The 144,179-nt window shown below is 37.0% G+C and overlaps 2 long non-coding RNA genes across 2 annotated transcripts; one reads left to right on the top strand and one right to left on the bottom strand.

Moving 5' to 3' along the window:
* Window positions 1-84,287: 84,287 nt before the first annotated feature.
* On the bottom strand, window positions 84,288-128,296 carry LOC139079620 (uncharacterized). The gene is made up of 4 exons (XR_011533379.1): window positions 128,093-128,296; window positions 99,879-100,022; window positions 89,203-89,321; window positions 84,288-84,374 (listed from the first exon to the last, which is right to left on the bottom strand). It is a non-coding gene; the product is annotated as an uncharacterized lncRNA (long non-coding RNA).
* On the top strand, window positions 123,254-139,991 carry LOC139079619 (uncharacterized). The gene is made up of 2 exons (XR_011533378.1): window positions 123,254-123,392; window positions 139,346-139,991. It is a non-coding gene; the product is annotated as an uncharacterized lncRNA (long non-coding RNA).
* Window positions 139,992-144,179: the final 4,188 nt, after the last annotated feature.

Genomic DNA, 144,179 nt, shown 5'->3' with positions numbered 1-144,179 from the left:
AACATGCGAACTTTACTGCTGTGCCACTGGGCCAGCCCTGAGAGAAGACCTTTTTACATTGATGTAATTAGGAGTTCCATTAGCTTCTTTTACTTGTCATTTCAACTCCTTCCCCGGGTTTGGGAAGTTCCCAGCTATTATTTCTTTGCACAAGCTTTCTGCTCCTTTCTCCCACTCTCCTCCCTCTGGAATACATATAATCCTTATGTTGCATTTCCTAATTGAGTCAGATATTTCTCAGAGAATTTCTTCATTTCTCTTTAGTCTTACTTCTTTCTCCTCCTCCATCTGAAGCACTTCTGTATGCCTATCCTCTAAATTGCTAATTCTATTCTCCATAATGTCAGCTCTATTATTTAAGGACTCTAGATTTTTCTTTATCTCGCTCATTGTGTTTTTCATTTCCAACATTTCTGATTGGTTTTTCTTTATAGTTTCAATCTATTTTGTGAAGAATTCTTTCTGTTCCTTAATTTTTTTCCAGATTTCATTGAACTGTCTTTCTGAGATCTCTTGTAACTTGTTGCGTTTTTAATGATAGCTATTTTGAATTCTCTGTCATTTAGAATGTAGATTTCTGTGCCTTCAGGATTGATTTCTGGGTATTTGTCTTTTTCATTTTGATCTAGAGTATTAATATACTTCTTCATTCTATTTGATAGGGTGGCTTTGTGCCTTCACTTAGTGATAGCATCTGGTAACAGATTCCACCTGCTGCCAGTGGGAGGGGGGCAGGAGCTGTGTATTCTGAGCTTGCTATGATCCCTGTCAGCTGTACTTGTCTAAGCTTAGGCCACTCCTTGGGACCACAGTGCCCTATGGTCTCTCCCACTGAATGGAAAAGCAATCACATAGGGGCTCAGGGCTGCCACTACCTGCTCCTATGGTCCCACCAAGACATGATCCCCCCCTTCAGGGCCACATTGGCACTATGGGCATTCACAGCACCCATAAAGTCATTTGCTTGGGCCCACAGATCTGCCACCATCTCCTCCTGGGTCACGCCAGCTGTTGTGCTTTGTGGGCGGGGCCTCCCCACTGGATCTGAACCAGAGCCACTCCCTGAAACTGCAGCAGTACTGTGGGCTCTCCCACCAGATGAGAAAGCACTCATGCCAGGGGCTCAGGGCTGCTGCCACCTACTCCCACTGTCCCACCAAGAGTGGTCCCTAGTTCAGGGCTGCAGTGGTACTAAGGACATTCATGGCAGCCAGGAATTTGTTGTCCTAGGTGCACAGATCTGCCACCCTCTCCTCCTAGGTCTCACCAGCCATTGTGCTTGGTGGGTAGGGCCTCCCCACTGGGTCCAAGACTGGGTCACTCCCTGGGGTCCATGGTGGCTCTGTGGGCTCTCCCACCAGATGAGAAAGTGATCACATGGCAGCTCAGGGCTGGCCTCACCTGTTCCCATAGTCATGCCAATGTGCACCCCCACCCTCTGGGCCACAGTGGTACTAGGTGCACTCCAGCAGGAGAGCAGTCACACACATGTACAGGGTGGCCAGTTGGCTGGAAAGTACTCACCTATCTCCACCACCTCCCCAGGGATATTCCATCCACCTTCAGATGTGTAGCTGTGTGGGTCTCTCCACTGATCAAAGAATGTCCATTTAGTTGTAGTTTGAAGGGGAAGAGAAAAAGGGAACAGCTCACTCTGCCATGTTGCTGACATCACTCCTCCAGAAGATTTTTATTAGAATGTCTAGTAAAAGCCCAATTCACTTATCATTTTCACCTAAACCCCAATTCATTATTCATGTATCATTATACCAACAATAATAGATACAATGTACTTCAAAATTAGGAAAAGATTTTATAAACAGTGTTTTTTTAACCTTTACTACAAAAGTGTTAGTATTGTAATAATCTTCAATATAACAAATAAATTGTCTTAAGTCCATGCAGATTTGCAGTCTTGCCCAAAGTCACACAATATGAGTGGGTAATTGCACAATAAGTATGGGAAGTGATATCCACCTAAGCATGACACTTAACAGAGGTAAAGGACAGTCTCTACATTCTACTTCATGGCTTTCCTGATATACTTTCAGGTCCTGGGTCTTTTCATCCAACCACATTTTATTGATGTTTATGGTCCACATGAGGGCATGGGCTTGAGGTATGAAAGTGTGTAAAGAGAAAATGAGAGGGTCATTTTTATTTTCAGAATAAACTACTTTCAGACAAAAAATGAGATGCATTTAAATTTCCTCAATTGCCAGGATCATAGTGAAAAAATAGTTTGATCATATGTCAAAATTGGTTAAATTGACTCCTTCTAATCCAGGTTGAGGTTGGACTGAAAAAAATGCCTTTGATTTATTTGGTGTCTAAGACTGAGAGAAAGGATATAATTACATGACTTCTTTTTCTTAAAAAAACATAAAATATTGTTTGCATAAGATCTCAGACCATGAATATAAAATAAAATAACATTAGATATCAGTATCATACACAGAGTAAAAAATGCTGTAAACTGTAATATTATTAAAAACATCATTGTGCTTTTTTCCTAGCCATTTTGATGCTTATAATCTTCTCTCTAATTTGAAGATGGCACTTATTTTTCCTTTGATGAGGGATAAGAGTTGGTATAGTAGAAATTCAAAGAGAAAGAAAAATAATAAAGAGCTTCTGTCATCCAAAAAAAAAAACCCACACAAAGGAAAGCACCAGAGAGATAGAATTTCCTAAATTTCATATACCTATGTATATAAATAAATCATGGAAGACTAACATCATAGGAGGGATTCTTCCACAGCAAAGAGGTCATGAGGTTGGCTATCCTAACATAGGAGCCTATGTTACAAGAGAAACAAAAGTCAAAGATCATTTCCTTCAGTTCTAAAGAACAGAGGGAAGAGGAAGAAAGGTAAAGAAGTCAAGAACCAGGATACTTATTACCTATCCTCTCTTAAAATCCTCTTCACTTCCCCGTTTGACATCAGAACAGTTATATCAACTTTTCCTTTGTATAGTGTTTGCATACATCTTTTTCATATTTCTATTTGCAAACTCTATTTGTTATTATATACAAATTGTGTCCATTGTAAGCAAGGTAAATATGAGGAATATGTAGTATTTTTAATCCAGTTTTGTTAATGAGCATTTATTAAATTTACAGATATTTACAATTTACACGTATTACTGATCTACTTGGAATTTTCTACCACGTTACTATTTGTCTCATCTTCCCTCTGTTATCTTTTTCCCTCTTATTTTCTCTTCTTATTTATGAATTAAGGGTTTAATTAATACATCTTCCTTTCCAGTAGCATGTGATTTATAAATTCTATTATTCTTTTGTGTCTGCCCTAGAGATTTAAACATAGATTCTTAACTAAATTCTATTATATATGAGTACTATCCCTACATCCTTGAGAAAACAAAACCTTGTAAGAAATTTCCTCAATTTACCCCCCTCTTATCTTTTATGTTATTGTTATCACCAATTCTGTTTCTGATTAGTTTAAATATCAAAAGAAGTTACAATCATTGTCTTATAGTCAATATTCACTTTGACTTACCAACACATGTCCCCTTTCCATTACTCTTTACTCTTCCTTTCCTTTCTGTGCTTCTGTTGAGGATCATATTCCATTTACAAGAAGAAATTTACATAGTAAGAATTTCTTTTAGAATAAGTCTCCTGGCTATAAATCCTCTTAGTATTTTATGATCTAGAAATATTTTTATTTTGTCTTTATCATTAAGATTATTTTATGTTTTGATTATAGCCTTCGTCTAACAGATAGTTTCTTTCACCATTTTAAGGGTATCATTCCATTATATTTGGCTTCCATGGTACTAGTAAGAAATCAATTATCTACAGAGCCAGCATGGTGGCACAGTGGTTAAGTTCTCATGTTCCACTTCAGCGGCCTGGGTTTCACCAGTTTGGATCCCAGGTGCAGACCTATGCACTGCTTATCAAGCCACACTGTGGCAGGCATCCCACATATAAAGTAGGAAGATGGGCACAGATGTTAGTTCAGGGCCAGTCTTCCTCAGCAAAAAGAGGAGGATTGGCAGCTCAGGGCTAATCTTCCTCAAAAAAAAAGAAATCAGTTATCTATTTTATTTCCCCTTTGAAGTTAATTCCTTCATTATAATTTTTCTGAAGGCTGAGGAATTTCTTTGGGATTTTTTTTTTGTAATTTCTTACTATGATGTGTCAACATGTGTTTTTCTTTGTGTTCAGTGTACTTGCAGTACAGTATTTCTTGCCTTTCATCAGTCTGGAAATATTATCGGCTGTTATCTATGCAAATATTGCTTCTATTTTGTTCATCTTTTCTTTCTCTCTTTCTTTAGTGGGGCTCCAATAATATATGTATGTTAGAATTTTTCATGGAAATTCATATATTTCCTATACTTATTTTTCATCACATTTCTTCCCAGCTTTGGTTAGAATATTTTTTACTAACTATTACTCTAAATTGTTAATTCTTTGTTCATCTGAATTTATTCTTGTGGTAAATGCCATCTTCTGTGATCTTAATTTCAGTTCTTAAAGAGTTTGGATCTAGCTATGGTGGATTTCTCACCTTTATGCATATCTCCTGGCCCGCAACACTTAAAATTGGTGAATGCTGTGGTTGTTTCTTTTTTACAGCCTACTATTCTTGTTTCCTGAATAAAACATTTCATGAATATTCCTGAGGATGCTAATTAGAGGGTTTGGCAGGTTTTCTGTTTCTTCCAGAGTCTTTTGTTTTTAGTTATGTTTCTCTTTCACACTGCAAGGTATTTGGTGATCCATTATCATTCATATTTAAAGAAAGGAAAAACATAATATGAACATGAGCTCTTTATAGGTTGGTGATATTTGTTAATTTGGAGTCTTTCCTAGGATGCACAGGTATAGATCCAGTAATTGTCTTGGCGGAAAAATAAATTCCGTGGTGTAGAGGGCCTCCATACTAGCTGTGTTGATTCTTTGCAGGTCAGTTTTCCCATTCATTTTGAAAACAAAAATTCTTTTTTTGTGTGTGGATTAAATCTCTGGATTTGAGCCATTCTGCTCATACGAATAGGCATAATATTTCTGCTGCACGCACAAGTAGAATTAATCCTCCTGTTTTCATCTCAACTTACTTCCATTCTCAGTTTTATTTGGTGCCTGTTCTGAATTCAATTAAGAAAATAGAATTCCTCTTGCTACAGTCATCTTCAATAGAACTTTAGGCTGTGGCTTCCTCTACTTTGCTTTATCAATCATCACTTTCCATGTTTAACAAAAGTTTTAAATATTTTCCCACCACTGATTATCTCCCTCTTGAATTCTTTATTTTAGTGAGTTTGTATCTTTTTTACTCCTTTTAGATACTTTTAGTAGAATCTCAGAAAAATAATAGCCAACACATATTCACAATAGTTTTCTGGAACTCATTCAGCCAACTATTTCTTGAATTTTTCCATGGATCTGAAAATATTAGTATATGACCGGTCTTTTCCATAGATTTTATATTTTACTAGTCTAACTGTTCAGGGTTTAATTTCATTTGTAAGACCTGATGGCAGCTTATTTTATTCTATGTACTTACAATAGGATTTACCATGGGTACATCCATTGAAAGATCCTATCCATACATTAAAATGAAAGCAGGCTTAAACAGAGGAGATTTCTAATATATGTTTTAAAATATCTTGAACTTAACTCTTTACTACTTAAAATGCCTTTAAAATATTTTAATTTTTCTTAATTTAAAAAATGAGTAAACTAATATGGGATGTGATCAGTTAGACAACATGCTAAGTAGATACAAATAATGTATATCCTGTCCTCTGTTCTAGAATTTATTCTATGTTAACTATCTAGTTTCATTTCTCTTACTTCAGACATTTCCTGGAAAATAGAGAGAAAAAGAAAATTTTTAACTCATATTAATAAAATAAAATTACAGAGAAGTAAGCTTAATATCCTTTTGTAATATGATGTAGAATTGGGAACCATTTAATAAATATGATTGAAAAATGATTTAAAAATATCTTAATTTGAATGTGAGACCCATGAATCAAAAAGAATTTTTGACTTATAATAAATGCTTTATTCATGTCTTTTATATTTTTATTTCAGAATATGAACAAATATTTTACATGAAAAATCTACGTTATTTTACCCTAGTAGCAAAGGAACAGTATTTTATTTCCCAGTAAGGCAGTATAACACTATAAGATGAAATACTAGCTTCAAGCTAAATACTTACAAGGAACACATTTATTTACAACCACTTTCCATGTTAATGCATAGATTCCTTGTTTCCAGATAACTAGAAAAAAAAACATTAATTCATTAGATTTTCAGTAAAAGGCCAATTGGAATTTAAGAACTTTTCAATAGTTTAGGTAATAATTAGACCATGGAAATAAAGAATACAAACCACATATACAGCAGCAGTCCTCAAAGTTTGTGATTTTTCCCTCTAATTACCAACATTTATTGAGTGTTTACTAGGTACCAAACATTTAAGATGCATTATATAAATTAATCATTACTAAAATCCTATAAGGTAGATAATATTTTGACTCATTTTAGAGACTGAAAAATTGGTAGGAAATGTTAATCAACTCAGGCAGGAAGTCACAGAACCAGGATTTGACCCAGGATTGTCTGACTATAGGGTCAGTGTTATTATTAATTTATTTATAATTGTTTTCAGAACATCTAATCATGGGCCAGGCAATTTTTATGACACTAAGGATGCAATAGCAAACAATTCAGGTGTATTCCTTGTCCCTACAGACATTACATTCTAGTAAGGAAAGTAGGCATTCGGTTGTACAGAGGGATAAGTCAAAAATGATTTGCATGCTCCTGGCTTGAACAACAGTATTGATGGCTCGAGGTAGACTAAGTGCTCAGATTCAGACATGTTGAATTTAAGATGCCTTCTCAATATCTAAGTGAGATTTTCAAGTAGGAAATGAGATATATTGGTTAGGAACTCAGAAGATAGCTCCAAAAGTACAGATTTTGACATCACCTGATTAATAATTAAGAGTACTTCATGAAGGTGGAGTATAAAATGCAATAGGAGTAGCTGTGCCAGGGCAAAAGGGAAATCCTGTCAATAAGACATAGACCACAATGCAATAAAATCACAAATCCAGCCAACAAACATAACCACAAGTAGGGAACCCTGAGGGTAACCACAGAGTTCTCAGCTTAGTTTGGGTGCACCAAGTTTAGGGGCAGCCATCACAGATGCTCACATTACAGACTTCAAGTTGGCATAGTTCAGAGTTTACTTACCGACAGCCTCACAGTACCTGCTGATAGCATCACAGTACGATAGTACTTTATGATACAGACAGAAATTGGCCGTGAGCAACATTTTCAATTTTTGAATAATAGTTGGGTATAGAATAAGAAACACATTCTTGAACAATGCATGGAACTCTGAACTAGAAAAGAATATGCATGATCACAAAGGAAGTAGAAAACTACCAATTTTCTTCTATTATACACTTGCTCAATGCCTGAGGCTATTAGATGTCTCACTTTGTGTTAAGATTGTAAAAACCTTTTCTAAAACACTAAAACCTAGGGAAATGTATGTGTTTGCTCATCAGAGCAGAGAGGACTAGGACAAAGAAACAAATGGATGTCAAAACCAACTTCCCATATTTATCATTGTGTCTAGTGTTAGCTACATTAAGAAAAATCTTTCTAATTGTTCTTTTTAAAATGTAAAATCAGTATAACACAATAGCATGTGAAAATCAAGACTAAAGTTAAATAATTTTAATATGCTCCCCATGGACTAACACCCTCATCTGTCTTACTGGAAACAGTAAAAATTACAGTACTGGCAATTATTTTTCTAGAATTTACAAACTGTTGCTTTGAAATTTTACCAATTGTATTGAATCCTAAGACATAAATCTTCCCACACCTCCAAGTGACAGATAACCTATTTGTTATTCCAAATGTTCCAAAGAATATAAAGAAGAAGATGCCAAAGTGATTTTATGAAGTTAATGTTGCCTTGATTTCATAACCAGATGAGACAACACAAAACAAATATAGATGAATCTCGTTTCTGAATATTTACAATACTAACAACAATTCAGAAATGTTTTCTATAAAAATTACCCATGACCAAATATGGTTTGTTTCAAGAATCCAGGGAAAATTTCACATCACAACATGTTAATATTTTCAATAAACTGGAAGATTAAAGAAACAATCCTGCATTTCTATCCCGGTAGTTACAGAAAATCCAAGTACAACATCTCCTCATGAAGAGAAGTGAGTGAAAAAATAACACATGTAAAGAGGATCAACAAAGGCACAAGCTAGTTCCTGGAGAAGGAAAAATAATATATGGAGAGTGTTAAAAATAGGGTACAAAAATACCAATACAACCCAGATTTTAAAGGTAATAAATAATAACTTTTATATAAATATCAAATCATTATATTGTACACCTGCAACTAATATAATGGCGTATGTCAATTTTATCTCAATTTTTTAAAACATAGGGAAGTTATATATGCCCATTTGTTTATTTCTTTTAACCAAAAGAAACATACAAAGGATTAGGCACTTAGGGAAATGGTCGCCTGTAAGGGATGAATGAGGTAAGGGTGGAGGAGTAAGGAATAGGGTGAGACTTCTCTAAATATACTCTTTTACATAGCTTTGACATTTGAAATAATATTAATGTTTGACAAATTCGAAAAAGTAAGTCAAAAGGCTTAAAAGAACAAACTCTAAATTTTTCAGAATGCAAATAGAAACAAATAAGCTTATCTGTTTTCAAATTGATAACCATACAACATAGTACGTTATTAATCCAGCTACCACAACATAGTAACATACACATGTATACTCTGACTGTACCTCTTAACTGGAATATATTTTAAAGACAAAAATAACTCAAAGTTCTTACTTTAATTAGTAGGTTGTTGTGGATGTGGTATTAGGATAGTAATTCTGAAGTTGTTTTATGAGTATTGTAGGATTGAGCAAATGAGTAAATGTATTGATATTGTTGAGAGACTGGGTTTTCACTAAGGGAGAATGAGTTATCAATAAGAAATGTAATATTAGGAGGAATCTGTGATATTGGATTTGAATTGGAGATATCAGTATGAATTCATGAAAAATACATATATATTTTCATGCATATATGAAAAACATTATATATATTTATTTTCTCACTGAAAGGTCTGGAAACATTGTTATCCAAGTAGCACCATTCCCTACTAAAGAAGCTTTTGGAGGATAGTTGGTTCTAGGTCTGGGGCAGGAAAAGTATAACATCAAGTGTACAGTTTTCTTCCAGTAAGTAAGGAAGAGTTTAAAGACTATGTCAAAAGGATTATGTCAAAAGGAAACAGAACCAAGCTTGAAGGGGAGTGTGACAGTTCATTATACTTGAGTGTATTTATCATACTCTGGGACCCGAAAGAAAAAGAAATAAGTAGATAAAGAAACTCATCAAACCATATGAAGGTTTTCCTATAGTGAACTCTTAATTTTTTCTCTGAATATTTAAATAAGTTTTATGAGTAAAATACAGTCGTCATCTTTCAGACGTCTTCATGACTACTCGAGGCTGTAAATGTTCACATCACTTAAGAAAGATACTCTGTCAGTGTGTTAGTGTTTCTAAACAATGGAGATGTTCCCTAGGATGGTCCTTTTATTCAATACCAAAGCATTCTACATTGAAGAAAGTGTCAAGCTCATTATTCCAAAGTTTGTTTCTCTTAATGTGCCTTATTCTACTTGTTGTGTTTTGAGAATAATGCAATTTATGCCATAAATGTTTATTTAGTGCTTACAAAGTGTGTAATACTGGATATGAATATCAATATAAGACATGAAAACTGCCTTTAAGTATCTCTAATCTAGCAGAAGATAAAAGACACAGAAGGAATCCTTACCAAAAAAAAATCTCAATTGTAATAGGACTCAATAATCAATTAGCTGTAGAAAAGGGGGTTTAAAATTATGATGATAATTTTGAAAAATATTGGACTAGTACAATAAGCTATATTGTATCTTGATGGGAGTTTAACATTTTGCATAGTATACACATATTCTTCTTCTGAAATTATGATTTCAAACAGTGTATCTATTAGTCTCTAATCATGAAATTGATGCACGCTCAAACTGGGTATATAAGAAGAGTTTTTAAAAATTAATTACAAATGTGTGGGTAGTTTAGGGAAAACAACAGACAATATCCACTGTGTCATTACTATTCCTGCCCCTAAGATTAATTCATTGTCTTTTTGCCAAATAAAATTTTGTATTCTCAAAATAGGAGACACAAAACTTTTCATCCTATACGCTATTATTGTGAGATCATTTCAATTTGAACAGATTCCCATTTGAAACCAAAAGTATTTGCTGCCAGCAACGCTTTTTAAATAAGGTAGTATAGGAAAAGCATGTAGAGGGAAGGAAAAAATTAGCACGAAACAAATGTGTTTCAGTCACTGCTTCTGTAGCTGATCATGAAGCCAAAGTTAACCGAACTATCAACTTCTACTGCCCATTCCATGTAATCATTAATCTCTCCCAGTACCTTGCTCTAGTTTTCCGCTGATCAGGGTAACTCGGCAAGAAAATACTAAAAGGAGTCTCAATGAATCTTCTGTGTGCTAGAAATAGTCCTCCTTGCCCTCATTGTGTAACCAGAAAGTTATACCAGAGTTCCACTTGGTAATTGGAGTCAATCACATTGACTCAGTCTTTAACCATTGATTCTGAAAAATGAGGAGCCCCAAATGGTAAGTGGTATCCTCAGCTTCTAATTAAGTAGAACTACGACTATGTCCACTGGTGGAAAAATTCCTCCCTTGGACACAAGGATCTTCAAACTGACCAATGCCTAAAGGTGTTGAGGTAGGTAGCAAAACTCTTGAAGTGGGTTATGAAGTACTTTATTTAGAGTGGTCTCACATATTTTCATCCCTTGGATTCCAACCTGTGCATTGTGGCTATGAGGTAACTGATCATTTATCTAAGATATAACTGAGACATTTAGGATAGCATCAATATTTCTCATGATGTTACTTCCAAGCTGATGCCATAACTAAGTCTTAGACAAACTATTCCACTCTAATTTCTTCTTATTAGTAGAACACAGGGTACGACTAATGAATTCTATGGTTGTGAGCCACTGCTGTAATTCTAAAGTCTGCTCTCGGTCAGAGACATTGTTGTGTGAGATGCCATGTCAACGGATAACACATCCTGTGAAGTCCTAAGTGTGGTGCTAGCAGAAGAGCCTTGTTTAGATAGTAAATATCTACTAGGAATATGTTTTTACTCTGTAAGACATCACTAGCCCCTCCATGATGGACAGTGTCTAATGGAATCATCATTTATGAGGGAACTCACTGGAATCTACAGCAAATGGTGACATATTGTAGATTTAGCTGTGGCTTTTGTTGTTGCAAAATTGGGCACTCAGTAGTCGTAGCCAAAACGGCTTCAGTTCCACTAGAAACAGACACTAATAAAATGGCTACAGTACAGGTGGTTTATTTAGGAGATGCAGGAAAAACAAGCAGTAGAATGGTGAAGTAAGACAGGGAGAAAAAGACAGCCAGTAATGGCTGAGTTATTAAACCAGTTGCCACAATGAGCAAACTGAGCTTAATTCAAGGGAAAACACCAAGAAAAAGTGTAAAGCACACACGTTGGAACTGATCCATCCTAATATGAGGGAGCAGAGGTGTGTACACATCAATTCCCGGTAGTCATTGGTTGAAGTCTACTCCTAGTGGTATTAATTCCCAGGAAATTCTGGTCTGATACATGTATAAAAAGAAAGGCCAGAAAAAAATATTTAGGCACAGATGCAGATGTTAGCAGTTTGAAATCATCCGAACACACTGAAAAGATAGAGACCAAGGAATATTGGCAGGGCACTGACAGCAACTGCTACAGCCTTAATCTCTGAGACTACGATCACTTTTTATGTAGACTCACTGAGCAAGTATCCGAAGGTTGGGGTAGGGGGAGGAAGCTGACATCCCCAAACAGCCTGTCATGTTTTTAAGAGTCTCCACTGGCAATAAAGGCAGTCTGGTGGCATTTATGTAGGTCATAAACATGCCTATCTTCATTCATATACTTCTTAAAATCTCCTTGTCACCAATTTTCCTATGTTGATCTTTGCAAGTTTCTCACACTCAGCCAAGTCTTTAGCAGTTGCCCACGAAGCAGGATAATGCATAATTCAGGCAATAGTCCTTTTCACATGACATAGACAATCAAGTGCAACACACAGAGATATGCTCACTAGGAATCAACACTTTCGGGGCAATTCTTGAATATGGGTGTAAAGGATCAACCGTCCACTTCTGGCAGGTACCTGGAAAGCATATAAATCCATCACTTTCTCCTCCCCATTAACAAGTAATAGTGAATTTTTCATGAAATTTGGGCTGCAGAAGAGACAATAAAGCAGGGAGAACAGATGCTATGGGAAAATGTATCTGTGTGTGCTGTTTCCTGGAAACTTCTGGACTTACTTTAGCACCTACTCCTATATTTCTATTTCACAATGAAATGCAAAAACATGCTCCAGTGCATATCAAATTATATGGCTCAATGAATTAGTAAGACATATTTCATGATGATTTAGTTTGACTCGAATTGTTATTTAGTGTTCGATAATCACGTATTTAGTCTTTAGTGGTCCCATTCACAGAGGCCGCTTTCGAATGGAGAATATGTTGCCTGCATAAGGTGACATGGCTTATTCCAAAACCCTAGAGATCTTATTAGTTATTGCCAGAGGCTCTGTACAGCATCTCTGTTTGCCACAGACCTTTCCAATATATTTGGTTGTGCTGAGTCATAAGGGCCCAAGTGGCAGCACAGCTTGTAGCACAGGCTAGAACTGATGTAAGATTTTTCTTGCTCTGGCCCCCCTCAAAACTGGCAGCCTGCAGGCAAATTTTGGCAAGGAGCAGAGGAGCCTACAGAGCCAGTGAGATGGCAGTCACAGTATGGGGAGGCAACCCAGCCAATACTCAGTGGATTTAGGGCAGCCATGTGATACTTATACAGCAAATTCTGCTAATCAACAGATGAGAACAGCTGTACTACTACTTTATTCTGTAATGAAAAGTAAACTTATTGGCATTTAAAAATTCCTCAACCAATCTTTCAGAATCAGCTACAAGAGCTGGATTAAAAAATAAATAAATAACACCACTATCAGCGCCTACCCCAAAACAGCTCTTTGATGGCCTTGCAGTGGAGAGCAACCATGACCCTGAGGACTTGATGATCCAAGATCCAGAGGGGAAAAAGAAAAAAAAGAAATACATTGAGGTGTGAGCCTGACCTTCATCGTTATCTTCCATACGTCATATACCAACTAAAGACGTGGCATAGAGACCAAAGAGAAAGCAAAGCTCTAGAGCTCATGTGGCTGAGAGACGAGAATTGGAGTTGAAGAGCTCCAAGTAGGTTGACCTTTGTTACATCATGATCAATGAAGATAATATCATTGTGGAGTAAACAGCCCTCATTCCATCAGTCATGAATCAGTGAAAGAATTCTGTAGTTACTAAGTACATATATTTTTACTATATATTTTGAGAATGGAGAAATAACAAAAGTGTGGTTCTCAGTCCCACACAACTCTGTGAGACACAATTGGACTGAACCTTCATCCATCCTCTGATCTCCATAGAGTCCTACTATAACGATTGAACCACAGGGGACTTGTGGACCTCTAGTAATAAGAGTGTATTGGTCTGGCTCAGTGGCACAGTGGTTAAGTGCGCATTCCACTTCCGTGGCCCGGGGTTCGCCGGTTCAGATCCCGGGTGTGGACATGGCACCACGTGGCACGCCATGCTGTGGTAGGCATCCCACATATAAAGCAGAGGAAGATGGGCATGGATGTTAGCTTAGGGCCAGTTTTCCTCAGTGAAAAGAGGAGGATTGACAGCAGTCAGCTCAGGGCTAATCTTCCTCAAAAAAAAAAAAAAGCAACCAAAAAAAGAATGTATTAACAGTTGTCATCCAATAATCCCCAGAAGGTCTAGGTGTCTCCCTTTTCCCAAAATAAAGTCACCCTGGCAAATTGCTACAGGATACTTTTAGGAAGGTTCATACTTTTTCAAAGGAAACAACAGTTGACCTGCATACCTTGAGGCCTAAGAGTTCATGTTTTACACTTTAATTTTATTTTTTATATTATCATACAATTAAGTTGACATTTTATGTGCAGTGCTACGAATTTTAATACATGTATAGATTCATGTAACTACCACAGCAATCAGGATACAGAACAATTCCAAAAGCCCAAATACTCTCATACCACGTCTTTGTAGTCACACTAACTTCCCAACCCTAGTAACCACAGATCTGTTCTCTGCTACTGAAATTTTGCCTTTTCCAGAATGTTATGCAAGTGAAATCATACAGCATGTAACTTATTTTTTCACAGAGCTTAATGCCTTTGAGATTCAACCAAATAGTTGTATGTGTCAACATTTCATTCCTTTTTATTGTTGAGTAGTATTTTATAGATGTGCCACAGTTTATCAATTCACCTATTGAAAGACATTTGGATGGTTTCCAATTTTTGGAAATTATTAATGGAGCTGTTATAAACATTTGTGTGTGAACATTTTTTGTGTGAGAATAAGTTTTTATTTCCCCAGAGTAAATACCTAGGAGTAGGATTTCTAGGATATATGCTAACTATATGTTTAATTTTATTAGAAAATGCCAAATCATTTCTATGATGAATATACCATTTTACAGACTCACCAACAATGGATGAGAGTTCCATTCTCTCTACCAACTTGCTAGCACTTGGCATTGTCAGTACTGTTTGTTTTAGCCATTCCGACAGATAGGTAGTCATGTCTTATCATGGCATAGTTTTAATTTGCATTTCCCTAAGGGCCAATGAGAGTGAAATCTGTCACGAGCTAAATTGTCTTCCATATAGCCTCCTTTGGCGAAGTGTCTAAGTCTTTTCCCAATTTTTTCAAAATTGGATGATACCTTTTCTTTCTCTTTAATTTCTTTAGATTATTTTCTTTCATTTCATACTTAGATTTTCATTTTAAACTTTCTACATATGCCTAGCATCATGGCAATCAATAGATAAATAGGTTCTGGATATAAATGGCCGTAATGTGATACCAGAAGAAAACAACTGAGAAAAGAGAAAACTTCATTTGCTGCAGTTAACAGAGAGTCTGTATGTCACAGGCACTTAAATTGGTCCTAAGAACAAGGTACAGACAAATGTTCTACTGTTCATTCTCAGAAGTAGATGGCCCATGGTAAGAATATACAGAAAAATACATTCTGTGAGATTGAGGTTGGCAAGGGAAAGAAACATTTTGAATAAGTTGTAGAATAAATTCCTTAGTTTCAAGGTTAGCCAGAAAAATAGATGCTTTAGGCCAGAAGCTTACGTGTGTTAGGTAGATAGGACAAAAGAAATAGTTTTTGGATATATAGGGATTGCAGAAAGATCTCTTAACTCTTTACAGTGAAAATTAACTGATTATTTTAAGTTTTATTCTCTGTGATCTCAATATTACTATATAGAACTAATCTTTAGTTACTTAATACCTAATTATTAATTGCTATCTCATTATTGCCTTCCAATTGATTCCTTAAGGACTCTAGTTCACTGTACCTTTTTTCAAGTTAAGCATTATTAGGTTTATAAAACCATATTTTATTTTTTAAATTGTAAACTAGCAGAGTATCTTCACACCCAAGTTTGTTTTCATCTTTCATCAGTTTTAAAGTCAAGGTGTAAAGTGGATGAAGTGGTTTCTCGTTACTGCCGAGCTGTCTGTTTTCATCTGTGAGAAAGAACTTTCACCATAAAGGAAAATTCATGGCCTTATGTTGATTTTACAAGATCATTATTTCATGCAGTATTTTATAATTACTCAGATAAGATGTGCATCTGATTCTTTATCAGAAACTACTGTTTTATATTTTGTTTTGAAGAATAAGTTAAATCTCAGGGAATATGCTTTAGGGCATAAGAATTTGTCCAGTTTATTACAGAGTAAATTAATCCACCAAAAAATTAATCTTCTGGATTCCAGACAAATAGTATGTAGGGCTGTTTAAAAGAACAATTTAAAAATGAGGTGTAATACTGTAGTTTAAGATCACTGTAAAATTAACTTTCCTTGTAGAAAAAATGAAACAAATTTCTTTAGCTAACCTGCCTCTATGAAAACTATTTCCCAAATAACTTTAAGGAGCTAAGTGCAAATTTAAATAAGAAATATCAACAGAACCTGAAAAGTGAAGACAGCAGTGAGGGAGGCTATTTCAGAAGAGTCTGAAATGAGGAAAAAAATATCAAAGGGTACTGAGCTATATGTGCCTAAATAGGCTGTAGGAGAAATAGATAAATAAAAGCAACAGTGACTTAAAGATCTTTATATGGGAAAAAGAAAAAAACGAAGCTTACTAGTCAGACCATTGGAATGGGTCCTAGCTGCATAGACCTACAAGATATGATCGTGAAGAACTTTAAGTACTGCTACCAGCTTAGAGCTTTAAGTACCATATCTCTTTTGTTTACAGGTAAAGTCCAAGTGACTAGCACATAGTAGGGGTTTGGTTAATATCTACTTTATGAATAAAGGAGTGAATATACTGAAGTTGAAAAACTAGAGTTTTGCTATCAAAATTACTCTACTTTACACTTACATTTAAAAGTAAAGTTATGTTATTTCCAGTAAAAATGTATTGTAGTAAATGAAAAAGAGAGAGAGAGATTGAAACATCAGGTACTTTAATCTCACAACCCAGAGATAGCACCTGTCCTCTTTTGAAATCCAAACATCCTGGGCTCCCTCCCAAGACAGAAGCTCTCACTGAGGAGAAAGTGCTGAGCGTAGAATTAGAGTTGAGCAGAAAAATGACAAAATTTCCATAGTTTGGAACATTACACAAAAGAACAGAGGAAGACATGCGAAGTTAAAAACATTATCTTGAACCTCAGGGTAATGTTCAGGAAGAGTAAATTCACATCTAAATGAACGAGAGAAAAGTTTCAAAGCCAAATTCCATGTAAAGCTAGGTAAGGAAAGAAAAGATCAGGAGCAGAATAACATCCCCACAGACGAAAAACTAGATCAAAGCTTAACCTTCGCTTTCATGGCATCGAGAAAATAATACAACAGATGAAAGAACAACAGAAATCAGAAGTGGACAATCTCAGAGATATTCAGACTTCAGGATAGAATTTGAAGTAAAAGAAAAAATTTCAAAAAATGTATTTGAACAAGAAGGAACAGAGGACTGAATAAATATTATTTTGATTTTTAAAAAATTGAAGGTAAAAGAGAAGATATTTTTTAAATGAAAAAGGAAAAAAAGAGATGAAAATGGTTTGATGTAAAGTGGCAAATGTTTAAGATAGGAGTCCCTAAAGAAGAAAATCAATTTCATCCAAAGAAACAACAAATACTAAAAACTATAATTTCAGAAAAATTTCTAAAATAAAAATTCTAAATAAATAAATTCTAATAAATAAATAAATAAATTCTACTAAATAAAAATTTCTAAAATAAAAAATGATTTGATGAACATACCATGTGCTTCAGAATATCAGTCTAGAATGATTAACAGCAAGGTATATTCTAGTAAAATGCCTAGACTTGAAAAAAAAGAAAAAACATTTCTTGGGCCTTAAGAAAAAAACAGTACATACATGTTAGGACAGAAAATTAAATTATCTTCTGATTTTAACACAATGTTTTACGTCAGAAAAAAATAGAAAAACATATTCAAGAGAGGCAAGGAAAGAAACTGTGAATCACAGGTTTATATCCAAAAAACTAACTTTCTATAAAGGGTACAAACTCTTATCAGCATGCAAGAACTAGTAGATGATTCTTCTTATGAGAAATTCCTCAAGAATCTACTAGAGAAAGGGCTTCAAATAATCAAAATGCTTAAAGAGACACTGACGTAAGGACTGATAGTTTCTTTAGGATCTAGGACTAAATTAGGGTATAACAGAAGATGTCCTATAGTAATCTTGAAAACTGACAAATACAGGGAAACAATCCTGCCTATGATTAGGATTCTAGAAACAGTATCACTTGGTTACCAAATAAGTAGTAGATAAGGTAAATCATGTCTTTATAATAGTTTTTCCAATTAATAAATTTAAAAAGAATTGATAGAATTAGAATATGGCTAATGTACAACCTCAAATAATTAATAGAGCCAAATGTCATCATCAACAGCTGCAAGCATCATAAAATGTGCAACTATCTGACACTATGCATAGATTAATGAAGAAGCACACCACTGCCACTCCTGATAGACTTGCTGAAGGGGTCAGACATGAATTTGAACAAGCCTCGGGATCCAGCTGCCAGTTTGCAGGAAATACAGAGGAGAGAAGAAAGAGTTGAATATGCAACCTACAAAATCCACACCAGAAAACTCTACAGGTCACAATGTCCTCAGGGTCTTCAACATCCACATTGTAATGAAAAGAAAGAAATGCAAGACACAAGAGAAAACCTGCAGGTATAAGAGACTTAAAAGACACATCGAAATTGCTTTGTAATTTTGTTCGTTTTAATCAGCAAGACTGAACTATGGTGCCTGGGAATGAACACTCAGGTGATGAAACTAATAAAGATACAAGGAAGTGATTGCTTTGAAAGTGAGAAATCATGATTATTTATGGAGATGAAGGGGTTGTGACTGAGATGGGACACATGGAGAATTCCTGGTGTGGCTGTTTATAGGGGTGTTCAACTTACAATAACCCATTAAGCTATACATATTATATGGGGTTTTCCATATTTTCACTTGACAGAAAATAAAAAATATATAAACAGTTAATTTAAAACTTACCTAACCTTTTATTGTTTGGTGACATAGTATTTTATAATTCCAAGTCCCTCTTGTTAGATATTTCAGTTCTTTCTACTTTGTTACTATATAAATACTGTTGTCATGAACAGAATTTAGCTAAATCTTTCTGCACATCTTTAATTTATCTTTAAAATAAATCTGTGAAGGGGAATTGTTAGGTCAGAGGCTATGGACGTTTTATGGCTTTTGATGTATGTTGCCAAACACACTTCAAAAAGATGGTAAATTCTTATTTTACAGGTTGCCACAACTTCTTGCCTTGCTTCCTTTATTGATTATATTTCTGCAAGTTTGATTTTTAAAACATTCTGATTTTAAAACATTAAAAACATTACTGAGTTTCAGTTACATGCATAGAAATGCCCAATTATGAAAAATCGGCTTGGGATAAATCCAATAATACATGCCAAGTGCATCCGATTGTGTTATTACTGCTATCTGTATTAATTCAGAGTGTAACAAAAACTTCAACAATGATACATACAAGAAAATCACTCAATCTATTTTAATTTCAAACACTTTTAGAATAGAATGTACTTTCTGCTATTTGGGTCAATTGCAACTATTATGCTAAATGGACCTACATAAGAGACAAAGGAACCATAAATTCATATTTTAATAGACTTGTCTCTACAATGTCAAAATGGCATTATGTGAATTCATTGCTCTAGGAAAATAAGGAATGAAAAGAATAGTTTTTGTCATTGTTGCTGGAGCCTAACACCCATGTTACTGACAACTGGTTGTCTAAATGGTTTTAAAACAAGCTCTTAATTTTTATGGGGGGCAGTTGATTTTTGCCTTTCAATACTCATAGAAACTAAAATTTACTTTGTGATAGGACTGCAGGTTACAGGCAGATAGAAATTAACTCTATAAATATTAGTGTCTGTCTGTACTTTTTCTGTTTCTGCCCATAAGCCATGTTTCACTAGCTTTTGTTGCTACCTTGTAATGGAGGATCCCAACATTCTGAGAAAACCACCTGAACAGTCAGAGAGTCATAGACAGTTCTGATGACCTCCCACGTGGCATTCCCTGAGCATCATTGATTCTTCTTCTGTCTACTTCAAAATCACTGGGCACGACTCTTCCCTTCATGCTCTGACAATGTGGGCATTATTATTGTTCCAGTTGGGTTCCTGTCCATCCACCGGACACTCCTTCCACTCCCACCGTGTCCTGCCTTTCTCCTCCAGCCTGGGTGCCCATGGTGGACACTGCTTTGTTTCCTGTTAGGTTCAGCCATGCCCACTAGACATCACCACTACTCTAGGCACAGATATTGCGTTTAGTGAGTTACTCTAATTTTGCTAAACACAACTACTACTACTGAATATTATATGCTGTGCTATGTCAAGATGTCTCTTCTTGACACCATTGTTCTCCCCTGAAAGCCCTCACTGCCACAGAAGCACTGCACTCCTTATACCACTGAAACTGCCTAGTTCTCTGTAGCTGTGGTGAAGCGGATATAGTCCTCTCTCCTACTTGTGTTATACTTCTTGATAAAGATGCTAAAGCTGTGCTGCTTGCAACGTACTCTTTCATTGAGTATTTTGTATATTTTCTAGCTCGTACATGCATCCTTATATTCTTCTAATATATAGACACAGTAAGAGAGTGAAGAGTAGACCCAATGACCTCATCAAGGTTGACTCAAAATCTCTCTTCCCCAAACCACCTAGTTCACTCAGTCACACTATAAGATGAATTCTCTCCAAAATGGGGTATCAGTCTTGTACATCAATTAGTATCTTTCAGGTGTCTTTGAAATTCTCCAGATACATACAGATATGTCTGATGCCCAGAAATGAAAATGGCATGGCCTCAAGCTGAGACCCCTGCTACAAGTTATTAATTGAGTTACAGCTCAAGTAGGATGAGGAATGGATTAACTGAGTTTAACTGAGCCACACGCCTTGTCCACCAGTCAGTCTCTCCTTCCCACTAAGTTGTCTGAGCCTTATATAAACACCTCTCTGAGTCTAGACTAGCCCAGGAATTTTCTCATTAGTGATCTCATGGAGTTTACCCCACCAACTGAAGAAGAACTAAAACAAATATTGCCAGCTTGAACTAATAATAAAATGAATACAATAAAATTTTTCACGCTACTTCAACCATACTTTTTGACAATCTGCTACCTACCGCTATCCGCCAAGACATTTTCACTTTTTCTTATCTACTTGCCTATCTTAGCTGATAGCCAATTACTACTTAGAGATATTATATATGTCCTGACCATTTCTCTCTCTCTAAATATGAGAAACAAGAACTGAAATAGCCATTAAATTAGAAGAGTACATCATTGCTTATGTCTCATGGTTTCAATCTTCTATAAGTGTTTTTAATTTTTTTCCTATCAGTCAATTCCAAGCTTCTGTAAGAGTGTCTTTTCCCCTATCCTCTGTCTTTCTCTCTCCCTCTCCCCATTGTTATCCTCTGTTCTCTTGCTACATGGGAAATTTCAAGGATATTTTAACACTAGCTCTCAAAACTATTTTAAATAGCTTTACTTGGATCCACTCTTTCAGCAAATGATTATTATCTGCACTTTTTCTAAAGGTTTATTTTCTTACTCATTAAAACTGAACTACAAGTAAACGTAGTTTTCAACAAGTAAGTAACTTTTTCCTTCAGGAAATACTAATAATGACTATTTTTCTTTGAAAGTGTTAGAAAACGTGATTCAAATGGACTTGATTAAGAAATAGAGAGTGAGAGAGAAAGGAGTTTTGCTTCACATCTCTGAAAAGTTCAGGTTATATCAGCTTGAGAAATCACTGGATTCACAAGCTAAATTTACTGGCTCTGTTTTCCTTAGGTGGCTCCTTTCTTGGGCAGGTATTTGTCTTAGAGCAAGATAGCTGTCAGACATTCCAGGCTTTTATCCAATCCCCCCATAAGCTCTAGTGAAAAGCATGCATGTCCCTCATAAATGTTCCAACAATTGGCCCAGAATTGAGTCTCATTGGGTCTAACTGGTAACACACCCATCACTGTAACCATTTGAGTATATTGTGTCCAGGAAGAGGGTAATTCCTCAAAGAAGATCAGAATGCCATTCCTAACAGAGGGTGATCAATGCTGAGCAGACAAAAACAACAGGTATCCATCATAGAGGATACCTGATATTTCCATGTGGTCATTTTATGGAGAAAGGAATGAGTGGTGAAATACATAATTAGGGCTCATGGCAGGACTCTGCACCATCTATAAAGCACCGTCCAGTCATTTATGAGTCCTCCATCTAGTCCAAGGTATCTGCTGAGCAGTGGGTCAAAATACTTATGCTAGATGTGCAAGCAGAATTAGTTCTTGATGTATACTCACTCTATGGTATGCTGGTTCATTTCTGGTCACCCTCTTATGCACTTTCCCTCACATTTGGTGCATTTCTACCAATTCTTGGACTAAAACCCAGGCACTCCACTCTTTCATCTTTGCTCCAAGACCTTGATCATGTGTTTTATCCCCATACTCCAACTTGTATTCTCTCTCCTGGCCCAGTATGCTCTTGAGCTTATTAAAGAAACTTCTAAACATAGCATCAGACCTCTTATACATGAATATTGCCCTTATAGACAGCTCTATTGGTAAATAGTCAGTTGCTGATTTATTACACACTATCCTACTTTTGGGGTAAGATTAGCTTAAAGTATTTAGAGTTATTTCTTGCTGAAGAAAATTGAACTTTAAGCCTGGTGCATGTGACTTGAGAGCAAGTAACTCAGGAAGGATGTAGTACCTTTATCTTAAGGAGAGTGTATGTGCCAGGGGAGATGGTGGCCCCAGTTCTATATTTTTGTCAAAGAGCCAAGCATTTTACCATTCAATCTTCTACACATTTTGTAGGCAATGCTATCCCAAAGCATGCCCATCAGGTGGATAAATATCTATGTCTAATAAGTAGGCTAAAAAATGATTTTCCTTTGGGGATAGAAAGCTTGGGAGTGAGATATGTACATGAATTACACACAGAGTTTTCCTCCTCACCCTAATCCCACACCAAGGTTGTGAACCACTGATATAAAGCAGTGATCCCCAAACCTGAAATATTTATCTGGAGCTTATTTCAAATGCAGATTAGTATACCCCAGCCAAGATATAATAAATCAAAATTTCTGAGTGGGAAGCCTGGATATTGATATTTTTAAAAGCTCCCTAGACAATTCTGAAGATCAGCCAGGTTTAGGAATTATTAGGATGAAGCATCTGGTCCCAAAGCAAAAAAGAGAATTAGAACTCAGCGAGCATAGGCTTCAAGTGAATAGGCAGTTGCTTATCACTCCCTTGCTTGCTTTGAATCAAAAATAAGCCAAGCATTTCTTCCTTTGGGGTTTGAGTAGAATGCATCAGCAGAGCACCCACTCTGCAGAAATAGCACATTCAAAGCTCCTTCATGGATGAATTCACTCTAATAGGAAAGCTGTTCTCTATGCGAGTGACCAGCTGTGGTAAACCACCACACCACTCTACCAATTATCACTACGCACTATTAAAAAAGTCAGGGCAGGTCAGTTCCCCATTTGAAAGAGGCAGTAAAACTCCTTGGCAGGGAGTATTAATTCTGCTTTAGAAGTCCTTTGGTTATATACAAAAACTAAAATAAAAAACACCATATTCCTTTCAACAGAAAAAAAGTTGAAGCAAATCAGGCTCCTTAGGTGATGTAGATTAAAGCACCAGTGGATATTTTTACTTTTTCAATTTTTTATTTATTTATTTTTTTGCATGGGAAATTTTGCTCTAAGCTAACATCTGTTGCCAATCATGCTCGTTTTTAATTTGTTTTCTTCCCTTTTCCCCCACAAAGCCCCAGTACATAGTTATGTATACTTGTAAGCTCTTCTGGTTCTTCTTTGTGAGCCACCACCACAGCATGGCTACTGACAGATGAGTGGTGTGGTTCTGTGCCCGGGAACCAAACCCAGGCTGCTGAAGGAGAGTGCACCAAACTTTGACCACTAGGCCATGAGGGTTGGCTCCCAAATTTTATTTTCATTAACTACTATACACAGCCTCTGAGAGATTAGAACATATTCTACCTTTATAATGTGAAAATTAAATAACTAAAGTTGTGCAAGTGTACACTCGATGAAGTAATAACGCAATTCAAAGTTAGTTTATAAATAAAAATGTATTCCCTGTGTATTTGGGAAGTGTATGTACATATAGTGAAACATATAAGGTCTCTCACCACCTAGGCTTATTAACTTTCCTTATTACCTTTCTGGCTACTTGACTTCTGTTCTTATGACAGTTTCAGCATCTACAGACAGAGGCTTGAGCCATCTAAGTGCTGTTCCTTCTCTGCCTATTGCATTGCAATCCATACCTACCTGCCAGCAATGATTCACCAGGCTTCCGATGGTACCTGTGGTCTCAGTTTTCATCAACACTGAAATTCTTTTTCAGACAATTAATAACCCAATTCTTTACATCTCTACCAAGTATGATAACCTCCCAAATTGAAAACCCCTCTCCTCATTTCTCCTCTCTGTATTCTCATCTCCATACTGATCAGTGTTATCCTTCCTTTATTCTGCACCCTGTGGAATCCTTGTTCATCTTTAATTTATTCATTTTTTGACCTTAACCAAAAGCAGGCTCTCCCTGAAACACCCAGATTTTCCAGGAGATATCTCCAATGAAACAACTATTCTCACACTCTTCATGGACCTCCAAGTCAGAGAATGAGATAGGATTCCTTTATTTTCCCAAACCTGTTTCCTATAACTACTATCTACCATCATTTAAATCCCAGTTTCTTGGAATTTCATCAAGTAACACTAGTCCCTTTTTGTCCCTGATATTTATAAATCTCAAGGTCACTTCACAGTCTTTGTAGACTTATATACTATGATTCATTCCAAGTATCCACCCTAATTCTGTCATAATTCTGAGTGATTCCAAACACCATGTGAATATACACTGACCTGATCATTGTTTGACCTCAATTCTAATGATCTTCAAGTCATCTTCAGTTTGGTCATCCATTATTGTCATCAACTAAAACAGCTCCATCTTTGAAATATTGAGCTTCCATAATGATTCTGATCCTATTGAATCTTCTGGTGATTTGTCTATCCTGTTACTTTCACTCCTAATTTTACTTTGACCTCGTTGAGATTTCTAACCCATTTTTCTTCTCATTTTCTACCATTACATCAAATCCATCTTGAGTTTTCTTCCATTGTTGGTCTAGTTCTAGGCTTGATGCTTGATCATCAGAAAAAATATTTAATAAACTCTAAATGCACTATTGCATAAGTCTAACAAAACCTCAACCCTGGAATAATTCTAAAAAGTCTGTCGTTTACACTTGTAATCCTCAGTATAGCTGAAAAAATGTACACAACCATAGAGCCTCAAGTCATTAAAAGCCCAATATATATATATATTCAGGGTCATGTATGTGTGTGTATATATATATATATATATCTATATATATACACACACACACACACAATACCTACAGTGGTTTCATGTGCATATGTGTGAAATGATCCCCCCCAAAATCTTTACTTTTCTAGGTTATCTTCCAATTAGAGGATACATTTAGTTGACTGCATTTTGCTGTTTCCAAAGATTTGGAATGCTGTGCACTCAATGTCTTAATTCCACTAGAAGATGGCTTATTACTGTGTTTAATGAAGAGGGTAAATTCACCCCAGAGCCATCAGAACATGTCCATGAGAGGTTATCACTCAAGAAAGCACTAGTTATTTAACTGAAATATATAGCCAGTGGTTAAATACAGCTGGTGCAATGAGATTATGATGCAAAAAATACAAACATGGGTATCACAAGAAGAGCTTTCAATGGTCATATTTTGCACTTTCCTATTCCATGTTCATACTTCACTAAGACTAGGAAAGAATAGCTATTCATGAATTGTCTCTAACTGATATGGATTACTATCACTCCTATATGTTTCTGTTCCTGGATAGCAATTCAAAAGAAATTGGTCTTGGTTACTGTGGATGAGCGGTTTATAGAACTATTTATGTTAAAAGTCACAAAGCCCCGTGGACTACCATCTGCTCTCTGCAACAGCTCCTTTTCACTTGCTCCGCATTTCTCATTATAGTTCAAGCTTTGTCCCCAGAGTAACTTCTATAAGAGTGTGTCTGCATCCAGCCTGCTGCAAGTCATCTTTCACTTCCCTAAGTGGCGTAGAGAGGCTCGTTCTAAGTTACATGCAGTGTTATGGCTACAAGAATATTTAACTTTTGTTCTAAATCAATATTTGAGCTTATCTATAATAAACATTTCATTTATTTTAGTATATGTGTAAGAAAATAGTAGAGGAGGACTATTGGAGAGGTTGGAACAAGAGTGGAAGGTGGTAGAGACTGAGGAAGTGCAAGTATTTTTCTAAATTGTAAAAAGGTTAAATAAATCAAGGTCTGGCTATAAGCATACCATTGACTCAATTTCATGCCATGCTATTTTTTACTGTATTTTTCATTAGGGTAAGAAATGTGCCTACATTGTCTTTAAATGATGTGTGGCATATAATTTTCAGATAATACTTATTTATTCAATGAATTATTTAATGAGCAGAGGATACAGTAGGCTTCGTCAAATAAGGGACTTTTGTCTTCAATCTTAATATGAACCAAATACAAGCATTGGCAGTCAGAATATATGGTATAACTTCAGAAAGGGGTGACAACTACAACCTAGCCTAACAAAAGACCTTCAGAATTATAGCAGTTTATAGACTTATTTTCTCATCAAGACATCAAGGCCTACAGACCTACAGAGAAAATCAGCCAAAAGAAAAATTACCTAACATTAATTATTTTAGTTTTAATTTGTTTCAGGTTAACATATGTGTCTATGTGTATATATATGAAATTGGATAGCAATTTCTATCTAAATTGCCATTAACAAAATGCCTATGGATATGCATACATGCACATACATACGTGAACATAAGTTCATTCTTTAGTTCTATATGTAAACATGTAAAGGCAAAGATTCATATGATAGGAAATGGGAAGGTAAATTAGGGGGGAAAAGAAGCAAAAAGAATCCATATCACAGATAGAAAGATGGATTGAAATAAGAAACACGCACCTCCATGGTAAACTAGTAACACACACATCTCCCTTTCCCAGTCCTTATGGGAATTAGTAGATAGCAGAAGGGCTTTGTGGACTCATTTGGAGGAAAGAGCCTCAAGAAGCAATAAAAATAGAAATAATGTCCCTAGGAGTAGAGAGAGAAGAAACAAATCAGGTTCTCCTCTCCCTCAGCTAAATTAGGAAGAGTTCAGCAATCAGAAATCACAGGTTGAGTGAGCAGGTTATGTAGCTGGTGATAACTGCATGATTTGTAGATTGTTGGAAATGTGTAAAGACATCAGGACAGTTGGAGTGGTTCTGTTTGGAAAGTTTTATATACAGCCCCCAGATGTAAGGCATGTTATACAAGGATAGGTTCTGGGAAAGAAGTGATCAACATACCCATTAAAGATGTGCCCAGAATGGGTCTTTAAAATAGTTCAAGTTAGTGTCTTCAGTGGAATTTCAGGAATGCCTTGAAACTTGAATTGTAAAGCAAGATGCCTCCTGCCCCTCCCATTCCTATCCTCCAGCTTGCGCCAAAGTTGTATGTGGACCCAAGGTGTATTAGTTTTCTAATGCTGCTGTCAAAATCACTGCCAACTTAGTGGCTTAAAATAATGAAAATTCATTATTTTATAGTTCTGTAGATCAGAAGCCCAGCACAGTCTCACTGGCTAAAATCAAGATGTCTGCATTCCCTTCTGGCAGCTCTAGGGGAAAATCCATTCCCTTGCCTTTTCCAACTTCTAGAGGCTACCAGCATTCCTTAGCTCCATTTTCCACATCCCTTTCCTCTGTCTTCAAAGCCAGAAACGTTACATCGCTCTGATCCTTCTTCAGTGATCACCTCTCTCTCTGACCACAGGCCAAGAAGGTTTTCCACTATTAAGGGTTTGTATGATTAGATTGGATCCAGCAGGATAATCTCCCTAACTCAAGGTCTTTATCCTTTATCACACCTGAAAAGTCCCTTTTACCATATAACTTAACACTATCACAGTTTCCAGGCATTAGAATATGAACATATTTGAGGGCCATTGTTCTGCCTACAACACAAAGATACAGAGTGTCAATAGATACAGAAGAGGCAAATGGGCTTTCAGAGATAGATGTTAGAAAGAAGAAATGCTCAAGGCACAGCATCACTTCTTCACAAGGTTTAACAGTCATTTTTGATAATTAATCTCCCTATATATGTGTGATAAAAGATACGAGATATGAGGATTTAAGATGTTTCTTGGGATGCTGGGGAAAAGTATAATCACGTGAAACCAATTACCTGGAGAAAGTCATAAAAATAGCCGCACTGAAAAGGTGCTACACAAAGCTCAGGACAGGAAAAAAATATATTCAGATACGAGCTATGTAGATCCAAGAAAGTTACTAATATTGATTCAACTCATACCCCACATCCCTACATATACAAACACAGTGGCAGAGAGGCACAAAACTTACCCCTCTTTTTTCACTTAACTTTTTATTAATGCTATTTTTAATGGCATAAAATCTTCGTAAATCATGCATTTAGATTACATATTTTCATAGGTGTTCCATAGGCTAGATATAATAAAATTAAAACTGATGTTCAATCTAGACTCCATAGTATCTTTATCCTTTTAGTAAAATGTGAGAAAAGTTAAGGAGATTTCTTGCAAATACATTATTGCTTTATTGCATGACGAAAGTTTCCTTTGCCAAAATTTGTTACTAGAACTAATTTAGTTATATTCTAGTTTCAAATTGCAATCATTTTGTTCACATTCTCCTGACTCACTAGCTGTGTCTAAACATGCAAAATATATTAGAGAACTGAGGCCATTATGCTAAGAAAATACTAAGTCTTTTCCATCTGAATTATCTAAGTAATTGAGGTCAAAGTTTTCATGCATCTTAATAATTTGAAGACTTCCTCAAGTCTCTAAACTTTCAGTGCATTGAGACCATCTAAGGAAAGCAAATAATTTAGTCACATTTTCAATATCAATTAAATTCTTGAATATTGAGATAATTTGCTATGTATGATGCTTTATCATCTCTATACATTCATAAGAATGTAGTGGCGGAAAGGGACTTACATTTGTAGGGGGCTTGTCATGTACCACACACTGGGCTTTATGCTTTTTAAACACTTAATAATTACACTAATCATATGTATGTCACAGTAAGTATTTTCATTTTTATTTAACAGAAAAGAATATAATTTAAACACAGGGAATTTAAGTAACTTGCTCAAGATCACATAGGTGAGTAAATGGCAAAACTGAAATTGGAATTTTGATTTGCATAACAGAAATCAGTGGATTATTTTCAGTAAAATATGCTACTCCAAAAACTACATCAATTTGAAAGGTACTGCAGAATCAGAAGGAGAAAAATAAGGCAAGTTTCTAGGATCATTCCTCCCATCAATGTCACTGAAACCATAACCACTTCCAAATACTTCCCTTTGATCCCAGAGTGGTTCACGGGGTGCTCACATGTGCCCATGAGAAGTGGTTGCCATCTTCCATCACTTCTAGTGGTTTTCCTGTGCGTGGAACCACAGTTGTCACACTATCCGAATGCAGCACTAAACTTCCCAGCTGCTTCTCGGAAAGGTGGTACTACAGGAATGCTTCTTGTTGTCAGCTCTGCCTTTATTTCCTATTGATCTTTCACAGCCCCTTGCTCTTCACTGGCCCTGACAGACACTTTTCTCCTTTCTGCTTCAACGATTACTGCGAGGACACGGCATAGAGAGATGCCTTTCCTCTCTCGGCACTGCCCTGGGTCTCTGCTTTATTACAGAAAATTTCATGGCATCACTTTTTATTTGAATCAGTCTTTATTGAGGTCACCTCTCCTTGAGATTTTAGCACTAGTCCATTGGCAAGAGCAGCCTAATGTTCCCCTCAGCTTGACTAAACTTTACACAGTTTTCTTCCTGACTATAAGCCCCTGACCTCCCCTTTCTTAGAGGATTTACTTTAGAAAACTTGCAGTTGTAAATTCTTTCTCTTCTACTTTGAAGCGTATGTAAATCTTTTCCCAGCCTCTAGCCAGTTTTACAACCTAGGAAATGTCTTTCTCAAGGACTGGGAACCATCTCTTTGAAACATAAACACTGAAGGAAATAGCATCCCTGTCTCCCAGTCTCTGTGGAAGAGTATGAGCCTAACTTGGATGGGTGCCAATTAGCAAACACAGATGGTCTAATAGCAGAAGAAAACATTTGCAAGCTCAGGAATAACTCAATGTGCTCAACACATCTCATCGATCATCCTATCCCCTAACGTCTACTAATACTTGTCCACTAGCTCACTCTAGTGCTCAAAAACTCTCCCACTTTTTGTTTCAGCATAGGTGAGTTCAGTCTCTCTCTCCTCTATTGCAATAGTCTTGAATAAAGTCTTCCTTGCCTGTTTAAATTTGTCAGTGCAACTTTTGCTTTGACACCAATGTGTAGGCTGAAAGATGGTCTCAGCGTCTTAGAACAGGATGTGTCAGACTTTGGTGCCCCCATCTTCTATCATGCACCTCAACCCTCCCTTTCCTCAGGATGAGTGCCCTCCCCTTTGAGGGCATTAAAATGAAGGGGAGACCTTTCTTTCACTGTAGCTTTGATGTCTTAGTCCTGCAGGTCCACACGCACTTCTGACTCTAGTCACATGTCTTTCCTATAAAACTATGCAGTTCAATATGTAAATCAGTTCTCAATGAGTTGGTGCAGTGAGCATTCAGGACAAGCCTAGACACGGACAAATAAATTACACCCATGCACTTCAGCTCTCACTCTGGGAAGACTCTCCATGAACAGGCAATTTGACAAGCCTTAAAGCAGGAAGATTTGTATAGAATGTCTAATTTTGCATTATAAAATATTCAAAATATGTTTTTTAAAGTGATCAAGTCTATTATCACACAAAGAAGGACAAACAAAGATCTTCTGACATGAAAAAGGACAATTATATTGTTGGCTGCAGACATGTGAGGTAAAGAAATTCATTTCCTTTTCTTGCAATTCTGTAATATGATGTTGGACTCGTTCAGAATTGTCTTAATAAAATACTACATTGTCACTGTACAGTATTCACCAGTTATTTGTGGAACACACACTTCTGCAGATAAAATAGCATTCAGAGATGCCTTGACACAAGAGGCACTTAATTTTTGTGACACCTCAGGGTGCCTTTAACATTATTCACATCCAAACATTGTACATAATATTAATCTGCTATGAAGTCAGTTCTAAGTAGTTTAAATCTGGCTGGTTTCAAGTGATAAAGAGATAAATGCAAATGATTCGCATTGCACATACACTTTTGACTTGAAATGGCAAACTTGCCAGTGGTTTATGATAATCATAACTCATCGTCTCTTTGTTAAAAACATTATCATCAATAAATACAAAACACTTGAGTAACTTAAAACCACTTTGTGCCTGTGGAGAAACCTCTATTATTATCTGTTTGAATATGTTCATACCTCTATTTATCTGTTGATTCAGAGAAACAGGTAAAGCAGTTGCTGTCAGGAACAAGCTAGTTTGATTTTCTACAGGAAATATAGCTTGGCAGCTTCAATAAAAACAGGGACTTCCAATTAACTCCCTCTATTACATGGAAAAGGTAATCTTTCAGCCCAGCCCAGAGTAGAGGGAAAGAAAGGCAGACAAGAGAAGAATGAAAAATAGGGAAAAAACTAGACAGCATGCTTCTCAGCTGGGGTTGCACATTTAAAATACCTGGGGAGCTTTCAAATAATACTACTGTTCAGGCCCCATCCCCAGGGATTTTAACTTAATTGGGTTAGAGCAGACTGCATGAATAGTATTTCTTAAAATTCCCCAGATAATGCTTATGTGGAGGCAGGTTTGCAACTGTTGAAAAAGAAGATGTCCATGAGTCATGAGATAATCTTTGTTTGACTGTTAATTACAAGAATATTACTTGATAAGATTTCTCAGCTATTGGGACTTTATGATGCCACAGTAATCTGAATGAACAGACAGTAGGCCCCCTTATCCACAGGGGATAGATTCCAATGCCCCAGCAGATGCCTGAAACTGAGGATAGTACTGAACCCGGTATATACGATGTCTTTTCCTATACATACATATCTATGATAAAGTTTAATTTATAAATTAAGCACAGTAAGAGTTGTCATTTTGTCACTTTGGGGCCATCATTAAGTAAAATAAGGGTTACTTGAACACAAGCACTGTGATACCGTGATAGTTGGTAGGGCTACTAAGTGACTAACTGGTGGGTAACATATACAGCATGGATATGCTGGACAAAGAGATGATTCACATCCTGGGCGGGACGGAGCAGGACAGCACAAGATTTCATCACACTACTCAGAATGGCCACAAGTTAAAACTTATGAATCGTCTATTTCTGGGGTTTCCCTTTTAACATTCTTGGACCACTGTGACCATGGATAACTAAAACCACAGATAAGCAGGGACTACTGTATTAGCAAAATCAGAGTTAACACTCTAAATGTCAACACCAAAAATGACACAAAGAGCCTCTCACTTAATTTGAATATTTAAATAAATAAATTATGGCCAAAGCTGTGATTTTTTTAATCAATTTTGCTTCCAAGAAACAGATATGGGGGCTGGCCCCGTGGCCGAGTGGTTAAGTTCGCGCGCTCCGCTGCAGGCGGCCCAGTGTTTCGTCGGTTCGAATCCTGGGCGCGGACATGGCACTGCTCGTCAGACCACGCTGAGGCAGCGTCCCACATGCCACAACTAGAGGAACCTACAACGAAGAATACACAACTATGTACCGGGGGGCTTTGGGGAGAAAAAGGAAAAAATAAAATCTTTAAAAAAAAAAAAAAAAAGAAACAGATATGGCCAGGAAACAGAAATAGTATTAAAAAAGTATTGAAAAGATGCTTTGCACTTAAAAGAATAAAAGAGAATCACACAATGCTTGTGTCTGTCATTTAAACAACTTGGAAAGTGATCCCAGCCCAGCCCTGCCTCGCCTCTAGTTGTCATCACCATGTAGAGAATTAGCCGGCAGGTTATCTGAGCCAGAGGTAATCATAGAATAGTATGTTTATTTAGCCCAGCCTGATTTACTTTTACTATTTGTGTTACTCATTTTTGGCTGCTCTAACAAAGTACCACAGACTGGGTAGCTTATAAACAACAGAAATTTATTTCTCACAGTTGTAGAGGCTGGAAGTCCAAGATCAGAGTGCCAGCGTAGTCAGGTTCTGGCGAGAGCCCTATCCAGGTTCAAACTGTTGTCTTCTCATCATGTCCTCAAGTAACAGAAAGAAGGCTAGAGAGCTGTCTTCTTACAAGAACTCCACCCTCATGACCTAATTATCTCCCAAAGGCCCCGCCTCCTAATACCATCACATTGTGGGTTAGGATTTCAACATATGTATTTTGGAGGGATACAGACAGTCAGTCCATAACACTATTTTAGAAAATATCCTCTGTCCCAGCCAGCCATGTGAGATCATGCTCAGTGTCTACAGTGGGCAGAATAATAGCCCCACATATGTCCACGCCCCAATCCCAGAACCTGTGGGTATGTTTTGTTAAATAGCAAAGGAGAATTAACATTTCAGATTGAATTAAAGTAACTAAGATTGCTAATCAGCTGACATGAGATGGGACATTATCCTGGTTTATCCAGATGAGTACAATATTATCACAAGGATGCTTTTAGGTGAGAGGAAGGCAGGTCAGAGTCCGAGTGATGTCCTGTGAGAAAGATTTAACCGATCCTTACTGGCTTTGAAGATGGAAGAAGACTGTAAGCCAAAGAATTCCAGAAGCCTCTAGAAACTGAAAAAAAAGCAAGAAAAGGGACTCACCCCTAGAGACACCAGAAAGGAATATAATCCTGCTGACACGTCAATTTTAGCCCAGTGAGTTCCATTTTGAACTTCTGACCTCTAGAACAGTAAGATAATAAATTTGTGTTGCTGTGGCTTACAATTACCACACTGCATGTGTAGTAATTTGTTATAGCAGCAGTAGGAAACTAATACAGTGTGCATGGACTTGGATCCTAAATGAACTTGACCCCAGATTTGACCTCATTTGGAGTCCAGTCTATAATGTTCTTAACTTCTGACAATCTGCTTATCTGTTTAGAGCTTTGCCATCCAGCTTCCATTTGAACGCTTGGTCCAATTTTTCTCAGCCTTTGATTTCAACTGTTCTATTGATTTCAACTTTATTTCTTTTCCTTGCCTGGAAACACATAAATTACTATTCATTTTTTTTTAAAAGTTCCCTCTGGTTGAATCTAGCCCTCAAGAACATCCCTCCCAATGATACCCCTACATGAGGCATCTTATAGCCACACACCTGATCTGTTTCAACTTCCTAAGGAGAACCTGATCACCATATTCCAACTTGCTGTTTGTGATAACCATTGTAAGTGAATTTTATAAACTGAATAAGGCTATAATTTGTCAACAAAGCATTCAATAGATGATAAATCTAGGTCTTTTTTTTTTTTATTCCCTGTTCATAGAAGAGAAATAGGACACAGTTGGTCTAATGATAAAGGAAATAAGTCTGCCATCTACTGGTGCCAATGAAAACTGCAGGCATGGAGCCTTGAATTCATAGCACTGCATAGCTGTAGTACAAAGTATAAGAGCAAATTTTTCTCTGCTGTTACTATTTCATGAAAACTAATAACAACAAATATATTGTTTTTGTGCCACTTTTTGAGACTGAAAATTCATTTCTCTTACCTCATAATTGTTGAATCCTAATTATGACAGAAGAGACTAAGTTCTGAGATATGTAATTAGATAATGTTCATAGTCCCATAGTAAAGGAAGCCATTTTCAAGATTATTTCTGTTCTTGCTGCCTGAATCAACATCTAAAACAATCTTTGAAGTGAAATCTCACTGTGTGTACCCACTCATATACATGGTGTCCCCAAGCACTTACACACACACACACACACACACACACAGCATTTTGCTTCCATGTACCCTAAGTGTCCTCTATCAAAACTACAAATCTGCTGATGCTCTGCTGAGTAAATGACATCTTGAGTATTACTAGATAATAAAGATCAGCCTCTGATAAATAAATTATATTATAGTAAAATCAATCCTGTTTTTGACATTTATGTGTATTTAGTTTTCACTGTCACTTTAGGAATACGATGACACCATGGTTATATTTATAATAATTTAATGCTTCAATTCTCTTTGATTAACCTTTTACTGCCTGAATTTCTGTATACTTTTCTTTCTGTGGAAAAAACAAACAAACAAAAACCCCACTCTATTGCTATAGTTTGGGGTGGGAGCTCCCGCCAATTGAGGATGTTGATTCTATTCGTTATAATTTACTCTTTGTACACGAAGTGGCTGGAACTCGGTGATACACATGTGAAGGAGCTGACAATTGTATTTTGACTAGTGCAGGAGTAAATCGCTTGAAGTACGGAAGGCACATTACAATGAATAGGATCAACAGCCTCTGCAGGCTGGAAGCTTAGATCTCAAACTACAAGAATTTCCTAAATTTTCCAAAAGGGGGTCTAACTGCAAGAGAGACCTCAAAGTATTAGAGGAAGCTGTGAAAATTATTGGGGCTCATTCTCAAGTGGGGTAAATCCTAGTGACATGAATGTCACCCAGTTGCAGGGTCTCAGGAATGCACACTGAAATGTGGAAATTGGTTTGTTGTAGCCTTCAGCTTTACACTCAGGAATAATTGGGGAAATTAAAAGTCTAATGGGGCTCCAAGTTTCTACAGTGGAAAGATTAAGAAATTGTAGTCCTGGCATGATAATTGTCAAAACTTTCACACCCTATATCTTATTATCTAGTTGTGATTAGCAGGAAAACCTTTAAAACCAAATTCTGTCCTTGTGTCTCTTCTTTACCCTGTTCCTCCCTATTTAACATCCCTTCTGTATATTTTACTCAAAGAATTGATGTAATTAAAGTGCATCAGGGAATCAAGGCATTGAGTAGATCATTTCCTTTGTCACAGACAATCTAAGAAAAAGAATAGTCCCTGGAAATACACAAGGTACTGATACGATATATTTAAAGACTGGACAAACGCAGCTTGTGTCTCTGGGTCAAATGTGAAAAAGAGGAAGGACGTGATCAGGGGAGCAAGCGTCGACGTAAACCATAAAAAGTCCCACTTGGTTACTTAACTGTCTAAGTTTTGGTAGCTTTCAATTCAATTCTTTTAATTTTTTTTCATAAAATCATCACAAACTGCTAATGTGAGTATATTGCTACAACTACTTCAAAAAATTATTTGCCATTATCCATTAAATATGAAGACATGTTTATTATAGGACCCAACAATTCTGCTTCTAGGAACACTCAACACAGATGCATGAAGGTGTGTGTCCAAGAGGCAATGTACTGGAGTGTTCAGAGCAGCATAGTTTACAGTAACCAACAATGAGAAACATTGCAAGTGTCTCTGAACTAGAGCAATCAGAGCAAGAAGCAACAGTATGGAAGATACTTACAAACATAACGTTTTGGGGAGAAAAAGGATTATTATGCATACACATAAAACAAGACAGAAAAGAATACATATAATATAATTTCATTTAGTTAAAATTCAAAAGCAAGCAAAACTAAACGGTATTATTTAAGCAGGCATAGATAAATGATAATACAAACAAACAAAAAAAGCCAATAAATTTTTATCATAAAATTCAGGAAAATGCTTATATCCAGAGGAAAGAGATGAGGTATATAAAGAAAGAACATATAGAGCTTCTGGATTCCAGCAATGTGCTACTTCTTAACCTGGAAGATATTTACACGAGGATTGTTACAATAATTATTGTATCTTCAGGTTTCATGCATTTTACAAATGTTTTAATTTCATAAAAAATTGAAAACTTCAAAAAGAGAAGAACAATTCGAATAACCATCTTTCCTCAAAACTTCCCTGTGAACTCTGTGAGAGCAGGAGTCGTGTCTGTTCTGTTCACTGATATTGTCTCCAGTACTGAGCGCACAGCCCGGAGCAAAGAAGGAGCTCAAAATACATTTCATCACTAAGTGAATGAATGGATGAAAGCACAGCGATTATTTTAAAATTTTTACTTTAGGATTTATAATAAAAGTAATCATAAGAGGGAATATTTATCGAACGCTGGTATGTTAAGCATTGTTTTAGACACTTTATTACATCTTTTTATTTAATCTTTACAGCAAACCTATGAGGTAGGTACTATTATTCTACTCATTTTACAAATAAAGCAGCTGCAGCTTAGAGATTTTAAATGAAACATTCAAGGTTATCAGCTAATAAGTGGCAGACCTGGGAATCAAATCCAAATCCATCATTTCTTAACATCTATATTCTTTACTCCTTTACCTACGTCTCTCTGAATAAATTGCATTGATTAAATTACTGACTGAATCAATCAGTGTGATTAATTATTTTGCTTTTATTAGATAATTTTTCAGATTTATGATGTCCTAAGTTACAGTTTTAAAATACATGAAATTTCCTTCAGTGAATTATCTTCTATGCTGAAGAGAACCAGTTTCTACAGTGTCACAGGCATTAACGTTTCCTCAGATTCTGCTACCCTGACCAGTGCTGGCCTTATTAATATTACTCTGGAAACCAAAAGAGCCACAAATTCAAGGAAGAGAGTACTATTATTGGTCACTATAAAAATAATTCCATTTACCAAAGAATAATGGGGATATATCAACAGGATACAAGACCCACCTGGAAGGAGTTCCCCCCGGCCAAACAGTTTGAGCAGGAAAAAAAATAACGAGGGGCCAGCCTGGTTGCATAGTGGTTAAGTTTGGTTCACTCCACTTTGGTGGCCCAGGTTCATGGGTTCGGATCCTGGGAGTGGACCTAACTGCTCATCAGCCATGCTGTGGTGGCAACCCACATATAAAATAGAGGAAGATTGGCAACAGATGTTAGCTTAGGGCCAATCTTCCTCAGGAAAATAAATAAATAAATAATAATGATAGCAGTGGATTACAACCCATGAGTAAAATAAGAACTAATCAATCCACAATAAATATTAATTAATTAATGGTGGATGAGAAAGGTTTTCCTTACAGTAGAATGGCAGGTAATAAATATCTAAGAAATAATGGAGGGAAAAAAATTATCAATGTCTAGAAAAACTAGTGGGAAAAGTTTGAGAAACAGGATAATTGCATAGTCTCGAAGAATCTTCCCACAACTATTTAACTACAAAGGGAAAATAGTAAAGTTACAAGTGAGAAATCTGGCAATTACCATCTTAACCAAGTGAACAAAGCTGACAGCACCAATATTAGGACAACTCAATCTCATGCGGCTCCTGGATATGATACACTGAGGAGGATACAATATCATTTCTGATATCCTTGCCAAAAATGAATAACCTGAATCTAATCATGAGGAAGCACACACACACACACACACACACACATACACAGACTGGCCTGTATATTCTTCAAAGATGTAAAGGTGGAAAAAGACATAGAACGGCCAAGCCGCTGTTTCAGACTAACGGAGACTATAGAGACACAACAACTAAACACAAGATGTGACCCTGGACTACAGTGTGAGCCAAGAAAAAGAAGTTATAAAGGACATTACTAAGGCAATTGGTGAAACTTGAACATGGACTTCAGATTACATGATAGTGGTGTATCACCGTTACAATTCTTGAATTTGATAATTCTACTGCAATAACGTAAGAAAATTTCTTGTTCTTAGAAAATACACACTGAAGTATAAAGAAACAGAGAATAGTTTTGAAAATTATGAAGTGAAATATGCTATACCAAAGAGAGGCATAACTACAGGGGAAATGTTAATATTTGATAGATTAAATAGAGATATATAATCCACAAAGTTTATATAACTAACGAAAATACCTGTACCTGCAAATTGCAGGAAAAGAATATACATTTTTTCAATCATACATGAGACATTTATAAAAATTTTAGTAGGTTAAGCCAGAAGGGAAACATGAGTAAATTCCAAATTAACAGAAACAAGGACTGTATCTTCCAACAGCAATGGAAAAAGGTTAGAAATAAAAATCCTTTAATATACATACTCAGAGGCAAAACCTGTCTTAAACACATTACTTACTAAACGGGAAAGAATATATTAGTGAATTACTGTTGCTTCACAAACTGGCCCCTTATACGGAGGGCAAAGAGAGAGAGAAGAAAGAGGCAGACCACGCCAGACTGAAAGGCGGCAGGTTTAATAAGCAAGTGAACTTTCTTATGTGGCTTGTCTTGAGTGGCCACAAGACAAGTAGCTCTCCACACCTGCCCGCCAGAATCTTGAAAGTTTGTATAGAGGCCTTAACGGAGTTCAGTCATGTATCCAGTCCAGACAGTCTCAACAACACATTGCTCTCTCAAGGCAGAGTCCTTGAAGAGGACTCCCACTGTGGGAATAATGGGCACAACATACTTCCAAGGACAGCAGAGTGGAGAGGAACCTCTTATGGCCTAGGTCCAGCTCGTGGGCCATCACGTCCTCTGGATGACCTCCTCCAACAATTGCTAACTTAAAAATTAGAATTAGAATAAAATAAATCTTTGGAAATAGAAGTAAGGCATTATAAAGGATAAACTTAGAAATGAGACTACAAAACAACAGAAAACAAATAATTTAGAATCATGAAAGAATATATGTATATTTCTCTATTAATCTATTTGAAAACCTTCAACATTAAAACATTAAGCCACCTTGGAGATTGGGAACCCAAAAGAAATATATTGTACTGTGATCCTGAAGCAATTTCAAAATTAGTAAAGATATATAACATCAACGCAACATTAGGAGAAAATAATGGCATCAACTATGCTCAGGAAATGTAAAACAAGATAGATTAGTCCCAGGTCATGTTCTTCATTGACTGTGTTCGACTTATCAGATCATTCAATCTAGGAATTTGTTTCCTGTAACAACAGATAGTGGAGCAAGCCATATTTATCAGTTCTCTCCCTCCACCCCTTATGTGTAATGGGATATTCATATGCAACAACTGATCATATCAATGGCAGAAACTATGTAGGAGAGATAATGTGATCAATTCTAGTATCTCTAATTAGTGTTCTTACGGGCTTAACTATGTCAGGAAAGCCCAGGAGAGGGCACAGCTGGTAGTACTAATTACAGTTAAGGATCAAGCAATTAAAATAAAATGATCAGTTATGTAGAGGGTATAGCATAAGGAAAACAGATAACTAGCAAAGTATCTTTGCTGCAATAATGGAGAGGTGCTTCCTGGAAGGAATAGAGATAGGACCTAGGCATGCTTTTGTTGAGGGCTCAGAGAAGTGATGGAAAGAATATTGTTTATCTGATTTTTGAGCTTTTTAGGGATGCAACATTTGGGAATTGGTCTTGGACAAAGGGACATAAACATCTTACAAGGAAATAAGCCATGTTATACATGTATCTCTTCACATTTAGTCTAATACTAGTTCGGGCAAAGGATTCTGTATCAAAATTTGATTGGGCAGTTCAGGCCTGAGAGCTAAGGGACTAGACTTATAATTTGAAGTTCAGGTGATTATTTCTCCCCCTCCTAAAATCTCACCCATAACTATAGGATTAAAGTCACAAGATATCCTACACCAATCTGGGAGGTCATTTTTCTGATTTCCAGATTCAGGTAAGTGTGCAAGTTCTATAGTGGAATAAGTTGAAATTTATTTATCTTCATTAATTTAAACCATATATATTTTTAGTGATGCAGGCCAATGAGAAGACTATGCTATGCAGAATGTAAACATTAGCATAACCCTAGAATACTGTTTGAAACTTTTTCTATACACTTCCTTTCTGGAAGTCCTGACATACTGCTCATATACCCTGGAGGTTCCTTTTCATTGGGCAGATCCCTTGAGAAAAACTACTAAAAAATATGGTCAGTTTACTATATATGGATTAAAATACTCTAAAGAAATATGGTACCTTAAATTTAACACTAAATTTGAGCATTGACTGTGGGTCAAGTACTATTCCACATGATTTTCATACATCATCAGTAATTCTGACAATCCTGCAAGATAAGATCTATGTTACTATCTCACAGGCATTAAGATAAGTTAAACAAAGTCACTTCATAAATGGCAGAACTGAGTCTGGGTCTCAGGTTGACTTGACTCCAGCCATCCTACCATGAGGACTCTCTACTGCCGGCCTCATTGGGACCTCTTGGAAGAGAAAAAAATTAGATTGTGTCCAAGACGAGGAAGAGGGGTTGCAGGGAGGGCATGGTCAGTGAACATGTTCATTGAGTCATGGCCAGGAGAAGAGTTTTGGAAAAGAAAATTACCCAAATGTCACTTCTGAGTGAACTAATCTCTATTTCAGACTCCTGAGAACTAGCCTCGTTTCTTAACAGAAGGAGAGGTAATTGTGGGTAATTGCATTTGTCCATAACCCCAAGTTGGTCACTCATTTACTTTTTGTACTCCGTCAAATAAAGAGCTCCTGATCAGAGTGAACTTGAGGGAAGCCAAATACTTGAGCTGCCTGCAATGACCACCACCTACAGGGGCTGCATCCTAGAGGTGGAAAGATTGACTCTAGTCCCAGGTACAAGCTCAGCAGTGGCACATACAGAAGCTACAGCTGCTGACCTGAAGGGGAGGCAGGTTTGGGTAGGGGTAGACTCCAGTAGAGGTGAAATCAAGAATTTCCAAAACTAGTGTGAAGTTAGGGCAGAGGGGGAGTGGAACCTAGGCCTTTGAATGGATCTCTCTGCACAGATATTGCTGCTCCCAGAGCACTGGAGACAAGGATCTGCCTGACTTGAACAAGCTGAGAAGGAAGGCTAGGGGCTGTTCCTCTTGGCTACACATCACCTCAACACAGAGAAAAGACACATGGCTGCCAGGAGTCTGGTTTAAATAAAGTCCCCGGAGATAACAACAGTGCTTTCAAAGTTCCGTTCATGCAAAGGCTTCTGCTTCTCGTTGTGCTAATCAATCCTTCAAGTTAGTGTCCATACATCACTATAACAGAGCTATTCTAAACGGAATTCAATATGGTGACATGTTTATGATTATTTTATTTACTTTAAAGAACATTATGGAAGGTGTGCTTATTTTGTACTGCTATTAGCAAACCGTAATACTACAAATCTTTGGATAATTTTTCCTAAGCAAGGCAGGGAACTCAAAAGCTAACAGGAGAAAATGAGCAAATTTAACTATAATAGCGTTTTTTATATTCTGTATGTCAAAATATACATAAACCAAATGAAAATTACTCCAAGTAGGAAGAAAATATTTGTAAAGCATAAAATAGGAAAAGAATTAATGCCCTTAATAGGCAAGGATATCTAACAAATTATTTTTAAAAAATCACCCAATCAAAAAATAAAGTATTGAAACAGCCAAATCTCTAAAGAATAAAAGCAAATGATAAATAAGCATATTAAAGGAAACTATGGTAATGGTGAAGAGCATACAAATGAAAACATGTTTTACCCATTAGATAGTTTTGACCTATAGAGTGCAGCAGAAGTAACATGAAGCCAGTCCCCAGCCTAGTCTTTAAGAGGATGATATATTAGTCAGGGTTCTCCAGAGAAACAGGACCAATAAAATATATAAATATAAAGAGATTTATTATAAGGGATTGGCTCACACAGTCATGGAGACAGAAATCCCATAACGTGCCATCTGCAAGATGGAGGCGTGGGAAACTGGTGGTGTAGCTCCAGTCCAAACCTGTAGGCCTGAGAACCAGAGGAGCCAATGGTGTAAGCTCCAGTCTGAGTATGAAGGCTCAAGAACTAGGACAGCTAATGTCCAACGACAGAAGACGAATGTCCCACCTCAGGCAGAGAGAGTAAATTCACCTTTCCTCTGTCTTTTTGTTCTAATCAGTCCCTCAAGAGATTGGATACCCACATTGTGAGGGTGATCTTTACTCAGTCTACAGATCCAGATGCTAATTTCTTCCAGAAACACCCTCATAGACTCATCTAGAAATAATATTGTACCAGCTATCTGGGCATCCCTTAGCCCAGTCAAGTTGACACATAAAGTTAATCATCACTGATGGGCAAGTTATACCTTAGTCTCTGAATCCTGAGCCATTGTTTAAGAAGTCCATCTCTCTGCTGGAGGGATGACATGGAGAGGCCCCGAAGAAGGACCCAGCTGAGTCAGACTTCCGCCATTCCCACCAAGGTGTTAGGCATCTGAATGAAAAAACTTTGGGTCGACCAGACCCAACTGGCCACCTCCAAAGGACCCCGGTCAATGTGCAGCAGAAAAACTGCCCAGTCAAGCAGTGCCTGAGTCTTTGACCCACAAAACATATAGACAGATAGACAGATTCAATTACATACTTATATAAAAATATGTGGAATATACATATATTTTTTTCCATTCTTGTATATATATCTCCATTCAGTTTTTGAAGCATTTGTTACACAATGATAAATAATCAGAATAGACGCCAAACACTAAACAGCGAAACAGCTCTCTAAATTAAGAGACACCTTTCAAGATATCTGAGATAAAACAGGTAAGAGAGGAAAATCAAGGATAAATGGCATCAAAAGCAAGACAGGAGAGAATATCAAGAAGGAGAGAGAGGGTAAAATCAATATCAATAATACAAAAGGCATAAAAAATGTCCATTACATATTCTAATTAGAAACTCATTGGCAACTTTAATGAGAACAATTTTGGTAGAGGAATAGTAGGAAGCTGATGAGTGAACAAAAACCCAGCAATTCCATTCCTGGGTTTATATAATAGACAAAATTTCTAAACATAGGATGTACACAGTAGTGATGTTAATCATGAAGAGAAAAAAAATAGAAACAATTCAAACATGCATTGACAGAAGAATAGAATCAAAACAGTAAAATGGGATAACTATGGCCACATGCAGCATCATGGATGAATCTCAGGGATACAAGCAAGTCTCAGAAGACTGTGCATAGTATAGTCTTTTTATAAAGCTAAGAAATAAAACTAAACACATCATATGTGTGAATGTGTGTATAACATATATGTGTGGAATGTATGTATGTGTGCACACAGTAAAAAAGCTAAAGAATGACAAACACAGAATTCAGAGTGACGGTCACCTTACAGAGAAAGCCAGTGTGTAGGTGGTGGGGGGAGAGGAGAAACACTTCCGTAAATGCAATGATATTAATAACTTTCTACTTCTCACATAGATGATGTGTTTATAACTTGCATATATGTCTCATATATCCTCGTATATGCATCAAATGTAGCATTGTGATATTTACAGAAAAATTTTTAAGTGAAATGACAGTGATAAAATGAAGACAGCACAGTGAGTCCACTTCTTAAGGAAGTTTTGCTATGATAGGAAGGAGGGAGATAGATCAACGTTGGAGGGGAAAAATGAAGAGTTAATATACAATTTTAGGGGGGAAGAAAAATGAGGGTATTCCTAGGCACATAGGGAAAGTCATTTTGGGGAGATACATAGATACTAGACTTAAGGATCTGGAACAAGAATCATAGTCTTCATGCCAACTGACTAATGGGGCCTCTGGAGATTCTGCTGACATGTCACATCCCACTGAAACTCAAGTTGCTAATTGTGAATGGCTATTGTTTGGCTATTATTTTTTGTTCTATCCCTGTATCAATTTCTTATTTAATAAACTTGCAGATTCTTTAAAATAAAAGGCATTTTGCCATTCTGCTATACCCAACAGGAAAATGCTAAGCATGTACTATTTACAAACCTGTGATTTACTTTTGATGGACAGGCATAAATTTTCTGAATATAATTCAAATAAAAGAATATGTTGAAAAGAAAATGGGTTCTTTCCTATACAGAATTTCATTCAAATATTTACTAAGGAGACTGACAGTTGTCAATCCCTGTGAATACCCTTGAGCTTCCAAGAGGACTCCAAAGTTTTCCACCTTCAGGAACGGCAGGGAAGGCTTTTTAGCAGACACCAAGGCTTTCCCCAAAAATCTGATGTGAAGATGTATCTGATATCTCTCTTGAGCTTTATAGCAGTACATGGATCAAAAATAACTCACCTGGCCTTGGGGACTGAGCTATCACCCCCACTGTACACCTTGGGAGTTATTAGGCAACTCTTATTACTCTGGAATTGAAGACCAAACTTTAGAAGCAATACATGTATTTCAATGAATGCTAACTCTAAGTATATTTTTTAATTTGTTCAAAGCCTGTCCTGTCCTTGGTGCTTTGCTAGATACAGAGCAACACGTCCTTGAGTAGAGGATTCATATTCAAGGGGAGATGGCTGTAACAATGTAACCAGATGTTGAAGCAACAGCTGAAGAGGAGGTCAAATCTCAGAAGCCTGAGGTTAGGAATTCTCTTTTATCTGACTTTCTATTATCTACCTATTCCTTTTTTCTTTTGAAAAGGAGAGATTTTTTTCTCCTGAGGTCTGAAATAATGGGAAAAGGCAGCTTATGCTTTTCTAATGGGCCAGTGAGAAAAATACCACTTATTGTCACTCATTTCCTTGAGTCTAGGACCAAAATAGAGCTTCCATTGATGTTTGGGAGCATGCAGGATACTGGGTTATCTGCTGAGATGCTTGGGGGTCTGATTGCCCAGGAGAAATGCAGGCAACTACAGTCTGATCATTATAATGAGGCAAAATGCGATCAGAACATCAGTAGGGCAAAAGGTACAAGATCAGGGCTAACAATATTTGAGCAAGGATCGATGAAGAGAATTTTGTCTCACAAAACTACAGTTTAGCTTTATGAGAGAATTTACAAACTTGCACTCAAGAATAAAAATGCCAGGCTGCAAAATCAGGAGTGAGGTGAGTTGACTATGCACCAGTATGCTGTTCCTGCGCTCTTGGATTTTCACAGTGTTGGGATTTAAACATAAATGAGTCATAAAAAGCCTTCTGTCCATGTTGACTTTTTCTTGAATTTGGAAGGTCCAAATCTCTCTGTTCCATGTATCATAGTTGTTCCTATATTATTTTTAATTGCATAAATATATGATATCTCCAAGACAATCCAATTTGAGTTCTGGAATTTGCAGGGGCATAAGCTTCGGCTTTCTTGAACAGCCACAATATTTTTGGCAGGACAAAAATAACTACCTGCATCTCTTTGTTGGATCAATACCTAGAGAACATAGGTGGGAACCACAGCTTAAGATGAGCTACTTTATAAGCAACATTATGCCATGCCTAACATTTGTAAATCATTCATAACATAGATCAGAAAAAAGAACTCATTCTCCAAGATTTAAGATCTGTGCCCGAAATGGAAATAAATAGCTCTTTAGCATGCTTTCAAATGTGTCCTTACATTTATAACAAAATTGCTCAAGTCAGTTCAGCCTTCTGGGAGCTCACCTCTGTGTGGAGCAGCTCATGATTCTCCTCGAGAACCTCCTTCAGCTTCCATTCCTGTCATTTAAAAGGAATGAAAGACCTAAAAATAGAAAGATCTTTGCTCAGACTTGAAGATGGGTTGTAAACCACATCTCTGTCTTCAGACAACTTGTTTAATAAGCCTGGAACCACTAACTTTCTCAGAAATGTTTTAAAGCCTAATTTTCATACTCCAAAATAATACACCTAAACAAGTAAGTGTCTTAATTTTAAAGTACTATTTTTACTTTCACATCTTAAAACAGGATATGATGAAAAGATTAAAAAGTAGTCCCAGATTTATAATGTGGGAGTAGAGAGAAGTACAAGATTCACCCAGGGAGAAAATTGGCCTATCCTGGTTAAAATCTAATCAGGATTATGCCCTTTAGGCAAGATGGAAATTTAATGTAGGAAAAACTGATTCTTTTTCTCCCAGAGTAAGAAATGTTGTGCTTTTTTTACCAAGATTTAGAAAGTATCTAAAACAGAGAAAAGATGGATCTTTTAAAAACATCTTAGCTTCAAGAATATCCTGACTTCCTAGAATTAAAAAAATCCAAGATATTTCTCTTTGTTTTGATATTATTTTCATTTGCTTTGCCTTTTCCGCGTAGTAGCAAAAATGCAGCAACTCATGTGGAAGGTTGTTCACCCTAGACCCTGCTCAAGACTATCCTCAACCACAAGTCCAATCTAAACTCCTGTCTTATTCAGCATTGTCTCACCATGTGGCAGTGTGTCAGGTATCAATTTATTATCTCTGCTCTGAATGCACTCTTCAACATATGCTCTCTGATAAGCAACGGAGTTCCTTTAAGAATTTCTCCTTTAAGGTGAGCATGATGCTGAGCTCATATAACTGGTGCTTGAGTGACATTACAGGAGGAAAAGCCCCTCCTACATTTTCCATTGCAGACTGGAGTTCCGTGTTGTAGATGTGAAGACACCCATTGCAAAACTCCCCCAATCATAGACTTAAAACATAGTTCCTCTGTGATTGTATAGCCTCAGGCTTGAGAGAACACAGAAAGCAGAACTCCCAAGGAGTGGACACAATCTCAGGGCTTCCTCCCCCAGCTGGTACCAGACACCCCTACATGGTCCATATGCTCTGAAAGCTTCTTTGCTCCTACTAGGATCTAGATTTCTGCACACTTATACCACTGATTGCTAATCAACTGCTCCCTGAGCTGCATCCTGGACTGTTGCTCATTGCCTGCTGCAACTCCAGACCAGCTCCAGCCTGGCCAAACCAGCCAACTTCTCTGCTAACTGGTAGACTAAACCATACCTTCTCCAGCATCAAAAATATGAAATCCTAAGGGTAAATTTGACAAAACATGAAATACTTATATACTGAAAATTATAAAACAATGTTGAGATAAAATAAGAAAAACCTAAAAATAATGGAGAGATCTACTATGTTAAAGGATCGAAAGACTTAAAGTTATGAAGACAATTGTTTCCAAACTGGTCTTTAGAATCAACAAATTCCAAATCAAAATCTCAGCATGCTTTTAAAAAATTGTTACCTAATGCTACAATTTGTATAGAAATGTAAAGACTAGAGTAGCCTAAACCACTTTGCAAAAAACAAAATTGGAGAACACTACCCGACTTCAAATCTAACTATAAAGCTACGCTAATCAACAACACAATGGAGTGTGGGTGAAAACACAGGGGAAAAAATTGATCAATGAGACAGAATATAGAGTCCAGAAATATACTCACATGTATAGACAAGTGATTTTCAACACAGATACAAAGGTAATTCAGCAGAGAAAAGTTGGTCTTTCTCAACAAATATTGCTGGAATAATTGGATAGCCATATGCAAACATATGAACTTTGATCCATACCTCATACCTCATCCCTAAATTAACACAAAATAGAGCATAGAACTAAATGATAAATCTAAAACTATGAAAGCTCTAGAAGAAAATATATGAGATAAATCTATGTGAGCTAGGGTTCAATAAATATTTCATAGATACGACATCAAAAGCACAATTTATAAAATCAAAATTAGACAGAATTTACTTTATCAAAATTAAAAACCTCTGCTCTTATTGTACATCAATTATACCTCTATAAAACTATTAAAAATAATTCAGAAAGGGGCTGGTCCAATGGTGTAGTGGTTAAGTTTGCATCTTCCACTTAGGCAGCCTGGGGTTCGTGGGTTCAGATCCCAGGTGCAGGCCTACACACTGCTCATCAAGCCATGCTGTAGTGGCATCCCTCATAACAAAATAGAGGAAGATTGGCATAGATTTTAGCTCAGCAACAACCTTTTTCACCAAATAATAATAATAATAATAATTTAGAAAAATAGCATATATTACCAACTTTTTATCATACCAAATAAAGGCACACAAAGAAAATAATTATGCCACTAATATTGTTTCATAAATAAAGGATATGTAAAACAAAAAAGTGAAAATAATATTATAGTAATAAATGAATGTCCTTCAAATTGAATTAATATATTTAGTTTAAACTTACTATGTTTTATTTACTTTCCTCAATTTTCAAGGACTAATGAAAAGCATTTCACTAAATAGTAAATTTTCCTGGCATTGGCAAACTACTGACCTTCAGAATTAGTTAGATAGCATGAACCTTAGCCTGCCTTTATTAAACAGTGATTATTCTAACTGGAGATTTTACAGAGGCTGGAAAATAAATATTTCAATGCTATTATTTTTTGAGAAGCTTAATGCTGGCATTAGTCTTGTTACTTACTATAATAGATATTTAACATCTGCAAATCATTGAATCTATATTGTCAATAAAAAGCAAACTGTCCCACAAAAGAGGCCAATATGAATTTTTCTAAAGAAATAAAATATCTTTCATGATAACCCTTGGTAATGGATTCCCAATTTGTGCAAGGTACTTTTCTAGCATTGCTTGGTATGCATTGATTTAAAAGATCAAAAATGACCTTCTACTAATTGAAAGTTAGGCACAATCCTATGGAAGAGCAACATGCTGGGAAGAATTTGTCATTACAAATCCCAAAATAAACTTGTTGGCTTGACATTTAGGAAAACTTATGAATAAGCTTGACAAGATTCCAAGTCTTCACACTATTATCTTGTTCTGATTTTCCTGTTAAGATTTAAAAGCCTAAAAACAGAGGCTTTGGCTAATTTCTTTTTGGTGAAATTATGGTAACCAGATAACTAATGTGGCAGTTTAAACCATGACAATGACAAAATTTCAATATTTTCCTTACCCATTCTCTCGACACTGTCTTAAAAAAATTGCCCCAGGGGTGCTTTGGGTCAGTCTTTGAGATCATGTTAAGAAAGTACTTTTAAAGTGATCTCTGAAGGAAAATTTCTCAGAACCAAGACAGAAACTCCAAAGAGCTATCTCAGCTCACAGTTACGTGGTCAAGGATGCTGAGTAAACTCAACGAACTAAGGGCAGCTTTTGAGCAATGGAGCAGAGGCCTGAGTCAACTTGCAGTTTTAAAACAAACTAGTAGAATGAAGAGAAAACTAATAAAGAAAAATTCAAGTTCAGCAAAACTCCTGAATTACTCCCAATTTGATGCATTTGGGTTGTGAGAATAACAGCTAAACAGTAGTTTATTAATCATCTGTAACTTCCAGTTTATATGCTGCCTTTCCTAAGAAAAATGAAGGAAAAAACTTCTCTTGAAGGATGAGGACATTCTAATTAGAATTGGAGAACTACAAGAACAAAATGTTATTCTCGACTTTGTTCATTCCCTATAGACATAAAAGCAGGTTATGGATTGAGGCACAGCTAATTAAAAGGTAAGTAAACTTCATCATAAAAATAAGCCCAATTTGGCACCCTTTTATAGAAGCAAGATTTAAATTTTTTAAGACAAATGAGATTGTGAAAGTATAATTGAGTACTCTGCTCATTAAAATGACTGTACTTTTGACAAAATAACATGAATATTTGCATTTAAGGAGCATGTATCCAATATACAAGGATGTGTGTATGTAACATACCATATACACTTTGAGGAACACAATGACTCCTAGAGGTCTCTTTTATGGGCCCTGTTATCTGTGCCCTTTTCTCTGCCAACTACCAGAAGCAAATTCCACTTGTTTGAATAGTTTAGCCAACTCTAAAATTCGTGATTGGCCAGCATAAAGCACTAAGATAGTAGAGATTTCAACAAAACTGTTTGTGTTAACTATGAACTTTCAAATATTTAAATGTATAATGTTTAATGTATTTAAACATATACTATAAATGTTTATAAAGACAAATTCATATATCAAGATAGAAATTCCAAGATTTAAGGGGAGGAAAAGAAATACATAATCTTAATTTATTTTACATTGTACTACTCTTGTGTATATGTTTGAAGCTATAGTTTAAGAATTTCCATTATAAAAACTCATTGCACTAATTGCTTCACTGTGGGTTCATTCTTATTTTATTCAGTGGAAGGGACACGCTTTATACAGTTAGTGTATTTGCCTGAATATCTGTATTCTTACTTACTGAAGGAGTAAACAAGAAAAAATAGGACCTACATAATAAATTATAGGGGACACACTACTCAACATATAGAAAAAGAATATCTGTTTTGTGCTCAGAGAACAATTCAAAAAAGTCATAGCAGAAAATAACAGATATAGAAGTCAGAGAATGCTGATCTAACATAGCGATAAGTGTTACTAAAGAAGATGTCAGATAAATACATCAGAGTCAAAGATATGATAGCTATTTCATAAACAATGAGAAGAAATTATATTCTATATAGGACAAATATTAGGAATTTATCAACTAGTCAACTTTATTGTAATATACAAATTTACTTGAAACTTTAACAGAAGTGTTAAAACTTTCAATGGCAATTTTGCATTTGTCCACTTATACTTTAAATTGATTTTGCTTATGATTTTGATACCATAATATTTGTATAAAGAGTTTAACAAAAATTTAATATTTCTAAATCTTTATCTTTTATCACTATCAAATAAACTTCATTTTGTTGACTTCACAGAATCATGGCTTCACTTTTCATACCTGTTTGCATCCAAATTGAAAAATAAAACACTAAATACCATGAAGAATATCATTTGAGTATAAGATCATTTTCTACTTTTACGTTCTTTTTAAATTTATTTGTCGTGAATAGGCACATATATGTGAAACATATGAATAATATTAAGAGACAGTATAAAACTACAAGAGTGTTAAAACAGAAAAAAGTCTTACAAGTTTGGTAATAGCTGGAGTGGTTAGAAAACATAATAAGGAAGACAAGTGTGGAGTTGAAACATAGGCGAGGGGAGAGACATCCTAAGAGGGAAGCATAATAATGCCACAGGTCTGGATACGGAAAAAATTGTCCTTCATCAAATATCTATTGAGAACGTATTATGTGACAGGCACTGTACTTACATGCTGGAACAACGCTCATGCTCTAGAAAAACCTACAATCTATTGGTAGTGAAAATTTGTTGTTTTACCTTCTGCCTTTCCTGATTATAGAATCTCAGTTTTATGGGAAGTTCCATTTCCTGCTTCTCTGAGATCATGTGATTCAGGCTGGTTTGAAATCACTTTACCTCCAATTCCTGGGATTAGTCATTCCTAAATCATTACATAATATGGGAATCATAGGATTATTGCTAAAACTACTGAAAAGAAAGAACTCCTTCGGTAGGAATCGTTAAGCTGGGAGGATAGAAATGCCTGATGGCCCATTTTCCTCCATGAAGAGGGACAAAACCTACAAAGAAGAAAGCAGCCAAAATAGAAAATAGAGGTTTTTTTGGTATCACTTGAAGACCTGGATCCATCCGTGCTTGAAAATCTATCCTTGATGTTTTTCATCATATGATCTATTAAGTTCCCTTGTTTTCCCCTATGCAAATTTTAAATTGGAGTTCTGGTTTTTGCTACCGAAACGTTCTGATTACTTTACTATTATGTTGGTCTAAGGAACAGAAGGCAATGGGTCTACCTGGAACAGAAGGTTTGTGTTAGAGAGCAGAATGTATTAATGTTGGAAAGGCAGGAAGCAAACAGACGTGTTAGGAAATTATCCTTAAAGAAATCCTTAAAGGGTTTGGATCCACTGAAAATTTAACAAAACAAAATTAGAAGACCATTTTAATAACACAATCTAATAATAGTGTGTAAAAATGATTGAAGAAGAAGAAATATGAACAATGATGCTTAAGCTATTTCCAAGAATGAATTAACAGCACTTGTAGGCTGATTGGAATTGGAGGTGGAGGAGAGGGAGGGGTCAAAGGTGATTCCAGAATTTCATAACTGAGAGTAGTATAGCATTCGCAGAAATAGGGAGGTCAAGAAGTAAGACACATTAGGGAAAAAGATAAAGTATGGTAGGACAACAAAATGTTTGATTGGAAACATTTACAGGGGAGATGTAAGCATAGCACTGGAGCTTTGTTAAAAGTCATTATGAAGAACATATTTGAAGTGATATTTGAAGTAAAGATTATGTTGATATTCCTGAAGAAAATGCAGAGAGATATGATATGATGTGGGTGATTGTACAATTGGTTTTCAAACTGGGGTACTATTGAGATCAAAGTGAAGCTCTCAAAAACTATGCCAGGAAGATGGAAGTAAATCAGAGTCCCTGGAAAATTGGGACTAAATTTAGTAGAATTAAAGTGGGTGGAGACTTCTGTTTCCAGCAAAGACAGGGTAGTCCCTTTCCTCCCCAGGCTCCTCTCTTACAAGTGAAAACCCATATATACAACAGAACAAGCAAACATAGGAAGGCTCTGAAAGGTGGAAAGAAGAAGAGAAACTGCCCAGGGACCTCAGGACTTGAGGAAATGACACAGCAGTAAGCCTCTGGGTTTCCTTATTACTTCCTATTTATCCCTGAAAGAGCAATCCCAAGCCCTCCAACCCCGAACTACCAACAGGCACAAACAAACAAACAAAAAATCTTCAAGAAAAAGCTATTCCCATTGCCAGAGGACCTGGGGAAAATTGACCAAACAACAGAAAATCTTTTCAGAAATTCCTGCCCAAATCTAGCCAAACACAATAGAAAAATCACACTGTTCCAGAGGTATGATCAGGGAACGTAGCCTCCCCTCCATCCTCCTGCCCCACAGAAGCAAGCAGCCTGCTCTGATACCGCAGCCCAGTGTCTGAGCAGAGAGTTCATGTTCCATCCCTCCCTGGAAGAACCAGGCTGTGCTCCCATTCTCCAGCGGGATGGTGTCTACAAACTGAGTCCAGAGCTGAGTACAGAGCTCACCCATTACCTGCTTGGCAAATGCAAGCAACTCTCTGATTCCTCCCTCTGCCAGGGAAGTCTTGGTGGTCTGAGCAGGAAAGAGACCTTCAATCCCCCATCCTTCAAAAGTAGGCAGTGATTAGATTTTCTTGCCAGGTTGCTGGTAGCAGGGTCCAGCAGCATGGTCATTGGAAAATTCTAATGGAAGACAAGAGAGGAAACTGCAGAGTCTGAAAACTGTTTTCTTCAAGACAGAGGCATATGAATAAACATACGAATGAAAAGCTAGGCAATATGAAAATAATGAAGGCAGAATAGATAAACATGACTACCAAATAGCCATAGAGCTGGGGGAGGGTGAAATCCGAGGTGTGGGCTGATGAGGGTTCTTCTGAGAAAAGAAGATGACTTTCATCTCAATCCTTGAGAAGGAGAAAAGAACAAGACAAAGGGGTGGGGCAGAGGTGGATGGTTTCACTCTCCTGATTAAGCAAAATATCCTGACAATAGATGCCTCCTTTTGTGAAGAGTACAGAATCAGATTTTTTTTTTTCTCTGCTCCGGTCTGAGTAACATTGCTTTGGGGACTATATGTAATAGCAAACTATTAATGGTTTGCTGAGGGCTGACTCCCTGATTGCTCTTTCTCCAGAGGAAAAAAAAATACTAAGTAAATTAGGCTCTTGGGGAAACCCTAATGATGCATCAGAACTGCACTTTAATGTTCCAATAATTAGGAATAATTATTTCTGCATAGTTTTTGCCTGAGAACTCTGCCTTTCTGGCTGTCAGAAGCAGCAGCCTGAGAAGTCCTGGTCTGTAGCGTAAGTGGCAAAAAAACTCTAGGTGAAGAATATATGTTTTACCTGCAGAAAGCAGAGTCACTGTGATGGCAGTGTCATACATACAAAGAAGCCACTTAGTAACAATCAGGTTCACAGTTTTAGGCTGTTTCTGTCCTGTCTATTTGGGACAATGATCGAGTATTTGTATGCATTTCTTCCTTCTTCGTAATTATATTCCATTATGGTACAGAGGCTTTGAAGGGAGACTCATCAATTGGATCACAACTGATCTGACTAAAATTTTACCTCCTATTGCCATTCAGGAAAAAGTTTTCAATCTCCACTATTTTGTACTAAGCAATGTTATAGCCAGCTCTCTTTTCTTTTCAACCTGGATTACCCAGTGATAATCTGGTTTCCCTTATTTTCTTATAAAGCTTTTCATCTTTCCTTTAGATGATATTAAAAGGCACCATAATTTTGGCGCTCATTTGATCTAGTGCTGCTGGAAATAAAAGACTATCCAGGCTATATACATACCCTTGGTTTTTAGGGGAAAAAAAAAAATATATATATATATATATATATATATAAAATCACTAACTCCTCTTAACTCACTTGTTAATGTCCTGCTCCCATTCTCTATCAATATATATGAAATTTTACATAGTGAAGAGGGAGTGAAATTAGAAGGCTTTGAAACATTTTAAAGAGATGATTTTTTTTTCCTGTTAATTATATAATTTTGGGTCAAGATGCAGCTGTGTGAGCTGAGTTCAACTGAAGTATCTCGTTGCCATTTTTAATGGGGCTCCTTGACCTCATGAGAACAATAAAAGCTCCCAGACTACTACCAATCATACCAGCTTTTATTTCTACTTCTGTATTAGTCATGGATACATGTGCCAGAAACTGCACAGTAATCTGAACAAGGAAGGTTTAATATAAAAAGTTACCAACTTTTTACAGGGAATTAATTAAAAGAGAATAAAAGAAAACCCCCAAATACTCTAGGGCTGAAGAAATATACTCAAGAAAGGAACAAACTTGGAAGTGGAAGGAGTGGGGTTCCACCCTAGGGTGGGGATTCAGACTTCATTAGAGTCCACTGGATGACAGAGAATATTTCTGCATTGTCCTGGGCCAGAGCTTGCTCAAAGTCAGCAGGCCAAGGGTAGAAAGAGAACCATCTGACACGGCGCCTACAAAATTTTCCAGGAAGCTGCATGCTATGGTTGCTGTTGAACTCGTTGAGGAGCCAGTTGGAGCACCAACTGACCTAACCAGAAAGCTACTAGGAAGCTGCCCAAAGGAACTCACCAAAAGGCTAGCACTGGGAAGGCTCTGTGAAGGCATCTGGGGTTCCCTTGGAACTCACCCTGTAGAAGCTAGCTGAGTCGCCCACAGAACTCACCCAGAAGCTGAGATGTCACTGACCTTGCTTCTAGAAAGCCAGCTATGTGTCTATGGAATTCATGAAGCCACCTGCTGAACTCATCAAGGAGATCTGGTGATCTCCACTGGATGTCCTGCATGGCAGCCTAGCCCTTTACAAGCAGGAAGAAGCAAAGCACATCAGACCCAGGAAGAGAAGCCCCTTCCTGCTCCCTCCAGTGTCCCTTTAGAGCCCTTTACTATCAAAGACTAGCATTGTGCCAAGTGATGAGGAAGAAATGTTCCAGTATCACAAACAGGCAATGAAGGGTAGATTTGGAGCTAAGAGGTAATAAATTTGTAACTGGCACAATTTAATAGACCGACACCCAAATGAACAAGCTAGTAATACATTTGCCTTCACCTAAGTCATCAAGATTCCACTACGTACTGTCTGAAAGAACATGAGCCTCCTGGACAATAGTAATAGTAGTATACATTTCACAGCATTAAAATGATGCTATTTTCCAGAAGAACAGTGGCATTTAGCTTACCTTTGATGTTAAAGTAAAAGACAAAAATGATATCCCTTCCACAACACAACTCTTAAAATGGTTGTTGTTTTATACAATTAGTGTTTTGGAAATCCTAAAGCCCACTACATAGATCTACTCAAATAATAACATTCCAATTTTCTAGCAAGAAATCAACATTTGAAATGTTTCTCTGGGCAAGTAAGTTTACAGCCATTTGCAAGGATTAACTCCAGTAAGTCTGGACCTGAATTGTTTTGCTAAAGTACCACCAGGCATAATCCCTGGTCAAAACGTGAAAGGTATTGATTGATAGTGTTTCTTTGTAACCATGAGTCTGAGGAGTTTCAGGGTCATTCATACCATCTTGTCAGCTATGTTTTTTGATAATAGTGAAATTGGTGATTTACAACTGATTTTGGTGTGACCCCTGAGGCGGAGGGGTGGGTATAGGGAGAGGGGTGCTTTGCTGGCAGGGCTGGTTACATAATAAGAATATGCCTACTTAACCAACAGGCCATAAGAAACCCTGGCTAAAACTCCATTTTGGGCTCGTTGGTTCCAAGGTATTCTGGGCATGTGTTAGTGCTTCCTAATCCAAGAGAAAGAGTTCCTGATACGGCCCTTACAGAGAGAAGGCAATTGGAAGTCACATATGGTCTCTCTGGACCTCTTGCTGCCAGACGGCCTTTGGCTGTCATGCATGTCCTTACTTTAATGATGTTGCTCTATTGCATCCTTTTCTTGAAACAAACTGTAGATTTATAAGCAACGCCATTTTGGTTCCTAAGTCTTCTTTAGCAATTGTTCCCTACCTGCTCTTGTTGGTGCAGCAAGGCTGGTTTAAGGTGTAATAATTGCTAAGTCTCACAAGGTGAGTGGGAATATGTCCCAAATGTAGGATACGTTTTACCCCAGAGAGAGCAACTGAGACACAGTTCTGTAAAGCCTTTATTTTTAAGAGTCTCAGAAACTTTCCATTCAGTACCTCCCTTCTTCCCTTGCTTGACATTTCTCTAGATTTGACAACTATTAACAGGATCCTACATCCCATCATGTGCCTTTAATATTTCCAAGCCAGTAAGTTTTTGTCATTTTTATAATGAAACTCAAATGATGAAATGCGTTGGCTCTGGGCTGCATTTTTCCTTTTTCTGAAAAGCCAAATATTGAGAATAGTTTGCAACAAATGGTACTTATATTTTTCATCTCAGTTTTTCATCTAATATAAGATAGTAACATCACTTCACCTCCTCGTTGAATATATGAGGAGTCCATTAGATTTGCTTGGTTTTGTGAGGGACCATCCCCTCCCTATAAAAGCCGTTAGTTTCTTCTGCATAGAAATATGTCTTTTATCTTGAAAACACTATTTCTTAAAGCTCTAATTTTGTGAATATTTAATGTGAATGTTTAAATTAGGATAAAGAATAAGTATTGGACATTTTTCAATATTTTATTATTTTAATAACATTCAAATAATGCTATTTATCTGTTTTAAAATGTAGAAATACAAAGTAAGGTTTTTTTTCAGGGCTTAAATAGTTACATATTAATGTATTGGATATAATTTTTTTATCAGTTATTGTAATCTAGCCAAAGCCATGGAGTTCTTTTGTTTTGTTTTGTTTCTTTTAGGAAGATTATCCCTGAGCTACCATCTGCTGCCAATCCTCCTCTTTTTGCTGAGGAAGACTGGCCCTGAGCTAACATTCATGCCCATCTTCTTCTACTTTATATATGGGATGCCTACCACAGCATGGCTTGACAAGCAGTGCCATGTCCATACCCAGGATCCGAACCAGCGAACCCCAGGCTGCCAAAGTGGAATGTGCAAACTTAACCACTGCGCCACCGGGCTGGCCCCCAAAGGCATGTTTTAATTTCCAAAATTGCCAAATATTAAATTCACAGGTGAGACAAAGCAACAAGCCACTCCACCCTACCCACCATTTCTGATGTGATGTGTGTGGGGAAGATTGCAGTTAAGACCTAGCCCTACTTTGATGGGCAACATGTGGGATGAAAAGAAGCACAATCAAAGAATAAAGAAGTGGTCACAGTGCACAGATTTCTTGTCCAGATGATTTAAGACTCAAATCAATGCCTCTCAATGTCCTCAATAAAATCAAATCCAGCAACCTAAGATGGGAGCCCCAAATCAGCATAGGTCCAAGAGAGACAGTAACACCACCTCCATATTCAGTCAAGTCATTGACCTTCGAGACCTGAGGTGGGAAAGGAGCGTGAGGGAAATTGGATATATTTCTACTTTTTGCCATTTTGCCTGGTAAATAGCACCTCTCCTCTTTTCAATTTCTAATGCTTATTTAATTTAGTGAACCATAAGGGTGCAAGCTAGAGAAAATTGGAACAGGCTGCCTGTAAATTAAGTGATCCCAGAAGCCATACCCAGCACATTTCAAACATTTAAATGAAGTTGTTACTATAAAATATTTCTATTTTATTAAATTTTAAATAATGATGTTCACCTTGCAGAATGTGAACTTGCCCCAGACAGAGTTTAGATATTGCAAATATATGGTAAAATCATTAAGATAGTCTTAATTATAGGTAAGTATAAATATATGTATAAAAATGCCTTTAAAATAATTTCAAAAATCTCTCATCTATAACCCCATCTTTGTTAAACAGAAATAGTCACTCAGAAAATAGCTCTTCTTTATGACTTTCCCGCAGTGTGGCAAGATGACAAAGCTTAATTGATAGAATTGGCAATTTTTAGCATAGACATTCTCAGTGGAAGCCATTTCTTGTTCGATTACCATATTCAGTTTCCTATCCTTAGTCACTGGGCATAGATGTAAAAAGAAAGAGGGAATGAATTAGCAAACTGAAAAATTAACCCAGACTTTAGATTGGACCAATCCGGGTGTAAATCCCAGTTCCCAGCTTCAAGACTGACTGGTTGTACAAAATGAGTAAGTTACTTGAGTTCCCTGAACCTCAGCTATCTCACATAAAAAATGAAAATAATACTGTGGTTATTTTAAGAATTTAAGCGAAGGTCCAGCACGGTGGTGCAGCAGCTGGGTTCACATGTTCTGCTTTGGCGGCCTGGGGTTCCCCAGGTTGGATCCCGGGCATGGACCTAGGCACCACTTGGCAAGCCATGCTGTGGCAGGCATCCCACACATAAAGTAGTGGAGGATGGGCATGGATTTTAGCTCAGGGCCTGTCTTCCTCAGCAAAAAGAGGAGGATTGGCAGCAGATGTTAGCTCAGGGCTAATCTTCGTCAAAAACAAACAAAAAAAAAAGAATTTAAGTGATACCTAACATAGGGCCTACAACCTCAGACATGGTCAAATCTTTGCTGATACCATAATTATACTTATCGTTATGGTTTAGTTCAATTTGAGGCATTGCTCTTCATTTTTTCCTCAGCAGGTCTGGTTTGTTCCTCTATCAAATGCTGAGTTGCTTTAAACCTGTGATTATGGTCCTAACTAGAATTGCCATTCTTTGAATCAGTGACGTTTTTCTTTTATTAAAATTCAATAGGACAGACATTGTCTTTTTTTAAAAAATTAGGATTTGGACTACCTGTGCTATGTGAAAATAGCATTGGGGTGTTGCTTCCCCAAGTTCACAGGCAAGCTCCCTTAATCCGTTTCTTACAATTTCTCTAATTAAGAAAGATTTGAGTGGTCAGTGTGGCTGTAAGAGTCATTCACATTTGAGAATCAATAGGGAAGAGATAAATATGCTCAATTATACATCAAGTATTGGTATTTATGATGGTTCCAAAAGAGCATATGCACTTGTTGCACATTTTTTATAAAGAAATATGATTGTTTAAAAAAACAAATTATGTGAAAGTGTATTAGGTTTTAGACAAGAATCTGAGAGGCAAGTAACAGATTTATTACAGTTGGAATTTCAAAACTAGTGAAATTAATCAATGACATTGTAACAAATGCCTAAATATTAGGTGTAGGGAAAAATAACACTTAAGTTAGGTCCCTACCATATACCATAGAAAACTAAATTCTGGATAGAGCAATGATTTAAATTTTTTTTAACTTTAAAAAACTTTAAAACAATTAATATAGATGTATATTTTTAAGTTTCACAGTGGGAAATGCCTTTCTTAACATATTACCAAAGTCAGAAATAATATAGAAAAAGACTAATAAATTTGACTACCATCCCAAATGAAGTTTCTTTCTGGCAGAAGATACTCTAAAGAAAGTTTTAAAAGACAAATCACAGGGGCTGACCCAGTGACATAGTGGATAAGTTTGCATACTCTGCTTCTGTGGCCTGGGGTTTGAGGGTTCAGATCCCTAGTAAGAGTCTAAACACTGCTCATCAAGCCATGCTTTGGTGGCACCCCACATACAAAATAGAGGAAGTTTTGCACATATGTTAGCTCAGCAACAATCTTCCTCAAGCAAAAACAGGAAGGTTGGCAATAGATGTTAGCTCAGGGTCAATCTTTCTCACCAAAAAAAAAAGACAAATGACAAATTTTGAAAAATGTTGCAACATATACCAGACAAAGGGTTGATATCATTTTGGATGAGGTTGTGAAAGCGTTTTAAAAGCATTACTGCCATCAATCCAGAGAGATCCCAATCTAATGCCAACTCAAGCCCCTCCTACCTCAGTACAGGAGGTTCCCAAGGGATCTTTACATTCGGAATGAAAACAGAATTTGACTCAAACTACTATTTACTAATAGTTAACGTCTATGAAATCAACAAAGATCCCCAATGCATTAAAAGTTGATTCAAAACACAAGCCTTGATCTCAGGGTCTCATCTCTTAATCCTCCAATTCTTACCTCTCAACACTTTCCCTTCCCATATAAATTATGAAGAGCATTCTCAGGAATACCTACATAGAACAAGCAAGGTGACAAGGCCTTACTAGTGTCCTTAACTTGGTTTATCAGTTCTGCCTCATGGAATGCAAGCAGAAATGGCAAGAAGTTGGCTGTGTTGGCCTCAGTGCCTAAAACTGGAAGTTCTCAAGAGAGAAGGGAGTATGGATCTCTATGATTTTAAGGTACAATAATCTTATCTATTATTAATTGTAGCCTAATCAATGACTCGAACTCTAGCTAGATATATTAACAGAATGTTTCTCCCTTGGAGAGGAGTGGATGTCAAAAACATACTACACTAGTATGGGGAAGACGTGAATTCTTTGTACTGTCAGAAAAACTAAATGGAAATCCAAGAATCCATTGTGAGAAAGTTATAAACACCTCTGCTCTCACTAAATTGTGAGGCTCCCCCAAATCACCAAGCATGGTAAAGTTATTAAGAAAATGGCCTTGGAATTAGAAGTCTGTCTCTTCCATGATTCATCGTGTGACCATGAGTACATATCTTAAACTCTTAAGCTCACTGCTTCCCCTGTGAAGCTGAAATAATACTTACCCCTCTGGGTGTGTAGCGATGATTAAATGAGATGCACTAAGAAAACTCTAATTTATACTACCTTATACTATGATGTTTCTCACTGAGAAACAATCCAAATTCTAGGGTTAATCCAGCACCTAGCACACAGCAATAAGTCAATAAATGCCATGCATTTTATTCCTCTACCATGCTTAAGAAAATATCAAATTTCTCAACAATGTCTTATAACTACTACAACATTAGCCAAACCAACATATCCGGCTTTTGGAATCTGGCTCAATATGTGGTAGATGCTCTATACATTCTTATTTCATCAATGAACTTTATGTTCAAATCTTGCAGAAGTGACTGTCAGAGGGCAAATCATTCAGCAAATGTTCTGAAAAAAGTCCTTGACCTCCTGATGTTTTGTGACTTTTCATTTAATGATTTGTTTCCAAGAAATGAACTGTTTTCTTTGGAACTCAGTGCTTTGGCTTTTAGTCCAAGTCCTTAGGAAAATTTTATAAGTGTTGAAATGACTGTCAGATGGATTAGACTCCCGCTTCGGTCCCACTGTTCAGCCCGGATCAGTCCTGGAGTGCTACAAACTACTCAAAGGCAAAAACTAATACTGAAATATCACTGCAGGCCACTGGACATAAGCTGAAATCTTCTTGAAGAAAACTGGATTGACAGATTTTGGTTTTTGACAAGATAGTTTTCAAATAATTTCCAATTGTACAATCCTAAGGGCTCCTTAAGATTTGTTCCCTTTCTACTTCCTACACTTATATTAAGCAAGAAATGTATAATTACTTTTAATGTAACTTGTAGGTGTATTTGCATGGGACAAAATGTGAATCTCTACAGCTTCAGTCTACCTCACAATACAAAGTCTGCTATTACTGGTCAGGGTTTTAGAGAGAGAGGATGTAAAGGGTATAACACTGGCTTAATTAATTTGCCTGTCTGCATTTCACTACCAGAAATGATCAAAGCTACAGAAAACCATCATCCAAAGTCACCTTATAATTCTCCTTTTGCTCCTGAGATTTCTAACCCATTATCTGATGAAAAACTGGCTTGGTAGCATATTTAAAATATATTTTTATGTCCAAACCTTGATCTTGGTTATGGTTAAACCATGGAGTTCATGAACCCTGGTAGAACAAAGGGGAGAAGTCATTCTCTGTTATAACTCACATTATACTGCATTCTTACAAGTAACAAAAAAAAATATGGTGAAAAAAATGTGCGACTGCACATCTGAGTCAAAAGAGAAATACAGCAGTCCCTCACACAACAATAAGTGCTAAGCTATGTTTTATTATATGGACATAGCTCTATTTTAATTTAGAACGAATATAAAGATGGCAGATTCACATAGGTTTCTGAGCTTTAACATTTCATTCTTTTTTAGTTACTACAGAAACTTAAAATCTGAAAAGTCGAACTGTCAGTGAAGCAGCACGTTCTTTTCTTGTTCTTTCATAACTATTTAATATTAAATGCATCTCACGTAGCAAAGCTCTTTTTCTCCCCCAGAGAATCTGGCAGCCACAAGACTTAGCTATACCAGTGTCTGTGGGTGTCTCTGAGCAGCAGTCAAGTACTCAGAGAGAATAATGAAGAAGTCACCGATATTTTCTCAAAAATCACTCCAGGAGCTCATCAAAAACTTGGCATAAAGAAAATTAATTTCTGAAATCTTTAAAGACTTTATTTAAGCTCATTTTTGGAGACCAAATGGAAATTATATTTTTTAAATCTCACATAAATGAATTCCATGGTCCATTAAAATCTTTTTGCCATTGTATGATTTCTTTTTGTAGTAAAATACATTGCTCATGAATACATTTCCACTCTATTAGGGTCTTTAAATAAAATAGCAGAAAAGAATGGAGGGGAAAAGGGAACTGATATTTGTCAGGTATTGATGCTTTACCAGGAAGATCATACTTCGTTATATACATTATCACTTTTAATCTTCACCACAATCTTTAAAAATGTGCTGGCAGTAAGTACAGTGGTTAGAGACACAGGCTTTTGAATCAGCTTTATATGGGTTCATATCCATTCACTAGCCAAGTGACAGTCAAATTACTTAAGCTTTCTGAGTTTCAATGTCTTCCTCTGTAAATAGGGCTGAAATATGACATAATGGTATTTTAAGGAGTTAAGTAGTTAATGGTAACAAAATTCTTAGCAGAGATGCACATAAGAAATACTCAATATATGGAAGCAAAATAAAAGATCAGTACTATTGTTCATTTAACAGATTCAAAAAGTGAGTCTCAGAAGTGAAATAATTTGTCCTTACCACAAAGATAGATATTAATGGGGCTATAGTTTAATTTTTTATCTCTCAGGTCCCAAAGTCCATGGTCTTTCAGTTATGAGATTCCTCTAAGAATTAGTACATACATTTTCTGCAATGAAAATCAAAAGGAAGATTGTTATGGACTGACTCTGCCCCCTCAAAATTCATATGTTGAAGCCCTAATCCCCAACTTGATGGTGTTTGGTGATGGAGCCTTTGGAGAAGGGAGATGGGAGGTAATTAGAATTAGATTAGGTCATGAGTATAGGACCTTATGATGGGATTAGTAGCCTTATAAAATAAGGAAAAGAGAGAGAGATGAGACCATGCTGGCACTCTGATATTGGACTTCCAGCCTCCAGAACTGTGAGCAAATAAGTACCCAGTCTGTGGTACTTTGTTTTGGCAGCCTGAGGTAACTACTACAAATGTTTTCATTCTATTTGGGAAAGGAGAAAACATTATACAACTATTTCCTGCCCCTTTTTCTTTATGTATGAGATGAATAATGCAAGTACGCACACTCTTAACTGTCCGTATCTCACAGGGAGAATTGGAATATTTCTTGAAGAGAAGGGTAAGTGGGCAGATGAGTGAAGCTGAAATGTCATGTAGTCTAATACAAAGAATAACCATGTGGATGACAGAGTCTGTGAGCTTGGTAGTTTCCTTTAGATGGGGCATGGGCAGGGCAGGACTGTGATTGACATATAGAGTTCACCGATGCTTACAGAAGTTAGTGACTTGCCCATGGTCTCACAGCTGTTAACTGATAAAACTAGGATCTGAAAAAGGGTAATATATCTTTCATTTTAAGCTACAGGTTTAAAAATAATATAAGCTACACTCTGAGAGTCTTTCTTTTAATCATGGTAAAAAAAAAAAAAAGATATTTGATCATGTGTCAAAAAAACAGACAAATCCATGAAAGAAAATCTTTGTATTTTATAAGATATAATCCTAGCAGCATTTAAAAGAATAAGCTATTATAGCCCACACTGTTTTGAAAAGTGTCAAAGTAATAATTATACTATATGAAGCTTTTCTTATTTTTGTTTTCAAAGATACATCTCAGATAGCAATGATTATAATTGTCTTTATCCCAGAACATATCATAACGGTTCATACCTTCACACATGGAAGGGCCACTTCCTGGAATATTTTCTATCCTTCCTTCTTTGCCTGTCGGGCAAATTGGTTGTCATCATTTTAAACCTCAGTTCAGATATATCTTCCTTGAGAAAAATTTCCCTGGCCAACACCTCTGCGTCATAAATTGTTCCATTCTCTAGGAAATATCTGTTCCTTGTGTTTATTTACAATGCAGTTATCATATAGTGGAATCATTTATTAAACTGTCCCTCTTTCCTGCTGGACTAGAAACTTGTTGCTCATAGGTACCGCATCTTAGTCATTTTGAATGCATCACATTTATCACAGAACCTAGAACATGAGAGGCAACCGATAATTTTACTTAATTGAATTACACAGAAACCAGAAAATTAACTTCCTATTTAGGATTACTTAAAAAGACATAATTCCTTGATAGGAAGTTAAGAGATAAATTTCTGCATACATTCTACTCTTTTCCAATTATTGCAATAATAATCTTCTGGTTATAAGAAGATTTATACACACAGTTTATCCTGTTACAACTTGCACTTTATAATTGGATTCTTATCCCACAAGTAGTCAATTATAAATAAAAATACTACAATAAATACTTAGATATTTTGAATCTACTTGTATTCACTACTTTAAAAAATCATAATGTTAAACCTATGGCTTTATTCATATTCTCTAAACTTTAAATAATTCTAAAGTGGCTAGTCTAGAAGTAGAGTTATTCAAATCCAGATTATTTTAAAGAATTACATTTAATAGTTCCCAACAAACGACCACTCTACCAGAGTAGGAATAGTTATGCAATGTAATTTTCTTTCCCTGCTTCTTAGAATTTTTGGTTTTTAAATTGGACTTGAAAAGCACTTTTAACAAAGATGCAAATTCGTGTTGCCTTTAAGCTTAAATGCTTCCTCAGCTTGTGCTCCCCAAGCAAATAACAGAAGACAGTGGAATGATCCACAAAGCTAACATGAAATACTCCCCAGCCTATCTGACATTTCAGTACAACCAGTGCTTAGAAAATCGAAAACACGTCTGTACAAAATTGCAGAATATTGGGAACTAGCAGGACTTTCTTTTTTTTTTTTTTTTTAAAGACTTTATTTTTTCCTTTTTCTCCCCAAATCCCCCTGGTACATAATTGTATATTCTTCGTTGTGGGTCCTTCTAGTTGTGGCATGTGGGATGCTGCCTCAGCGTGGTTTGATGAGCAGTGCCATGTCCGCGCCCAGGATTCGAACCAACGAAACACTGGGCCGCCTGCAGCGGAGCGCACGGATTTAACCACTCGGCCACGGGGCCAGCCCCCTTTCAAGACTTTCATTTTACAATGAGTTCTGATTCCTTAAAAACATACATCAGCCTTTATTCTCCTTTGAAATCATCATTGTTATATTAGACGTCTGCTTAAGAAGATTCTTGGCACCATTTGGAAGGTTTTTCACTTTATCTGAAATACATTTCACTGACACCCCAGTGATTCCACTATTTCACACAGTGGGCTCTGCCCTCTATGTTCCCTTAGAGGGTAAAGTGGGAAAATATAATGGTCATTCAGGTACAGGGGACTTACTGCGAAAATTCTGGTTGTTCTCACAGTATTCATCAAGAAAAATTGGATTTCCTGCAGATCATTCTTGAAGGCAGACATTAGTACATTTGCTGATGTGTTTGGGTAATTTTCCATCTATTTTCATCTGTTTTGAATCTTCCCTGATTGACAAGTTTTGTCAGTTTTACTTACCGACCATACCTGGTTTTAGAAATGGAAGAGTCATTTCTTAGTTACCTATGGTCTATAGACTACTTAGTTAAAACATTACTTACCTAATGTTGCCGATTATGTTTTTGACTCAGTAGAGTTGTACGTATTTCAAGAAACTCATTGGCCCATCTCTCTGCCTAATGTTATGAAATCTAGTAGCAACTGAGACTGGGCAACTTTAGAGATGACTCCTTTTCACATCTATTCATTCACTCATTCATTCAGCATTTATGAGGCAACACGATCTTCAAAGCACATGTTAGAAGTTCGAGATAGATACAACTTTATCCCAAAACATAAAGGTATGTGATTCCAGTGAAAGTGACTATGCTTTGAAATTTTCATCCTTTAATTGGCTTAACTAGACTAAAATATGTTGTTCTTTAGGCTTTAGTTCAAAATCAAATCCTGACACATGCTGTAACATGGGTGACCCTTGACAACATTATGTTCTATGAAATAAGTCAGATAAAAAGGACCACATATTATATGATCCCATTTATATGAAATGTCCAGAATAGGCAAATCTGTTAATACAGATAGCAGATTAATGGTTGACAAGGGCTGGGGAATGGAGGAATGGAGAGCAACCACTAATGAGCCTAGGTTTTCCTTTTGGGATAATGAAAATATTCTAGAATTAAATAGTTGAGATGATTGTACAATTCTGTGAATATACTATAAAACTATTGAATTGTGCACTTTAGATGGGTGAGTTGTATGGCATGTGAATTACATCTCTATAAAGCTGTTACATTAAAATGCATACACAGGGGCTGGCCAGTGGCATAGTAATTAAGTTTTCGTGCTCCAATTTGGCAGCCCAGGGCTTACCAGTTTGGATTCTGGGTGCAGACCTACACACCGCTCATCAAGCCGTGCTGTGGTGGCATCTCACAGAGAGGAACTAGAAGGACTCACAACTAGGATATACAACTATGTACTGGGGTTTTGGGGAGGAAAAACAAAAAAAAGAGGAAGATTGAAAATACATGTTAGCTCAAAGCCAATCTTCCTCACCAAAAAGCCTACCTTTTAAAAAAAAGGAATGGAAAAAAAATGTCTTTAGAAAAGAAAACAAAAAAGGCACACACATATACATACTAACATATACCAATGAACTAAAAAAATTTTATTTCTAGGTTCTGACACTTTAAAGGCTTTAAAGAACTTGAAAACTCTTTTGAAATCATTTTATCTGCGGTTAACTAGTGGAAATTGGCAAATTCCATAATTCACATAAATAACTAATAGCAAATAAGGTTAAATATTTTGGCTAAGTTTAGTTGTCACATGCTTTAGATATCATTAGGCTAGTGTCTAATTATATAATTATGTATAGTGTCTCTCCTACCTAAAAATTTAAAATAAGGTGCTAATCCTCACTGCTTGACAAATTATAAAATGCCTCTTTCACTTTTGCCTACTTCAATAGCTTCTATAAGCTATTTAAATTAACACGTAATCACTGGTTACACAGAATGCCAGGGATTGTCTAGAAACGCAAAGCAGTAACAATATGCATACTATTTCTCAAGTTTTTTAAAGTACCAAAAAAGGCTATATTATATGAGGATTTTCTTTTGTTTTGTGGACAAACGTGGGTCTAGTTACACAAATATCCCATTCATTTATTCCAGTATTTATTTATGCATACATGCTTTCTGCAAACATTGAGTACTGGCTATATCCCACACATTATCGACTACACTAAGGAATTCAAGCTCAAGTCACTGTACTCAAGATACTCACAGTCTAGTGATCAAATGAATCAGTAGAGATGAGAACACAAATGTCAACGCTACTCTGAGAAAAGATGTGTGAGTATATCTGTCATTATCTATCGTCTCCAAAGGACATTTCTAAGAAGAGTATTTTATTCTGCATATGTAAAAGAGATAATGCCACATCAGACAGGACTGGTTAATCAGGTTACAAGTAATTTGATAATACAACAACTACATTTAGCCCTGCCCACTCCTTCCAGTAGTTCTCTGAGGTAAAGGATCCACACGACTAAAACACAGAAAAAGGTCAGAACCAACAATTTAATCATCAGTTGAATAACTTCCCATTCTGACTTCTAGAATGCTATATCTTTTCATTTATATCTCATCTAGGATTGTAAACAAACTCCAAAATTTTTAATCTTCATAGAGATATAAATATCTGGACATCCACAGACAAGACTGCTAGCCAGCTGCTTTAAGCCAGACCTTCAACATCTTCAGTCTGGATTATCAAAATTGCCTGTCTTTCTCATTGTTTTTCTTCTATAAGTAGGGTATTGTTTTTTTCTGGTTGCTTTTATTATTTTCTTCTCTTTGTTTAGTTTTTAGAAGGTTAATAATTATGTGTCTTGACAAGGATTTCTTTAGATTTATCCTATTTATCATTTGCTCAGCTTCTTTATTCTGTAAGTTTATCCCTTTTGCCAAATTTGAGAAGTTCGCAGCCATTATTTCTTGGAGCACTTTTTCAACCTTGCCCTCTTTCTTCTCCCCTTGTGGGACTCTAATAATGCTAATGCTAGATCTTTTATTGTGGTCCCACATCTCTGAGGCTCTGTTAATTTTTTCACTCTATTTTCTATTTCTCAGGTTGGGTAATTTCTATCGTTCTAACTTCCGGTTCACTGATTCTTTCTTCTGTCCCCTCCATTCTGCTGTTGAGCCCAGGCACTAACCTTTATATTCTGGTGTTTGTATCTTCAATTCTAAAGTCTCCACTTTGTTCTTCTTTGTATCTTTTATTTCTTTGCTGAGACTTTCTTCTTCTTTTCTGGTGAAGTGTTGGGGCACCTTATTATAATGTCACAAGGGTGAAGTCTAAGCTTCCCACTCAGCCTTTGTTGCTGTGACTAGAGAGGAGGCCCAGTTTTTTATGTTTTGGGTTTTTTTGTTTGTTTGTTTAGTTTTGTTGCTAGTTTCTGTCTTGCAAGGCTGCCACTTTCTTGGTCTTCTGGCTAGAGGGAGCAGGGTTTTGTTGGAGCTCTTTTTGTTTGTTTGTTTGCAGTCTTTGGCATTTCTGGTTTGCCAGCTTTTTCAGCTCCAAGTCTGGAATATATGAAGCAAAAGAAAGGCAAGGGAACACACTGCTGTTTTGTTCCTTAGGCTCTTAGATCACTAGCCAGTCTGCCTTCTTCTCTCCATCTACACAAGTCTTTTAATGTTTGTTTTATGTGTAAGGTCTAGAGTTTTTCATTGTACTTAGTGGGAGGAAAAGAGAAAAGTATGTCTATACCATGTTCCCAGAAGCACAAGTCTAAATTCTGAAGATATTGTTAAAATAACAAAAGCTTAAGAAATTTGAAGAAATAAAACATGATTCTTTGAAATTACAGGGGAAGTTTACTTTATTTTGATGCAATATTTAAAAAATTTCCTGAAGGTTATACCAAAGCTGTTGAGTATAGTGAAAAATATGCTAGACTAAGATAAAACAGTATGGACTGGGCTCAACTTTTCCATCCATGAAATTACTGTATTTAGATTATAATTCAGAGATATCATTCCAAACAATATGGGCTAAATAATCCATAAGTTCTCTATGAAGAGTTGCTAAAACAAAGAGAAAAAGAGGATAGACAAGACAACCACAACTACAATAGCTCCAAACAAAGGATGAAAAAAATTGTAATAGAGAATTCCATCATCCCATGAAACAGCAATAGAGAAAAAATAAACTAGATGAATGCTGAGTTTTAATTCTCCAGAAAATTTTAATGTACATTATCACTACCATTCTCCAATTTTAAGCCTTGTGCTTATGCTCAATGACTGCAAATCGAGTGGTTAAAATGAAATTGGTCAAAATGTTAAGTCAGTCAAAAATAAATTTTCCCCATCACTGGTCTTTATATAATTGTAAGGTTAAAGTAACATGAGAAAATTATTCAATGACTTCTATAATTTTAAACATTTTCCCATTTTTCAGAGTTTTGGGAGATTCCTCTTTGTTTTGAATTTCTAAATAATGTTAAATACATTTTAGCCAATTATGTGTTCTTTGTCTGATTAGCAGTTCTCTACTTAATTGGTCAATGTGCCTACAGTTCTGTATCAATTATCCTAAAACAACTTGGTTGATTTTTTTTCAGTAAATAGTAGTGATTTTTAAATTTTATGTGCTTTAATGTGATTTTATCAAGTTGGCAAATGTTGCCTTTTTCTAAGTTATTTTGGTTTTATGAATTTTAAATTAATTTTCAAACAACAAGGCCAACTCGGCATATTAGGCTATATTTTTAAGTACTTTTTAATTTGTATTTACTTTACACCTAAGCAGTTTTCATATGAAACAATTGTTGCCTTTTCAAGATTGTATGTCATCACTATTTGATACTTTTGTGTTGTAAGACTTGAATCCACAGTAAAAAGCATGTGTATTCTCAATGCAGACTCCTGGAAGATAATGATTCTGGGCTTGGCTTGCACAGTGAAGTGGTCATGTTGTTTTATCTGCCAGCATCTCTTCCTTGGTGGGGCTGCACTGCTTCAGCATACCGTAATCCTTGCAATACATAGACATAAACACACAAGAGTCAAGCATAAATCCTTCCGTGAGCCATAATATTACCTATTTTTATCTTATGCTTATAATTTGAGCTCCAGAACTTGCAACTAAAAGTCCTGACAGAACTTTAGGATATGTGAAAGAAAATGAGTTACAAAATGCCAACAAGAAAAGGATCTGTCATATAGGCAGCATCATGTAGGATGTAGAACGGAGAAAGAATCTAAAATCATTGAAGATAATCAATCAACTGAATTACTGGATAAAAATGTAATTCATTTGCACCTTCACATAAATTATTAAAATTCAAAATATTTCCAATAATCAGGGCATACATAACTGGCTAAAGGAAAATTAGGAAAATAGCCTAAAGTGTTTTTAATAAAACAGAAAACTTTGCTTAAACGTGAATAAAGCTTACCAAACTACTCTAAAATTATTAATATGTTAAAAATAGTAACTAGGAAAAGACATAGATACGGATGGACATAGATATATAGATATTTCTCAATTTGTTCTTTTGGGCCTGCTCTTTTGACTGTATTGTTGTTTTCTATCCTTTTTTTGTTCTAAATTGCCATTCTCTACGTTATATTTCAAGAAAAAGTTATACATATGGATGTGGGTATTATTTTCCATCTAAAAAAACTAAAATTAACTGTTAGCACAGGAACAATTTCCTACTAACCATCTGAAATAGTGGCAGAGTCCCATTAAGTGCAAAAACAACCAAGACAAGAAATGGCTTCATCTCATTTGATCAGATTCATACTGCCTGCAGCTCTTGAGTGGGCCTAGCTAAAACAATTTAATCTTCCCCATGGGATATGAGACAGATAAAAAAAATTGACTGGATTTATATAGACAATACCCAATAAAAAACAGAGAATAAAGAAAACGAAATAGGGAAAAAAGATTTCCATTTGAATCTTTGCTCTCACATATCTTTGCATTTCTCCCATTATAAAATACTCTTAGCATGATGGTTATTTTCTTCTCCTGGTTTCCTCATGGAAGCAGGAACAGCAACATTATTTCTGAGGTCTAGTACAAAATGAAAATAAGGAGTCTTTTGTTTAAAAATCATTATGAATTTCAAGATCCCAACAGTAAGGAGAATTAAACCAAGCATGAGGTCCTTCTAAACATGGACCTGTACAATTGCACAGGTCGTATACTCATGAAACCAGCCCTGCAAGGAAGTATAAATCGTAGAACAGTTTAGCAGTAAACATCAAGATCACCATATATGCACATGCTCTTTTACCCATTTATCCCATTTCCAGGGCTCTATATAAGAGAAATATCAGTTTTGTATATTTATAAACAAAATATATTTGTCCCAATGTTATTCTAATAATGCAAAATTTGAAAATTTAATGGTGGAATAATTTGTGGACTTTTAAAATGATGTTTGTAAAAAGTTTTCTTAATGACATTATAAAATGAAGTTAAATGAGAAAAATTGGACAGCAAACTAGAAATATAGCCTATTTCCTCCCTCTTCTTCTCCATACTTCCACTACTTTCTTCTATACATATTCTCAAAACTGAAAGGGCATTTAGTAAAATATTAATAGTGGTTAACTATGGGATATGGAACTATGCATGATTATTATTTTCTTCTTTATGGTTTTCTGAGTATTCTACATTTTCTGCAAGGAACATTTATTACTTTTATAACTAGAGAGGAAAGTAAGAAAAATAATAAAGTAAGCCTTTCACCTAAAACTGATAGTCTCTAAGCAAACAGTTGGGAGAAATAAACAGCAGTAATACAAGTGGATCTACTGCAAACACATCACACTTTCTTACTCTCTTCAAGATAGTCCTCTGGAGAAGAAAAATTTAGTGCCAAAAGCAATGTTTCAGCTCAGCGTGCATAGTTTTATTGGTCTACTTGCCCTGCTAGCTTTTTCCATTTACTACATCATTAAACAGATTTAGTGCCATTATTTTTAATAAATTGGTTAGGAAATTTTGGACATGAAACTATTTTTAAATGGTTTTATATAGCGTACATGTCAATGACTTAGTCCTAGAATAAAGGGTACCCTATTGTCAAAGCAATAATGATCTCATGTTGACGAAGGCTAGAGAGTATGATTAGAAAGAGTTCAGAATTTTTAAGTGTCTCAGCTTGGGTCCCCCACAGTAAAGCCTGAGACAAGGATTTGGGTACAGGTAGTTTACTTGGGAGATGCTCACAGGGATCATCTGTGGTAAGGGAACAAAAATGAGAAGTAGGAAGGAAACCAATAAACAATAACAGGATCATTATCGAACTGCTCAGTGCTATGAGCAACTGGGGGTAAATTTTCCCGGGAACTATCCGTGGTACTGAATAGAATGCTTCTTGAAATTTTCCCACCAAAAGACAGGAAGTGGAGGCATTAAACTTCCGCATTGGTTGAGGGTTTTCCTGGAGGTATTAGCTTCCCTGCTCTTCCAGAGTACTTGCATACAAGCTGAGCAAGACCTCCAAGGCTTTGGAGAGAGGCACAGAGAATGTTTGAAATGGGTGCTGTCAAGGTGCTTACAACTGTCTACCATAGGTTCAGGTGAAATCAGAGGTGGGCTGAAGGAATCTGAAACAAGACGCCAAAAATGTCCATAATTGGAGAATAAAAAGGAGAGAAAGTAGAAGTGAGGAATGAAAGTTTTGCAATGTGACTTTGGGACAGATAAAGAAAACCGAAGAGAGGGGCTGGCCTGGTGGTGTAGTGGTTAAGTTCGCGTGCTTTGCTTCAGTGGCCCGGGGTTTGCAGGTTTGGATCTAGGGCTCAGACCTAGCACTGCTCATCAAGCAACACTGTGGTGATATCCCACTGAAAGTAGAGAAAGATTGGCACAGATGTTAGCTCAGCAACAATCTTCCTCAAGCAAAAAGAGACAGATTGGCAGCAGATGTTGGCTCAGGGCCAATCTTCCTCACCAAAAAAAAGGAAGAAAGAAAGAAAAGAAAACTAAGAGAGACATGTCTGGTTCAATTTGCCTGCATTTGTTAGTGAGGAGAAGGAAGAGACTCGGGGAAAGGAGGCTTATAGAGCCGGGACATAGTTCTTTTATGTGAGCTGTCTCCAACAAAAAAACACAAAAGTTCACAGGCAAATTAAAGATTTAGGACATTGCACCTTGGGGAGGTAAATTGAAAAACTACTCCCAGATGCATGTGGAAATCCTCCACTTGCCATTCCATGAAAGTGAAATATATTTTCTCTATAATTTTTTCCTTTGTCAAACATCCAAATAGCTCTGCATCTCCAGATACACATCAGAACCTATTTTTAGGGATTATTCTTTCAGTGCTTCTTAAACAATCAAACCAAAAGTAATCACTAACACATAGGTCTATGCACTATGAGAGAACTAGACAGAACTTGGACAATCAGGTCATTTCTATCAAGTCCAGAGTAGGTATTTAACATATCCCTTCTCACCACAGCTGCCTTGAAAGAAATGTTCAGTGACTTGGAGGGGCATGACAAATGCATCGCAATAAGCTGTTTGGTGAGTCCCTCCTCAGTGATTTCTACACATTTTATCCATGTCCCCATTGGAGCACAACAGTCTACAATAATGCATCTTGTTATGTGTCTAACTCCCCAGAAACTAGCAAGCTTCACAGTGAGTGAGACCGTATCTTATCCATCTCCGCACACACAATGCCCAGCACATTGCCCAATGCAGAATGGGTGACCAATACAAATTTGCTGACTGAGTAGGCAAAGCATTTTCCAGGTTAACATTCCCTGATTTGTGCCAAATAGATCAACCCTGAAATGGCTTAATCCATCTGAGCTCTGAACTTGGTTCTGCCATTACGAAGCAGGGTAACCTTAGATAAGTCAACAACATTTTTTCAATCTCGTTTTTTTCTCACCTTTATAATTAAGGAGGTTGAGAAGGTGATCCCTAGGGTGCCTTCAAGCTCCTGCAGTCCATGATCCATGAGTCACAGCAGTTGGTGCGTTAGAACACACTGAAGGAATTATGTCCCCAAAGTCCCTACCCAGCTTTCTAAAGTAACTACACGTACCCTGTGACTAAGGTTGTGTTTATGTGTAAGTGTGTAGATATGATAAAAGGGAATTTAGATTTTTAAATCAGGAGGCTAATAAGTTTGCACCTTTGTTCTCTTGAAGTTTTAAAAGCTGGTACCTGTGTTTGCTTTAGAAGGTTGTTGTCATCTCCTTTATGTGTCATCTCAATTTCTAATCTTTGGTTTTAGAGATCTGGGGATGCATGTTAACCTGTCAGTAGTAAGAAGGAGCATTTGTGTTAATCAATGCACATGTTTTTCAAAAAAAGTCAACAAATTTAATTCACTCTTTCAGCACATCTTAATGGAATGTCAAGCACTGTGCTAACTCCAGAACCCGGGAAACAAATTAGAGATGTCTTAATGAGCTAAGAAATAAAGTCAATGCAAACATAATACTTCTACTATTCATGAAGACTTCAGGAACTAGAGAATACTGTTTTAATACATAAATGTTTATCCTTAATACTGCTTTACTCATAGGTATTCTAAAGAAACATGATAGCAATTGAAGAAGCAAATGCAAATAAAAATCATGAAATCTGTTGAAAGCAAGACAATGAACTGAAAACTATAATTTGATGAATTGAAATCTTTGGGGAAGAAGGAGAGAGGTTTTTTTAATTACTTTATAGAAATCATATTGGCTTACAACATGGTGTAAATCACAGATGTACATCACTATATTTCAGTTTCTGTATAGACTGCATTGTGTTCACAACCAACAGCCAGGTTTTTATCTGTCACCTTACATATGTGCCCCTTTACCCCATTTGCCCTCCCTTTACCCCCTTCTCCTCTGGTAACCATAATCTGTTCTCCTTGTCTATGTGTTTGTCTGTTTATCTTCCACATATGAGTGAAATCATATGGTACTTGTCTTTCTCTGTCTGACTTATTTCACTTAGCGTAATACCCTCAAGGTCCATCCACATTGTTGCAAATGGCACAATTTTGTCTTTTTTACAGCTGAGTAGTATCCCATATATATATACATCACATCTTATTTATCCATTCATCCATTGATGGGCACTTGCATTACTTCCACGTCTTGGCTACTGTAAATAATGCTGCAGTGAACTTAGGGGTGCATAAATCTTTTTGAATTATTGATTTCATGCTCTTTGGATAAATACCCAGTAGTGGAATAGCTAGATCATATGGCGTTTCTATTCTTAATTTTTTGAGAAATCTCTATACTGATTTCCATAGTGGCTGCACCAGTTTGCATTCCCACCACCAGTATAAGAGGGCTCCCTTTAGGAGAAATAATTTTTAAAATGTATTTTAGAATAGGAATTATTTTAATCAGGTAAACTTTTCCCATTTTGAGGGTTTTTAAGTGCTTTTTTCAAATTTTTACTGAGATTATGATAGTTTACAACCTTGTGAAATTTCAATTGTACATTACTGTTTGTCAGTCGTATTGTAGGTGCACCACTTCACCCTCTGTACCCACTCCCCATCCCACTTTTCCCCTGGGAGCCACTAATCTGTTCTCTTTGTCTACATGTTTAACTTCCACATGTGAGTGGAGTCATACTAAGATTGTCTTTCTCTGTCTGGCTTATTTCACTTAACATAATATCCTCAAGTTCCATCATGTTGTTGTGAATGCGATGATTTTATTCTTTTTTATGGCTGAGTAGTATTCAATTATATATATATATACCATATCTTCTTTATCCAATCATCAGTTGATGGGCATTTAGGTTGCTTCCACATCTTGGCTATTGTAAATAATGCTGCAATGAACATAGGGGTTATTCCACAAGTATACTTGAATGAGCTTGCTTTAAAATATACTTGAATGACCTTGGGCAGAAGACTTAGAATCGCAGTCTTCCAGGGCACTACCAGAAAGGAATACACACATACATGTGGCAGTATCTCAAAGTGTTGTGACTTAGGCAAAAGTGTAAGTATGTACTCGCTGCACCCCATGGGGGAAGAGGGAAGTGTATATAAACTGGCAGTAGTTCTGAGTGATGCTATTGGTAAAAAAAAGAAAGGTGAATCACAAAGGAGAGAATTCAAAAAGGAATGCCACAGACCTGTGGGTACACTTATATTAAAATAAATGATCAGGCGACAACTTGGATGAGTCTTTGGGGAATTAGGATGAATGAAAAAAAGCCAATTCCAAAAGGTTCCATGCTGTATTATTCTATCTACATAACATCCTTGGAATGACAAAATTATAGAGATGGAGACCATATTAGTGGTTTTCAGAGAAGGTGTGTATGGGGGTGAGTGGGAAGGTGGGTAAGGATCCTTGTGGTGATGGAAATGCTCAGTATCTTGACTGTGGCAGTAAACACACAAACTTACATGTGTGACAAAATTGCAGAACACTAAATATACACACACATGCACACACACAAATACAAGTACATATGAAATGAAAAGCCTGAATAATATCTCTGATTGATATTATCAATGTCAATTTCCTGATTGTAACATTATTCAGTAGTTATACAAGATGTTACCATTGGAGGAAACTGATTAATGGGCAAATGGGATTTCTCTGTATGATTTCTTACATTTGCATGTGAATCTACAATCTCAAAATAAAAGATTTAATTTAAAAAAATCAGTAACAAAAATCCGACCATATATTAGAAAAATGAGTCAAAGTCTTGAACAGGCCCTGAACAAGAAGGAAATTCAGATGACAAATCTTTGAGAAGTTATTAGTCTCATTGGCAACCAGGAAAATCCAAATTAAAATCACAGACACGACTACACAGATTGGCTAAAAATTAGAACATCTGACAAAATTAAATGTTAGAAAGATTGGAACAATCAGAAGTTTGGTCCACTGCTAGTGGGAGTATAAATGAGTATAGCAATGTTTGAAAACAGGGTGGCATTTTCCAATAAAATAAAATGTTTGTACCTTTCCACCAAGAAAATCCCCTCCTAGGCATCAGAGGAATGCTTGTACATATGTGCCAGGATGTATGTTCATGAGAATATTCACAACTATATAGTTTGTTTTGGACAAAAATTGGAAATGACTCAAGTCCATTTACAATATAAAGGTTAAATAAATTGGAATATATCAATACAATGGAATTTTATACATATATGATGTATAGGCACACACTATGACAAGGAATAACCTAGGGGACTACAGTATAGAGCTAAATACACAAGAAACAAAATAGTAACTACTATATTATTCCATTAATATAAAGTCCCAAAGCGGCTACCTTGTTTAAGAATAGATTTACAGGTTATATGTTAAGAATAGATATACATGCAAAGGTGGGAAGAAAAGATAATCTTAAAAGTTGACATGGGGCCATCCTCATGGATAAGTGTTAAAGTTCTGTGTGCTCCACTTCAGCGGCCCAGGGTTTGCAGGTTTGGATCTGAGGTGTGGACCTACTCCACTCATCAAGCCATGCTGTAGTGGCATCCTACATACAAAATAGAGGAATATTGGCATGGATGTTAGCTCAGGGCTAATCTTTCTCACCAAAAAGAGAGAAAGATTGGCAATGGATGTTAGCTCAGCGTGAATCTTCCTCCCAAAAAGAAAAAAAGTTAATATAAAGGTTACCCATGGATGAGAGGTTGGATAGGATGAAAAACAAATGGGAAGAGTTGTGAAGCCCCACATGCCCTTTTTTTTTTTTTTTTTTTTTTTTTTGGTGAGGAAGATGGTCCCTGAGCTAACATCTGTGCCAGTCTTCCTCTATTTTGTATGTGGGACGCTGCCACAGCATGGCTTGATGAGTGGTGTGTAGGTATGTGCCTGGGATTCGAACCTGCAAACCCCAGGCTGCCAAAACAGAGCACACACATTTCTGAGAGGTGATTACACATGTGTTTGGCTTCACAATCTTTTTTGTCAATCTGTAAATACATTTTCACCATAAAAATGTGTAAAATGTTGCAAGCTTTAAAAAATAATAAAATAATTGCAGTTTTGTTTGTTTTACTGTGTAACAATAGACCCAATTTAAAAGGCAATAACATAAGGATAAATATACAAAATAAAGTCAAATGGAAGTTACAGAATCTCTAAGTATTAAACATTTTGTAATATAATCCTCCCCCACCCTCACCTACACTCTAAGAAAATATCAAATGCAAACGGAAATAATTAGGTGTCCATAAACACAATAACTTTTATTAAATGGTGCATGTAGAGTGACTAAGTATGAATAATTTTACCCTTTGGTTGCAGCAACCTACATTGACAATTTTGGTCTTTTGTTTCTCCTCATCTAGAACATTTAGTTCTACTCTTGAATTTTTTTCTGGTTCCATAGTAAACACTATAAATATTTGTAGAATAAGGATGTCTTTATTTAATTAAAAAATCATATTTTATATTTTTAATTATAACTTTAGATAGAAACAAATTATATTTTTATGCTTTCGCATGCATAGAAAAAAAGACTAGAATAAAATGGACCAAAAATACTTTCTTCTTTTTTTGCATTCTGATATATTTACATTTTCTGCATTTCCTTTTTATAATTAGAGGAATAGACAATAGAGAAAAGTTATTTGAAAAATAAAACAAAGTCATAATTCAATGATCGATTTAAGTCATTGAAAATGTAAACAGGAATAGTCAAGCTCACCATTATTTTGACCAATGTTATTAACAGTCTTAGAAGATAGGAACTCACTGACTTTAGATTGGTTTTGTTTAGTAACTGTGGCGTTGCCTCATAAAATAAGAGATATCAGTGGGAATAGACACTCCTTAAATTACTCAATTACAGCTATAGCATTTGCAATTCAATTTGGGAGTTAAGATTGATTATTGTATTCAAGTGTTTGTAATTCCTCCCTCCCACCTCCTGAGTTCATCCACAATTTAAGTTCTGCTTATTATTCTTCGTGTGATAATTATTTGTGCATCAAATTTGCATAGCTTTGTAGACTAAGGATCTATGATTTCTCTGAATGTTCCCATTTCCCAAACCAAAAAAAAAAAAAAAAAATGTAGTAGAAGTAAGGCCTTTATCTCCTGAATTCTCTTATAACCCAGATGTGCATGGCCTCCCATGGCCAGTCTCTGATTTCACCCTACAGCTGTCTGTAAGCAAGACTCAATTCTAAAAAGCAAATCACTTCCCAAAGCATTAGTGAGGTATAGAAGGTTTACTAGAGATTGTGGACGTTAGAAGACATGACCGTGGATGTATATGTGGCAAACACAGCATTCTACTTCAACGTGAGTAAACTTCACGACACATCTCTTCCTAAGACTGTTTTCTTCACCGCTGGCTTCCAAATCTCCCCTTATCTCTTTAAACCCCTCTCCTCCCCAGCCCTTCTCAACCTCCCTGATTGCTCCCTCTCTCTTCCATTACTTTCCCTTTCTTAACAGGACAAATAATCTGAGTCTGATCCTCCAAATTTGCATCACCATACCCATCATTTAAAACTGTTTCCAAGCACTGAAAAAGCCAATAAACTGATGATGAAGATTGGTTGTGTGTGTATGTGTATGTGCTTAGAAAATATATGATAATTAACAAATTCACCCTCCTCAAAAAGGGGAAAGGAAGTGGGGCAAGGGGGATATAACTAATACTTTTTTTCTGAAAACTGTTTTCCTGTCACACTAAGATGTAGTTTGTCTTCACCTTTGTAATGTTTCATAAATGTACAATTGATACGTACATTTGCTGCAGTAGAGTTCTATTTTTCTCCAAAACTTTTACCCAGATTGATAGCCACCCCACAGTGTACAGGACTTAAAATTGAAGAATGTGCTATAATATTTTTCTAGAATTTTCCTCATTACTTTTTAAATTATGATTTTACAAAAGTCAGGCTTCCTCATTGCATCTGGTGATGCACTAGCAAAGATAAAGATGTGCAAACATGTATAAAGACAAAGTTAATAATCTCATCCTAACCTCATTCCCCCTCATGAGGTTACCAGCATTAGCAATGTGCTGATATTTTCACACGACTGTGAGAGCTCAGACGTAATGTGTATGCCTGTGTAGGATTTTTGATTGCAATTTTAGCAAAAATAAAATCATATTACTCGATATTCTTATTTAACATACATCAAGGCCATCACTTAGCATTAATAACTAAATCTCTAACTTAGTTTTAAATATTTCTATGGTAACTTTTAAATACCTATATGGTAATTTAAGTATCTATATAGTATAGAAGTGTTAGAATTTATTCAGTAATTTTCCTTCATTCAAATAGTTTCCTTCATTCAAATATAAATCATTGAAAGAGTTTCCAGTTTTTCTTTATTTCAACTTCCAGGAATTCTGCCTTTATTTCTACAAACTAGAGCCTCAAAAGTGAGATTGCTGGATTAAATGATATGTGCAATCTAATTTTAACATAGATTTCTGGATGAATTTCCCAGCGGTTTTAGGGGTTCACATGCCATCAGCAGCATTATGAGATGGCCCATTTCCTTACATTCCCACCAGTGCTCTTGTAATTGCTCTTTTTAATTTTTTCCAGTCTAATGGATGAAAATGGTCTCATACACTAATTTTCATTTTCCTCACTACTAGTAAGGTTAGGCATTTGTTTCACACTTTCTTGGCCATTTGGACATCACCTTCTCTCTCTAGCCTTTGTACACTCTGGGTATTTTTCTATTGTGTTGTTTTTTTCAAGTAAAACAATTTTTAAAATCTTACTATTCATTAGGAATATTTACTGTTTGTCAGGCAGATATGTTGCAAATATTCTTTTGCAGTTTCCATTTCCTGCCAGCTCACACTGTAATATATATTTTAAAATTTTTATGTAGTCAAATATGTCTGTCTTTTGTTTAGGAAGTTATCTCTCATCCTGAGATTATAGAGCTTCCTAAATTTTCTTCTAATGTTTTTAGTGTTTTAGTTTTTCACTTTTTCACTTTACTGAGGTATAATTTACATACAACAAAATTCACTCATTTCAAGCATACAGCTTGATGAATTTTGGTAATTATATATAGCCATGTAACCTCCACCAAAATCAAGCTGATGAACAGATTTCATCATCTTAAAATGTTTTCTCATACCACTTCACAATTGATGCCCTCTCTTGCCCTTGACTGCAGGCAACTACTGGTGTGCTTCCTAGCCCTATAGCTTTACCTTTTCCAGAATTTCGTATTACTGGACTTATAGAGTACGTAGTCTTTTGTGTTTTTCTCTCCTTTGTATGTGAGAGATGCATCCACATTTTCACATATATTAATATTTAATTCACTTTTATTGCTGAGTAATGTCCCACAACATGGATAATCCACAACTTGATTATCTGTCTACCCGTTAATGGATATTTGAAATTACTTCTACTTTTTTGGTTATTATGCTTACTGTTGTTATAACATTATTTTAATATTATTTGATATTATAATATTATTATTTACTCAAATGTAAAAGTCTTAGAGTAAAAGACTTTGTGTGGACATATCTATTTCATCTCTCTTGAGTAAATACGTAGTTGTGAGATTACTGGGTTGTACATTAAGTGTACACTTAACTTTACAGAACACTGCCATCCTGTCTTTCAAAGTGGCTGTGCCATTTTGCACTCTCAGGAGAAATGTATGGAGTTTTCAGTTGTTTCATATTCTCCCCAGCATTTGGTATTGTCAAGCTTTTTAATTTTAGCCATTCGAATAGTGTGCAGTGGACTCTCACTGTGGTTTTACATGATAACTGGTGATGCTGAGCATCTGTTAAAGTGCTTATGTTTGCCATTCATACGTTAAGTGTCTGTTTAAATCTTTTTCCCTTTTTAAAAACATTGGGTTGTTCTTACTAAGTTGTCAGCGTTTTTAAACATTCTGGATGCAAGTCCGCTGTCAGAAATATGTTTTGCAAATATTTCATGCAATCTATGGCTAGTCTTTTCATCTTCTTGACTGTGTCTTTCAAAGAACAAAGGTTTTTATTCTGATAAAGACATTTTAACAATTTTTCAATTGTTGTCTTTTGTGTCATGTTTAAGAAATCTCTGTCTAGCCCAATGTCACAGAGATTTTCTTATTTTTTCTTCTAAATATTTGATAATTTAAGGTCTTATGGTTAAAGCTATGATCCATTTTAAGTTAACTGTTGTGTATGGCATGAGGTATGATTTGAGGTTCACTTTTTCTAGACAGATAAATCTGGTTGTCCCAACACTATTTCTTAAATTGTTAATTCATCTGGAATTAACTTTTGTGTGATATGAGGCAGACTCTAGCTTAATTTCTTTCCCTGAAAGATAATCAATCATATCAATATTTTCTAATATCTAAGTCATCCTCTTCCTACAGTATTGAAATATTATACTTATTTCTTAATTTCCTATTCATAATTGTAACTATTTCAAGACTTTATTCAGTTCTAATGATTTATATTTGATTATTTCTGTGATAATAGTCCAAAACAGAATTATTTCTTCCCAACCCCTTAACCTGTTTCTCTTTCCATTTTTCCTTACTTCATTTAGTGATCCTGCCATCTCCCCAGTTAGTCAAGCCAATAACCTAGGTATTAGCCTTTATTTCTCTGCTTTCTTTGCCCTTATAATCAATCCACCACTTTTCCCCCTATATTATAAATATAATATCCAATATAAATAAAGTGTCTACTTTACTTCATCTCCATTGCTAAGAGAGTTGCCCAGGCTCCCTCGCTCTTATGTTGCACCAGGCTTTTCCATGCTCACTATCTCTGTCCACAATGGCCATCTTTCCTTTCTTTGACCATCCAAATTTGTGCCTGTCTCAGAGTCTTTGAACTTGCCATTCCTTGTGCCTGGGATAGTATTCCTTCATCGTAACTATCTCTTTTGCATCTTTCAGGTCTCAGGTTAAATGATAATGACTCAGATCTCTTGAAATAGCTTATATGTGACTTTAATCCTCCTATTGCTAGTTTGAGTTTGAGGTGGATACTCACCTAGGAATTTGCATACCTGATAAGCTGCGCATCTGCAGGATCTACTGAGATCAGGCACTGGATCTTTCCATTCTTGAATGATTTTTCCCCATCTTTGTAAAGTCTGAGCCAGCAGCCAGCACCAGAGACAAAGAAAAACAAAGGACTAGACTTAATCAAACTGATTCCTACTCAACCAGACGCTCATAAAAGTGTGGTGCCCTGTGCCTTCTGGAACGTCACAGACTCCAAGTATGAGGAGCAGAAGGTTCTATAATTACATGGCATATTCCTAAATAGCAGTCCACTCTAGAGGGACAGTCACTTAGGTCCTGGAAAGTGTAGCTGGAGAAGTGAATGCTGCTGACAAATAGAACATCCACACTTAGGGAGGGGTCCTTTCTGGGGGCCTTGGGCATCATCACAAGAAAAGGATCAATGAGCTGGCTTTTCCACTCTGCAGAATTCCCCTTTGTGTGTGTGTGTGTGTCGCTTCATTCATTCTGGCTCCACTTCCCCAGGTACTGTGTATTCAGAACATTCAGTGCCACAGCTGCAGCTGCCACTGCTCTTGTTGCTGTGACAACTCTTAGCAATTTGTTGTTGTTCTATATAAGAGCGAGCCCTAGGGTATACCTTCCCCACTAAACTTCTCCCTCAAGCTCCAAATGGCATTTGACTCATTTTCCGTTACAATCAACAGAGGACCTGCAGCAATTCAAAGGGAGTTATTGCTTTCTTTCACATCTTTTCTCAAATATCTGATTGCAATTCAGCTCTCCAGAGAAAATCCAAGCTACCTCTCTAATCCTTATGAAGAGAAAGTGTGCATTTTATCCCAGATTCATCATTTTAAAGCTGAAGGGGACCTTGAGTACAACCTAATTATATCTCATAATTAGACATGAAAAAAAAAATGTGTCTGTGGTGCCTAGAACAGGATCTGGCATGCATGGCAATCACTCAGAAGTTTGTTCAATGAAGGAATGAAGTCTGAAGAATCATGACTTCTCTAAGATCACACAGCAAGTCTGTGACAGGACAAAGATTAGAATATAGATTTTCTCATTCCAAAATTGAGTCCATTTATAAAAACAAATGGATCATGAAAAATAAATACGTAGAATGCATCTAATTCAATTTCTTAAACATTTTTACTAAAGTATAATTGATATACAAAAAACGACATATTGAATGTATACAATTTGATGAGTTTGGAGATATGCATACACTTATGAAACCATCATTACAATCAAAGTAATAAACATATCCATCACCTCCAAGTTTCCTTCTGCTTCTTTGCTGGTTTTTGTTTTGTTTTAAGAACACTATTTGGGATCTACCATCTTAGCAAGTGGTTAACTGTGTAATATAGTATTGTTAACTATAGGCACTATACTGTATGTTAGATCCCTAGGACTTATTCACCCTGTATAACAGAACCTTTGTACCCTTTGACTAATATTTCCCTGTTTCCCTCTTCTCCCAGACTCTGGCAACCACAGTTCTACTCTCTGCTCCTATGAGTTTGACTATTTTAGATTTCTCATATAAGTTGTATCATGTAGTATTTGTCCTGTGTCTGATTTATTTCACTTAGGATAATGTCCTCTAGGTTCATCCATGTTGTCACATATGACAGGAGTTTCTTCCTTTTTAAAGCTGAATAATATTTCATTGTTTGTACGTACCACATTTTCTTTATCCATTCATCTGTTGATGAATATTTAGGTCGCTTCCATGTCTTGGCTGTTGTGAATATAATGTTGCAATGAACATAAAAGTGCAGATAGCTCTTCTCGATCCTCACTTCAGTTCTTTTGGATATATATCCAGAAGTGGAATTGTTGGATCATATGGTAATTCTATTTTTAATTTTTTGAGGAGTCTCCATTCTGTTTTCCATAGCGACTACAACATTTTATATTCCCACCAACAGTGTACAAGGATTCCCTTTTCTCCATATTCTTGCCAACACTTATGTTTTCTTTTTTAATAGCCATCCTAATAGATATGAGGTGATAGCTCATTGTGGTTTTGATTTGCATTTCCCTGATGATTAGTGATGCTGATCATCTTTTCATATCCCCTTTGGCCATTTGTATGTCTTCTTTTGAGAAATGTCTATTCAAGTTCTTTGTCCATATTCCTAATTCAATGTTAATAAAGGTTTTTTCCCACTTTATTATTAAATGCACACCTCCTATCTTTCAAATTTCATTATTTTTAATTAGCTAAAACCAGCATAAAATCTTGAAGTTTGACAGATTATTTTAAAAACCACAATAGGAAAAATAATTGAAATGCAAATCACGTCGATGTTTAAATCAGGTAGTGTGGATAATAGCAAAAATCTCATAACATGTGGTTCAAGAAGTGGGAGAAAACACTTTCATCTCAGGATTGAGCTGTCTTTCTTAGTCCATGTGATTGCAAGACGTTTTCCTTGAAATAATTGGAGAGAAGTTGGAAGAAAAGAAGAAATGCAGTGAATTTAGAGCCAGAGTCTTAGAAAATTTTAAAATTTGATGGATTCTAATAGCACCTATCCCCAAAATCAATTTAAAGTTCAAACGAAGAAATTCTCTTTGTAGAAGAAGGAGCTTTGTATTCAATCTTGTTGCAGCCCAATCATTTGTAATAAGAAAATTCTCAAGAAGTGTCATCTGAAATGGTGTATTTGTGAAACTGGCTCTGTATGACAGTGTAAAAGGCCATCAACTTAGTGTTTCCAAACTTGGCTGGCTTTAGAACAAGCTGTGGCACTTTAAAAAAATATATGCTTATTCCTGAGCCCCAAAGACAACCCACCAAACCAGAGTCTCTGTCTATGAGACCCAGAAATTTGTTTTAATATGCTTTTCTGTGCTCTTCTGTAGCCAGCCTGGCAGCTCAGCAGACTGGGCTTTGACAGCCAGGTTATTTACTTATCTTTGGAGAAATAGTCGTGTCTGAACTTGTGCTGTGCCTGCAGATAGTTGAATTTTCTTGTGGAAATGTAAATTTCCCATAGATGTGCTGGAATACTATCTGGAATACTGCAGGAAAAACTGTCAGGTCTTGACCCTACCTCTCCCTAAGAAAGAACCATGAGAAAGGTTTGATCAGTTTTAATCTAATAGCTAAAATCTTGGGTCATGTTTTAATAATTATATTATTGTTTTGTGCTGAGATATTTCTGTGGAGACACCACAAGTCATGATCATGCCCCATCAGCAGGGGGATAATTTTTCTTAATCTAGTGGATATTCCCAGTGTTATCCTAGGAAAGAGAAGATCCAAGATCAGAAAATAAGGGCTTAAGCTGGTAGTAAGACAGAAACTCATTATTCTGGGTCTTGTGCTTGATAGAATCTAGGTTCTAAGGAGCAGAGATTCTCTTCCAAGGTGCCACCTGGGTATAAGGAGTAAAGAAAGCAGATCTCTTACGATGGAAAGGCAGGGCTGGACTATGATCTTTAAAGTAGCTGTAGTGGTCTACACTTCTAAAATACCTAGAATCCCCTTCTTGGAATGGGCCATGTCCATAAATTTCCTCTCTATGGTGGTTTAGAGAGTAAACTTCTTTTTATCTTTACTCCAGATTTTAAGAGGGCTCATTGGTTAGACTATGCACTGCCCCTAGACTGATCTGAGACTGAAAAGCTGCAGTGTATTTCACTCCTTGATCTCAACAGTCAGTGATACACAATGGCCAGGGCTAGAACCAGTTTGCATAGATCTATATCCTGACTCTAGGTAGAAAACAAGTTGAAATAACATAATTGTATACCTTGTGTAGTGTGGCAAGTCCTGAATATGAACAGACTTCTAATATATGAAAAATAATAGGACTTTGTGAAACAAGTAACCTTGCAATTGTCAATTACATTTTCTTGGTAATGCTTTCAAAATTCTAATTAATGGTAAAGTGTGTTTATCTTTCATATTTGTCCAGCAAGAAGGCTTACTTTCATCTTTAAAGGATTACTGACTTGATTACAAAAATATTGTGCCTTTATCATCTAGGACCAAAGGCTTTTGTACTCAATACAAATGCCTGATGAATAAAACTGCTACCGTATTTAAAAAGGGTTTCTATTTGAAGAGTATCCTATATATGCACTTGTTTTATTAATACAGCACCAAAACGGCATGTTATCAGTACTACAACTCATATCCTAAAATTACAATGAAAACAAGCTTCACATTTTCTTTTTTAAATATGTCATTCCAAGATTAAATCGATATATATATATATAAATCACTTGCCTAAGACAATCAAATAGGCTCTTAGAGACAGTGTCTTCAAATTTCAAATAGCTTTCAGTTTGTTTTTAGAGGTAAAAATAAAAAGGACTCAGAATATTCTCTTCAACTGTGTAGGTTTTTATGTGGGCTTTTTTGGTGAGGAAGATTGCCTTTGAGCTAACATCTGTGCCAGTCGTCCTCTATTTTGTATGTGGGACGCTGCCACAGCATTGCTTGAAAAGAAATGTGCAGGTCCACGCCCAGGATCTGAACTGGCAAACCCCAGGCAGCTAAAGCAGAGCACACAAACTTAACCACTAGACTACCAGGCTGGCCTCCTCAATTGATTCTTGGTAGTTAAGAAAGTAACAATAGAAAACCAGCTATTGGCTTGGTCAGAGTGTGGTGGTTCTGATGCCCTGACTTTGTGGTGCTCTAAGATCCTACTCAAGGGTTGGCTGCAGGGGTTGGGGATCATCTGGTTAACTAATGCGATTAATTAATTACCCAGCAAGAGTATGATTCCATTCGTGATGCATATGCTATTCAGAAATGACCTGGAAAGGCCAGCTCTATTTTGCTTCCATGATAAAAGAAGGGAACTGGGGATTGCTAAACAGAAAAAGGGCCCTTTAAATACCCATGGAATTCAGCTCAGGTTAGCACTCAGGCCTAGTCTAGAAGCAATCAGGTATGGTATGAACAGGACTCTGGTAACTTACCAGAAGAAACTCAGCATCATCACCACATTGGCCTTTGTTATTCCATCTGTCAAATTTATGGAAAGATTGCATTGCGTGACCCTCCCTGCTTTAGCTTATTTCTCATTTCTTTCTTTCACCTGCAAATAAACAAGTTAGAGCTGAGCAATTTTAAGAAGCATGCATTAATTAACATTATTTCAAAAGATAAAAAATTTTTCAACATTTTTAAGATGGATCACACTTTTGAAAACATCTTGCATATATATCATCTCATTTAACTCTCAATATTTCTGTAAGATGTGTATGATCCTCATTCATGTTTTATAGCTGAAAAACTGAGTTTTTATCTGGTTGGGAAACTTAACCAAGACTATATCATTTGTATGTGTCAGAAACTGATTTCAATCCAAATGTGATAAGCACAAATTTTTGGTATTTTTACTGTAATGCAAACTACAGAAGTCATTTTTAGAAAATAATTATCTAGATCTAAATGAGAAAAAAATCACTGTTCTAGTAGCCCAGATCCAGATAAATGTTATTATTCTCTTCTTAATCCATGACTCTTCTGAATTCCCAGAAACTAGTAAAGTAGACCCTCTTATACTACCTAGATAGATGTAGTTAATTGAACAACAAATTTAAATCATTTTAAAATGCTATAGACATATTTTAACTTAACATAAACGACATAAATACTCATGTTTTGTCCTTTATATTTTTTCCATCTTTATTGAGATATAATTGACATATAACGTTTAAATTTAAGTTTGCAATGTGTTGATTTGATACTCTTATATATTGCAAAATGATTACCACCCCAGTGTTAGCTAACACCTCCATCATGTCACATAATTACTATTTCTTTCTTGTGGTGAGAACATTTAAGATCTACTCTCTCAGTAACTTTCAAGTGTATAATACAGTACTATTAATGATAATCTCTATACTGTATATCAAATCCTGAGAACTTACTCATCTGATAGCTGGAAGTGTGTGCCCTTTGACCAACATCTCCCCATTTCTCCACTCCCTAGCCCCTGGTAACCACCATTCTACTCTCTGTTTGTATGAGTTCAGCTTTTTTAGATTCCACATATGAGGTCATACAGTATTTTTCTCTCTCTGCCTGACTTATTTCACTTAGCATAATGCCCTTAAGGTCCACCCATATTGTCGCCAATCGCAGAGGGTTTTTTTTTTTTATGGCTGAATAACATTCCATTGCATACATATATATATATATATATATATGCACCATGTCTTTTTCATTCATTTGTTGGCAGACATTTAGGTTGTTTCCATGTCTTGGCTGTTGCTAACAATAGCAATGAACATGGGACGTCAAGATATCTCTTCAAGATAGTGATTTAATTTCCTTTGGATATAGACCCAGAAGTGAAGCTGCTGGTTCATATGGTAGTTCTATTTTTAATTTTTTGAGAATCCTCCATAGTGTTTTCTATAGTGGCTGCACCAATTTACATTCCCACCAGCAGCGCGCAAGGGTTCTCTTTTCTCCTCATTGCCACCAGCATTTGTTATCTCTTGTCTTTTTGATGACAGCCGTTCTAACAGGTGTGAGGTGATATCTTGTTGTGGTTTTGATTTGCATTTCCCTGATGATTAGTGATGTTGAGAGTTTTGCATGTACCTGTTGGCCATTTGTATGTATTCTTTGGAAAAATGTCTATTCGGTTCCTTTGCCCATTTTTTAATGATTGATTTTTGCTATTGAGTTATATGAGTTCTTTACATAATTTGGATATTAACTCTTTATCAGATATGTGACTTGCAAATATTTTCTCTTATTCATTCCATAGGTTGCCTTTTCATTTTGTTGATTGTTTCTTTTGCTATGCAGAAGATTTTTAGTCTGATGTAGTCCCACTTATTCGTTTTTGCTTTTGTTGCTTATGCTTTTGGTGTCATAACCAAAAAAAGCATTGCCAAACCAGTGTCAAGAGGCCTTTTTCCTACGTTTTATCATTTTAAGACCAAAGTTTTGTTTTATTTTATTGTCTAGATGGTCCAATGATGAAGTTCCATTGCCCTTTTTTACTAAATTGTTCCAATAACGTATCATCTATAATATCTACATTCTTTAAAGTGAGTAAAAAACTTAAAGATACTTTTGAAATAACCTAAGAAAAAATTTTCTAGATTTGTATGATTTTTCCAATATTTTACAGCTGTGTTGTCCACACCTAATTTTTTAGGAAGCTGGCTTTATTGAACCTTTCAAACCTTTTAATTTGATTTTCTAAATATTTCATGTATTTTTTTATTTTTATTGAGTTATACTTAGTACACAAAAATTGCAGATATTTAATGTATACATTTTGATGAATTTGACATATGCATACACGCAAGATACCATTATCACAATAATTTGATTTTAGTAGAATCTATAATTTTCTTTGTGCATTCATATGTCATCGGTTAATATAATATTTGATTATTTCATAGAATTACAATAACAAATACAACTGGAATAATTAGGTTCGTGAACAAACACAACTTTATCATGATCAGCAAACCACCTAAATGGTGGGAGCAGTAGTAGAGAGCACACAGCCTACTACCTGGGCATCCATCAGAGCACTTTACAGACGGAATAGATAGGATGGGTTAATCCAGCAATTTGATTAAGTGGAAGTCAGTTAAGAAATCTAGAGGCAGGGATATGTGTCTGCCTTTCCCACAATGTGGTGCATTTGATCAAGTGGGTTCCTTAGACTGGAGACGGATGTCTACTTTAAGAAGTTAAGAGGATTTTCTAAGGAGCTGAAATGGAAAAAGAAGCGTCTTATTTAGGGCACCTGCTATCAGCCAGGCTGTTCCTTTGTTTTGACCTTTTCATTTCCCCATAAACCTCCAATAAAATGTAAAGCAAATGAAAAAAAAGATAAAATATTAAATATTAAAATGCTCACATAATAAATGTTTCACTGAAGGTCAAGTAAAGCTAAACTTCTAAACTGAAAGCAATGAAAAACTTCAAGATGGATGGAGTCAGAGAGTGCTCACAGTTCGACCTGTTTTGCAATAGGGTACTTGAAAGGATTCTCCAGAAAACAAAATCAGGAAAGGATGCTTCTCAGGCAGAACACTTCAAATGTAGACTCAGGTTTATCACAAAGGACCCAGGCCAGAAGCTGATAAATGACATACTTTTTTGAATCATAAAAAATTGGAACTACGTATTTTGTGCTTTGGGGACATAGTGATAAGAAAACTGGAGGTGATCTGTGCCTTCAAGGATTTACAGCCTAGTGGGAAGAGAAGGTAAGTTTAAATCAATAGATGAAAAGAAGTGGTAAAGGATCCAACCTTGGAGCAAATGCCAACTGGCCGCCTTACATCCAAACTTGAATGTCTAGTATGGATAATTGACATGCAGAGTGTTTTAAAAGAATTGTCAAAAATCATATAGATTATCTTGAGGGAAGGTTAAGGGCCAAAAATAAGAGTATTTTAATTCTAGATGCCTAACTCTAGAACTCTAATTCTCCAGAACTAGTGGGTTTTATCTCAGAGACTCCAGACTCTAAGTCCTCATAAGTAGTAAAAAATGTCCCTGAGCTGTTTTTTATATAGCAAAAAGCCTTATGAAACTATGTACCTAACCTTAATAACACAGAGAACAATTAAAATCCTGCCTTCGACTGGAATTTCCTAATTAGGAATCTAAATCAATCAGAAATTCTGATTGGCCTTGATGGTTTTATTAGTAACAAATAGAAAGATGAGCTAATTATTACTTAATAAATACAATTCTGTGATAAGTAATACCTTATAAAACATGAGGTTTAAAGAGTAAATAGTAAAACTGATTGGGAAACATTAGAGTAGATTAAGTGTATCTTTACTCAGAATCAATCTATAAAACCATTTAAAAAAATTTACTTCAATGATAGACTTCTAAAGAACAACTTGTGTACTCAGCTAATTTTACCTTTAACAATTGATAACACTTTGTCTTTGAGTCTATTATACATAACAAAACAGCCTAGGAATGAGAAGGCCTCAAATGTTAATGGTGATCCCCTTTATAGAGAAGATGAAAAGAAAGGACAAGACAAAGAAGAGGAGGAAGAGAAAGAAGAAAAGGAACTTTCTGTTTTTTGCCTGGAATGATTTTCTTTCATCCTTACCATGGATTATTTCTTCTCATCTTTCAGGTATTCCCTTAAATTCCATGTCCTCTGGAGACCTTCCCTGAACAACCTGCACCACCCCACCTACCACTACTTTCTCTCACATAACCTGCTTTGTTTACTTCATGGCTCCTATCACAGCCTGAAATTGTTTGGGTCATTTATTTGCTTATTTGTGTATTATCTGATTCTCCCACTAGAATGGAAGCCTGTGAGGAGGACACTGTATATTTCATTACCCTATCTATTTCCAACACCTAGCAGCACTCAGTAACTATTTATTGAATAAGTAAATAAACAAGAACCAAAGTTTCTATCTAGGGGTCTACTGGTACTCCGCCAGGCACTTTTCACCTATGTGTCATCTGTACAAGACCTCTGCTAAGTAGGTGTTAAAACTACCTTGATTTTTCAAAAAAGGGAAACTGAGGCGTAAAGAGATTGAAATTGGCTTTGCCAATATCAATTATTGATGGGCCAGTGATGCAAATGCTTTTCTGTTGGCCTCTGAAGTCTATGTTTAAATATGGCCTTTTAGTTGAGAGTTTCAAGGTGCAATTACCTCATCTGTATTGTACACGTTTGTGTGACAAGAAAACACAGTCTCCCTTAACGATTTGTTCCCCGTCTGTTACGGCATTTTCCAAGCTGAATTATAATGGGTCTTGTTACCTGGATGCCTCCTCCCTCAGTCTGAACTCCTCAAGGGCAATGAATTATTCTCTGTACTGAAGAGTTTCTACAATGTTCAACCACGTTTGTGAGTGAAATGAGTGGGTTGAGGATCAAGGTCATGTTAGCTTTTCAAAGTGAAAGAAAAAATCAAGCTCTTTCTAAAACGAAGAATTATGAGATAGAGAGTGGCTTTATGCAGTATGATATATATTCAGTGATGTATAGACTTCTAGATTATCTTACAACTTGAGTGAACTTGTTATCAAAACATTCAACTGATGAATAAGAAATTTGAGTAAAAGAAAAGGTAGGTGATTTACCCAAACTCACACAGCACTTTTGCATTTAGCAATGAGCTATTAATTGCTGACTAATATCGCATAATAAGTAAGGACCTCAGGTCAAAACTAAGGACTTTATTTTTCAATTACTTAAACTCTTAAAAGCAACATTTAGATTCTGGTGGAGGACTTGGGGAAGATGTATATGGGAGCCCAGCATTCGTTATCTCTCAGACCTCCATTTAAAGGTACTAAGAAGTGGAAACACAAAAAATCTCTGTTAATCAAAGGAATTATCTAAACGCTACCAATTTGGAAGAAATTCTTCCAGGTATCGTGTGTATAAAGCTACTGCAGGCTCTAGAGACAGATCAAAGGCCCTGGGGCTCTCTTTTCTTTCTGTGAGTCAATAGAATTTGAAAGTAGCGTGATAGAAGGCCACAGGATATATGTAGAACCTATGACAAACAGAAAACCAGAGTCTTGTCTCTGAGGTGATAGCAGCACAAAATAGGAGCTTGGGCAACCAAATTGAACCTGATCTGGAGCCTAACCCACAGAAATTTGAAAGTGGATCATAGGTCCTGGTGCAGCAGCTTGAAATAATAGTTCAGAAATAAGCATGTCCTCATAGGGCTGCCCCGAGCCCAAGTCTGTCTTGTCTCCCATGAAACTTCCAGTACTCAACAGATAATATACAGTGCATTTATACCAACCAGCTGGCCAAGTTACAATTAACTCAAAGGAAGAATTCTAATAGCAAATAGTTGCTCAGTGAGGAAAATCTAGGAGAAAGTATGCACTATGTTTAGGGTCAAAAATCATGCCTAGATAGAGGAATGCATGAATTTGAGCAGGAATATGTTCGTTACTGTATTCTTTATATCAAAAAACTACAATCAGCCTAGTGTCCACCAGCAAAATCTTTTTAAAATACATTATGGTTCCTCTATACAATGTAATTCAATGCTGTCATTAAAAATAATTTTAGAAGAATAATCAACAAAATGGGGAAATGTTGATGCTGTATTTTAAATTTAAAAATCTGCTGAAAAAGTACTGTTTGTGCAATGATAGTAGTTTTTTTTTAATGCACTTATGAATATCTACATATATCCACAAACTAAAAACTAGAGTGATTAGCACTAAAATGCAATCATTGGTCACATCACTCCTTTGCTTAAAACAGGCTGGCCGGATGGCGTAGGGGTTAAGTTTGTGAACTTTGCTTCTGCAGCCCGGGGGGCGCAGGTTCAGACCCCCAGTAAAGACCTGACATCACTTGTCAACCCATGTTTTGGTTGCATCCCACATAAAATAGAGGAAGATTGGCACAGATGTTAGCTCAGAGCCAATCTTCCTCACCAAAAAAAAAAAAAAAAAAAAAAAAAACCTTTAATAGCTTCCTGTTTCACTTAGGAAAAGGTTGACCTTCTCAACACAGCCCTCAAGGTCTTCCTTGATAAGTCTTCTGCTTACATCAGCAGCCCATCTCACATTACTCTCCTCCACTACACTCTAAGCTTTGGAAATATTTTTCAGTGCCTCAAATGTGACATGATCTTTGGCTCCTCGGGTTGTGTGTAATGGTCTCTTAATCCAATCTCCTTGTAAACCTTCCCCCACCTTTTCCACACACACACATGTACACACACACTGCCCCACAACTTATGAATTGCTGCTCAGACCCAGAGTTCAGGTCAAATCCTCACACATTTAAGGAAACATTCCCTGATAACTACCCCAGTTTCCACTGATAGCTCTCCATCCTTCTCATTCATGTTTCTCACTACATTTAAATAATTTATTTGTTGAAAGTATGACACACAATGTTCTGTAAGAATCATGAGAAGAGAAATTTTATCCATCTTGTTTCTTTACAAGTAGCATAGCTTCTTGCATATTATAAGTACTCAAAATATATTTACATGAACGGTATAGATGGTATCTATTAGATGCTTACTTGTTTTCAGTAACTTATCTATATTAACTCATTAATCTTCACCACAATCCAAGAAGTGGCTCCTGTTCCAACCAGTTTTAAAAATTATGAGGCTGCAACACTGACATATTGAGCAACTTGCTCAACGTCACATCACAGAGATTTTGCTGAGCTGGGATTCACATCCAGGCAGTTTGGCTCAAGAGTCTGTGTTCTTAACCACTAATAGTAATAGCCATTACTTACATAACAAATACAATGAGCCAGATATTCTTCTAAACAAGTAGTTTACATATATTGACTCACTTAAGTCTCATAATAAACCTAGGAGATCGGCACTATTACTATCTGTATTTTATAGATGAGAAAACTGGTTTACAGAAATGTTAAAGCAACTTGCCCTGGTCATGTGGTTAATAAGTAGCAGAACAAGAATCTGAAAGCTGACATTCTTCCTGCTGTCAAGACTGCTCCATACTCCTTTCACATGGGAGAGGAAGGGAGCTATCTTGTGGTAAAGGGATTATTGATTTCTTTCTTTTTCCTTTGTTGTCCAAAAAGTATGTGACAAATACATTTTTACAATGGGAAAAATATTTTTAAACAGACATAATTTAAATAAATAACTTTTGGTGCCAAAACATTCACAAAATCATAAAGCTATGCCTTGAAAATTTACCTGGGTGCTTCTTTAATCCATCTTGCTCTCTGATACTTGTGTATACTCCACAATATCCTGACAAGTGGATTTCCAGCCTCTTCTAGATCAGCCTCTAGTGTTGGCTGATATTAACATGCCCCTCAAGAAAAGTCTCCCATGAACTGAGGGATATCATCTCCTCAGATTTCATGGCGATGACAACAACCAGAATCAAGTGATTCATCTTTAAAATAATTCCACACTCTGCAGGTGCTGTGAGACGCTGGAAAAACTAAGCCTTCCCAAAGAAAATCATTTTTTTAAATAACACTTCCTCCTCATATAAGTTGCTTTCTGAACCCCTAAGGAAGCAGAGGGAATAAAATGTTTTAATCACAATAATTAAGATCACTGAAGTGTTTATGTGATTATTTTCTTTGACATACAGGAAAAAAGAGGTTTTCGTGTGTTCTGCTTTTTAAAACTGGTCTTTTGATGGCCCCCTGAATTGTCTCTTTCCTTGTAGAAATGGTGACTCCTTCCACGCTGTCCCCAAAACTCGCCGTATATATTTCTACTCTAACAACTTTAACAGTTTGTGCTCCTCATTATTTATGTGCCTGCTCCTCTTTCTTATTCCTATTTTTACTTTGTTTCCCTGGCACCTAACTCATTTTAAGAACATTAGGTTCCAAAAAAAAGAAACTTTCTATCACTCAAGAAACACAGTTTTTGAACCAAAAACTAATTTTATAATAGCTCAAATTCTTTACTTGACTTTTTTACCTACTAAAATAGATGTATGTGAATAATTTCTTTAAAAAATATTTCTCCTCCTTAGCATTTTCTTCACTCATCTCAGCTACTCTCTTGTTTCTAATACCCCCAAACTGTCCTAGGAAAAAAATCTGTCCCTCAGCCCCTTGCCTAGGGCATCTCTAGTTTTCTTCTTTTCCCCTTTTCCTCTCATTCTGAATTTAAACCACCAAAGAATTGATCTGGCAAAGAAGGAAGCTGCTGAGAGGGCGGAGGAGGGCAGGAGACTGAGGGGGCCAACTCAGAATCTCCCTTCAAGTGCAAAAAAGGGAAGAAAGAATGGTAACAACTGTATATAAATAATTTTGTCCCATGATGAATATTTATTAAGTGGAAGGAAGGAACAAAGGCAGGCAGATAGATAGGCTAATATTTTGGAAGGGTAACTTTTACCACACCCTAGCTACCTTTTGTGTCAAATTGACAACTTTCTTCTATAGTTCTCTTTTTTTCTTTCCTGTCCCCAAACTCTACCTATCTGTTATTTGATATGGTCTATAACCACTGTCCTTCAATATCATTGGATTGAAACATACTCAAAACCTTAATGAGAGGTTATCAAGGAACTATTTTAAGACTAATTCTAAGTGGAGAATAAAGGTCATAATACCACTGTAGCAGCTAAAACACTTTTGCTGACATTATCTAATTTTCACAGAACTCTAGAGACGTAGGCAATTATTTTGATTATGCTTCTATAGATAAGGTGTTTTAGGTACAGTGAGTAGAATAATGGAGGTCAATCATTGCTCGGACCAAAAATAGACTTACATCTACTAATATTCAGGGGAGAACTATTTGGATGACACAAGTTGGGCTTCATAAAAGCATCTTTTATCATCCATTCCTTGCCTAATACAGAAGAACTCAAAGACTTAGATATTTTTCTTAGTAAGTTGGAGTTGCCTTAAGTCACAAAACCTAAGAATTACAGACTCCTCCTTCACACAAAAAAAGTGCTGTCTCTGAACATAAACAGGTGATAGCCAACATTTGTATGACAGCTCTATCTAAAAGAAATACTGTATAATAAAAGGAAAGATTTATTTTCACTGAAAAAAACCCTTCAAATTGTTGATTAAATCTAAATTATTGGAAGATTCTCTTTATTACTTAGAACATTATTTAGATATATCATTTTACGTATTCCATTTTATTTAAATCACATACTCTTATGGCAATTCCCACTGTAATACATTTTGGAAATGTTTGAAAGCCTTCACTTAAAATTTTTCTAGACCATCTCCCTTGAAGTCACACTTTGGAATCTGCTCCTCCCCATGTAGATTCATATATTCATCCTAGTTACTCTTCACTGGAATTTCTGCCCTGCTGACCCATTCTGGACGCACTACCTAGTTTAAACTTGGATGAAGAAAGGATTAAGGTGCCAATACTTGGGAGGTTGAAGCACAGGATGGCATGAGTAAGAGAAAAAGGGATGTGAAGCAAGGAAAAAGGGAATGGATGGATGGATATGATGCTATGTGCTGTGATGTGTTATCACACATGCTTTCCCTTCACAGCCACCTGCAGAAAAACACAGCAGATCATTCAACAGGGAAGTCCACTCAACATCCAGGATTTCTCCAAAAGGGTTTCAAAGAGGAAGTGAGTTTTGGAGTAGCCCACAGGAGGAAGAAAGGAGGGGAATTTTGCCTAGCTCCTTCTTGTCTCACATTTCACATTTGATCTTACCATGGAGAGCTAACTTCCCTGCACTTTCAGGTTTCATTATCCAATCCTAGAGACATCTCAGGAAGCCAGAACCCTTGCCCCACAGTGTGGCGCTTTGTCCAAGTTCAAAGATGCAGAGGTGATCTAGTTTAGGTGGAGCACTGATCAAGAGAGAAAGGAAGGGGGCTGGCCCCGTGGCCGAGTGGTTAAGTTCGCACGCTGCGCTGCAGGCGGCCCAGTGTTTGGTTGGTTCAAATCCTGGGCGCCGACATGGCACTGCTCGTCAAACCACACTGAGGCAATGTCCCACATGCCACAACTAGAAGGACCCACAACAGAGAATATACAACTATGTACTGGGGGGCTTTGGGGAGAAAAAGGAAAAAAATAAAATCTTTAAAAAAAAAAGAAAGAGAGAAAGGAAGAAAGAGGCAGTGTGAGGAGGAGTTCAATGTTATTATCGTAATACAGACACCTGGGACATAATTATGATATATACCTACTTGCTGAAGACACCGCAACTCTCCAGCAAGAAACACTCTGGCCTTCCTCAGCTGGGCAACCAATATATTTAGGGATCAAACAGAGATCAGACGAGATGTACTGGAGTTCAAGTCCTGACCCATAGCTAAGCCGGAGTAATAAACCTGTGAAAGCCAGAAATAGAAATAGTCAGAGGTTGAGTACAAACTGAAGTCCTTAGAGAGTACTAAAAGTTGAAGTTGAAGAAACCGAAGCAAACACCAAAGCTGGGGTCACAAGTGGATTCAAAGTTTGTTGATGAAACCCAAGACTAAAAGCAGGAAGAAACAAAAGTGGAGCCAAGCAGAATGGAAATAAAGTAGGCAGAATCCCATGCAATTGCTTTAGAAGTGCTGAAAACATAGAATGTATCTTTATATGCCATTAATTGGCATGTAACAAGCAGGTGGGCAGGTCTCCCTTAAAAGCATGGCTCATTGCAAACAGAGGAAATATACGGGAATATAAGGCTTATAAAAGTTTCCAGAAATAAGTTTTATGTAACCTAATTGTCCTTGGCCATGCCAGTCTGACAAGTAAAATGAAGTCATATTTTCATTAATAAGCACATTATTCATTTAGTCAAAATTTTGTATCAAGGGCCTACTATGATCAAAGATCAGCAGTTAGACCTCATTAGGCAGTGCTTATTTAAATAGTCACAGCCTCTCTGCCTTCATGGATTTTGTAGTCTGGTGTGGAATGTAGAAAATTAATGAACAAATATATATGTATAATTGTAAGGGGCTGTCAGTTAAATGAACAAGTTGCTGTGAGAGAGAAAAGCAGAGAGAATACACTTAAACATTGTTGTCAGGGAGGACCACTTTAAGAAGTTGCCAATTAAGCTGAGATTTGAAGCTTGAGAAGAAGAAAACAGAGCTAGCAAAGAGCCTCCTATGCAGAGACCACAGCATGGCCAAGTTCCCGAAGCTAGAGAGTGATTTACTTGTTCAAGAAATGGAATGAAACTAGGAGTGATTGAAACATAATAAAATGGAATAACCTGAGATGAAGATGGGGAGGGCCCTGTAGGCTTTTATTATTATTATTATTGAATATATTTGACATATAACATTGTGTAAATGTAAGATGTACATGTTAATTTGATACATTTATGTATTGTGATATAATTGCCATTGTAGCAATAATTAGCACCTCTATCATGTTACGTAGTTATCCTTTCTTTTTAGTGGTTGTAATAATTAAGTTCTAGGCTTTGATTAGGATTTGAATTTTATTTTAACTCCAGCGTGACGCCACTGATGAGTTTAATTATTTCAGTTGTAATGACTGAAAGCCCCCATCCTGCTTCACTGCAGGAAGTCCCCTTTTCACAGGTTGCCCAAATAAGACCAAGAATCCCTGGAGGACAATTAAATGTTCCACAGATACGTCCTGTTGTCACCTGCTGCCTGTGACCCCCTGTCCTCTGCAGGTTCTGGCCTCTGGGCTGGGATTACCATCTCCCTTCAGAGTCTACTACTCTCTTGCACTGCTTTGCCCCAAGCATGAACAGCACTACTGAAACAGGCTGCAATTTTAATTGGTCTTTACTGAAAGTTTGAGGGAAATGAAAGAGAAGTGCAACCTAGAGAGTAGCTTGTAACCACTACTAGATCTATTTCTTCTTAGAGAGATCATAGGACCAGAATCATCCTTGGGTTTAGACAGTCCCAAATGGGCCCAGACCTTCCTAGACAAGTCTCCATGATACAGGCTATCTTCATTCTATCCCATTCCTACCCCCACTTCTCATTTCCTGTCCAGGATTAGCTTCTTCCAAGAATGATTGATAACACAAATGAATTATCTTCAAAGGAAAAGTTAACCCCCAAGGACCCCAATAAAGATCCTGAGCTACACCAGAACCCAACAATCCAGCATCCGTAAAGGCTGAACCCATGCAGTGTTTGGGATATTTACATGCCAAACTAAGCCTCATTCTTGTCTATAATTCAAAGTACAAATCAGGCTTGCTACACACCCTTCCTGCAGGATCTCTGTCCATATAATGAAGCAGCAAGTTTCAGGCATAGTTCATTCTAGAACCATGTTTAAAATAGTCATAATTTTCTCAAGGACACAGCCACAGATATGCAATCCTGTCTATCATATAGAACATCTTTAATATTACCACAGAGTAGTTCACTTCCTTCAAATCACAGTGGCTCACAAAATCTTCAAATCTGAGGTATGTCTTCATTTTACTTTTGCATAACAAAAAAATTACTTTGGTTCCTCCAAAACAAAGGCATAATTTGCACCAAAGGTAAATTCACGTCTCTACACTTAGCAAAAGAAAAACTGCTTAAAGCTTGATACATGTGACTTTCTTCCTTTCTTAAAAAGAAAACCTCTTGCATTTGACTTCTGACCAAGTATGTCAGTTCATTTTAATTAGAAGTTATTGCAGTAAAACGACTCTCTTCTTCAAACTCTCACTTCAAGTATTCTCTTCAGTCTCCTGAAGAGTCTCCTACCAGTTCCTTTTCCCTAACCTTTGTGGCAGATCCTTCATTTTTATTCAAGTTCTTGTACCCTACCCACCCATGGGAACTATTTTTGCACTGTAAGAAGGGCTGCTCTACCTGGGTCTCATGGCAGTTGCCCTTGACATGGACCTCCCAGCCTGCTCCCATGATGAGATCCAGCTCCTGAGACCCCAGCCTAGTTCAGAATTCTGTTCAAAACAACCCCAGCCTCCCATATCACCTGAGAGATAAGTTGGAGCTGTTGTTCTTAAACAGTGAGGATTTCAAGAACTACCTTGTGAACTGATGCTGTGATGCACACACAACAGCATCTCTGAAGCCAACATAGCTCAACTTCACCTCCACTTGGATTCAGTGGATAGCAGAGGACCTGCAAACTTCATCAGGCAGGGGAAAGAAATGTGCACAAAGTTTTCAATGCCAAGCTCCTAGCCTCCAGTTTTTCACCCTCACGCCCCACCCCCCAACTCTAAATTTTGCCTAGTGGCCATTGATGGCTAGTGTTTTATTCCAGAACTGCCTTTTCCCACAGCTATTCTAATAGTGCCCTCCAGTGGCAGGTGATCCAAATGCAATTACAGAAGCCTGATTGAAGAACCACACCATAAAGGGTCAGCTTAATTCAATATCTACCCAGTGCCTAGGGACTGTTCCAGAGATATTCACCTCTGACCCAGACACTTTCTGGTTCTCTGTCTTGCACGGATATGTGGGTAAATGAAATAAGAGTCAGACAGCAAAGAACTAGTCAGACTTTGTCTTCTAACTAGGAAGTCCACTGATCAAAGACCAAACTGAATGCCAGATAGTACTAGGTAAACCATATCATCAATACCACCACCATCAGCCACAAATACTGAGAATAGGGAAGGGCATGTAGCTCTATCTATCATATAATCATGGCTTCTCACAGAGAATCTGAAATAAAATGGTCTAGCTCTGTGGTCTCAGATCCGGAAAGCACTTAAATATGAGCTCTTTACTACCTCTTCATTATTTAATCCCTTTGAAGACAAAAACAAAAAGTCACCGTGTTCATACTTTTTCAGCTAATTTCTATTAACTCAACTAGTTTTGGGTGGGGCAAACAGGCTGTTAACGTGGACAGCCAGCATGTCCCACCCTTTGGCTCCACAGAGGGGCCCACTGCCCTCTCATCACCCTGTCATGAAGCTGAATGAAAGAATTCTCTTCGTTCTGATGTAGTATAGCAGGGACATGCATTCACGTGAGAATATTGTGGACCCAAGCAGCTTTATAGGCCAAACAATTATCATTTTTGTGCGGTTTCCCACAAAACCCATTGGGCAAATATTGACAATGGCCCCATTTATATTCCCAATCCCATCTGTCACCTCTCTGGAATTAATCCCAAATAAATACACCATCTATGAAGGAGTTATATCAGACAAAGAACTAAAAAGCTCCCTTGGTGAGTATGACACACAGCCAGATTTGGGAGGCAAGGTAAGCTGCCCTCAAACACCTTCCCAATGTTTGGAATCCCGTGATGTTCACGTGTTCTAGTTTATTCTCTGTAAGTGAGATTTGGGTTATTTTCAATTTTTCAATATTAGAAAAAACCCTGAAATTCAGTGAATGACTTAAAATTGAATTTCTTTTTCCTTTTGGGTAAATTCTTGGTCAAAGGACGTGGACAATTTTTAACTCTTTTTGGATACTGTTTAATTGTTTTGTAGAAAGGCTAAATCCTCTAACAGTGTCACTAGCAGTGAATATACTGCCTAAAGTCCTATCAACATTGCATTTTCTCATGATTACTAATTTTTGTTAGTGCAATGGATAGATAACAATATAGTCAGGCTGTTTTAATTCACATGCTTTGATAGCTCTGCAAGCTTCTATGGCATGGAAATATTCTAAATATCCTCAGATATCAACATCTAGGCAAGATATCTCAAGCTAAATACTTCTTGGCCTAATAAATGTATTAATGTAGTCCTGTGAGAAATAGAGGTTACTCTTTTCTAGGACAAAGTTATTCAATAAATATGCAGTGAATTGAAAATATTCTAAGAGGGTTTGTTTTAGGTGTATTGGGAATTTCCTTTTGTCAACATTCTTTATTACTATAATAGCAAATTAGGCAAAATCAAACACCCTGAATATCTTTCAACTTTCATGATTTCTGATGAATGACTAGAGAGTTTTTAAATAGTGCAAATTAAGGAAGTTTTTAGAGAGCTGAGTGGGTTTAATAAATCTGTTTAAAGCTATTTTTATGGTTCCACTAATGCAAACAATAAATGAGATCAGGGTAGAGTTATAACATATAGGAATCTTGTTTATGCCTTTGGCTGCCACTAAAATCTGAAGGGAACACAAAAGTGTAGTCCCAGGGTCTTTTCATACAGAAAAAATTATGAAAAATTTCAGGGTTATATACCCATGGCTATGAATCTTTGGTAATAGGCTGGGGCAGACATGAAACAGTTCCTAGGAATAAAAACACTATTCCTGTTCTGTTATTATTACAAAGAAGATGGAATAAGAACTGGTTGAACAAATATCCCAAACTTGGCATATAAATAAATTTCAATGCATTGCCACAAGGATGTCCTTGATCTGTTCTCTCCAAAGCTTTATCTATAAACGAACTAGAAAGCACACTCATAAACGTGAGTGACACAAAGAGCTTAGAAGAGAACAGATACATTGGATGACAGATTCCAGATCCAAAAAGAGCCTCACAATGCCTCACAAAATCTTCAAATCTGAGGTATGTCTTCATTTTACTTTTGCATAACCAAAAATTACTTTGGTTCCATGGGAAACATGAGGCCAGAGTTATCTAATTGGGGGAGGAGGGGCAAAGAAGGGTCAGTATATAAAATGAACACTGTGAGGCAAAGGATCCCAAGTTACTTTCTGCCTCCCTACAGTATGGTAGTATCTTTTCTTATGGGCAAGTGTGTAGTGAAGAATTTGTCTTGGCCAAAAGAGAGGTCTGGCTTTAATTTTGGCTTCCTGGAGGTAATTTATATTATATCTGATAGTGGTATCTTTATTTCATTGGGGCTGGACACACTAGATTTTAGGATGTGGTCAGCCCTACTCAATAGTCTTAGAATGGGGCCTGGTTATGCCAAAAAGATTAATCCTGTGATCTAAGGTGGGGCTTTTGGATCATTCAGTATCAGTTGACCTACAGACTGAGCTCAACCATGAGAGCAATCAATGAATCATGCCTACATAATGACACTCAAATAAAAACTGGAATAAGGCTCAAGTGAGATTCCCTGGTTGGCAATACTTTGTATGTATTGTCACACATCAAGGCCAAGAGGGCAACACTTCCTAACTGCGTGAAAGAGAACAATGGAAGCTTCATTTGGAACCCTCCCAGATTCTGCCTTATCCATCTCTTCCTTTAGCTGATTTTCCCCCTACCTTTATTGAGATATAGTTGACATATAATGTGTAAATTTAAGGGGTATAATGTAACAATTTGATATACATATATATTGCAAAATGATTACCACAATAAGCTTAGTTAATCCATCCATCATCTCACATAGGTATCATTTTCCTTTGACTTTTATCTGTATCCTTTCCCTGTAATAAACATTAACTGTCAATATAATAGACTGTAGTGAATTCTGTGAGCCCTCCTGGACAGTTATCTAACCTAAAGGTGGCTTAGGAATCCTCCAAACTTGCAGTTAGTGTCAAAAGTGAAGGCAGCCTTGTGGGCTGTGCCCTCAAATTTTGCAGTTCAGCTAACTCTGAGTAGTAACATATACAAATCTGCTATGTAGTACATTATGAGGTTCCTCAAAAAACCCATTAACCATGTGCCTGTCCAAAGTGCTACTTTATGCACAGGGGTCAAGTTATTTTATACAAAATACAAGTTTACTGTACTAATGTGAGGGCAACCTTTTTATATGAGAGAAAAACTAAAGGTTTTTACTTTTTTTTAATCTTTTGAAAAGATGAAAGTTCTTTGTGTTTTATAACAATTCACCCAGATTGTTGAGATTTTTCTGGTTAAGCATTAGGAATAGAATTGTAATTTCAAATAAGTATCATCCTAGGTGCTAATTGCAATTGGTCAGTAATCTTTCTCACACAGAAATATATGAAAAGTACCATATAGTAACAAAACTCAGCCACTCCACTTCCTAGCTGCTGCTTCATTCTCTCAATTTTCTCATCTTCCTGACTCATTGAAATAGTATTTTTATCCCTTCTAATATGTGTTCTAGATACCACAGAGATTGTTCCATCCATTAAATATTCTTTGCTAGAAGATATGCCTAAGGTCAATTTCCATCAGCTCTTATAAAAATAGAAAATTGACTTTTTTAAATGGAAAGTCCTCCTATTGCTCAGTAGAAAGATGAAATTGGACCTTTACTTAACACCATATGCAAAAATCCACCCAAAACAGATTAAAGACTTAAACGTAATACTTGAAATCATAAAATTACTAGAAGAAAACATAGGGAAAACGCTTCTTGACATGGATCTGGACAATGGTTTTTTGCCTATATTTTTTTTAATATGACACTGAAAACAGGCAACAGACACAAAGAAGACAAATGTGATTGCATCAAACTAAAAAGCTTCTGGACAAAAAAGGAAACAATCAACAGAGTGAAGAGACAACCTATGGAATGGGAGAAAATATTGCAAACCATATATTCAATAAGAAGTTAATATCCAAAATATATAAGGAACTCATACAACTCAATAGCAAGAAACCAAACAATTCAATTTAAAAATGGGAAAAATATCTGAATAAATATTTCTGAAAAGGAAACATACAAATAGCCAACAGATATCTGAAAAGATGCTCAACATCACTAATCATCAGGGAAATGCAAATCAAAACCACAATGAGATATAACCTCACACCGGTTAGAATGGCTGTTATCAAAAAGACAAGAGATAACAAGGATTGGCAAGGATGCACACTGTTGGTGGCAATGCAAATTGGTATAGCCACTATAGAAAACAGTGTGGAGGTTCCTCAAAAAAATAAAAATAGAACTACCATATGATCCAGCAATCCTACTTCTATTTATCCAAAGATTCACTATCTTCGAAGATTCACTATCTCAAAGGACATCTGCGCCCCCATGTTCATTGCTGCATTGTTCAACGTAGCCAAGACATGGAATCAACTATAATTGGTTGATAAGTGTCCATCAATGGATAAATGGATAAAGAAAATGAGGTATCAACATACAATGGGATAATATTTCAGCCTTAAAAAAGAAGAAAATCTTGTCTTTTGCAACAACAAAGGTGAACCTAAAGGACTTTATGCAAAGTGAAATAAGCCAGATTCAGAAAGACAAATACTGCATGATCTCACTTATGTGTGAAATCTAAAAACGTTGAACTCTTAGAAGTAGAGACTAGAATAGTGGTTACCAGGGGCTGAGGAGCGGCGGAAATAGGGAGATTTTGGCCAAAGGATACAAAGTGCCAGATACACAGGATGATTATGTTCTGGAGAGCTAATATACAGCATGGTGACTATAATTAACAGTAATGTATCATATATTTGAAATTTGCTAAAAGTAGTGGATCTTAATTGTTCTCACCAAAAAATAGACATAGACATAGATATAGCTATAGATATAGATATAAAATAAAACAAAGGATGGGAAACCCATATCCATGCTTAGGTCCTTATCAAAATGTTGAGTTTTAATCATAGTTGATTCTATTTTACAAACTAGTTTGAAAATCCGTTAATGGTCTGTTAAATTCAGCCATAGTAATTAGGAAGCACTACTGATATTGTATTTCCCATATCTCCACCTAATGGCGTGAGATCATTTGGCATTTTATCTGCCTTCCATGTTACTGTAGCAAACTTTATATCAAATATCTCACCACTGCATAAGTTGGGCTCCATCTTTCTAGCTTCCCAAAACAGATTCTTCACCATCCATTGCTCCCCATAAAGCCAATGCCTCATATTTTCAGCTTTTGTTACAGCAGGTCTCTGCTGGTGTGCTACGAATTGACTCAGCCAGTTTAGGCAAGTCATGCTGTGGTAAAAAGTGATGCCAAATTCTCATTGGCTTACAATAACGAACATTGATTTCTTGTTCATCCTTCATGTTTATCGCATGTTAGCTTCAGTTCTGCTTCACAGCACCTCTACTCCAAAACCTGGGCTGAAAGGGAAGCCCAATCCACACATCCAGGTCTGTGACAAAAGGAACAGAAAGGCTGGCAGAACCATGCAATGGCTTTGAAGCTTCTGGTGGAAAGAGGTATATGCTACTTCTGTTCATATGTCATTGTCCAAAACAGTTACAAGGGCTAGTCTTATAACAATGGAGCAAAGAAAGATAACTTTCTCACATGGAAAGGCAGTAAATACCTTGGACAAAAATAAAATCTGCTATACCATTGTTCATAGATCTAATGGGTTTTTTCCTTAATCATTGACTAGAACAGTGAGGTATGATGAGTGCTGAGAATATAATAAAATACACAACTATTCCTTTTTAATTACTCAGGAATTTCAAGACACATCACCTTTGCTTTGTAAGTGAGCAAGTATAGAGGAGATGCACAAATAACCTGGTCTCCCTGACTGCTGTTCCTCCTCCTGTAACATTTCTGTAATTGTTTTGTATAGTTGCATAACAATTCCCACAAACTTAAGAACGCAAAACAATACTCATTTATTATCTCACCGTTCCATAGGTCAGAAGTCTAGGGGGGCTCAGCTCAGTCCTCTGCTTAGCATCTCCTAGGTTGAAGTCAAAGTTCTGACCATCTGAGCTGTTATTAGAGCTCTGGAAAGAAAGCTTCCAAGCTTATTCAGGTTGTTACTGGAATTCAATTCCTTACAGTAATAATACTGAGGTCACCATTTCCTTGCTAGCTGTCAGTTGAGAACCTCTCCTTCACCTCCTTAGGGCCATCCACATTTTCTCACTTGGCCCCTCTCCATCTTCAAAGACAGGACTGTGCATTAAGTCCTTCCCATGCTTCAAATCATTCTGAGTTTCTCTTCAGACACCAGCCAGAGAAAACTCTTGGCTTTTAAGGACTATGTGGTTAGATCAGGCCCATATAACATAACATAATCATAAGAATGATTCAGAGGTCACTTCGTATTCAGAGGTCCCAGCGATTAGGGAAGGAATCTTTGAAGATCATTTTAGGAATTCTGCCTACTACACCATCCCTTAACAGAATTAAAACATTCAAAATGGATTGCAAAATGACTGCTAATATCAAATCATTTTTCTTCTCAATGATTGTTAATGTCTCACTAAAGCCAGTGAGATAAAATCCAGATTATTTCCCCTGCTATATAGAGGCCTTCACAGGCTACTCGGAGCCTACTACAACTTAACCCCTCACTAACTTTCAAAATGAACTCTTGAACCAGGGCAGTCTATCCTCTTCTGCAAATTCATGTTGGTTATTCCTCCTCTACTTTTTTGTTGTTATTTTGTACCTATGGTGTTCTTGCTACCTTCTCTCCACCTGCTCAAGTTATGTGTTTCCTTTAAATTGCAACACAATTTTACAATCCTCATTAATCCATCATACATTTATTGAGTCCTTACTAAATGTTGGAAACTGTTCTAGGCTTAAAGAATACATAGTAGCCAATGGAGATAAGGTCGTTGACTTCTTGAGCTTATATTCTAAGAAAGAAAGGCTAAAGTCTCCTCTCAACACATAAAACCACAGCAAATCTTTCCCTATTAGACTGTTGAAGTGTTTATTAGCTGTGACTCTGACCTGATACATTTCACACCATGTATTGTATCATACACATCTTTCCATGTCTCTGCCCTGTCTACCCAATGAGATTCTAACCTCCTGCTGGGTATATATAGTATAATATTGTCCATTCTGTATTGGAGATTGAGTAAATATTTCCTGTTTGAAAGATCGATCTTTGTGCTTGAGTTTGGTCAAATTTTGAAATATTTGTTCCCAAAGCCACAACTTAAATCTCCTTTTGCAAATGTGTTTTTTTGGGGAAAAATGCTACAAAGCAAAATATTGACTAGAAGGCAGGCTGTATCAGGAAGAAAAGTAGAGCCAGGATCAGCTTTCTAAAATATCCATAACCAGTAGAATCCTCTTCCGAATGGTAAAGAAGGGTGTTCGCTTCCTGTGACGAGGAAGTTCAAAATTAAATATCAGATAGGCTAAAATTTTGTCACTCCTGCTGGGGAGTTAGCAGACTGAAGATCAGCTAGAAGACATTCCTACATGATGGGAAAGTGGAACTAGTATTTTATATGTGAATAAGAAATTTCACATACATTATATCATTTAATCTTCAGAACATTTTAAGTTGGGCAGTAGTGTTCCTCTTTAAAAACTTCAAGACGGTTAACTGAGATCAAGCTGAGACCATAAAGTGACAATGTTACCACCTCTTAGTTAATATCAGCCCTGATATTGGTTCCCCTACAGTGAACCCCACATATATGCATTAAAACTGAAGGCACACATTCCCAGTTCCCTGCTTCTTTAGTTACACTCATATGTAAATATTTGTTTGTTTAACCTCTGACCCCCTGAGCTATAGAGCCAAATAGAAGTTACAAAGTGTTAAAGCCCAGATGGCCTCATGCTGGGCTCCCACTAAAGTTGTGGCTAATCACAGGACCTTGAAGTCTTTTACAGAGAAACTAATGTCCAGAGAACGTCAAGAAATCGAAGCTTCCCAGGCCCAACTTCTCAGCTTCCTGATGTCAGAGTCTGCTTTCCACCATGGAGATAAACAGCCAAGGACACTCATCTGAGAAATCCTTTGTCTCCTCTGTTGGAAGCAGCCCCAGACACAGGCCGATGGGAAAATGCTGACCAAGAAGGCCACGGTACCCCTCCCCTACCTAAAACCCCAAATGAAAACCCCTACCTGTTTCTTAACAGGGAGCAAGCAATTTCAGGGGCCACTGGCCCTTTGCTTTTCTCCCTCTGCCCCGCAAAGTAAAGGCTTTCCTTTTTTACCCAAGACTCTGTTCTCGTTATTTGGATTGGCACCAGGATCAGAGACCGAACTTTCAGTAATAATAATAGAAGACTAAAACAAGAATTTAAAATTGTTATAAACCCATAACAACAACAAAAAGAAAACAAGAAAGGAATCATTAGCAGGAGGTAGATTTCAACAAATTTCTGGAAGACACATATTGGAACATTTACTAATGAAACAGAGAAGAGAGCTGCAACATCAAAAGAATGTGACAAGACTGCAGCAGAGAAGGTATTTTTTTCAACCAACAAATCCCTTGAGAGATTATCTTGAAATTCTCAGTACGACGTAGAGCAGGAGTTAGAAGTAGAACTGAAAAGGTTAACTGACACTCCATGAACAGAACTGTCATTTCCACCATCTTTAACCCCTCTCATCAGGATAACATGGATAACCATGGATAACAGCCTGTAGGCAGGTATCTACCCCCAGTCAAGAGCAGGGCATAGGAGCAGAGTTCTGTTGAAAGATATTAAATGAAATGTTTAGGGAGAACTTTGTTATTAAAAGTAGATAGACAGCTGAGAATCAATAGATTTATGAGAAAAAAAATTATGGTATGAAATAATAAAGACCAAAACAGGGGGTCGGACCTGTGGCCAAGTGGTTAAGTTTGCACCCTCCGCTGCAGCGGCCCAGGGTTTCACCAGTTGGGATCCAGGACGTGGACATGGCACCACTCATCAGGCCATGTTGAGGCAGTGTCCCACATGCCACAACTAGAAGGACCTGCAACTAGGATATACAACTATGTACCAGGGAGATTTGGGGAGGTAAAGCAGAAAAAAACAAAAGAAAGATGGCAACAGTTGTTAGCTTAGGTGACATTCTTGAAGAAGAAAAAAGAAAGAAAGACCAAAACAAACAGAAAGGGTGGGGATGACCCCAGATTAAACAGAGATAAATCAAGGAAGAAAAAATAAGTTTAAAATAGTGTAATTAATATTCTAGGAAATAGCCCAGACAATATGATATCCATAAATCATGAACAGGCTGCTGTGAAAAAAATAACAATAAAGAAACCAGAAATACCTCTCAGGAAACTACAAAAAAAGATTAATAAAATAAAATTTTCAATAGTCAAGTTGGGGAATAAGATTAAGAAAACCTCATCAAGACTGGAAAAAAATGAAAAATGTAAGACCAAATATAAAGACATACCAAACCAAAAATATCAGTATCTCTACCCAAGTGATAGGATTTCCAAAAACAGACTACAGAGAATACAGGGAAGAAAAAAAGTTACCAAATAAATAATGGAGAGGAATTCCTCAATGCTGAAATCCTGCCAGTCTTCAAGATGGAAGGCCCTAGCACAGAAAATAAGATCCACATCTAGGTCCATCATTGTGAAATTTGAAAATGTAAGCAATAAAGAGTCCTAAAAACATGAGGAAACAAGCACAAAGGTATTGTGTTACTTGCTTAAAGTCTTAAGGGTTAGGAGAGAGTTAATATTTGGGACCAGAGTTTCTGATACCTATTTTCTTTCCCCTGTATCAGGATGTATTTATAAGGTTATTCGGCAACTTTACAAATAGATTTAGGAAAATTATTTCCTTTATCCTAATTTTCCCACTCACCCTTCTACACCCTCAAAAATAATTCTTCTTACTTGTTCACATTTTCAGTTCCTCACTGGATATTTTAACATGGATGACGCTGCACAAACACAATATATAGGAATCGTTATATAAGAATTTTTAATAACCAGTCCCCTGCTTTTAGCCTTTCCCTGCTGCAAATTCATCCTTCAAGTTGCCACCAGAGATATTTTCTAAACTACAAACCTGGTTCATATACTCACCTGTATAAAATGCTTCAGAGAGAACACCAAACTTATGAGTGTCATTCAATTGCATTTAACATCCCATCTCCTTAGCCTTCTAAAATATTCATTGATTTATGCTTTTATTCATTCATTGAATTAATAATTAATGTACCTGCCATGTGCCAGGTACCATTCTAGATGTTGTGATACACGTTACAACATGAATAAACCTCAAAATATTTTTGATGTGTGAACAAAGCCAGACCAAAAGAGTATGTACTATATGATTCCATTTTATAAAATTCTAGGAAATGTGAACAAATGTATCTCAGATTGGTGGTTGTCTGGGGATGGGAGCAGGACAGGAAAGAGAGGGAGAGAGATTACAGGGGCATTAGGAAACTTTTGAGAGTGATGGATAGGTTTATTATGGCTGTATATGAATGTCAAAACCTATAATATTGTACATATTATTCATGTACAGTCGACTGTATGTCAATTACACCTCAATAAAGCTGTTAAACCCACACACTCAAAACACACATTTTTTTTTTATTTTATTTTATTGAGGTCATGTTGGCTTTTAACACTACATAAATTTCAACTGTACATTATTATATTTCAGTTTCTGTATAAAACACATTTTAGAAAGCCTGGTTATGGGCTGAATTGTGTTCCCCTAAAATTCATATGTTGAAGTCCTAACTCCCAGTACCTAAGAATCTGACAATATTTGGAGATAGGGTCTTTAGAGAGGTAATTAAATTATAATGAGATCCTCAGGGTGGCGTCTAATCCAATGTGACCGGGGTCTTTATTGGCAGAGGAGATTAGGACACAGACACGCACAGATACAGAAAGAAGACCTTGTGAAGACACGGGGGAAAGGCAGCCATTTACAAGCTAATGAGAGCGGTCTCAAAAGAAACATTGTAAACATCTTGACCTCAGACTTGCAGCCCCCAGATCTGTGAGAAAATAAGTTTTTGTTGTTTAAGCTACCCCATCCCCGGTGCTTTGTTATGGCAGCCCTGGCAAACTAACAGACCTGGTAAGAGATTATCCCGCTGTAGGTGTAACACATGCTCTCCATGTGGCTGTATCAGGAGTGATTGATTTTCTATCTAAATCACTTCCTTTGTGCTTTTTTTCTTACAATAATCGTGTGCTTCTGTGATAATTACAAAAATATTCATAAAATCTTGCATGGAACCATTCACGGGATTCAATCTGAACATCCTAACAACAAAGAAGCCATGGTGGAAAACGTTCCATTTTCTTGTTCTAAAAGAAGGTGTTTCTAGTATAGGAAAAAATATGGTAATTTCAAAAGAACAATCTAAAGCAAATTGGTAAGTATACTTTTAAAATCTTTCTATAAATATTCAAGAGGAAGCCTGCCTACTCTAAATTGCTGATACTGCTGTTTCAAAGATGCCAGCAACACACACAGGAAAGACTCAGCGGAACTATAAACGAGCTGTTCATTAAAGATACCTATGTAAATTACAAGACAAAAGGTAATATTCAATATAAAATGCTCCCATTTTTTCAGGAAGCTTCACAAAATGAGTTTTAAGTTGGCAGTGATTACCAGCAATGTTTTTGTTAGGAGCTTCACAAGGCTTTCTTTTATTCTTAATTACTTTTGTAACTACCAACACTTATTCAATTAGATATGTTAATAGTCTCTGGATTTCTGTACACCTGTTTCTTCCAGCTGTCTGCAAGGCTGGTTCTCCAACATCTGTATGAAATCGGTGGTTCATTCCCTACCATTAAAATCACAGAAAAAGAAGTCCCAGGATCAGTATGGGGTTAAAGAGCTTAAAATAAAGACAAAAGGTAGTTAAGTATGAACATTCTTGCAATTAAATCAGTGCTATAAGAATAAATTCCCGGATACATGCAATAATTGCCAGAAGGTCCTCTACACTTTCATAGATATAAAAGGAGAGTCCCTTACTTTATAAGCCCTCTGTTGCTGGGCTGTATTTACAACTATATACACATGTAAGCTCTAGGCTGTAGAGTAGTTTTGCTATGAAAATTAGAGCAAAAGTTAATACTTTAAAAATTGAGTCATTCATAATAGACTAAGGTATTTATTAAGAAATTCTTTCAAGAATATGCTTTCCCCAGAAAAAAACTGATAGGTACAAAGAACAAATTGGTGGTCAACAGAGGGCTGGGGGTGGGGAGATGGGCAAAATAGGTGAAGGGGATTAAAAGGCACAAACTTCCAGTTATAAAATAAATAAGTCATGGGGATGTAATGTACAGCATAGGGAATATGGTCAATAATATTGTAATAGCTTTGTATGGTGACAGATGGTTATCGGACTTGTGGTGATCATTTTGTAATGTATATAGATGTTGAATTACTATGTTGTACACTTGAAACTAATATAATACCGTATGTCATCTATACTGAAAACAGCTACCTGAGAGTTACTGTATTCAATAAGAACGTGATTGCCCCTCAACCTTATTCCCCACACAGATAAAAAGAAGTTAATCTTGTGAATGTGCTGTTTTCTTGTTTAACCTGATTGGTGACTCAAGGCTCACAAGGATCTAGAGCTTGTTTTGTAGCAAAAAGCAAAGGCTGTCAAGGAAGTTACACCACCAGATAACCAGCCCCCAACTGCCAGTTGAAGCCCAGAAGTCAGATTGCCCAAGGGCTTATCTGGAGTGAAAGAAACATGGATTACCCCTTTGTTTCTCTGAAACTTCTCCTGTCAAGGCCCTTAGCTGTATAAAACCCTCCTTTTTCTTCTCTTGTCAAGGTGGATCTGAAGAACTATCCTCCCTCCTGCCTTCTTTTGCCCAATGTGAATAAACCTTTCTCCAACTCCAAGCACCAATGTCTCAGTGATTGGCTTACTTTGAATGGGGCACAAGAACTTGAGATTTAGAGGTTAGGTATCAATACTTCAATAAAAAAAAAAAAAGATTATGCTTTCCCTCATATTTTTTATTAAGAAAATACTTATAGTTCACAGTAATTTAGGAGATAGGGTCTTTAGAGAAGTAATTAAATTAAAATGAAGTCATTAGGGTGGAACCTAATCCAATATGGCTGGTGTCTTCTTAAGAAGAGGAGATTAGGACACAGAGTGCATAAATATAGTGGGAAAACCATATGAGGATAAAGGGAAAGTTTCCCAAATTCAAGAAGTACAGCTGCAAAGACAATGCCCCTGATCTTATGGAGCTTGAAAAGGAGCAGGAGGGACTAATAAATCCTAATTACTTAAGTGTAATGAAGATGATATAATAAGGTAAAATTACAGGGAGTAACTGGTTTGCAGGAGGGAATCCTGTTTACATAGCTAGTCTCTTCAAAGAGATTATCTTAAAATGAGATAAAATCTTTAATTTATACACTAAGAGAGATTAAGGAAATAATTATTGTACCCAATGTTGAAGAGAGCACTGGACAATGGGCACCATAAATTGAAGCAATCTATATTGAGAGGATGTGTGCATAACTAAACACATTTTTTAAATAGACACAAATTAACCTAAAAATATATATGTAGGATATTATCTACAAAGTGTTTGCACCAAGGTTTTATTTTAAGGTTGTTCATTCTACAATTGTTTATAGTAATAGAACTTTGGGGAAAATTGATTTGTGACCACAGAATACTCACTGAACAAATAAAATATGGTGAATATTGTGCATCCGTAAAAATGATGCTGTACAGTTTCTGATGCAAGAGGGCAGATTTTCTCTCCCTCTTCAGACTCTTTCACAATAGTAAGGAAATGTTTAAAAGGTATAAGTATACAACAAATAGGAAAAGAAAATAGCCAGCAATAAACAATGAGAGGTAAATAGAAGAATCTTGGTAGATAAGGAATATCAAAGGAAATCCGAGCCTGGAACTCATGTGGTATGAGTACCAGTAAAGGAAGAAGTTGATCCATCCAGCAAGCACACCAAAAGGAAGGTATGGCAAAAGGAAGGAAGGGTAAAAGAGCTAAAAATGGACAGTAGATGGAGGTCTACGTATAGAAACTTGTGAAACAGTTGGTACCTCTCTCTTGCCTGCTTCTAATGGCCTAAAGCTTTGTACTCAACTCTGAACAAACAACCATCTAGAAAGAACTAAGGCAGCAAAGGCTAGGTGTTGGTGCCAAAAGATAAAGACCTCCTCACTCTATTATATAGGTGTACTCTAACCTAATAGCCGGTTTCTGCTCCTTATTCTGGAGAAAGCCTGGCAGTGAATAAACCTTAACTCTCTACATAAATTCTACAGTCAGACATACTGTCACCCAATTCTAAATGTGAGCAAATGATACATTTGAGGAAAGGCCACAGCATGCAAAAGAAATACCAAGATTTGAAAACAAACAACAGACAAATGAAAAATAACCTTAGGAAAAGGTAAGAGAAATAAGAAACTGACAAAGAAAGAAAGACCTTCAAGTTAGAGTCTTCAATGACATTTAAGAAGATATCGCTTCTCTAAAACAAAACACTACATTATGAAAGCAAACACAAATCAGAAAAGACAGAGCTCTTGAAAATTAAAGATTTGGATTTGGAGAAGAGATTCACTTAAACACAACCCTACTGCCTTACCATCCCAGTTCCCATCCAACAATCAGCCTCTTGAGTATGGAAGCTGCCAGGCAGGGCCTGGAGATGACAAGTCAGGTCTTAGGCTCTGCTGAGGTCTGGATGGAGAGAACAGACCTGCAACTTCTTCCCCTCAGGATGGAGACGAGCCGAGGACAGCAGTGCAAAGCTCAGGAAAATGGAATATAACACCTGGCAAGAGGGATGTTGGCCCTCTGTTAGCCAAGGATCCCTGAGAGGAAAAACAATTCTTTTTTTTTAAATATGCGTTTTTTGGTGAGAAAGAGTGGCCCTGAGCTAAAATCCTTGCCAATCTTCCTTTTTTTTTTTTTTTGCCTCCCCAAAGCCCCAGGACATAGTTGTATATCCTAATTGTACGTCCTTCTAGTTCTATGTGGGATGCTGCCTCAGCATGGCTTGACGAGCAGTGCTAGGTCTGAACCCATGATCCAAACCAGAGAACTCTGGGCTGCCGAACCACGTGAACTTAACCACTGTGCCACCAGGCTGGCCCCAAGGAAGGACAATTCTTGAAGAACGGCAGAGAAATTAACAAAGCAACTCAGTTGACCCTGACCGTGAGGCTCTAGCCCAGTGGTTTTCCAAATTAGAAACACCTGGGGAGATTTTAAGCCTCCCATTGTCCAGGCCACACTCCATGCCAATTAAATCAGAATCTCTGGGGGTGGGATAGAAGCATTAGTATTTTTGAGGTCCGCCAGGTGATCCCAACACACAGGCAAGTTTGAGAACCAGTTCTTTGACTACTTTCAGCATCAGCAGCACTTGGGAATTTGTTAGAAATACTGGATCAGGTCTTACTCCAGACTTCCTGAACCAGAATCTGCATTTCAACAAGATGGCCAGGGATTCATATTTACCTGAAAGTATAAAAAGTTCCACATCTAACCCAAGAACTAGAAATCCAGATTAGATAAACCACGGACAGGGACTAGGCATACCAATGCCTAATTAAGAATTACTCCTAAGGAATTGCTCCGTGTGCAGACAGGTTGAAGATCCCTGCCCTAGATATTGCAATTGAGGAGACAAGAGTAGCAAAAAGCTTCCCCTTTGGGACCCAAATGAGAAACTGACAAATCATTATCTGCTACATCATTGACCCTCAGGGAATGAGACTGCTGAAATTCCCACCTCAACATAAGGTAGATCCCACATAAGAGAGATCAGGAACCCCATGCCCAAAAGATGGGACATGAGCAGATGAAGAAAAAGACACATCTACGGACCTTCAGCCACTCACAGAGGGACAGGTCCAGAAGAACACTCAAAACAGGCATCTTCTGGCAAAAAACCGTTATGAACACAAAGAGATTCAATTGTGGCACAAAATAAAACTGTTTTTTTCAACTAAAAATGTTTTAATGTTAAAATTTAATAGATTAATTCGTGCTGATGTTAACTGCTAAAATATGTGTCCTTGAATACAAAGTATAAGCATCTCATAAAGAGATGGATATCATGAGTTTAGAAGCTTGAATGATATTATGAGTTGCATTGTGTCCCCCAGAAAACTACATTGAAGTCCTAACCCCATACCTTGCATGTGACCTTATTTAGTCTTTATAGATGTAATCAAGGTAAGATGGGGTTATACTGAATTAGGATGGGCTGTAAATCCAATGACTGGTGTCCTTGTAGGGAGTGAGAGATTTGAAGACACAGAGGATACACAAGGAAGAAGGCCATGTGAATAAGGAGACAAACTGGAGTTGTGCTGCCACAAGCCAAAACACACCAAGGATTGCTGGCCACCACCAGAAGCTAGAAGAGGCAAGAAAGTATTCTTCTCTAGAGACTGAAGAGGGAGCATGGCTTAGCTCATGCCTTGATTTTGGACTTCTAGTCTTCAGAACTGTTAGAGAATAAATTTCTGTTGTTTTTAGCCACCTGGTTTGTGGTAATTTGTTACAGCAACCCTTGGAAACTAATACGGATGACAAATCTGGAAGACCCACCATATAAATGGAAGACAAAATAAATAAATAACAGACAAAAATCTTATTTCCCTGGGGCCAGCCCAGTGGTGCAGAGGTTAAGTGAGCATGTTCCGCTTTGGTGGCCTGTGGTTTGCTGGTTCAGATCCCAGGTGCAGACCTATGCACTGCTTGTCAAGCCATGCTGTGGCAGGTATCCCATATATAAAGGAGAGGAAGATGGGCATGATGTTAGCTCAGGGCCCGTCTTCCTCAGCAAAAAGAGGAAGATTGGCAGCAGATGTTAGCTCAGGGCTAATCTTCTTCAAAAACTAAAAAGTAATTTAAAAAATCTTATTTCCCTGAGTTTAAGACATTTTTGAGGCTTCAGATTGAAAGGGATCAATGAATTCCAGTATTGACTTTAGAAAACATTCACCCAGCCTTACCTAGCCTGGTAAAAATCCTGTCTCCAAAGTAAACTTCTACCCTCTTCTAGCAGAAAGGAGAAATTTCTACAAAGAAAAAAAAAAGCATTGGACTTATCTGAAAAACTATAAGCTGGAATTTGATGGACTAGTGTTGACAGACTTTGAAGAGAAAAGAATGCAATATAAGAATTTTATACCTAGCTAAGATATCATTCACCTGCATAAATGCCAGCATGCAGAAAATAGACTATCACACAGGAAGTACTAATTTAAAGAAAATAATTGAGAATAGATTGTAATTAAACTTCCCATCAGTCAGAATAGAGACTTCAAAATAAAGGTGAAAATAAGAGAATACAATAGTGTACAATTGATCTTATAAAATATGTCCAAATTATATTATATATCTTATAAATTAAATTTAAGTGAATAATGACTAAGTGGGAAATATATAAGTGCTAAATAGGTTCTTATAATTTAAGATAGTAGCTTGTGAATCTACTGTTATACATATACATCTGTAAGGCCACACATTTTGCATGTAATTTTTGGCTGAAGTGAATTCAAAGCTAATAACTTCTTAGACATTTTATTTATCAATCCCCCACTTATAAATTCATTAGTTCAATTTGCCCCTTGATTAATTAGTGTCTACCAAAGTTTTGCTTTTTTGGTTTGTTACCACACTTAAGAGGTGCAGGAGTGATAATTTTTTATTTCCTTTATGTTGAAGAAAAACTCTTCCTGAAGTAGAAAATTCTTTTCCTTCAAAACATTTTTCTGCTCTTTTCTAACATCTTTCATGACTGAGGACAACAAAAGTTTGTTTCCCCTTCTGGTAATGTGTTTCTGCCCCTCTGCTCACTTGCACAGAGCTTTTTAGTTTTTGAAATACAATAACCTCATCAGAAGAGATCTTAGCGTGGGTTGCTTTTCATTAATTTTTCCTGACACATGGAGGGCCCTGCAGATAGACAGATTAAGATCTACCTTCAATTCAGGAAATTTCTCTTATATTTAGTTTTTACTCTGTTCTAGTCTTTTTCATTTCTTCTACTCTAGTCTAGTCTCTTCCCTAGGAACACAAATCATAGGTATATTGAATCACCATTATCTTATTCTTTTCTCTAACCTCTTTTTATTATAACTTTCATAAAAATCTTGTAGTTTTTCTTTGGTGTTCTAGGTAATTTTATCAACTATGCCTTAATGATACATTTTTTTTGCAGTGATAATTTTGTTCTTTACCACTTCGAATGCTTTAATAACATTATTACTTTTATTAAATTTACTTTTTTTAGTTCCTTAACAAAAATCCCTGTGGCTCATTATTAAACATAACATTCATGTTCATTTCAGACACCATGTTATCCTTAATATTACTCCAAAATAGATAGTACCTAAAATTTGATTTTGTTTCCTTGGGTAAGTCTTCTTCAAATATATGCTCTTCAACTAAATTTTTCACACTGTTGGTATAGAATGTGTTAATCTCCTCCATTACCAAAGCATGAGAGTGGTGGGTTTAGCATAATGGATTAATTGGGAGAAGGAGTCTTTCTATTGATCTTCATCTTGCTTGCTTTATTCCTAACATGTTGAAATGTATGCTCCTGGGAAGTAAGCTGGAGGGCGGTGATGTAGGTTGATGTTGTCACCTCAGTTGTGCAGTGATTTCAAGAATGTGGGAAGGAAGTTGACACTATAGGAAGCTGCAGCCAAAGCATATTTTCTCTGAAAGCGTTTTCTCTACATTTGTTGAAATCTGTTGCATGGATGCCAACTCAGCTGGGTTTAGAGAAAATCTTCTCCCATCATAAGAGGCGCTTAGTTCTCTCCCACTTCTAATTCAGCTGGCCATACAGGCAAGAATTTATGCCAGGAAAAAAAAAGCCACATCAGACTTCTTTCTATGTGATAAAACTACATGTTTTCTCCTTAATTCTTTTACTACTAATGATCTAAAATTGTTAAATGGCTCTTAATAGATATTCCTCTACTCTTCCAAGGACTCATCCTCATTTCCAGAACTCCTTGATCTAAATTAGTGGATGTGGCAGCAGACAGACTCTCTAACAGTGACCCCAGTGGTCCCTGCCTCCTGGTACTTTTGCCCCAGAGTAATCCTCTCCCTTGACTGTGAGCAGGATCTATGACTTGCTTCTAATAGCCTACAGTGGAAATGAAGGGATGTCGTACATGGGATTATGTTACATTAGGTTGCAACTTTTCTCTTGCTAGCAGACCCTATCTATTGGTGTTCTCCCTCACTGCTTTTTATGAAGTACACTGCCATGTGGAGAGGCCCATGTGGCAAGGAACTGAGGGTGCTATCCAGCTGACAGTCAACAAGGAGCTGAGGCCCTTGATCTGACAGCCCACAAGGAACTGAATAGTGCCAACAACCACACAACCTTGGAAATGGATCCTTCCCCAGGTGAGCCTCAGATGAGAGCCCACACACAGACAAAACCCTGATTAATGTCTATGAGAGACCCTGAGGAAGAAGACCCAGCTGTGCCATGCTCAGATTCCTGGCCTAGAGGATGTGCATTGTTTTAGTGACTACAATGTAGTAATTCATTTTGCAGCTATAGATAAATACTACAGTGAGTTTCCTTCTCAAATCAGAATATTGCTACTGAGAAATCATTTCAGAGAAAAGCAAGTAGTTTTGATTGAGCGACTGTTGCCCTGGAATGTAATATACCTATGCCAGGGGAAAGAACTCCAAAATGGATTTCCCTTGTCCTTCCCATAGCCTATCCATACCTCCAATGCCTGGACCCTTACAATTAGCAGATATTGGTAGAATTTTCCAAAATTTTTTCACCTGAATTCCACAACAATGAACTCTTATAAGGTGTCTTTGAAATATCTGGTTCCCTAGAAGCAGAGACTTAGAAAGGGATTACAAAAGTGTTTTATTTTGTGTTCTCAGGAGGAGTGTGAGTAAAGCGGGAGAGGGAAAGGGAAGAAAGCCAAGCAAGATCTGGTCTCTCAGCTAGAATCTAACTTTAATCCTAGGCCCTTAGGAATCTCTGGAGCAGAAACTGCAGCTCAGAATTGATTCCATCTTTAGGCAAGGGGCCCAGCCTTTGTCTTCTTTGCCAAATGTCATTGGTCACTGGCTATCCTAGAGGAGTCTGGGAGATTTGGATGAAGATAGAAGCTATGAGTCCTTAGCAACCAACACTCACAGCAACTAGGAGAAAGTTGCACCCACTCAGTGAAGGGCAGGGCACCAACAGCACCCACCAGAAAAGGTAGGTTGTATCCTGCTTTCCGGTGTCATCTTTAAAAGTGTTCTAAGCTATGTTATATCTGATAAACAGTCTTCAAATGTTTGTAATTGGCAATATCTTTAATTTCAGCTGGTCATTTTATTCAGTTAATGTGTGAGAGTTTATACATTTGCTTTTACCACGCTATCTTTCCCAAAGGTTTCCAAGTTTGTGAAAATGGGGTAAACCTAGGGGGTTGTTTATTTATGCATTCTGCATTGGCAAATTCAGAATGAGAACAATCTGCAGTTTACAAACAGGAACTCTCATTCATCTCTTATCCCACCTTACCCCCAAGAAGCAGTCTGTCAAACAGACCTCCTAAGTTAGGTATTTAAGCTTCTGCTTCAGAATGAAAAATAACTACTGCCTAACACAGATTGTGGGTTTGCTGGCCCCGTTCCCAATTGAGTCAGGGGCACAGAGTCTGGAAAAACAAGCCTGGCCTGCCGCTAGGGCTGTCCTCTCACAGTGCCCCCAGGGTGGCTGGCAAGCTTTCTGCTGTCACAGCTGGTATTATCCTGAGTTACTCAGCCAGAGGAAAATTGCTTCCTAATGGAACCCTAAGCCCTCAGTTCAATTTTCCGTTCAGGTCTGAAGAGTGCAATCCCAAGGACTCATGCTAAGCAGGGCCTCTTCAAAAATTATGGTCTGCGATCGTTTGAGAGTCAGAAATTTTCAATTATATAGCCTCCCAGGCTACATTTTAGGGAAAAACAAAACCCAATTGTTTTTGCTCACTTGTTAAACACTAACCATTTTGTTCCTAGCTCCATTACTTTTTCTTACTTTCTCTCTTTTATGCAAATAAACAGCCCATTTTCAATCTTCCTTGAAATAGAAATGTAGGCTCTGTGTACAGGAAATATGTGGTTTTGAAGTTTGCTTTAAAAATTTTCTTTGGGAACAACTTGAATTTTTTTGACACTTTAAAGTTTCAAAAATGCTTTCACATCCATTGCATCACTTGATTCTCACCACAAGCCTGCAAAGTAGACAGGTGTTATAACCCTTAATTTACAGACTAGAATTCAGAGAGCATCCATCTTCTTAAAATCGTGCTGCTAGGAGCAAACAGAACTGAGATGTGAACCAGATTTTCTGACTTTAGTCAGATGCTGTTTCTCTTCCTCCATGCTGCCTTTTTTTTTTTTTTCGTGAGGAAGATTGGCCCTGAGCTAACATCTGTTGCCAATCTTCTTCTTTTTCCTTGAGGAAGATTCTCCCTGAGCTAACATCTGTGCCAGTCTTCCTCTATTCTGTATGTCGGATGCTGCCACAGCATGGCTTGATGAGCAGTATGCAAGTCCATACCCAGGATCCGAACCTACAAACCCCAGGTCACCAAAGAGGAGCACCCAAACCCAACCACTATGCCACTGGGCCAGCCCCACTCCGCATGTTGTCTTTTAACTGTCAGCAATAGGCATTCTCAATTTCTTTCTTAATCCTGGGGATTTTTGCTTTATTGTTATTTTTGCATTCAGGGATCCCACAAACATACAACAGGACTTAGCAATGCCCCATTTAGTGTCATTCAACACTGGCACTCCCTTTATGTATTTCCACATTCTTGAATGAGGACCCTGACTTAATTGCCTCATCTGGACATGTTATTTTACCGTTGTGACTCCAAGATGGGCTGGTGAGTCCCAAAACTAGCATATTATTGCAGTTTATTTGAATTTTATTGTATCACCCTTATGCTTTATTTCGACTGCGTTTCAAAGCAATCCTTAGCACGTGTGGTATCACTTAAATAAGACACAGCACTGCAAAGTAAGAGTTCTCTAAATAGTCCCTGTGCAACCACAGGAGGCCCCTTCCAAACCAAAAAGCTGTGAAACTTATCTGTGGGTCTGTTGTAAATTTTGATCTGGAGGCATACTTAATAGCTTTTCAGTGACTATCGTAAAGGGAGTATTTACTCAAAATGATGTCTGCTTATATTATTTCTTTGCCAAATTGCTTCCAGCAACTAGAAATCTGCTTGTTCCTCTCCATCAGTGTCCTCCCTGGAAAGGAGACATTTTATGTTTGTGGACTACATGAAATATTTGATTTTACTGGACAATCTCTAAAGTTCAGCCAGAAGGACAAACAGCATATCCAATGATTCTCAACCTTTTCACTAAAGATGCTTTTATTATTTCTCTCCTTGACTTGAAATATTTCATCTGCCAAATTTCACATTTACCAAGGAATCCTTTATTTCCCCATTTTTAGTGACAACAAACATATATAACAAGAGCAAACGCATAGAGCACTTGATGTGCTGGGTGCTGTTCTAATGATTGGCATAATTAACTTTAACTTTTTGTTATCTTCATTTTACATGCAAGGCACAGAAAAGTCAGACAACAGGCAGCAAGTAAGAGCTGAAATTTGAGTACAGGCAGCTTAGCTCCAGAGTCAATACTATTCATCTCTGCATACGCTGCTTCCCGTTTGTAATATGCAGTTAGCACAGATCAGTGAAAACACCTGGCTCTTTTAATTTCAGAAAGGTGGAACCAATAAAGGTGTGACTTCCTCCAATAGGCAGACACCCCAGGTGGAAACCATTCTCCGTGGAGTCAGTTTACTGAAACCCAAGCTTCCACTCCTCCCTTTGTCAGCTTTATACCCTTAAGTTCATCTTTGAAATTCCCAAGTCTCCAATTCTTAGGGTGAAAATAAGGATATTAAGATTTATCGTATCTATCTCATTCACTACTTAAAAAAGAAAAATGCTTCATTGCACAACTTAATATGTGCCAGGCACTGTTGCTAGATCTAAAGAAATTCAGAGTCTAGAGTGGAGGTACAAGAAAATAACCATATTTACATGCAGTGTGACAGGTTTATGCCATAGGAGTTATTGAATAGTAGAGGAGTGGAGAGGGAGAAATGTGTCACATTTCTCCAGAGTGGGCAGGAGGGGAAGGTAATGTCAAGAAAACATCATGGAAAAGATGATTCCTGAAATGAGTCTTAAAAGATCGGGACACATAATGATGGGGAAACAGCGTGTGTGAAAACATGAAGATACAAAGGGAAAAGATATGCCCTAATTTCAAACACTTCTTAAAGTACAGAAGACACAGTCCCTGGGCAGTTAGCAGGAGAGGAGACTGAATCACACAGAGAGCTGGAAAGGTAGAAATTGGGTGACAGGACAAAGCATTTTATAAACTCCAAAGCATGATATAAATAGACAACAGTATTTAGGATGGTCATCACTAAGGACGCGAGTCATACCGAGGACTCAACATTTTCCTGAATTGCAGAATGCCAGCACAAGCACAGCTGTGGACGGTCCTAGAATCAGGGGCCCCTCAAACTTGGCAGAAGCTCTGAAAACTTTATTCCTGAGAGCTGCTCCTGAATCATGTGAGAGGTTGAAACCGTGACTTCTTTACCCCATCTCATCCAGAATTTCAAATGACACGCTGTGATTCTCAATTAGCTGCTTTGCACCTAGAGAAGCCAAACCTGTGTTTCTGACAGAAGCTTAGAGAAATTCAGGAGACCCAAAGGATCCTAAACAAAGGACTTTTGGCCATCTCCCCTTCAGCCTGAGACAGAGAGTCTGGATTATTTGGATAATTGCTCCAATTTTCTATTTCACTTTGCTTTTGTAAATGAGGAAGGAAATGATGAGCAGAATAATTTAATTCAGACCTCCTGAAAACACATTTATTCTTCCTTCCCTCATTCACTCTCCATTTTACTTCTGGCGAATTTCAGTAAAAAATAGGAATATGCACTGTCTGCGGAAATTACACTGGCATAATAAATCCATGAAATTTTCAGTGGGGCACAGGTGGGAAGAAGACAGCTGTTGCCCGTTTAGGCAAATGTGCTTGTTTTTTAAAAAGGAAATTGTGTATAAATTGACCAAAATAACGGCTTTTCTAAATAATTGAGATAATTCATGCCATTCTCCTTTTTGCTTTGTTAGTGTAAGCAAAAGTTTTACAGTCTTTAAAGATACGTTAAGTTTCTTTTATCTTTACTTTCTCAGGTGTACAAGGAAGATATTGGTAACTGTATCTGTGCAAATCTCACATGGATTTGATCATTTCATTTGCAGGCAAATTAACAATATCTTAAGACAATACTGTGGCTACAGATTGTTTTGTTACATGTGTAGTCTATGTTATTTTATTTCAAACATGGAAATGAAATCAACGTTCCTGGAGCAAAGATTATCTGTAAGGTACCAGATTAGGCTTTGGATGGAAAAGAGAAGTCCTACATCATCGTACCAGCTTTCAATTAAATTGGAGATAAATGTGTGACAAGTTTGCAAAATTAACTCATACTTCAACTTGGATGTGAAGAAACATGCAATTTTTAAAACCAATTTGATGTTTATCTAAAGCCTTGATCTGATTAGTGAAAACAATAATGATAATAACTTTTATTCCTACCCAATTTAAACTTTAGTCTGAACCAATATTATAAAACGGTCCCTTTGGGTAATTTTCAATACTTTCTGAGTAAAATGTGTTTCATTTATCAGAGACTTTCCACTTCCCAGTTTCTCTTTCCAAGATAACATCAAATACACAGGGAAGAGTTTGCTATGACAAAGCTGCCAAGGGTAGGGAGAGATGGCAATGGGGACCCCAGCCCTCATCCTTGTTCTTGGGCTTGCACTGGCTCTCATATTCTGACATGGGCATTTGTATTCTTACCTTCTGGCATTTGCAGCTGCTGGAGTAACTCTTGATTTGGATTCTTCCAACTTGGTCCGTTCTGATATCAGTCACTGAATGACTCGGCCTCAGAGTGCCTGCATCCACTCGACCAGCCCTGCAGTCCATGAAGGCCTTGACTCCAGTGTCCCTCCCCTCCCCTGCCACACAAGCCCTGGGACAGGCCCATGGCATCTCTGCTTAGCATCAGTACCAGACAAGAACCTCAGAGATCTCCCCAGCCGCCACCCACACCCCGCCAGCCCACCACCTGACAACACTGTGCTCTTAGCCTTCTTTTACTCTCAACTATCTAGAACACTTCCTTGATGCCTGAGCCTTAGCATGAAAAGTGGAAATCAGAATACTTCTCTCTCCCTGCATCCATGTATTAAACATCATGGAAAAGTTCTAAATAGTAGCTAAACAGTTTTTTACTATGATCGGTTACCCTAACAGAAAAATGTTCCAAAAGTCAGACGTGCAACCCTCAATTTGCAGGGTGTTCCTTCCTCCCTTCCAAAAGCAGGAGGTCATTCACCTACGTTCATTTAACTCACTCAAATCATGCGTGCCAGGCACTGGTCTAGGCCTGGCTTCTCAGAGATGAAAAGCAGTCAGGCCAACAGTGTTGCCTCTCTAACGGCGAAGACAGAGAGACAGAGGCAATCACAACACACAGAAATCTGCTGGGATGGAGGAAGCACAGGCCCTGGGGAGCAGAGAGGAGACACCTAGCCAGACTGGGGAGTCCAGGGAAAGCTGCCTCGTGAAGCAGCGTCCGAGCTGAGTCCTGAAAAAGAAACAGAGATTGTCTAAGGAATGACAGCAAGAGCATGTCATGAGAGGAAGCAGCAGTGTAGAAAGACAGGGAGGTGTAAGAGTGTGGCTCATTAGTGGAACTGCCGAGTGGCTTGGTCTGGCTCCCTTGCACATATTCCACATCATGTCCCCTTCCTCTCCTGAGGGGCTTTGATTTTGACTTGATTTCTTACAGCTACGAACAAAGGCTTAAATGCAAAGTAGAAATGAACAGGGTCATATGAGATGAAAAGCTTGTCGATGGATACCTTTTGGAGATGAAAGCAGAAACATTTTATAATATTCTTTAAAAGAATATGATTTTGCTTTTAAAGAGTTCAGGCTGCCTCTTGGTTTCAGACAGCAGAATAATTGGCTATTGCTGTTGGTTTCTTTTTTTTTCCTATCTAAAAGAATTTCTTTTAATATTCTCCACCAATTACAGAGCAGTGTGAAGGTAAATCACACAGGAAAATTCCAGAATTCATAAATGCCACAGTAACAAGGCAGTCTACCTAAAGAATGCATGTTTAAACTATAGAATAACGGGAAAAGATTAGCATTGAATATTTTTGCTATGGTAGACTGTCTTCATTCCTACTTTTATGTAAATGAGGACTCTTTAAAATGCGTGCTTCTCACATTTATTTAGGCCATGTAGAAGTAAACAATATGAATTAAGGAGCATGATACGAGCATGGAGGAGTGGTCCAAGTACAGCACAAAAAGATGTTGAGAAAATGACAAAGGAGTAAAGGTTGAGGGTATTCCTAAGGTAAAATTCCTAGGAAATTACGCAAATTGGAATCATTTACTTTGGAATGGATGAAGCTTACCTCTAAACTTAGAACCATAAATGTTTATGCAGCTGACTAGAATTACCAAGATTACCTATCTAGTCACTCTAGTTGAGAGAAATTATTTAGAGGAAAGGTGAACAATTCATCCAAAAATATGTTAAACATCGTTTTAATTAGTCAAGACAATTCCACCTGCTAGAATGGCATATAAAAAGGTTTAAGTTGAAATCTTGGGTCTCTCCCTGCCTGATAAAAAAGTAAATAAATATTTATTCCCACAAGAATGTATCAATATTTCTACATTTTAAAGAACTCCACCCTTTTCGTTCAGTTCAGTAGTCAACCTCTTTCTTCAAACCAGTAGATTTAACAAGTACTACTCATTCTTCTTCTTAAAATGTAATTGGCTGTGGTTTCCTTTAGGGCTCAGAGCCATGAAACATCCCTTCTAACAGAATTAGTTTGGTGTATAGAGGGGTGAGAGGGCATGGAGACCAAGCTGAGAGAGTTTTTATGGAGTCAGAGAGTTCCTTACTAAGCTCATGTGATTATTTTCACACCATTACTCCAGAAGTCCCAGTGTAGAATATGCTCAGTGTTTCTTAAGGATTGCCGAGGCTAATGTCAAAAGATGAGTTTATAAGAAGGACTTCAAAATCTCCTTGATTAGGCTTTCTCCTCAAAATAGAGAAGGTCACAATGGCGCACAGGTGGGATCCAGGGGTAACAGGCCAGTGATAGTGATTGGAGGAAGAGGGGAGAGGATTCTAAACCCAGAATAGAACCTGTCCCTGAGATTGTATTCTGACCCAGTCTTGATAGTCCAAAACATGAGTTTTGGGGAAAGGGCCAAAATAGAAAAGCCAGTATCACCATAGTCTCTAAAACATTGAAAATAAAAGTTGATGTCTACAGGATTGTACAAGACATCTCATTTGTTTGACAGGAAGCCAACAGATGTTTCACTTGCATTGATAGGCTCAACTTGGCATCAGGAGCCAAAGTCCTCACCAGCAGTCCCCACTTTGGGAATCTGTAGACAGAAAAAGAGACAAGGATATGGCGGACAACATACACCATGGTTGCATATTTAGTGACACTATCAGCTTTACTAAAACTTAAAGAGAAGAGAGACTTGGAATAGGGCTGAAATTGCTGTCCATGTAGAAATATCCAGAGAAGCGCCATTTTTATTGTAAGACTGTTATACATAGTTTTCCTTCTAGGCTGATGTGGGCTGAGATAAGAATCACATGATAAATTTCCTTCTGTGGCATTTAATCATGTCTCTGAGATGCGAGTTTACCTGCTATGTGATCCATTCACACTTTAGCAGTTTATTATCTCCTTGCCTTCTATTGAACTGACTCTGGGAAAACAATAGGAAAAGTCAGAGGATGTAATCAAGCTTCCAGTTCCTCCTCCATGAAAAAGATACAAGTTCCAAATATACTCATGTGACTGGGACATTAGAAATAATAGTACACTCAAGGGAGGTGATTCCTGTCCGAGATATCTGATGTCTCATGAGATCAGAAGACCCAGGTCCTCTTTCTGCTGTATTGGGCTCTGACCATCAGGAAGTTGACTTGGCAGTACTTCATAAGGATTATAAAGAAGATATGCGCTAGAGGAAGAAAGAGGTAGTTGTTGATTTCACACCTAGATTTAGCCTGAGCCTCAGTGCCCAGAGCTGGGGTTCTCCTGGTCACATTGACCTCAGTGTTCTCACCTCTAGTCCTTCATGGTTTCTTTTTTTTCCTTAAGGATATAACATTACATTTGGTGACTGAAATGAGACTGAGATATCATGACCACATTATTCCTTTTGGTATGTCATTCCTTACCAACATGTACGGGAAATTTTGCTTTATGTCTGGAGAATGGAGGAGTTTGCTGCAGAGCAAAGCACAGAGAGGAGAATGACAAGGGAAGAAGCAGGTCCCCATCTGGTTCCTAAGCCTGTGTTTAAGATCTGTTATTACAGGGGTGAAGGACTGACTATCATAGACCTGTCTTCATGAGGTTTTAGTCGAGAGGGTTGGCCATAATTTTATTCTTCCACACAAACGAGACTGGAGACAAGGAGAGCTACTTCGAGGGCACTGATGACAGACTGGGGTCATAGTCAAGGAGAAAGTAGATCTTCTTCCTTCAATGTGCATGGAACTCAAAACAGGTCTGGTCTCCTGAGGATTGAATATCTTGAGTTGGTGTCCTTAGCAAGAACATTGGGGTTCTCAGGGGAGGCAATTGGTAACATTGTGGGTTCTCTGAGCCAAGTGATTTAGTGGGTGACAGCGGAGGGGAAATGGAATACAGAACAGAAGAGGACAGACAGTATGTTTACTGGATGGAGATGCCTGCCACTGACCCATTGTAAGGACAGAGAAGTCCACCTTATGAAACTCTGGACATAACTCCCATCAGAAAGAAAACCCTGTGTGAATAAGAAATTGGATTTTATTCTTTGTCCCCCATGCCTGGCATTTGGTGGGTCCTCAGTAAATATTTGTAGTGGAATAGCTTCAGGATGCTTTAAGGGAGGCTGATTTCAAGAACTAGTTCAGTGAGTACTTGAGCTAGGATCCTTGATCACTAAAATATTCATGACATAACTTTGTAGACACAAAGTTGTCAGTGGTATTTGTTTTGTGGGCAGACGGATTTAGTTTGGGTCACTCCATGAAAGAAGCTTTTCTCTTTGGGACAGGGATGGAGGAGAGAGAGGCAATTTAGGGCGAAAGGTGGGCATGACTTCTGCAGTGGCAAATCCGGTGGGTCTGGGTACCGTTTCTCTTTCACGTGTGGAATGATGCTCTTGTTTTCCACAGCTCTGCTCAGCTTCATTGATCAGACAAAGAACATCTCTGGGCATCCTGAGAGGCCTCCAGAATTTCTCCCTCACTTGTGTGATTCTTAGATACCAAGATATGGTGACCACTGCAGTGCCCCAAATTTCCTTTGAATCAAAAGCTTCCTCATACCAGTCTGTACCAAGGCTCTGCTAATCCCACATCAGGCAGTTTCTCAGCATAAGGTGCCTGTTTAAACTGCAAATATATTACCTTGAAGAGGTAACATATTAATCCATTACCAGCCATTAACACTACAACACAAATTAGTTTATCAGTCAGTCACTGAGTAGGCGTAGCCTCAGGGAATGGTACATAGGGTGGATTTGTTAATTTTTCCCCATTTTAGGTTATGATTTATTATACAAACAAAAATTGCAGGAGGAATAAAGAAATCTATAACAAGGACTAACTTCCCCCCTCCCATGGTCCTATTGTAGTAATATATTAATTGTTTTATCTGGGTTCCCTTTCAGCTCTTATTCAAATTCAGAATCAGCTTCAACCCAAATGTTTTCCATTTTTTATGAATAATAATAGCTAATATTTATTAAGTGCTTACTGTGTGCCAGGCACTGTCCCAGAAACACTTAAAGAAATTAAGTCATGTCATCTTAACAGCAGCTCATGAAATGGGCACTGCTTTATCCTCATTTTACAGGTGAGGGGACAGAGGCCCAGAGAAGTTAAGTAACTTGCCAAAGCCAGTAAATAATCAATTTAAATCCAAGCATTTGCCTCCAACATCCATGCTTTTAACCCCTGAACTAAACATCCCATTTACCAGTAAGGAAACTGAGGCATTGTGAGTTAATTAATTTGTCTACAGTTCCATAAATAATATGTGGTGGAACCAGAGTTTGAGCAGTCTGCTTGGTCCTGAGCCCACCCTCTTAACAACACTGTACAGATGACAGACACATTGTCCTAGCTGATACTCATAGCCTCTGAATGAAGGTGGTATCATTATATCCATGTTACAATTTTGAGGTCCAAGAAGACTGATTAATTTGCCCAAATGCAGATCATAAATGACAAACGCAGGTTGTAAATCCAGATCTGCTGATTCCATGTTTAGTACTTGTTTATGTTCTTTTTTATCTGCCTCTATTGACATTCAAATTTTTCAATATAGTTTAAACAAAATATATCATCTATATGTTTCCTACTTTATTCATTTAATGTAATTGAAGGAGCTTTTCTCTTGTTACTAAGTAGTTTTCATAATTATCATTGCATTGGTAGACTGATAGTACCCTGGGGTGATCAATCAAAATGTACTTAATCACCCTGGTTGAATTTTTTGTTTTCTTTATATTTTTCTGCTGTTATAAATGTCACAATAAAGACATGCAATATCCATGCAATATCATTTTGCTTTTAAAGTCTTTCTTCAGGAATGGTTATGTACAGAATCTCTCATTTTGTTTGATTTTCTAACAATGATTCAACCTTATGCAGAAAGTAGAGCATCATCTTTTTGCAGACAGCCATAGCAACAGACACTCCCCCAGCAGCTCCTATGTGTACGCTGTCTGGAGAGATTTGAATTTTTCTACTCAGTGGCTGCTTCAGAGGCATTCAGCAAATCAAACTGTGCCACCTACTTGCTTGCAGAGTGACCATGAACTGGAACATGGCCTTCTACTTTCTGGTGGCTGCTGCATGCAAGGAGCCAAGCCTGAATCTCAAGAATGGTTGTCACAGTTGGACTTTGGATCAATGTCATCTATCTGGGAACAGGAGCATACTTTTTGGAATTGCCTAGACCACTGAGCACCTGTCCCAATTGCGCCTGCCCTGTTGGGCTAAAAAGCACAAATGCCCAGTAATTAGTTGGGCATCTCTCTTAGTATAGTCACCAAGACAAAGTAAATTCTTACGATTCTCTTCTCATCTGTCCTCTAGAATTTAAATTCCTTGGGAACCGAATCTATCTTGGTTGCGTCTTGGTATGGGCTCTATACCCAACTGATCCTCAAATATTAATTTATGTCTTCTTGTTGGTCAAGAGGCATGCCTTATGCTTTATAGTCAGTTAAGTCAAACAACCGCTTTCCCTAAAATTAAAGATTGATGATTATGGGAAGAGTTTGTATACTTTGGATTGCATTACAGAGGTAATCTATTTATGCTAATTATCATGTCTCATTCCATAACATTTTCACTGAGTGAAATATTGATTTTTAAAAATAAAAGTCACCTTGAAAAAGTGAGGGGTAACATATTCAGCATAGAGCTGGAAAAATATTCTTTTTAATTAATCTAATCTCACTACATAAATAGATTCGAGGAAACAAGTATTTTACAAAAGTTTATTATTATAAATTCTTCTTAAGGTTATATTTTTATGGAAGCACTCTGACTTAGAGAATAAGGTCTTCATAATGTCTTCTGTCAAAATAAACTATTGAGTTAAACAAATTTGGAGTTAAAGTATCAGTGCCAGAATAGAGGTAAATGTTCACCTATCTCAGCTATAGCCAAGAGCTTTCCATTGCCAGATGCAAAATATGAGCTCTGCTCTTGAGAAAACCTATGTCTTAAGGCTATTTATGTCGTTGCCACTTTGAACATTTTCAATATTTAATTATGAATTTTAAATTTGTTTATCTTACAATTGCATTCTATGAAGCAGTTGAATATCAATTGTAACCAGCTGGGAGGTGAGAAATAGAAATATACTGTGGCAACTTCTAAATATAAAATGTCAATAACAAAAATGAGTTACAAGCTATTAAATATTACTGTTAGGTAATTTTCCAAGTTCTACAATTTTCATAATCTATAGAGAAAAATTAATAAATATTTGCGTTATGACCTAAATTTCAAATTCTATTTTATAGAATGTAGGAAAAAGAGGGGTTAATTGTAGAAATAATTAAATCAATTCTGAGCTTTGTCTCTGGAATAAAATTCCCTGGAAGTTTTCTGTTCTTTTCCAGCTCTGCAACCCAGTGGGTTGGGTTCCCACTGATAAGCCCATAGAGCAGCAGAATAGCTGATCAAAGATAAATTGCAAGCATTTTCAAACTCTTGAGACCAAGTGTAGTGCTCTGTGGAGGTTCATCACCAACTGCTGCAGCAGCAGAGGGAGGCCAAGGCTTCAGGGATCCCAGCTCTCCCACTGCTTTCCAGCAGAACGGCACCATTTTCGTCTGTTTTGCAAACCGGCTTTCCATATAAAAGTTCTTTCTCAGGGATTCACTGAGGATGAAGGGGTTGTACGCTAAAACTATTGTTATAATTTAATGAAGATGTTAGAGAGTAGGTCAAGTCAATCATTTTTCTTTTCTTAACTTCTTTTGGCATTCTAAGCAAAACAATTTTAGTACGGACTTAACTGATCATTTAAAGCAATCTGCAAAGTGAAACAGAGGTTAACAGAGACCAAAAGGAACACACTTGGATCTTTAAGTAACCTAATATGCTAAGGAACAGAGATAAACTAGAAGATGACTGACACAGTAAATCAAGTGGTAAGGAAAGAAAAATGAGCTGTAAGTCCAAAGGAAAAAAAAAAAAAAAAGCCAGACTATGCTTTCACTTTAAGCTTTGGTTCAAATATTTAAAGTGGGAAATGTTATTTTTTCAACATTGGTTTTGGCTCATCACAGCCGAGATTTTTCATAGATGTTGTTCAACTGGGATTATAAACTAAAAAAAAGAGGAAAAGAGGCTAAACCAAGAAACAAGACTCAAAGGAGAGTAGAATGTAATAAAGGAGAGACTTCTTCAGGAACTAAGGTTTTTCTCTGTCTGTTAGACAGTCCAATCTACGTTTTAATCACATTATTCCTTCAACAAATATTTATTAAGGCTTTACAAGTGCCAAGCTATTCCAAGTCCAGTAAATTATGAAGAATGGTTTTATTGTCTCCATTAGAGAAGGGAAACTTTATATAGTTGGAAACTTTTCAACTCCTACTCTTATTGCACCTTCTTCTGGGTTCCTATAATACTTTCTCATGTTTTTAGTAGTATTTATCACATACTTTAAAAAACATAGTTATTTTTGCATATGTTATTCCCTGTATTAGGCTGCAAACACCTTAAAGTACAAACCAGGTCATGCACCTTGGGTCCTCTTATGTTGCCTTCTACACAGCAAGTACTCAATGTGTGTTTAGTGAATTAAATTTTAAAAAACCATGAAGAGAGATATCATTTACATTTTCAGAAAACATACCTTCAGTAATGAATTTAGAGCAGGCGAACTTTCATCTACTCACTACTATCCTAGGACATGCTAAAGAGTTATTGTTTATTCCATTTATTTCTACCAGAGGCCTAGAAGGTGGGTAAAGGCAGGTACTATTAATTCTACTTTAAATATGGAGCAGCCGAGCAGCAGAAATCATGTTAAATATCATTTATTTTATAGAACAGAAATCCAGGGCAAGAATGAAGTTCTCACACTTCATACCTCAGTGTTTTTTTTTTTTTTCCATGAGTTTCCACTATCTAATTATTAGCCAATGCACATAGCTGGCCTCTCTCTCCATTTTGGTGGTTTAGGTTGGTTATACAGGGAGAGAAAACTTCACGTTACTGCTCACACATCAGACAGTTCTTCTCAAATATCTATTCAAACAATCAGAGCTGTTTGTTGGTGAAGAACACCTGAGAGATACTTAATGCTGTGTTCTGACGTGAAATGCTCATAGTACATACAGATATGCCAGATGTTGAAAAATCAAAACTTCACCCATTCAATTATTTATTCAGTACATATTTTAAAATATTCAAAATATTTACTATGTGCTAGGCACTGGGCAAAAGCTTCAAGGAGTTTACAATGTAATGGAGAGATAAAAATAATAAGCAAACTCCACTAATGAATAAAAATTATTGAATACAAAATACAGTGAAAGAATCAAATGCAGCACTATGATGGAGAATAAGATGGGGAAGGGATCTATTTAAAAAGAATGATTAATCCTCATATCATAGTTAGGAGGTGATAATCAAGCTGAAAAGGAGCCAGCGATATGAAATTCCAGAGAAGGGGCATTCCATAAAGAAAGGAAGAATCAACAAATATGCTAAAGTGGGTGAAATCTTGGGAGGGAAAGTAAAAGACAACATGACCAGAGTGTGGTGAAAGAATGAGATTCTAGAAATAAACAAGGATCATTCCATGCCAGTCCTTTTAGACCAATATAGGTAGTTTGGATCTGATTCAAAGTGCAATGGAAATCCATTAAAATGTTTTAAAGCAGGCAAGTAGCAAAATTTATTTTTGAAATATCATTCTGGATGCTATAGGGAGAATAGATAGCAGGGAGAAGTTCAGTGAAGGGAGTAGAGAAACCCAGGAAACTGTTGAAGTAGTTCCAAGTACTACTATTATATGGCTTAAATTGGAATGCTGGTGATGGATGTGTACAGTGATGAGATATGAGATGTAATTTGTGGGTAAAACATACAGGCCTTATTAATAGATTAGAAGTGGAGGGACAGAGAGAAGAAAGAATAAAGGATTTTCCCCAGGTTTCTGGATTAAGCAGCTGAGGAGAAAAGCTGTACTATTTACTGACGCGAAGAAGACTATGAATGGAACGTGATTCACAAGACTGATGCTAAACATAGGCTGTCTGTAAAACATCCAAATGAAGGTGTCAAATGGGCAGTTAGATGTCTAAGACCGGAGGTCTAAGAAAATGCTGGACCCAGAGATATAAATTGTAAGTCACCAGCACATAGATGATATTTAAATCTGTAGAAACGTATGAGACCTATTACCAAATAAAGGCTTTAGGGAGAAAAAAGAGAGGCCTATTACAAAACACCGAAGAACTCAAACACTTAGGGATCAGTACAGAGGAGAGGAATCAACGATAGAAGCTGAGAACAAAGGGAGAGAAAGAAAACTAGGCACACGTTACCAAACAAGAGAGAGCAATGTTTCAGGGAGATCGTCAATGTCAAATATGCTGAGCGGTCACCTAAAAGAGGACAAAAAGAATATACTAGATTTGTCAACATAGATGTGTCAGAGACCTTAACAAGAACGGTTTTGGGGAAATGGTTGGGGACAGAAGCCAGAGTGGAGTGGGGTTGACAAGCGAAGAGTACCTGACACAGTGCTCAGAGAACTTTCTGGAGAAGGTTGGCAGTGGGAGGGCCGTTCATGCATTTGATTCTTTTGTTTGTGTTGCTCATTCAGTTGATTAAACAAAGAATATCTAATTTTAACAATGAAATTTTCTGATGATCCCTTCAAGATAGATGTGTTACAAAATGTACTTGCAAGGGATAGTAGTCTGCACTAAAAAAGAGTGAATGAGTGATACCTGCAACAACCTGGATATATTTTGCGGACATGCTGAGCAAAAGAAGCCACAAAAAGGAGGACACACTCTATGATCTCATTCATATGAAAAGAAAATGCATACTAACCTATAAAGACAGAAAGCAGATCAGGAGTGACCTGGAGGCCAGAGGTAGGAGAGACTGCAAATGTACATAAGGAGACTTTTGGGAGTGAGGGAAAAATTCTTTATCATGATTGCGGTGGTTTCAGGAGTATATACAGCTGTAAAAACGCATTGAATTATACACTTTGTTTAAATACTATACACTTTAAATACAGTTTACTGTACATAAATCATAAAACAAGAAATTTGATTATGTAAGCTAAAATTCCAAATATTTTATTTCAAAAATTATATTGTTAGAGTTCAGTTATTAATTAGTGGTGACTTCTTTTATTCTTTTTGTTTTAGAGATTGGAACCTGAGTTGAAAACTGTTGCCAATCATTTTTTTTTTCTTTTTTTATTCTTCTCCCCAAAGCCCCCCCAGTACATTGTTGTATATTCTAGTTGTGAGCGCTTCTGGTTGTGCTACGTGGGACGCTGCCTCAGCGTGGCTTGATGAGTGGTGCCATGTCCAAGCCCAGGACCCAAACCAGCGAAACCCTGGGCGGCAGAAGCAGAGCAAACGGACTTAACCACTCGGCCACGGGGCTGGCCCCTAGTGGTGACTTCTTAGTTTTAAATCCTTCAATGTATTTTTAAAAGATTTCTCTGTTCTAATTCTTGCCTGTGAACTTTTGCTTGAAAATGTAATCTAATTCCTTTGGAGAACAGGAGAAAACAGATATTAGTATGAATCAGGATATCAAAAGCAATTGAATTATAGAACTAAAAAATTATTTTTCCACTCATATTACCTGATTTTGTATTTTAACATGCAAATACATTCAGAAATCTCGTAAAAAAATGTACTTGCAAGTAATGGAATGACTTTATCTGACATAAAGAAGTGTTGACTGTTAGTCAAATAATTGTCAAGAATATCTCTCCAAAAAAAATGATAATTTCAGTTTTAAAACAGTTGCTCTTAAACCATTTTTCTGACAGTAATTAGAAGAAAGGACTAATTGTCTATCAAGGCAATTACTAGCATATGTTAATAAAAGCTTATCACAAGAAGATAAGAGTATATGTACCTTTTTCATCTCTATAACAGGAAGCATATATATAATTCAACTAGAAATTGTTTGGGGTCACTGAGGAGCGTGGTAAGTGCTAAGTTTAAATCTTTGTTCCCAAGATGCTGAAATTGAGACACGACGTAAGCACTTTTAAATTATCAAACACTACCAGAACGAATGAGAGAAATGAGAAGAGCTGTGAGAGTTTGAAGAAGCATGAAGGTAGAGGCCTTATATGTTTTCATTAAACTTACATGGTAAACAACAAACTTTTATGGATCTGAGCTTTTACATAAGTGCATGACAAAATTGCAGAAGATGAGTCAAACAGATGCTTCATTAAGCCAGGGATATATTGTGGATATTAGTATGAAACCTCACTCTCTTATAAAAAGATATGATTTTCCTGCCAAGTTATTCCTTTCAGAAGCTTTTTGATATAATATTTTTCAACATTTTCTTTTTATCCAAATATAACTTCTGCGGGGATTGACATCTGTTTTCGTCTGTTACAAAAGGAACAAAATTAAGTCTTGTAACTGTTAGGAGTCTTTCAGTTGCAAGTGACAGAAGACATAAATCAAAATGTCCAGTGATGGGGTAAACCCCGCCCCAAACCGCATGACGAAAATAAGAGATGGAGCCTTTGCCAAAGGTACTCCAAGACAGGTGGAAAATGGATATTATGCCATAAATAAGAGAGGTCCATTGCAGTCCAACAGGGGCAAAGCCACATTATTGACTAGCCTTTCTAAAAAACGTTCATGGTTGTAGAGAAAAAAACCAGAGAATAAGAACTATCATTTCACCAGAGTAAGCTACTGCTTAAGATGTCTTATCTAGATCCATTCCTTTGGGAATGCCAAATTTTAATTTTCCTTTCTAAAAATCATTTTAGGCATCTTTACTGAAATAAAGAGTGATTTCCTACTGTTCTAATTAGCTTTTCATGTCCCTCCCCAAAGACTTTTTCTCATGCACAAACTAGTGGGATACATGAAAGGTTTACCTATATATTTAAAAATAATCATAAATCTGAATTTCTATCAGGGACCTAAAACTATATATAAATCTCTGTGGCCTTTCTCATATGAGCAAATGGGTTATCTACTAATTAGAATCTTTTTAATTAATGATCTTTCATGCTCTTCCCACTATTAAAGGTAGAATTCCTAACTCTATGCTATTTTCAAGTAGAATACAACTCAAATTATATTTTCATCTTTATCTAGGAAGCCCTGCATTAGCTAATCCAAGGAAATGAAAATCTGTGTCGGACTGTTATATCATATTAAGCTTATAATATATAAAAGAAAACACTTACGTTTGTGTGCACATAGTGTCTTCTCAACTTAAAAATTATCTTCGTATGACAGTCTTTCTACTAAATGATAAATGAACAGTTACTTTTTGTGTGTTTGCGTGTGTGTGTGTGTGTGTGTGTGTGTGTGTGTGAGGAAGATTGGCCTTGTGCTAACATCTGCTGCCAATCTTCCTCTTTTTGCTTGAGGAAGATTGTTGCTGAGCTAACATCTGTGCCAGTCTTCCTCTATGTTATGTGGGATGTAGCCACAACATGGCCTGATGAGTGATGCTAGGTCTGCGCCCTGGATCCAGGCCTGCGAACCCCAGGCTGCAGAAGCAGTGTGCGTGAACTTAACCACTATACCACCAGGCCGGCCGCCAGAATTGCTTTTTAATTTCAATGTTTACCATCTTTGGGTTTTAATCCCAGAGATTAGTTCAATTTCTCAAATCAAATAAGTTTGAGTAACTAACGCTAGTTTCCCAAATAGATGTCAAAAAATATGCCAAAATAATTTAATATGTGTAAAGGAATATTTGCCAGGATATATAATCTCTGCTTTTACAAGGCATCCTAAAATCCTACTTTAATTAAAATACTCAGTGGCTCCAGCACAATTTCCTTCACTTTTAAGATCTATGGGTTTCCAGCAGTTGTGCAAAGCCTTCCTATTTTGAGGGATCTGGACTCAGAGATCTTCTTGGCGAAGTCAAACCAGAGCATAAATTCATCAGGCAGGGCTAGGACCCCTGTGGGTAACCATTTAATATCTGCCTGCTTTACTTTTATAAAGAGATATCAGAAGCTGGATATGGTCATTTGGGGGAAGGAGATGGCTAAAAATGGCGTGTCAAAAATCCAGAGAAAATCATTGAGTTTTTGAGTCAGGAAAGTTTACGATTCCGGGCTATACAGAGGTTGGACTCCGCATACATGCAAGTAACAAAGGCAGCAATCCTTGGTGAGAAGATGACAAAAGAAACTGAGTTTCTGTGAAGCAAATGCAATTTAAGGCCCCTTCTTTTGCACAAGTCCCTTCCAAAGTCTGGATGAGGCCTCGGAATTGTGATCACGTAGTCCTCCATTTTCTTAAAATTTTCAAAAGTTAGACAATTTGAGAGTCATCAGTGAAAACGCTGTCTCTCCCCTCTGACCTTCCTTCCTATTTGGTGATGTTGGAGTAACTGTGGCCAGTTTGGGGATCTAGCTAAGGGGATATTTAGTGATTACATTAGCTCGTATATGAAAGAAACTTGATATAGAATTTTCCAAATTTCACAGCTACTAAAAATGTACATGACATAACCAATAGCAAGTTATGAAACTGACAGAAACTTTTCTATGTCATCAATAAAAACACAAACCGAAACTCTGTGCCTCTGGCCATGGCAGGGTAACTGGTTTCAGACTTACCCTGCCATAAAAAACAAAAATATAACTGGACAAAATACACAATATAACTGTTTTCAGGTATTAGACTACCAGCAGGACTATAATTCTTGAGAGAAGGAAAGGAGAAGGGGTGAATCCCACTTTTGCCCTGGCTTTCTGTCAGAGAGCAGTTTCTCATCATGAAGCAGGGAGTTTAGGCCCAAGCAGAAAGCAATGGTCTTGCTGGGCTGAGGAGGCAGAGACTGGAGAGCAGCGTGCTGAGGTAGCTGGTATTTTCTAAGCAGCACACCAGAAAGGTGAGAGCTACACAAAGAAGTAGGTGTGGGGTATCCCCACGGGTCCCTGGAGGAGGCTGGGCTGCACGTGTGCAGGGCAAAATTCTGTAAGGCCTAACAGAGAGTGATGGCCTCAGTTAAAACTGAACAGAGGGGCTGGCCTGGTGGCTGAGTGGTCAAGTTCACGTGCTCTACTTCGGCAGCCCAGGGTTTCGCTGGTTTTGATCCTGGGTGAGGACCTAGCACTGCTCCTCAAGCCATGCTGAGGCAGCGTCCCACATGGCAGAAGTAGAGGGACCTGCAACTAGAATATACAACTATGTACTAGGGGGCTTTGGGGAGAAGAAGAAGAAAAAAAAGATTGGCAACAGACATTAGCACAGGGTCAATCTTAAAAAAAAACTACCAAACAGATGTGCCAGTTTTTGTACAGTTCTGGCCCAAACAGAGCAGAGAGACCTTGCTCAGCATCACAGTCATTCAGCTGAGACCCAAAAGAGCTTCCCATAAGACCCATGCTATAAGACAAGGGAAAAAAAATGCTAAAAAAGATACGATAATATCAGGCCCCAATCCACATGCGTATGAAGCAGAAAAGCTTCCAAGTGAAGCTGCAGAATATCTCAGTAGGTGGGCATAGCACAAACGCGGGGATTTCTGGGAGGCCTGGAATCAGTTAGTGTCAGCGAAGTCGGGGTTCAGACACTAGAATGGGGTTTAAGACGGGGCTCTAGTCCTGAGAAAAGCCTGGGAGAGCATGGTAGCATTCCAGGACCTAAGGAACATGACAGATGATCCAAACAGAACCCCAGTCAGGAGGACGGGACCTCAGTTAAGAGAACTTGGGCATAGGTAAGGGTCAGACCACAGAAGAGGGGACACTTGTGGAGTTAGAAGTGTTTCAGGACTTCCTGTCTCCAATCAGAGTTAGTTCTAGGAATCGTGGGCAGAACTGGCACTATGATTTGGAAGCTAAATTATTCCAACCATGGGCATCTAAATAGTCGGGGAAGGTGGGGAAATCATACAATCAATGGAGGGAGAAAGCTTGGTGACCGTTAGTCTAGGTTCAGAGGAGACTCAGCAGGAGGGGCCTAAATGGAGTAGCGTGGATAGCGAAGAACCCCGTGAAAGCTGAGACCGGCAGAGGCTGTGAGGCCCTCTGATCAGAGACAGGCTGGAATTTGCAAGGTAGCTTACCTCCACTGCAGAATTGGC

This window comes from Equus przewalskii, chromosome 26 (assembly GCF_037783145.1).
Source record: "Equus przewalskii isolate Varuska chromosome 26, EquPr2, whole genome shotgun sequence".
Lineage (NCBI taxonomy): Eukaryota > Metazoa > Chordata > Mammalia > Perissodactyla > Equidae > Equus > Equus przewalskii.
Note: the sequence above shows the minus strand (reverse complement) of the source record. Positions and strands in the feature narration are given on the sequence as shown.